Below are 144179 nucleotides of genomic sequence, written 5' to 3' on the forward strand. Positions count from 1 at the left end.
CGAAATCTTGATCTTTTCTGTGATTCTAAGAGCTCAAAAGTGTTGTAAAGCCTTTAAGTCTCCTCCTTCTGTTCTTCAAGTTTTCAGTTGTAAAGTGAGGAGAGAAAGGTCTGTAAAGGTTGTCTCCTGAGCCTGTCAAAAGGAGAGAAACTGTAAAAGGGAAGTTTGGCCTTCGCCTATTGAAAGAAGGCCCCTAGTTGACGTCGGCAACCTCGTCGGTGGAGGAAGCCAAAAGTGGAGTAGGTCAAGGCTGACCGAACCACTCTAAATCTCTGGTTTGCGTTTATTTTTGAGCACTTTATCATTACTGCAACCACCTTCATTACTACTGCTCTCTGCGCTTTCACGAACAAGTTCTAAGTGCTGTTCTTCCGAATCTGCATTCAGACGTAAATTCGTATTTTCGTACATTACAGTTTACGTTTACGTTTGATTCTGCAGAACTGTCTTCCGTGCTTTTACGAACGAGTTTCTTTGCAGTTTACACTTACATTTTGATCCTAGTGATAACTGCAAACTGTCCTCTGTAATTTTACGAACGAGTTTCAACATTTAGACGTAAAACTGCATTTAGACGTAAATCGGCTTTCCTCGCACAATCATCAGATCTCAGTTCTCGTTTACGTCTTGATTTCAACTGCATACTGCCTTCTGCGAGTATACAAACAAGTTTCAAAGTTCAGACGCAAATCTGCGTTTAAGACGTAAATCTGCGTTTAGACGTAAATCTGCGTCTAGACGTAAATCTGCGTTTAGACGTAAATCTATTTTTTTGCAGATTACTTTTTGAGCTGTACAACAGCAGCACATTGTCTTTATACTTCTGCTTAAACTGCTCCTAGACGCAAACTGTGTTTAGACGCAATCTGCGGTTAGACGCAATTTGCGTTTAGACGCACTCTGCGCTTAGACGCAATCTGCGCTAAGACGCAAACTGCGCTAAGACGCAAACTGTGCTTAGACGCAATCTGAGTTTAGACGCAATCTGCATTTAGATGCAAACTGCGTTTAGACGCTAACTGTGTTTAAACGTAAACTGCAGTAATCTTAGAATCGGCTTTTGCATCAAAATAGTCTTTATCGAACGAACGCAGCTTTTGGTTTTAATCGCTGAAAAATATCCGCTGCACTAATTCACCCCCCCCTCTTAGTGCTCTCGATCCTAACAATTGGTATCAGAGCCCGGTTAACTCTCAAAAGGATTAAAACCCAAGAGAGATGGCTTACGCCGGAAACCAAGAGGGCCATTCCATTACACGTCCACCCATGTTTAATGGGACGGACTACACCTATTGGAAGCCCCGAATGAGAATCTTTCTTATTTCTATGGACATTGATCTTTGGAATCTTGTCGAGAATGGTTTTTCAAAGTCTTCTCTTCCAATGATCGATTGGAATGATTTGGAGAAGAAGGCTTTCGCTCTTAATGCAAAGGCTATGAATGCCTTATTTTGTGCACTTGATAAAAACGAGTTTAACCATGTTTCAACTTGTGAAACTGCGTTTGATATTTGGCACACGCTCGAAGTGACCCATGAGGGCACAAGTAGAGTAAAAGAGTCAAAAATCAATTTGCTGTTACATTCTTTCGAACTTTTTCGGATGAAACCGAGTGAAACCTTTGGCGACATGTTTACCCGTTTCACGGATGTCGTCAACGGTCTAAAAGGACTCGGAAAGAGTTTTTCGGATTTTGAGCTTGTTAATAAGATACTAAGATCCCTTCCTAAGAGTTGGGATCCTAAAGTCACCGCTATTCAAGAGGCAAAAGATCTGCGAAATTTCCCTCTTGAAGAACTAATCGGGTCATTAATGACCTACGAAATGACTTGTAAAGCTCATGAAGAGCAAGAAGACATCCTTCCAAAGAACAGGAAGGATATGGCACTCAAAACTTCAGAATGCCACTTGAGAGAAAACTCAAGTGATGAGGACTGTGATGATGACTTGGCACTTCTAACAAGAAAGTTTAAAAAGTTCTTTAAAAGAAACAAGTTTAAGAATGATGCAAAAAATAAACTTGAACCCAAAAAGGACCAAGTAATCTGCTATGAATGCAAAAAGCCGGGACACTACAAGAGTGATTGTCCCCAAGTCAAGAAAAGAACAACAAAGAAGAAGGCGCTCCAAGCAACATGGGATGATTCGAGCGCATCTGAGGAAGAGGAGTCCAACACCGAGCAAGTTGCTCATTACGCCTTAATGGCCATCGAAGATGAGGTAACAAATTCAATAGATGCTGATTTATCTTTCGATGAATTATTAAATGCTTTCAATGACTTATTTGACGAATGCAAGAGTATAAGTAGAAAATATAAATTGCTGAAAAAGATGCATGATAGTCTTACGTGTGAGTTTGATAAGTTAAAAGTCGAACATCATGATAGTTTAAATTCATGTATCAAATGTCATGATTTAGAAACTTTGCAAAAAGAAAACCTGCTACTCAAGGACACCTTGAAGAAATTCGAGGTTGGTAGCAAGTCATTAAACATGATCCTTGCAAACAAGGGTCACATTCCAAAAAGGAGCGGAATTGGATTTGTGAGAAGTCCTCACCAAAATCCAACCACCTTCATAAAAGGCTCCATCTTACATGTTCAACACCAAACCAAGTGCAACTTTTGTTGCAAATCTGGACACAAGACACATTGTTGTCCATTCAAGAAAATAAGTCCAAACAAACTAATCTGGGTTCCTAAAGGAACCATGACAAATTCTATGCAACATGATAAGAAATGTAGATCTATTTATGAGGCACCCAAAAGCAAATGGGTACCTAAACATCATCCTTTCTTGTAGAAAACTAAACCATCGCAAGCTAGGAGCAAGAGATGGTACCTTGATAGTGGATGCTCAAGGCATATGACCGGAGATCCATCTCAATTCTCTAAGCTCACTAGCATAGACGAAGGATATGTCACCTTCGGAGACAACAACAAGGGTAAAATCATTGGCAAAGGAACCATAGGTAACAAATCCAACTTCTCTATTGAAGATGTTTTACTAGTTGATGGTTTAAAACATAACCTCTTGAGCATTAGTCAATTATGTGATAAAGGATATATTATAAGATTTGAATCTAATGCTTGCATCATTGAAAAACCACACAAAAATATATCTATGATTGCATTAAAACAAAATAACGTATACACTATTGACATCAATGACTTATGTGATGAAATGTGTTTTGCCGTTATGAATGAGGATGCTTGGCTATGGCATAGAAGATTAGGTCATGCTAGCATGAAACTAATCACTCAAGTATCATCTAGAGAACTTGTAAGAGGAATTCCTCATATCAAGTTCATCAAAGATAATGTATGTGATGCTTGCCAATTAGGTAAGCAAATTAAGGGTAGCTTCAAAGCTAAGAATCAAATAAGCACCTCTAGGCCCTTACAATTGATCCATATGGACTTGTTCGGACCAATCTCTACATCGAGTCTAGGAGGTAGCAAATACGCCTTTGTCATTGTTGATGACTATAGCAGATATACATGGACCTACTTCTTAAAACAGAAAAATGAATGCTTTAGATATTTTACCAAGTTTTGTAAACTTGTTCAAAATGAGAAGGGATCTATGATTTCGTCAATTAGAAGTGATCATGGTGGAGAATTTCAAAACAATGATTTCCAAGAATTCTGTGAACTCAACGGATACAACCATAATTTCTCTACTCCAAGAAATCCTCAACAAAATGGGGTAGTAGAAAGGAAAAATCAAAATTTACAAGAAATGGCAAGAACCATGTTGAATGAACATAGCCTACCCAAATATTTTTGGGCCGAAGCTGTAAACACTGCATGCTATATTTTAAATAGAGTCCTAGTAAGACCCTTACTCACCAAAACTCCTTATGAGTTATGGAATAACAAAAAACCCAATGTCTCATATTTTAAAGTCTTTGGGTGTAAGTGTTTTATCTTGAATGAAAAAGATAACTTAGGAAAATTCGATGCTAAATCTGATGAAGGAATCTTTCTTGGTTATTCTTCGGTTTCTAAAGTTTTTCGCATTTTCAATAAAAGAACCTTAATTATTGAAGAATCCATCCATGTTGTTTTCAATGAGATTTCAGAAATTAAGAAAAATGATCTTGATGATGATATTAATTTTGATTCCTTGAATTTAAACGAAACCCCGTCTCCAACTAGCAACTTGGATGCATCCACTTCCGAAACATCCTTACCCAAGGATTGGAAGTATGTAGATGCTCATCCTAAGGAGCTAATCCTAGGAGACACATCAAAGGGGGTTCAAACACGATCTTCTTTTAAAAACTTTTGTGCCAACGCCGCCTTTCTCTCCCAAATTGAACCCAAATGTGTCGATGAGGCCATGAATGATGATTCATGGATTATCGCAATGCAAGATGAATTAAATCAATTTGAGAGAAATGAGGTGTGGACGCTTGTTCCTAGGCCAAATGACCATTTAGTTATTGGTACTAAATGGGTCTTTAGAAACAAGCAAGATGAAAATGGTATCGTGGTTAGAAACAAGGCTAGATTAGTGGCCAAAGGTTTCAACCAAGAAGAAGGTATCGATTACGAAGAAACCTTCGCACCTGTGGCTCGATTGGAAGCCATAAGGATGCTCCTTGCCTATACTAGTTGTAATAATTTTAAGTTATTTCAAATGGATGTTAAAAGCACTTTTCTAAATGGTTTTATTTCCGAAGAAGTTTATGTTGAACAACCTCCTGGATTTGAAAATAATAGCCTCCCTAATCATGTGTTTAGATTAACTAAAGCTCTCTATGGTTTAAAACAAGCCCCAAGGGCTTGGTATGAGAGACTTAGTTCTTTTCTCATTGAAAATAATTTCATAAAAGGCAAGGTTGATACTACATTGTTTATCAAGAATTTTGAAAATAATTTTCTCATTGTTCAGATTTATGTTGATGATATCATCTTTGGCTCTACAAATGAATCTCTTTGTGAATCTTTTGCTAAAACTATGAGTCTTGAATTCAAAATGAGCTTAATAGGAGAATTAACATTCTTCTTAGGTTTACAAATCAAACAACTAAGCAATGGCATCTTTATTAGTCAAACTAAATATGCCATGAATTTATTAAAAAGGTTTAACATGAACAACTCAAAGGCTAGTAACACTCCTATGAGCACCTCCACTAAGTTAGAAATTGATGACAGTGGAGAAAGCTTTGATCAAAAAACTTATAGGGGTATGATAGGAAGTTTACTTTACCTCACTGCAACAAGACCAGACATCATGTTCAGTGTAGGACTTTGTGCTAGATTTCAATCAAACCCTAAGATATCTCATCTCAAAGCAGTTAAAAGAATATTTAGATATCTTAATGGTACCACAAATCTAGGATTATGGTACCCAAAATCAGAGAATTTTGAGTTAATTGCTTATGCTGATGCTGACTTTGCTGGCTGTAGATTAGATAGAAAAAGCACATCAGGATCATGTCAATTTTTAGGACATGCCCTTGTTTCCTGGTCATCAAAGAAACAAAACTCGGTTGCACTATCAACAACCGAAGCTGAATATATTGCAGCAAGTGCATGCTATGCACAAGTTGTATGGATGAAAAATACCTTAGAAGATTATAAAGTTCATCTCAAAAATATTCCAATTAAATGTGATAACACAAGTGCAATATGCTTAACCAAGAATCCTATACAACACTCAAGAACGAAACATATTGATATTAGACATCACTTTATACGAGATCATGTCACCAATCATGACGTAACCATAGAGTTCATTGATACTAAACATCAACTAGCTGACATTTTTACAAAACCTCTAAGTGAAGAACAATTTGATTTCATTAGAAGAGAATTAGGAATGTTGATATGTCCGAACAGATAAATTTGTTAAAATCATTTTTTTTTTTTCTCGGACTATATTATCACTTGATTATATGTGAAAATCTGCAACAAAATCTTGTCCGAATGCATCTTATTTATGGAACAGATTTTCTCGTACACCTTCATGAAAATTGAGTTTCTGAAATAGATTTGATGAAGTGATTCATGTGTATGTATTCCATCCTGCAAAATCTTTACAATGGATTATAACACAAAGGGGAAGAAGTATTTTAAGCAATCTATGTAAAATTCCTCTATAAGCTTGCTATTATTATTTTCTGGTATCATAGTTACTATGCTTTTTGTTGATGACAAAGGGGGAGATATATATGAATTGATAAACACTGCCATGATTAGAAATACTATGAATGATGCTATAAACACTGCTATGATTATGTCATCCTTGCATCACCAAGAGAAATATGAACATGTGCTAAAGTTTGCATTATGCCCTGAGTTGATATCTTATCATGTGAAGCAAATGCAAAACTTGCTAGAATATTTCAAATGTGTGCATCATGTAATAAGTTTCACAGCTTTATCTGATAATGTTCAAACTACATGATGAATAGTTACAAACACAATCATACAAACTTGATGATGTATGTCAAGCTCTGACATCATCTTTGAAGAGATACATCATGATGAGTATCATGATGGGAGTATTGATAAGTTTAACTGATCTAACTTATCAATATGTCACTTGAATTCTTAGGTCTTGAATTCAAGGTTGACTTATCTCAACTATGGCATATAGACAGGGGGAGTTAAGGATAACTCCATTATCAATTGATTGTCATCATCAAAAAGGGGGAGATTGTTGAATCTCGGATTTTGATGATGAAGTCAATTGTCATTTGTTGTCTAATCTATGTGTTGAGATAAGTGTGCAGGATTAACTACGATGAAAGATAGACAAGCAGCAGGAGTTGCGCCGGAGTCAAGTTCATGATCACGTTGGGAGTTCGAGAGTTCGACGGAAGTTCGGACGGTCGTCGGAGGTTCTGCGAGAACAGATCCGAGAAGTCCAGAAGCTTGCCAAGCGAAGCTCGTCGGAACTTGCCAAATGGATCGTCGCAAAGTCCAGGAGTTTGCCGGAAGTCCGCAGGAGCATCACCGAGGGTTCATCGGATGATCGACGGAAGTTCACCGGAAACTCGCCGGAAGGAGCGATTGACGCACCGAAGCAAAGCTGCAGAAGTTGTCTTAGATTTAATCGTAGTTAGCACATTGATTAAGTTGGAAAATGGGAGGTGATCCCATTGGCTTAATCTTGGGGCAATTGGGCCCCTGAAAGATTGAAATTGGGCCGAATGGAATGAACCATTCGGACCCTGATTGCACCAGGAGGTGCAACCGCCCAGGCCAGGAGGTGGCACCGCCTGGGCTAGGCTTCCCAGCGAGACTGGGCGGTGCAACCTCTCCAGCCGGGAGGTGGTACCGCCTGAGCTCAGTCTTCGAGCAAGACTGGGCGGTGCAACCTCCCTGGCAGAGAGGTGGCACCGCCTGAGCTCAGTCTTCGAGCAAGACTGGGCGGTGCAACCTCCCTGGCAGAGAGGTGGCACCGCCTGAGCTCAGTCTTCGAGCAAGACTGGGCGGTGCAACCTCCCTGGCAGAGAGGTGGCACCGCCTGAGCTCGGTCTTCGAGCTCTGCCAGGCGGTGCAACCTCTCCAGTCAAGAGGTGCAACCGCCTGATCCCTGAATTCCGGGATTTGATTGTTTTGAGCTCCAAATTTGAATTGGGTTGGGGCCTATAAATTCCCCACCCATTCAGCACTGAAAAGATACAGACCTACACCGAAATCTTGATCTTTTCTGTGATTCTAAGAGCTCAAAAGTGTTGTAAAGCCTTTAAGTCTCCTCCTTCTGTTCTTCAAGTTTTCAGTTGTAAAGTGAGGAGAGAAAGGTCCGTAAAGGTTGTCTCCTGAGCCTGTCAAAAGGAGAGAAACTGTAAAAGGGAAGTTTGGCCTTCGCCTATTGAAGGAAGGCCCCTAGTTGACGTCGGCAACCTCGTCGATGGAGGAAGCCAAAAGTGGAGTAGGTCAAGGCTGACCGAACCACTCTAAATCTCTGGTTTGCGTTTATTTTTGAGCACTTTATCATTACTACAAACCACCTTCATTACTACTGCTCTCTGCGCTTTCACGAACAAGTTCTAAGTGCTGTTCTTCCGAATCTGCATTCAGACGTAAATTCATATTTTCGTACATTACAGTTTACGTTTACGTTTGATTCTGCAGAACTGTCTTCCGTGCTTTTACGAACGAGTTTCTTTGCAGTTTACACTTACATTTTGATCCTAGTGATAACTGCAAACTGTCCTCTGTAATTTTACGAACGAGTTTCAACATTTAGACGTAAAACTGCATTTAGACGTAAATCGGCTTTCCTCGCACAATCATCAGATCTCAGTTCTCGTTTACGTCTTGATTTCAACTGCATACTGCCTTCTGCGAGTATACAAACAAGTTTCAAAGTTCAGACGCAAATCTGCATTTAAGACGTAAATCTGCGTTTAGACGTAAATCTGCGTCTAGACGTAAATCTGCGTTTAGACGTAAATCTGTTTTTTTGCAGATTACTTTTTGAGCTGTACAACAGCAGCACATTGTCTTTATACTTCTGCTTAAACTGCTCCTAGACGCAAACTATGTTTAGACGCAATCTGCGGTTAGACGCAATCTGCGTTTAGACGCAATCTGCGCTTAGACGCAATCTGCGCTAAGACGCAAACTGCGCTAAGACGCAAACTGTGCTTAGACGCAATCTGAGTTTAGACGCAATCTGCATTTAGACGCAAACTACGTTTAGACGCTAACTGTGTTTAAACGTAAACTGCAGTAATCTTAGAATCGGCTTTTGCATCAAAATAGTCTTTATCGAACGAACGCAGCTTTTGGTTTTAATCGCTGAAAAATATCCGTTGCACTAATTCACCCCCCCCCCCTCTTAGTGCTCTCGATCCTAACAAATGACAATAATAAAATGCAAACCAGAGATTACGCCGATTTTAGAGTGGTTCGGTCAAATGACCTACATCCACTTGCGAGGCCCCTCTTCGATGAGGCTCCCACCTTCCACTAGCAAGTCTCTTGAAATGGAAGGGTAAACACCCATCTTACAACCTTTTACAAGCAGCTTAACCTCTTACAAATTTTCAATAAGAAAGAAGGAGGAGAACTCTCTAGCAAATTGAAAACAAGACTTGCTAAGACTTTGTAAGACTTTTCTCTCAATCAAAATGCTTCTCAAAAGTTGTAACCTCAGCTGAGATTTGAGGGGTATTTATAGGCCTCAAGAGGATTCAAATTTTGGGCTCCAAAATTTGAATTCTCTTTGGGTTCCCGATACTGGCGGTGCCACCGCCCAGCCAAGCGGTGCCACCGCCCAGCGTTCGGGTGTTGGGAGGTGCAACCGCCCAGCCCAGGAGGTGTCACCGCCCAGCTCTCGGGTGCTGGGCAGTGCTACCGCCTGGCTCTCCGATTTCACTGGTTTGGCTTAATTTTAGCCCAAACCATATCTGACTTTGGGCCCAGTTGGCCCCTAACCAGGATATAGGATTATCTCTTAATCCTAATCCTAATTACAAGTGAACTACATAACAAAAACACATCCTAAGCAAGTTTTCAACCGCGAACGTCGAGTCTTGTTTCGGCGAGTTTTCCGACTAGCTTCTTCCGACGGACTCCCATCAAGCTCCCGATCTTGTGATGACTTTAACGAGTAGCCGAGCCTTCTCGGTGATCTCCGTGAACCTCCGACGATCTCTTCGGCGAACTTTCGAAAATTCCGATAGGTTCCCGATTTCTTCTCGGTTGGTTCCGGCAGCATCTCCGACGATTCTTCGGACTCTTAAACGTCCATCGATCTTGTCTCCGGTATTCTTGCTTTGTGTTTTCTGGTTATCGTAGTTAATCCTGCACACTTAACTCAATAATATGGATTAGATCAATTAACCCATCAATTGATTTCATCATCAAAATCCGAGATTCAACAATCTCCCCCTTTTTGATGATGACAATCAATTGATGACGGAGTTAAACATAACTCCCCCTATCTATATGCCATATTATGAGAAGATGAAAACACTTGAATTTCATCCATTGAATTCAAGCATAAACCGATAAGTTCTAACCGTAGAACTTATCGTTATTCTCATTAAGCAATAGTAAATGCGAAACTTCGATGAAAATCATAAGTCAAATGATATGGGACAATTTTTACTACGATAGGAGATAAAGATTTTCAACATGAATTTCATGATATCGATGTAAGGCATGCTTTCAATATGATCAATCAATCTTGTGATATTCTCAAGGATTTTGCAAGGCATATAAGACATTCATATCACACAAGCTTTTGCAATTCATATAAGTCATGCTATTAAAATGATACAAGTCATCACTTTTCTCCCCCTTTGTCATCAACAAAAAGGGAATGAGACTTGTAGCACATAATTTATCATACAAAGATTTTATCATTGATCATACATCACTCATCTATATTATCATTGATCATACAAAGATTTTATCATTCAAAATTAAGTATGCTAAAATATTTACGCAGAGTTCATCTTAAAGGAAAATTCAGCATTCATCCATATTATCAAATCTCTTCTTTTTATAAATAACAAAAATTGTAGATGTACAAAGAAGAGATTGGGATAAGAAAAAAAATTTTAAGTAGTAACTCCAATAAGTCAAGATCATAATTGGAATACAAATCCATTCAAATTCAATTCGTCAACTTGAAACTCATAATCAAGCCATCAAAATCAATTTCGAGATTCAAAATATCATAAAATTATTAATCTTAATCAGATGGAAGTGGTGTTTGACTCAAGATAGGATAAGATAATTTAACAAGTCACCAAGGAACGGAGAGAGAATGAAAAACTTTATGGAAAATCCATTCAAACAAGTTTATTCTTAGGGACAATTTAACATACCTAATTCCCTTCTAATGAATTCAAATTGGTCTTCATTCAAAGCTTTTATAAATATATCTGCTAATTGATGCTTTGTGTCAATGAATTCTAGAATAACATCATTGTTAAGGACATGATCGCGTATGAAATGAAGCCTAACGTCGATGTGCTTAGTTCTAGAGTGCTGAATTGGATTTTTAGTAAGACATATGGCACTAGTATTATCACATTTTATGGGAATGTTTTTAAAGTGAATTCCATAGTCTTCTAATGTATTTTTCATCTAAATGACTTGTGCACAACATGCACTTGTAGCAATGTATTCGGCTTCCGCCGTAGATAGTGCAACTGAATTTTGTTTCTTGGAAGTCCAAGAAACAAGTGCATGTCCTAAAAATTGGCATGTTCCGGATGTACTTTTTCTATCTATCCTGCATCCGCCAAAATCGGCATCTACATAAGCTATTAGATCGAATTTTTCAGATTTTGGATACCACAATCCTAAATTTGGAGTTCCTTTAAGATACCTAAATATTCTTTTAACACTCTTTAGATGAGATAATTTAGGATTAGATTGAAACATAGCGCAAAGTCCTACACTAAACATAATATCTGGTCTAGTCGCGGTGAGGTAGAGTAGACTACCTATCATTCCCCTATATGTTTTTTGATCGAAATTTTCACTATTTTCATCCATATCTAACTTAGTCGCAGTACTCATAGGGGTGTTTATTGCTTTTAAATTATCCATGTTAAATCGTTTTAACAATTCTAATGTATATTTAGATTGGTTAAGAAATATACCATCACTAAGTTGTTTGATTTGTAATCCCAAAAAGAAAGTTAATTCACCCATTAAACTCATTTCAAATTCATGACTCATACATTTGGCAAATGATTCACATAGTGATTCATCCGAAGAGCCAAAAATAATATCGTCAACATAAATTTGCACAATAAGAAAATTATTTTCAAAATGTTTAATAAACAATGTAGTATCAACCTTGCCTTTGGTAAAATTATTTAAAATAAGAAAGGAACTAAGTCTTTCATACCAAGCTCTAGGAGCTTGTTTCAAGCCATAGAGAGCTTTAGTCAATTTGAATACATGATTAGGAAGAAGAGAATTTTCAAATCCGGGAGGTTGTTCGACATATACTTCTTCGGAAATAAAACCATTCAAGAAAGCACTTTTGACATCCATTTGAAATAGTTTAAAATTATTACTACTAGCATAGGCAAGGAGCATCCTTATGGCTTCTAATCGAGCCACGGGAGCGAAGGTTTCTTCGTAATCGATACCTTCTTCTTGGTTGAAACCTTTGGCCACTAATCTAGCCTTGTTTCTAACCACGATACCATTTTCGTCTTGCTTGTTTCTAAAAGACCCACTTAGTACCTATGACTAAGTGGTCACTTGGTCTAGGAACAAGCTTCCATACCTCATTCCTCTCAAATTGGTTCAATTCTTCTTGCATTGCAATGACCCAAAAATCATCTTTTAAGGCTTCGTCAATGCATTTAGGTTCAATTTGAGAAAGGAAAACGGCGTTAGCACAGAAATTTTTGAAAGAAGAATGAGTTTGAACCCCTTTTGATGTATCTCCTATAATTTGCTCTTTTGGATGAGCATCTACATACTTCCATTCTTTTGGTAAAGAAATTTCGGAAGAAGATGCATTCAAATGGCTATTTTGAGGAGGGGGTTCATTTAAATTCAAATTATCAAAATCAAGATCATCATCAAAATCATTTTTCTTTAAATCAGAAATTTCATTAAAAACTACATGAATAGACTCTTCTATTACTAAGGTCCTTTTGTTAAAGACACGAAAGGCCTTAGAAACGGAGGAGTAACCAAGAAAAATGCCTTCATCGGATTTAGCATCAAATTTACCTAGGGCATCCTTTTCATTTAAAATGAAGCATTTACAACCAAAAACTTTAAAATAAGAAATATTTGGTTTTTTGTTATTCCATAATTCATAGGGAGTTTTTGATAGAGATGGTCTTATTAGGACCCTATTCATGATGTAACAAGTCGTATTTACGGCTTCGGCCCAAAAATATTTGGGTAAACTATGTTCATTTAACATAGTTCTTGCCATTTCTTGTAGGTTTCTATTTTTCCTTTCAACTACTCCATTTTGTTGAGGATTTCTTGGAGTTGAGAAGTTATGATTGTACCCATTAACTTCGCAAAAATTTTGAAAGTCACGGTTTTGGAATTCACCACCGTGATCACTCCGAATTGATGAAATCATGAAGCCTTTTTCGTTTTGAGTGAGTTTACAAAACTTAGAGAAACACTTGAAGCAATCACTTTTGTGAGCTAAGAAATAGGTCCAAGTGTATCTAGAGTAGTCATCCACAATCACAAAAGCATATTTGCTTCCACCTAGACTTGTTGTATCAATTGGTCCAAATAAGTCCAAATGGATCAATTGTAATGGTCTAGTGGTGCTAATTTGATTTTTTGGTTTGAAGCTTGTTTTTATTTGTTTGCCTAGTTGACATGCATCGCATACCTTATCCTTAATAAACTTCATATTCGGAATCCCTCGTACTAATTCTTGAGATGAGATTTTAGATATTGTTTTCATGCTTGCATGACCTAATCTCCTATGCCAAAGCCAAGCATCATCATTTACGGTGGAGAAACACATTTCATTACCTAGTTCATCAAGATTGATGGTATAGACATTATTTTGTTTTAAAACAATCATAGTCATGTTATGATTTGGTTTTTCAATAATGCACATATTTGATTCAAATCTAACGATATAACCTTTATCGCATAGTTGACTAATACTTAAGAGATTGTGTTTCAATCCATCAACTAGTAAAACATCATCAATGGAAAAACTAAATTTGTTACCAATAGTTCCCTTGCCAATGATTTTGCCTTTGTTGTTGTCTCCGAAGGTGACGTACCTTTCTTCTTTGCTAGTGAGCATAGAGAAATGAGATGGATCTCCAGTCATATGTCTTGAGCATCCACTATCGAGATACCATCTCTTGCTCCTAGCTTGTGGGTTTGTCTACAAAAGAGGATGATTTTTAGGTACCCATTTGATTTTGGGTGCCTCAAAAATTGACCCACTAATTTTGTTATTTATTATTGAATCCTTTATAGTTCCTTTAGGAACCCATATTAATTTTCGTGAACTAATTTTCCTAAATGGACATTTGTAGACAATATGTCCGGATTTACAACAGAAGTTGCATTTCATATAAGAGGAAACATGTAATTGTTGAATCTCGGATTTTGATGATATAATCAATTGGTGGGTTAATTGATCTAATCCATATTATTGAGTTAAGTGTGCAGGATTAACTACGATAACTAGAAAACATAAAGCAAGGATACCGGAGTCGAGCTCGATGGACGTTTAAGAGACCGAAGAATCACCGGAGATGCTGCCGGAACCAACCGAGAAGAAATCGGGAACGTGTCGAAAGTTCGCCGAAAAAATCGTCGGAGGCTCGCGGAGATCACCGAGAAGGCTCGACTACTCGTTAAAGTCATCACAAAGATTGGGAGCTTGCAGGGAGTCCGTCGGAAGAAGTTCATCGGAAAGCTCGCCGGAACAAGACTCGACGTTCGCGGTTAAAAAACTTGCTTAGGATGTTTTTTTTGTGTTATGTAGTTCACCTGTAATTAGGATTAGGATTAAGAGATAATCCTATATCCTGGTTAGGGGCCAACTGGGCCCAAAGTCAAATTTGGTTTGGGCTAAAATTAAGCCAAACCAATGAATCGGAAAGCCAGGCGGTGGCACCGCCTGGCTGGGCGGTGAAACCGCCCAGCACCCGAGTGCTGGGCGTTGACACCTCCTTGGCTAGCGGTTGCACCGTCCAGCACCCGAGCGCTGGGCAGTGGCACCTCCAGCACCGGGAACCCTAAGAGAATTCAAATTTTGAAGCCCAAAATTTGAATCCTCTTGAGGCCTATAAATACCCCTCAAATCTCAGCTGAGGTTACAACTTTTGAGAAGCATTTTGATTGAGAGAAAAGTCTTAGAAAGTCTTAGCAAGTCTTGTTTTCAATTTGCTAGAGAGTTCTCCTCCTTCTTTCTTATTGAAAATTTGTAAGAGGTTGAGCTGCTTGTAAAAGGTTGTAAGAGGGGTGTTTACCCTTCCATTTCAAGAGACTTGCTAGTGGAAGGTGGGAGCCTCATCGAAGAGGGGCCTCGCAAGTGGAGTAGGTCATTTGACCGAACCACTCTAAAAATCGGCGTAATCTCTGGTTTGCATTTTATTATTGTCATTTACATTACTGCAAATCTTCTTACTGCTTTAGTTCCTTATTACCCTTGCTGCGCAACTTTAAGAATACGCTTTCAAGTTAAACTTTTCAAGTTCCGTTCTTATCGTACGAAAGATCCGCTGCACTAATTCACCCCCCCCTCTTAGTGCCGCTCCGATCCTAACAAGTGGTATCAGAGCAAGGTTATCTCTCATATTTGGTTTAATACCCAAGAGAGATGGCTTACTCCGGCATGCAAGAGGGCCATTCTATTGCACGACCGCCATTGTTTAATGGGTCGGATTACACATATTGGAAGACTCGCATGAGAATCTTCCTCATTTCTATGGACTTTGAGCTTTGGTCTATTGTCGAGAATGGATTTCAAAAATCTTCTCTTCCGATGAGCGAATGGGATGAATCGGAGAAGAAGGTTTTTGCTTTAAATGCAAAGGCTATGAATGCCTTGTTTTGTGCACTAGACAAAAACGAATTTAATCGTGTTTCAATGTGTGATTCGGCTTTTGATATTTGGAGAACTCTTGAGGTCACTCATGAAGGCACTAGCCGAGTGAAAGAGTCCAAAATCAACATCCTTGTGCACTCTTACGAACTTTTCCGAATGAAACCAAGTGAGTCCATCGGAGACATGTACACCCGGTTTACGGATGTCATCAATGGACTCAAAGCTCTTGGTAAAGATTTTACTAACTTTGAACTAGTAACTAAAATCTTAAGATCCCTCCTTAAAAGTTGGGATCCAAAAGTTACGGCCATTCAAGAGGCCAAAGACCTTAAAGCATTCCCTCTTGAAGAACTCATTGGGTCTCTAATGACCTACGAAATGACATGTCAAGCTCATGACGAGCTCGAGAACCCCCTTCCAAAGAACAGGAAGGATATGGCACTCAAATCACAAGAAGACCACTTGAAAGGAACATCAAGTGATGAGGACAGTGATAATGACATTGCACTTTTGACTCAAAAATTTAAAAAATATTTAAGAAAGAACATATTTAAAAATAATACAAAAAATAAATTTGAACAAAAGAAGGACCAAGTGATTTGCTATGAATGCAAAAAACCGGGACACTATAAGAACGATTGTCCTCAAGCCAAAAAGAGAACATCAAAGAAGAAGGCGTTCAAGGCAACGTGGGATGATTCAAGCGCATCCGAAGAAGAGGAGTCCAACACCGAGCAAGTTGCTCATTACGCGCTAATGGCGTTAGGAGAAGAGGTATGTGATTTATTTAATGAAGATTTATCTTTTGAAGAACTATCTATCGCTTTTCATGAATTATTTGATGAATGTAGAACTGTTAGCAAGAAGTTAAGTATCTTAAAGAAAGAGCATGCTTTGCTACAAGATAAGTTTGATAGTCTTCAAACTCCTCCATGCTCTAAGTGTGAGCACTTAGAAGCAATAAAAAATGAAAATTTACTTCTTAAGGAAACCTTAAACAAGTTTAAGGTTGGTAGCAAAGGATTAGATATGATCCTTGCACACAAGGGTCACATCGCAAATAGAAATGGAATTGGATTTGTAAAAGGATTACATCAAAATCCTACCACTTTCATAAAAGGACCTACATTACATGTTTCCTCTTATATGAAATGCAACTTTTGTTGCAAATCCGGACATATTGCCTACAAATGCCCATTTAGGAAAATTAGTTCACAAAAATTAATATGGGTTCCTAAAGGAACTATAAAGAATTCAATAATAAATAACAAAGTTAGTGGGTCAATTTTTGAGGCACACAAAATCAAATGTGTACCTAAAAATCATCCTCTTTTGTAGACAAACCCACAAGCTAGGAGCAAGAGATGGTATCTCGATAGTGGATGCTCAAGACATATGACTGGAGATCCATCTCATTTCTCTATGCTCACTAGCAAAGAAGAAGGGTACGTTACCTTCGGAGACAACAACAAGGGCAAAATCATTGGCAAGGGAACTATTGGTAACAAATTTAATTTTTCCATTGATGATGTCTTACTAGTTGATGGATTGAAACATAATCTCTTGAGTATTAGTCAACTATGCGATAAAGGTTATATCGTTAGATTTGAATCAAATATGTGCATTATTGAAAAACCAAATCATAACATGACTATGATTGCTTTAAAACAAAATAATGTCTATACCATCAATCTTGATGAACTAAGTAATGAAATGTGCTTCTCCGCCGTAAATGATGATGCTTGGCTTTGGCATAGGAGATTAGGCCATGCAAGCATGAAAACAATATCTAAGATCTCATCTCAAGAATTAGTACGAGGAATTCCAAATATAAAGTTTATTAAGGACAAAGTATGCGATGCATGTCAACTAGGCAAACAAATAAAAACAAGCTTCAAACCAAAAAATCAAATTAGCACTACTAGACCATTACAATTGATCCATTTGGACTTATTTGGACCAATTTATACAACAAGTCTAGGTGGAAGCAAATATGCTTTTGTGATTGTGGATGACTACTCTAGATACACTTGGACCTATTTCTTAGCTCACAAAAGTGATTGCTTCAAGTGTTTCTCTAAATTTTGTAAACTCACTCAAAACGAAAAAGGCTTCATGATTTCATCAATTCGGAGTGATCACGGTGGTGAATTCCAAAACCGTGACTTTCAAAATTTTTGCGAAAGTAATGGGTACAATCACAACTTCTCAACTCCAAGAAATCCTCAACAAAATGGAGTAGTTGAAAGGAAAATTAGAAACCTACAAGAAATGGCAAGAACTATGTTGAATGAACATAGTTTACCTAAGTACTTTTGGGCCGAAGCCGTAAATACGGCTTGCTACATCATGAATAGAGTCCTAATAAGACCATCTTTATCCAAAACTCCCTATGAATTATGGAATAACAAAAAATCAAACATCTCCTATTTTAAAGTTTTTGGTTGTAAATGCTTTATTTTAAATGAAAGGGATACTTTAGGAAAATTTGATGCTAAATCCGATGAAGGCATCTTTCTTGGTTACTCTTCCATTTCAAAAGCTTTTCGAGTTTTTAATAAAAGAACTTTAGTAATTGAAGAGTCTATTCATGTAGTTTTTAATGAAATTTCCGATTTAAAGAAAAATGATTTTGATGATGATCTTGGTTTTGATAATTTGAATTTAAATGAACCCTCTCCTCAAAATAGCCATTTGAATGCATCTTCTTCCGAAATTTCTTTACCAAAAGAATGGAAGTATGTAGATGCTTATCCGAAAGAGCAAATTATAGGAGATACATCAAAAGGGGTTCAAACTCGTTCTTCTTTCAAAAATTTCTGTGCTAACGCCGCTTTCCTTTCTCAAATTGAACCTAAATGCATTGACGAAGCCTTAAAAGATGATTTTTGGGTCATTGCAATGCAAGAAGAATTGAACCAATTTGAGAGGAATGAGGTATGGAAGCTTGTTCCTAGACCAAGTGACCACTTAGTCATAGGTACTAAGTGGGTCTTTAGAAACAAGCAAGACGAAAATGGTATCGTGGTTAGAAACAAGGCTAGATTAGTGGCCAAAGGTTTCAACCAAGAAGAAGGTATCGATTACGAAGAAACCTTCGCTCCCGTGGCTCGATTAGAAGCCATAAGGATGCTCCTTGCCTATGCTAGTAGTAATAATTTTAAACTATTTCAAATGGATGTTAAAAGTGCTTTCTTGAATGGTTTTATTTCCGAAGAAGTATTTGTCGAACAACCTCCCGGATTTAAAAATTCTCTTCTTCCTAATCATGTATTCAAATTGACTAAAGCTCTCTATGGCTTAAAACAAGCTCCTAGAGCTTGGTATGAAAGGCTTAGTTCCTTTCTTATTTTAAATAATTTTACCAAAGGCAAGGTTGATACTACATTGTTTTTTAAACATTTTAAAAATAATTTTCTTATTGTGCAAATTTATGTTGACGATATTGTGTTTGGCTCTTCGGATGAATCACTATATGAATCATTTGCCAAATGTATGAGTCTTGAATTTGAAATGAGTTTAATGGGTGAATTAACTTTCTTTTTGGGATTACAAATCAAACAACTTAGTGATGGTATATTTCTTAACCAATCTAAATATAGATTAGAATTGTTAAAACGATTTAACATGGATAATTCAAAAGCAATAAACACCCCTATGAGTACTGCGACTAAGTTAGATATGGATGAAAATGGTGAAAGTTTCGATCAAAAAACATATAGGGGAATGATAGGTAGTCTACTCTACCTCACTGCGACTAGACCGGATATTATGTTTAGTGTAGGACTTTGCACTAGGTTTCAATCTAATCCTAAATTATCTCATCTTAAGAGTGTTAAAAGAATATTTAGGTATCTTAAAGGAACTCCAAATTTAGGATTGTGGTATCCAAAATCTGAAAAATTCGATCTAATAGCTTATGCAGATGCCGATTTTGGCGGATGCAGGATAGATAGAAAAAGTACATCCGGAACATGCCAATTTTTAGGACATGCACTTGTTTCTTGGACTTCCAAGAAACAAAATTCAGTTGCACTATCTACGGCGGAAGCCAAATACATTGCTGCAAGTGCATGTTGTGCACAAGTAATTTGGATGAAAAATACATTAGAAGACTATGGAATTCACCTTGAAAATATTCCCATAAAATGCGATAATACTAGTGCCATATGCCTTACTAAAAATCCAATTCAGCACTCTAGAACTAAGCACATCGACGTTAGGCATCATTTCATACGCAATCATGTTCTTAACAATGATGTTGTTCTAGAATTCATTGACACAAAGCATCAATTAGCAGATATATTTACAAAAGCTTTGAATGAAGACCAATTTGAATTCATCCGAAGGGAATTAGGCATGCTAAATTGTCCCTAAAATGAACTTCACAAAAAGGACTCGTTCTTTTCCCTTCGTTTATGAATTTGAATTCTTCCTTCTTCTTCAAATTCAAAATGATCTATTAAAGTATAAATTATGATCTTGAGGGAAGAAGCTAAACAAAAGGAAGGAAGAAATTTTTTTTCTTTCCTCCGCGTGATGCCAGCGGTGGCACCGCCAGATCTGGCGGTTGCACCGACTGGCGCTCGGGCGCTAGGCGGTGACACCGACTAGTTTGGCGGTGACACCGACCGAGTCACCCTTTTAACCCGAGGGGTTAGGGCCGGCGGTGACACCGCCCCCCACCCGAAGAAAGACCTCTCAAAAACCCTCTCCCATTCCCTCTAACCCTCATTCTAACTCTTAGAAACATTGGAGAAGGATTCTTTGTGGTCCAAGCTTTCCATCTCTCAACATAATCTCCACAAGGTAACACTTGAAATCCCTCTTTTCTTTTCTCTTTCTCTTGCTTATTTTTCACAATTTCATCATCATCTTGTCTAGAAAATGGCTCCAAAGAGATCAAAAGGAATAAGGATTGAAGGAGATTCATATAACCATGACCTTTTTAGATCAAAAGAGGTAGCCCTTAGCTTTCCAAAATTTGAAACACGATGTGTCCATAAGGGAAAATACGTTGATTTGGATGAACTAGAGGACTTAGATCCCATTAGGTGGTTTGCTCAACTAGAAGCTCTACCTCTACTACAAATAGAGGAACCAATCTATCCACGGTTAGTGAGATTGTTCTATGCCAACCTATATGAAGACAATGATAGCCTAAGCACTTACATTCTAGGAACACCCATTAGAATATTTGACAGCACCATTTGTGAGCTAATTGGCATAACTGAAAAAGATAGGGGATGCTATTTTAAAGGTAAATGGGACGTCAAGAAAATAGGAGCAACCTATGCCGAAGCCATAAAAACAATTTTTGTAAATCCAAACCTTGACTTCTTACCCAAGAGCTGTGAACACTTAATGCCTTTCAACTCTAAAATTCTTCATCACATTATCACAAGCATCATATTCCCCAAACAATTTCATCTTGACGAAGTAAGTCAATTAGAGATAGGAACCATGTATTGGATTATGACCGGTCAGCATAATTGTTTTGGGTACTTAATTCGCCAACACATGCAGGAAATTATGACTAAAGATACTATATTGCCATATGGGAGGTTAATCACTAGAATTCTTCATGCCTATGACATTTGCATTCCACCCGATGAAGAATCTATTCAAAATGATCGATATAACATAATAAATAAAAACCTGCTAAAAAAACTTAGGTGCACTTTTAGCAATGGCATATGGATTAGGCAGCCTAGAAGGACGGATCCAATTCCTACACCAATAGAACAACCCGAAACACCAATTCTTATGGGAAATGAATCTCCTCCTCCTAGTCCCTTTGGCGCAGCACCTTCAGCTCATGTTTCCTCCTCTGAAGATATCATTATGGCGGAGCTATCTCAGATCAAATCACAGCAAGAACAAATTCAGAATCAACAAGTTGAAATTTTGAAGACACTACGACAGATGAATGAAAAAATAGATATCATGTATTAGCACTGTGGATTACCTCCTAAGGATTAAACTGATGTATCTTTTTATTCTGTTCTGTTTGCTTTTAAAAACAAGTTCAAGTTTGTCATCGATTAAACGATAACTGGTCTTTCCTTTTAGATAACTACTGTCTTAATCTGCATAGATGATGATGTCTTTTGGATAAACTATTTCTGGCAAATTTGAATGATGAACTTTGATATATGCTAAACCTTTTTCTATGTTCATCAATTAGCTGGCTTGTCTCTTTTTGTTGATGACAAAGGGGGAGAAGTGATGACTTATACCAGAACGATAGCATGACTAATTTGAATTATAAAAACTTGTGTGATATGAATGTCTCATATGACTTGCAAATCCTTGAAAATATCACAAGATTGATATCATGAAATTTATATTGAAAATCTTTATCTTCTGTCGTAGCAAAATTCGTCCCTTATCATTTAACTTATGATTTTCATCGAAGTTTCGTACTTACTATTGTTTAATGAGGATAACGATAAGTTCTACGATTAGAACTTATCGGGTTATGCTTGAATCTAATGGGATGGAATTCAAGTGTTTTTTATCTTCTCATAATATGGCATATAGATAGGGGGAGTAATGTTTAACTCCGTCATCAATTGATTGTCATCATCAAAAAGGGGGAGATTGTTGAATCTCGGATTTTGATGATATAATCAATTGGTGGGTTAATTGATCTAATCCATATTATTGAGTTAAGTGTGCAGGAATAACTACGATAACCAGAAAACATAAAGCAAGGATACCGGAGTCGAGCTCGATGGATGTTTAAGAGACCGAAGAATCACCGGAGATGCTGTCGGAACCAACCGAGAAGAAATCGGGAACGCGTCGGAAGTTCGCCGAAAAAATCGTCGGAGGCTCACGGAGATCACCGAGAAGGCTCGGCTACTCGTTAAAGTCATCACAAAGATTGGGAGCTTGTAGGGAGTCCGTCGGAAGAAGTTCGTCGGAAAGCTCGCCGGAACAAGACTCGACGTTCGCGGTTAAAAAACTTGCTTAGGATGTTTTTTTTGTGTTATGTAGTTCACCTGTAATTAGGATTAGGATTAAGAGATAATCCTATATCCTGGTTAGGGGCCAACTGGGCCCAAAGTCAAATTTGGTTTGGGCTAAAATTAAGCCAAACCAATGAATCGGAAAGCCAGGCGGTGGCACCGCCTGGCTGGGCGGTGACACCTCCTTGGCTGGCGGTTGCACCGTCCAGCACCCGAGCGCTGGGCGGTGGCACCGCCTGGCTGGGCGGTGGCACCTCCAGCACCGGGAACCCTAAGAGAATTCAAATTTTGAAGCCCAAAATTTGAATCCTCTTGAGGCCTATAAATACCCCTCAAATCTCAGCTGAGGTTACAACTTTTGAGAAGCATTTTGATTGAGAGAAAAGTCTTAGAAAGTCTTAGCAAGTCTTGTTTTCAATTTGCTAGAGAGTTCTCCTCCTTCTTTCTTATTGAAAATTTGTAAGAGGTTGAGCTGCTTGTAAAAGGTTGTAAGAGGGGTGTTTACCCTTCCATTTCAAGAGACTTGCTAGTGGAAGGTGGGAGCCTCATCGAAGAGGGGCCTCGCAAGTGGAGTAGGTCATTTGACCGAACCACTCTAAAAATCGGCGTAATCTCAGGTTTGCATTTTATTATTGTCATTTACATTACTGCAAATCTTCTTACTGCTTTAGTTCCTTATTACCCTTGCTGCGCAACTTTAAGAATACGCTTTCAAGTTAAACTTTTCAAGTTCCGTTCTTATCGTACGAAAGATCCGCTGCACTAATTCACCCCCCCCTCTTAGTGCCACTCCGATCCTAACAGTAATGTAGGCCCTTTTATGAAAGTGGTAGGATTTTGATGTAATCCTTTTACAAATCCAATTCCATTTCTATTTGCGATGTGACCCTTGTGTGCAAGGATCATATCTAATCCTTTGCTACCAACCTTAAATTTGTTTAAGGTTTCTTTAAGAAGCAAATTTTCATTTTTTATTGCTTATAAATGCTCACACTTAGAGCATGGAGGAATTTGAAGATTCTCAAACTTATCTTGTAGCAAAGCATGCTCTTTCTTTAAGATACTTAACTTCTTTCTAACAATTCTACATTCATCAAATAATTCATGAAAAGCGATAGAGAGTTCTTCAAAAGATAAATCTTCATTAAATAAATCACATACCTCTTCTCCTAAAGCCATTAGCGCGTAATGAGCAACTTGCTCGGTGTTGGACTCCTCTTCTTCGGACGCGCTTGAATAATCCCACGTTGCCTTGAGCGCCTTCTTCTTTGATGTTCTCTTTTTGGCTTGAGGACAATCGTTCTTGTAGTGTCCCGGTTTTTTGCATTCATAGCAAATCACTTGGTCCTTTTTTTGTTCAAATTTGTTTTTAAATTTGTTCTTTCTTAAGTATTTCTTAAATTTTTGAGTCAAAAGTGCAATGTCATTGTCACTGTCCTCATCACTTGATGTTCCTTTCAAGTGGTCTTCTTGTGATTTGAGTGCCATATCCTTCCTGTTCTTTGGAAGGGGGTTCTCGAGCTCGTCATGAGCTTGACATGTCATTTCGTAGGTCATTAGAGACCCAATGAGTTCTTCAAGAGGGAATGCTTTAAGGTCTTTGGCCTCTTGAATGGCCGTAACTTTTGGATCCCAACTTTTAGCGAGAGATCTTAAGATTTTAGTTACTAGTTCAAAGTTAGTAAAATCTTTACCAAGAGCTTTGAGTCCATTGATGACATCCGTAAACCGGGTGTACATGTCTCCGATAGACTCACTTGGTTTCATTCGGAAAAGTTCGTAAGAGTGCACAAGGATGTTGATTTTGGACTCTTTCACTCGGCTAGTGCCTTCATGAGTGACCTCAAGAGTTCTCCAAATATCAAAGGCCGAATCACAAATTGAAACACGATTAAATTCATTTTTGTCTAGTGCACAAAACAAGGCATTCATAGCCTTTGCATTTAAAGCAAAAACCTTCTTCTCCGATTCACTCCATTCGCTCATCGGAAGAGAAGATTTTTGAAATCCGTTTTCAACAATAGACCAAAGCTCAAAGTCCATAGAAATGAGGAAGATCCTCATGCGAGTCTTATGTGTAATCTGACCCATTAAACAAAGGTGGTCGTGCAATAGAGTGGCCCTCTTGCATGCCGGAGTAAGCCATCTCTCTTGGGTATTAAACCAAATATGAGAGATAACCTTGCTCTGATACCACTTGTTAGGATCGGAGCGGCACTAAGAGGGGGGGGGGGTGAATTAGTGCAGCGGATTAAAACTTTGATTTTAATAAAATCTTTCGTACGATAAGAACGGAACTTGAAAAGTTTAACTTGAAAGCGTATTCTTAAAGTTGCGCAGTAAGGGTAATAAGGAACTAAAGCAGTAAGAAGATTTGCAGTAATGTAAATGACAATAATAAAATGCAAACCAGAGATTACGCCGATTTTTAGAGTGGTTCGGTCAAATGACCTACTCCACTTGCGAGGCCCCTCTTCGATGAGGCTCCCACCTTCCACTAGCAAGTCTCTTGAAATGGAAGGGTAAACACCCCTCTTACAACCTTTTACAAGCAGCTCAACCTCTTACAAATTTTCAATAAGAAAGAAGGAGGAGAACTCTCTAGCAAATTGAAAACAAGACTTGCTAAGACTTTCTAAGACTTTTCTCTCAATCAAAATGCTTCTCAAAAGTTGTAACCTCAGCTGAGATTTGAGGGGTATTTATAGGCCTCAAGAGGATTCAAATTTTGGGCTCCAAAATTTGAATTCTCTTTGGGTTCCCGATACTAGCGGTGCCACCGCCCAGCCAAGCGGTGCCACCGCCCAGCGTTCGGGTGCTGGGAGGTGCAACCGCCCAGCCCAGGAGGTGTCACCGCCCAGCTCTCGGGTGCTGGGCGGTGCTACCGCCCAGCCAGGCGGTGCCACCGCCTGGCTCTCCGATTTCACTGGTTTGGCTTAATTTTAGCCCAAACCATATCTGACTTTGGGCCTAGTTGGCCCCTAACCAGGATATAGGATTATCTCTTAATCCTAATCCTAATTACAAGTGAACTACATAACAAAAACACATCCTAAGCAAGCTTTCAACCGCGAACGTCGAGTCTTGTTTCGGCGAGCTTTCCGACGAGCTTCTTCCGACGGACTCCCATCAAGCTCCCAATCTTGTGATGACTTTAATGAGTAGCCGAGCCTTCTCGGTGATCTCCGTGAACCTCCGACGATCTCTTCGGCGAACTTCCGAAAATTCCGATAGGTTCCCGATTTCTTCTCGGTTGGTTCCGGCAGCATCTCTGACGATTCTTCGGACTCTTAAATGTCCATCGATCTTGACTCTGGTATTCTTGCTTTGTGTTTTCTGGTTATCGTAGTTAATCCTGCACACTTAACTCAATAATATGGATTAGATCAATTAACCCATCAATTGATTTCATCATCAAAATCTGAGATTCAACACCTTCCACTTAGCCCAACATAGCCCAAACTTGGGACCAATTAGCCCTTAATTGAGTTAGCCCAATTCCAACCTGATTATGTGCTAACTATGAATTTTAAGGTATACACTAAGTAAATCAAGTCCGATTAGTCTAGGTTTCTTCCTATGATCTTCCAACGAACTTCAGACGATCTCTCGGTAATGTTCCAGTGGACTCCCGGTAAGCTCCTAAACTTCACGATGATCTTCTTACTAAGTTCTGATGAGCTTTTTTGGCAAGCTCTTGGACTTCCGACGAACTCTCGAACTCCCAACGAAATCTCGTTCTTGACTTCGGGACTTCATTTTGCTTTATGCCTTGATCGCTATCGTAGTTAATCCTGCACACTTAAAACCTACTTTGACCTAGACAATTATTACAAGGCTTGAATCAAATGTTGTCCGACACGTCATTGGTTCATCGACGCTTCGTCCGATTCTTCGACGCATCGTCCTCTCTTATGGCCTATTGCTCAATTGTCCAATTGACCTCTGCAACTCCGATTTTCTTAGCACAATTTTCACTCTTCTTGGCCCGATGCCTGAACTTATGGCCTGAAACCTTCTGCTGATACGTCGACCGGTCCTCCGGCTCGATGTCCAATCTTTTGACATGTTCTACTCCATCTCAATATGATTCTTCCTATTTTCAATTATCTCTCCCTGATCGAAGCTTCCTACGTCACTCAAATCACAGATCAGATAAACACTATCAATTGGTTTCATCATCAAAATATGAGATTCAACACTTTGGTGGGTCTTTCTTACCAACCTTTGCTTTACTCGGTTTACCCATGCCCTTGCCCTTCTTAAGGGACTTTTTTATATTCCTTTTCTTTCTAGTCTCATCAGCATAGAAAACAGGCTTCTCATTCTTAAAAATGCTCTATACCTCCCTCAACATATTGAGGAGCTCAGGAAGAGTCACCTCAAGCTTATTAATATTAAAATTCAATATGAACTGAGAAAAGGAATCTGGTAAGGACTGAAGCATAAGGTCCACATACAGGTCATCCTCTAGGGCCATCCTGTTAGAACCCTTGTAGATTCTAAACTTGGGGTTGATCTCTTTAGGGGATCGGCCTCCTTGGAACTTTATAGGGGTTCCACCCTCCAAGTTGCTGCTCAAAGGCTGCAGAAAATATTTATCTATTGCTTATCAAAAGAGGAGGAATACATGGCTATTTATAGGGTTTCTAAACCCTAACTCCTAATAGGACTCCTACTCAAGATTCCTACTTCTAACCAACTCCTAATAGGACTTCTACTCAAGACTCCTATTCCTTTACAGCTCCTAATTAATCTCTAAGAAACAACCTCCTAACCCTAGTCGGCCTCTTCACCTCTTTAATAGGGGTCGGCTTAGGTAGGTTTTACATGAATGTCCCTCTCAATTAGGACTCTTCTAGCTAGAGTCCTAATAGACCCGCCCTCTCCAACTCAGCCTTGTCCTCGAGGCTGACAATTCATGAATTTTGGGAATTTGATCTTCAAGTCGTCATAGTTCTCCCAAGTGGCATCTTCTGTTGGTAGGTTCGCCCACTGTATTAGCACTTTAGTAGTGGGTCGTCGTCGTTGAGTCACGATCCGTCGATCAATAATGGTACTTGGCTGGGTCTGGAGTTCTCCTTGGATAGTCATATTTGGTGGGTGGCTTTGGGCTGTCTCCAAGCACCTATTTACAACTTTTGTTTGTCCGTTGATTTGTGGGTGATATGCCGTACTCCTTTTTAATTTAGTACCCTGCATATGTAATAACTTTGTCCAAAATCTGCTCGTGAAGATGCAAGTAGAATTTATCATAAGCACAATGCGTCCCTTTTAATGTAATTCTTTTGAGTCCCAATTGTAATGAGCCACGGAGCTTGGTGCTTCCTCTAATTTTTTTATAATCTTACTAGTCTCTGAATCTTCCTGCCATTCTATCTTAATATCCTCAAGGAAGTCGCTGATCGGAAGTGAAATGGCCGAAACTTCAGCTTGCTCGGGTAGCTACGAAAGCGCATCTGCAAGAACATTCTCTTTCCCCTTTTTGTAAGTTATTTCATAATCAAATCCAAGAAGTTTTGTTACCCATTTTTGCTGCTCAAGGGATGATATCTTTCACTCCAAAAAGTACTTAAGGCTTTTATGGTGGGTTTTAATTTGAAGTCGTCGACCAATCAAGTAGGGTCTCCACCTCGTTGTTGCGTGCATAATGGCGAGCATCTCCTTATCATATGTTGACTTATTTTGATGGGAGGGAGATAATGTCTTGCTAGTGTATGCGAGTGGTCGACCATCTTGCATGAGAATGGCTCCAATTCCGACTCCAGATGCGTCGGCCTCAATAATGAAGGGTCGGTTGAAATTTGGTAGTGTTAGCACCGGCGTCGTCGTCATGGCTGCCTTAAGTTTGTCGAAGGCAGCGGAGGCTCTGTCTAACCATTGGAAGACATCTTTTTCCAGTAAGAAAGTAAGTAGTGCATTGATCTTTCCATAGTTTTTCACGAACTTACGATGGTAGCCTATTAAACCCAGAAAGCCATGTAGCAATTTTATGTTCCTCGGGGTAGGCTAGTTTTGCATTACTTCAATTTTGAAGGGGTCCACTGTCAAACCTTCCTCTGATATGATATGCCCAAGATATTCCACCTTCTGTTGAAGAAAGCAAAAATTTGTAGTGGTTGTTGTGTGTTCAAAAGGTGGTTTTCGGTATGTCTTCTTCGCACACTCATATTTGATGATACCCGGATCAAATGTCCAGCTTTATGAAGATTTGTGCTCCCTTTCATCTAGCAATTCATCTGCTATTGGAATAAGGTATTTGTCCTTGATGGTTATTCTATTGAGAGCTCGGTAATCAACTCATATTCGCCATGTTCCGTCCTTCTTGCGGCTAAGTAGCACCATTGAAGAGTAGAGGTTGCAACTTGGCCGAATAACTCCTGTTTCGAGCATCTCTTTTACAATCCTTTCTATTTCATCCTTCTGGAGATGTAGATATTGATATGGTCGAGTATTTGCTGGAGATTTTCTTGAAAGAATTGTTATATAATGATCATGCCAACGGGTAAGAGGTAGGTTGTACGGTTCGTCAAATATATCTGAAAATTCAGTAAGCAAAGGAAGTAGGTTTGGATCTTCAAATTCTATTAGCTCTCCCTTAGTTTGCTGCTCAAGTTGTATCAAAAATCTGCTGCATACTTTATGCAAAACCTTCTCCATTTGTTGTGTACAAATCGTCGTTACATCGCCCCCACGTTTCCCGTTCAGTATCACCTATTTCTCTTTACTGTAAAATTTCATAATTAGTTACATAAAATTTCAAGAAATATCACCTAATGTCGTCAACCATTTAATTATGAGCATGGCCTCATGATCATCAAGAGGGAGAAGGAAGAAATATGTAATTATCTCTTGGTAAGGCCACATGATCAGCAACAGTTTCACTTGCGGGCGCCTACGATCATACTTCAAAATCCATCCATTGGCGACCTTAATGTCAAACCTATTGTAATTCTCAATAGGTAAGGCCATCTGGATAGTAACCTTACTGTTTAGAAAGTTATTAGTACTGCCCGTGTCGATGAGAACAGTGATCGGTTATTGTTTGAGAAGACCTCCAACTTTAATCGTTTGCGGGTTTGAGTAGCCGGCTAGTGTATGTACCGTAACTTCGGTTGGTTGTGGCTCTTCTTCTACATCTTCTTCTTCATGTTCAAGGCTCTCTTCTAGATGTTCAATGACCTCTTCTTCTATTGGTTCAATCATAAGAAGTCTTCCTTTACTACAGCGATGCTCACGGCTCCACGGCTCGTCACAATGCTAACATAACCCCTTCGCATATCGCTCCCGAAGCTCTTCTCTTGTTAATCTCTTTGGTGTAGGGACTTGATCGATAGTAGGGGGGGCTGAGGGCTTGAATATTACTAGTTGAGGAGTGACCCTAGTCCTCTGAGCTTCATGATTCAATTGCTCCTCTTGATGTCATGTGAAAGAGATGGCTGCCATAAGCGTATATGGTTGTCGCGCTTTAACTTCTCCTCGGATCTCCGACTTCAAGCCCTCAATGAAGGTCTTCAATAGCTGTTTTTGAGACTAATCACGAATTTGATTAGATAACCTTTCAAACCTGGTTTGGTACTCCTGAATGGTAGTGGTTTGTCGGATCTTTGCTAGTTGTCCGTCAATATTCTCGTAATTGGTTGGTTTGAAGCGGATCAGCAGTCCTTCTTTGAATTGTCACCATGAAAGGACTCCATAAGTATGTTCAAACCAGTCAAACCACTATATAGCATCCCCTTCAAGATGTATAGCTGTAATTTTCATCATAGATGCATCCACGGTTTTATGGTATCGAAAATATCGCTCCGCGCGCGAGATCCAACCAATCGGGTCTCCTTCATCCCATCTAGGGAAGTCCACTCTCATGCATGGATAGTTGGGGTTGGTCATAGAGCTTCCCCTCTCTTAGAAGTCATATCTTTGGGCTTGGTACGATTGGGCAAAGCTCTCTCCTTGATGTGATTTCTTCGGGCTTAGTGGTCGGCCCAATCTGAGTTCGGTAAAGAGCGTCCGAATCTTATCCTCCATTCGCGCCTTGAAGGCTTCGAATTTAGCATTGATTACCTCCTCAAATGCCATAGTATATGCCACCAAATCTATGATGTTAAGATCTCTCTTTTGTTGTCAGGTTAAAGGCATGTATTGGTTGAGAGAAGTGATGGTCAAAAGGGTTGGTAGATTGGTGGATGTAGGCTACAGTTTAGGCTTGTTTTGTGGCTATTTTGGATGCAGTTTGAGGGTGTGGTTTGGTCGTGTTTTAGGGTTGTAGATGAAAGTTTTGGATCTGTGGTAGATGGTAGCAAAGGTTTGATAGAAATAAGTGGAAGTTGCAGCAAGTATGTGCTGTCTTGTAAGAGTAGAATTGTCGTCGAAGAAACAACGGTTTCTCGATGTAATTTCTACCAAAAACTAGAGAGACTTGAGGAGGGAATTGATAGCAAAATCACAGTTTATATGACAGCAAGGATATCTAATTTAATCAAGAAAATTTTGGCAGTATAACAGCAAGGAAATTGGTGCAAGTTACGATTGCAGAATTCTCGTCGAGAAATTTCAATGGGTTATGACGAAAATTTGCAGCAACACAAAATCATTTTTAGAGATGAATTTCTTAATAGATCAATCTTAGATGGAAGCCAAGATCATCTATGAAGTGTATAAGAAATTTTCATTCAAAAAAGATTACAAATAGATGGGTTAAGGCAACAATATGCGACTGAAATTTTCTGCAGCACAGATTTTTAAGTATAGCAGATTGGACGTAAAAGATCAATAGTTTATATTGAGAATTTTTTGATGAAACTAAAGGGAATTCCACTGTTAGGAAGTGTCAAAGCTATCATAAAAATTTCGTAGAGATTTGGATAGAAACAATATAGTATCAAGATCAAACAAACAATGCTATGCTGCTGAAATTTTACAGTGCAGATTTTCAAGTATAGCATATTAGACGTAAAATATCAATGGTTTATATTGAGAATTTTTTGACAAAACTAAAGGAAATCTGCTGTTAGAAAATGTCAAAGATGTCATAAAAATTTCATAGAGATTTGAATAAAAAAAATATAGTAGCAAGATCAAACAGACGGTGCTAGACGGTTGAAATTCTGCAATGTATCTTTCGTCGTAGAGATGAAAACTTTATGACGAAAAGTTTATGCAGCAATATAGGAATAATTTTTTTGAGATTTTCAAATAAGGATAACTAAATTGCAGCAGCAGTAAGGTAGAAAACCAGAACCTATTGTAATTCACGAGGAGATCAAATGATGATCCATGGTGGTGGAGATGATGGCGGAATTTGGCAATGATCTCTTAAGCAATTGTGGGAATTGCTTTGGGCGGTTGTGGAGGGTTGATGGATGGCTGTGGAAGGGCAGCGAGACACCAAGAATGCTGCTCTGATACCAGGTGTTAGAACCCTTGCAGATTCTAAACTTGGGGTTGATCTCTTTAGGGGATCGGCCTCCTTGGAACTCTATAGGGGTTCCACCCTCCAAGTTCCTGCTCAAAGGCTGCAGAAAAGATTCATCTATTGCTTATCAAACGAGGAGGAATACATGGCTATTTATAGGATTTCTAAATCCTAACTCCTAATAGGACACCTACTCAAGACTCCTACTTCTAACCAACTCCTAATAGGACTTATACTCAAGACTCATATTCCTTTACAACTCCTAATTAATCTCTAAGAAACAACCTCGTAACCCTAGCCGGCCTCTTCACCTCTTTAATAGGGGTCGGCTTAGGTAGATTTTACATGAATGTCCCTCTCAATTATTACTCTCCTAGCTAGAGTCCTAACACATCCCTATACTTGTGAGTTTCTCTATCCACTCAATCATCTTTAGGATATAGTTTTGAACTAGTATCCCCTTAATCATTCTAGCTCGAAAGAGATTCTTAGATATCTTATATCGCTAAGTCATTCCCTGTTCCTCAAACAATTTGCGAAGATGCAAGAGAATGGACCTGACATCTATCTTTTAATGTTGTCTCTATAACTCAGGAGCCATAGAGCCCAACATGTAACACTGAGCAAGAGTGGAATCATCTAGGTACTTCACATAGCGAGTAATCTCATCCTCGTTTGCCCCCTTCCTCGAGCATAGGCATCACTTATCAAGAACATATATGATTTTCTCTACCATGAGAATGATTCTCATATTATAGATCCAATCAATGTAATTTGGACAAATGAGGCGGTTGACATCAAGTATGCCACGTAAGGGATTTGAAAGCAATATTTTTTAAAATTAAAGATGCAGTAAAACTAAATAAAATAACATGCAGACTTTGTAAAAATTAAACAATTAAGATATGACATTCTATCTTAATCTACTCCCATTATTTTCTCGCAAAACACATAACTCCCTCTAGTATGTGAATCGAAGACCCCCGGTGGATCTCTAGCGGGGATCGAGATCTAATCAAATTCTTAATGAAACCTCAAGGGACTCAACCGATCATGCTAAGCATGTAAAGGTAGGCAAACTCTTGCCATTCACAACTCTTTGTGATTCTCATCCTGTTCGGCCTCTAAACTACCATGGCCTCGAGAGACTCGACCAATCACGATGTTAAGTTAAGTCATCACTATCGTTATAAAATAAGTCTGATCCGATGATATGCCCTTAAAGGACTCGACCAAGCATATCATGTCCTCATGTCACCAGTGACATCTCTATGCCATAAGCAAGATAGCGAATCATGATATAGGTAAGCCTCAAGGGACTCGACCAACTCAACTTACGTCGAGAATCGATTCCTACTTATAACGATGGAAGGCCACGTGGGTCATTCTAATTGTTGCAAGTTTACCGACTTAATATTAGGGGATTTTGATTTGATCTCCTATGATGTGCCACACACATATATATTAAATATATATCTATATCGCATATATATATATATATATATATATATATATATATATATATATATATATATATATATATATATATATATATATATATATATATAGCTGGTGTATGAGAAATCGTACATCACATGAGCAATAACACTAGATGATCATGGACCCCAACCTAATATGATCAGGCCCGAGCCAATGGGCTTAATCACTCACATCAAGATCTATATGTGTAGCAACACATCTCCATGCCCTGTGATCGTCCATCTCATTCTTCGTCGACTCCGTCGGCATCTCGACGCATCTCCATGCGTTGTGATCGTCCGTCTCAACCTTGTGGGTCCCGCTATCGCTTCCACACTCCCACTGCACCTCCTCGTGTAATTATAACTTAATCATAGGCACACAAGCTCGACAATAAATGAGAAATAAATTAGAGGCTCATAGGCCCCAATAATAATAATAATCACATCACAAGTACACACACATCACACGGTCCATGATCATCCGTCCACATCAAACATCACATATATATTATTATATTAAACTATTAGATAAATAATAATAGTTAATTAAACTTTTTAATTAACTAATATTTTTTAAAATTCAGGATATACAAGAAATTTTCTAAATTATGAGGGGTATTTTAGTAATTTAGATTGAAAGGATAGAACTCAGCGTTTCTAAAATTATTAGGGGGAAAAACTATAATTTTTCAAAAAACCTAAACCCCTATTGTCTGCATCGTTACGGCCACCGCCACCTCGTTGGCGATAGCCATTGCACCCGGGGGGGTTGCCGCCCTTGCTCGCAAGCAATATGCCTCATTGTCAGATAGCGATTCTATCATCCTAGTAGTGTATCTGATCCTTAGACTTGAGACACTAAGGATGTCCTGTATGAGTACTCTTTGATACCGGACTTATAGGTTTAGAAGTTCTAGAGCTAGTACAATCGATCATCGGAAGTGGCAGCCAACCCTGTGAGGCCTATTGAGTGTCGATATCATGAGAGGAATATCTCATGTGTTCTTACTCAAATAAATCCTTGGCTAAGGTTATTTGGATTGAGAGAGAGAGTTCTCCAAGAGAATCCGATTAGAGCGAGATTCGAGGAGAAACTGTATGGGCCTAACAACACCATACCCGGTGTACGGTCTCTGAGATATTAGATAGATGAGAGGCAATAGGTACATGGTAACTGAAAACATATAAGTCTAAAGGATTGGATTCCCCTGTATCATCCAGGGACTATGGCGTAGTGGCCTAGTACATCTGTAGTCTACGTCACAATCGATGAGTCGAGTGAATTATTATGGAGATAATAATTCACTAAGCCAGAAGGAGTTCTGACATATATAACTCACGACTAGCTTGATATTGGGCCTAGAGGGCCACATACATATGGTAGATGTTGCGATAAATAGAGATTCGAATATGAGATATCTACCGGAGCTCCTATCTTAATGGATATCCACTAAGCCCCTAAATTATTGGATCCTATAGATGAGATTCAATAAGAGCTAATATGAGATTATTGGGTAGAGACCCGCTAATTTAAGAGGCTTGGGTAATTGGATAGAGATCTAATACCTAATAGGGTAGGATCCACTAAGGTTAAATTGACAAGGGGTCTTTATAAATAGGAGAGAACTAAAGGGTCATAGGCTAGGCCTTCTTGGTTGTCACCTCCTATTCTTCTCAACCCATCTCCTCCTTAGATAATAGGTATAGAGATTTGGGTAGCAATTCAAGAAGCGTCTTTATAGCTCCTGCCATATGGATCATCACTAGAGAGGAGGACAATTGACCTCATTCATCATCTCCCACAGATCTACAAAAATTCAGAGATATACTATCTCTCTATGTAACACAACTATCTTATACATAGTTTTTAGTTTCGTGAGTTTTTGCGCACCAATTTTCACATGACAATAAACACCTTTTGGAAAATTTAGGATTTTTGTTTGATGTTCTTCCGCTGCGCATGTAATGTCGCCCCTATATTTCCTAGCATCAAGTTTAAGGACCATGTACACCATTGGGATTACAAAATCAATGTTTGATAATGAAGTATTATCAACCATCCAGCATTCCGTGAGCGGATTAATTAGTGAACCCATTCTTCAATGAGCACTTGCACTATAGCCCTAGTATCCCTACACAAGCAGCTATGAGACCAACTACCTCTATCATATAGACAAGTGTACACACACCAATTTATCCGGTTATCTCAATGTCCCTCTTGAGTAACCTATGTTGGGAAATCATTGGGGGGCGACATCATATGCGCAGCGAAAGAACAAGAAAACAAAATCCCCGATTCCCAAAAAGATGTTCGTCGTCGTGCGAAGATTGGTGCGCAAAAATCCGCAAAACACAAAACTGCGTATAGAGATTGTGTTACCTAGGGAGATCGTATATCCCTGTTTCCTTGTAGATCCTTAGGAGAGGGTGAAGGAGGTCAAGCGTCCTCCTCTCTAGCGGTGATCCACACAGCAAGGTTGCGACGACGCTCCTCAAGACTCCAGGCCTGCTCTGAGGTGGAGAGGGAGAGGAGAATAGGAAAGGCAAGCAAAGACTCTAGCCTATGAGGCTATGAATCCCTCCTATTTATAAAGATCCCGTGTCAAACCCTAATGGGTCCTTCCCTAGTGGGTATTGGATCTGCATCCAATAAGACAAGGGCTCCGTCGGATATCTCATATCCGAACCTCTACTCATCGCAATGCCTACCATATGTGTGTGACCCTCTAGGCCCAATATCGAGCTGGCTGTGAGTCATACCTATCAGAACTCCTTCTAACTGAGTGAATTATTATCTCTGTAATAATTCACTTGACTCATCGACTACGGACGTACTAGGCCACTACGCCGTAGTCCCCAGACGATACAGGGGAATCCAATCCATTGGACCTGTCTGTCCTCAGTTACCATGTACCTATAGTCCCTCATCCATCTAATATCTCAGAGACCGTATATCGAGCATGGTGCTATCAGACCCATACGGTTTCTACTCGAGTCTCGCTCTAATCGGATTCTCCCGGAGAACTCTTTCTCTCTCAACCCGAATGACCCTGACCAGGGATTTGTCTGAGCAAGAACACATAGGATAGTCCTCTCATGACGCCGAGAGTGGATGATCCTCTATTGACACTCAATAGCCCTCGTAAGGTCGACTACCACTCCCAATGACCAGCTGTACTAGATCTGGGGACAGCCAAACCTATAAGTCTGGTATCAAAGAGTGGAGCACTCATACAGGACATCCTTGGTGTCTCTAGTCTAAGGACCAGATACACCACTAGGACTACGGAATCGCTGTCTGATAATAAGGCATCATCAACCATCCAGCATTCCGTAAGCGGATCAATCAGTGAACTCATTCACCAATGAGCACCTGTACTGTATCCCTAGTGTCCCTACACGAGCAGCTATGAGACCAGCTGCATCCATCATATGGACGGGTATACAGCACACCAGTCTATCCGGTTATCACGATGTCCCTCTCGAGTAACCTATGACCAGGATTATTTAGGATGTGTGTTTAAAGGTGAATCGATCTCATTATCGTGATCTCATCACGATCTGATTCCCATTGCACAAATCCAAGGACATCACAATATATATATGCACATATGCAATTGTTATAAAGTGATATACGCCAAAATATAATAAGCAAAAAGATTATGTATCAAGTCACACGTGTCCTCACTCACGTGATTGGCTTGCTGGGCACATATGACTAGCTGTTAGGATCAAGAGCACTAAGAGGGGGGGGTGAATTAGTGCAGCGGAAATCTTTCAGCGATTAAAAACGAAAGCTGCGTTCGTTCGATAAAAACTATTTTGATGCAAAAGCCGATTCTAAGATTACTTATGATTAAGTGCAGTTTACGTTTAAACACAGTTAGCGTCTAAACGCAGTTTGCGTCTAAATGCAGATTGTGTCTAAACTCATATTGCGTCTAAGCGCAGTTTGCGTCTAAGCGCAGATTGCGTCTAAGCGCAGTTTGCGTCTAAACACAGTTTGCGTCTAAGCGCAGTTTAAGCAGAAGTATAATGTGCTGCTATTGTACAGCTCAAAAAGCAATCTGCAAAAAGCAGATTTACGTCTAAATGCAGATTTACGTCTAAACGCAGATTTACGTCTAAACGTAGATTTACGTCTTAAACGCAGATTTACGTCTGAACTTTGAAACTCGTTTGTCTACTTGCAGAAGGCAGTATGCAGTTGAAATCAAGACGTAAACGTAAACTGAAATCTGATGATTGTGCGATGAAAGCCGATTTACGTCTAAATGCAGTTTTACGTCTAAATGTTGAAACCCGTTCGTAAAATTGCAGAAGACAGTTTGCAGTTATAAATAGAATCAAAATGTAAACGTAAACTGCAAAGAAACTCGTTCGTAAAAGCGCAGAAGGCAGTAGCTATGTAGGAGGTTTGCAGTAATGATAAAGTGCTCAAAATAAACGCAAACCAGAGATTTAGAGTGGTTCGGTCAGTCTTGACCTACTCCACTTTTGGCTTCCTCCACCGGCGAGGTCACCGACGTCAACTAGGGACCTTCCTTCAATGGGCGAAGGCCAACTGCCCTTTTACAGTTTCTCTCCTTTTGACGGGCTCAGGAGACAACCCTTACAGATCCTTTCTCTCCTCTCTTTACAACTCAAGACTTGAAGAACAGAAAATAGGAGAACTTTTGGACTTTACACAAATTTGAGCTCTTAGAATCACTGAAAAGATCAAGAATTCGGTGTGGATCTGTATCTTTTCAGTGCTGAATGGGTGGGGTATTTATAGGCCCCAACCCAATTCAAATTTGGAGCTCAAAACGATCAAATCCCAGAATTCCGGGATCAGGCGGTTGCACCTCTTGACTGGAGAGGTTGCACCGCCTGGCAGAGCTCGAAGACTGAGCCCAGGCGGTGCCACCTCTTGACTGAGGCGGTTGCACCTCTCTGCCAGAGCTCGAAGACCGAGCTCAGGCGGTGCCACCTCTCTGTCAGGGAGGTTGCACCGCCCAGTCTTGCTCGAAGACTGAGCTCAGGCGATGCCACCTCCTGGCTGGGGAGGTTGCATCGCCCAGTCTCGCTGGGAGGCTTAGCCTAGGCGGTGCCACCTCCTGGCTGGGGCAGTGCCACCTCTTTTCACTATTTCAGCTCACTTGGTTTGGCTCCAAACTTGGCCCAAACGAGTCCGAACTTGGGTCTAATTGGCCCCTACTTGGGTTATAGGATTAACACCTAATCCTAACCCTAATTAATGTGCTAACTATGATTTTAAAGACATTTTCTAAGCTATTACGAAGTCTGCAAGTCAAGACTTCTTCTGGCGAGCTTCCGGCAAACTTCCGGCGGTCTTCCGATGAACTCTCGGAAACCATTCTGCGGACTCCCGGCAAGCTCCTAGACTTCACGATTTGTTCTTAGCAAGTTCCAACGAGCTTCTTCGGCAAGCTCCGATCTTTCTCGGCGAGCTCCGCGAACTCCCAACGAACCTTCCGGCGAGCTTCCGAAAAACCCTTCGACAAGCTCCCAACTCATTCTCGGCTAGTTCCGGTAGCATTCCCGACGAACCTTCGGACTTCCGTCGAACTCTCGAACTCGCAACAAATCCTTCGCGCTTGACTCCGACACTTTGTTTCACTTTATGTCTTCATCGTTATCATAGTTAATCCTGCACAATTAAAACAAAAACTTCGATCGAGACAATTAATCCTAAGCAATTAACCAAGTTGTCCGGCATGTCATTGGTCCCTCGATGCTTCGTCTGATTCTTCGGCGCATCGTCCTCTCCTGCGGCCTATTGCCCAATCGGCCAGTTGACTCCGTAACTCCGATATCCTTGGCACAATAACTGCTCTTCTTGGCCCGATGCCCGAGTCCACTGCCCGAAGCCTTCTGTCGATACGTCAACCGATCTACCGGCCCGACGTCCAATCTTCTGACATATTCCTCCGGCACAACATGATTTTCCTGCTTTAATTGTCTCATCCTGATCAAAGCATCCTGCGTCACTCAAAACGCAGATTAAATCATAAACATATATCAAGGAGTTTCATCATCAAAATACGAGATTCAACAATCTCCCCCTTTTTGATGATGACAACTACTTGATGACGGAGTTAAACTTAACTCCCGGAGTTTAAACAAACTCCCCCTATCAATATGCCTTATTGATAGAAACTCTTAGATTCAAAAATCTAAGCAACATGTCATCATAATCGGAGTTAACCTTAACTCCCAGAGTTTAAACAAACTCCCCCTATCAATATGCCATATTGATAGAACCTTGAATTCAAACTGAATTCAAGTCATTGCAATATTCATCATGAATACTTGCAACACGTCAACATGAACATATGCATAAACTTATGCATAACATGTCATGTCATCAACATACTTCTCCCCCTTTGTCATCAACAAAAAGGAGAAGTACCACAATAAGTGTTTATGATATTGGTTCAACTCATTGCATGGAAAACATAATATCAAGTTTTATCATCATGCAGTTTTGAAGCCGGAAAATTTGGCAAATGTTACATCATGCTTAGAACATTCAAGCTATCAAGTTTTAGATATGCAAGTTTTACAGCATACAAGATAGCACTTTTATAACATGCAAGCTAGCAATGTTGCAACATTTTAGAACTTGCAAGCTAGCAATTTAGAGATGTTCAAGAAGGCAACTCTTGCTTCTTGAAATATGCAAGTTGTAAGATAGCAAATTTTTACGATATGCGAGTTTTGCTTCTTGAGATAGGCAAGATAGCACTTTTGCAAATTTTTGTTTGGCAAGCTTGTGATGTTCAAGATAACAAGCTCTTTCTTCTCTTTTGAGAAGTGTCATTTTTGCTTTCTTTGCAAAGTGCAAGCTAGCAAAATGCCAAACTAGCAAGAGATAATGTTTTACATGAGGCAAGCAAACAATTTGGCAAGTGTTACATTTGCATCTTCTCTTTTGTAATTTTTGCCTTTTTTTTTTTTTTTTGAATTGTGCTAGCAAGTTATCTCCTTCTTAGTCATTGTCAAAAAGAAGGGAAAACCCTTTCTGTCAATTTCTAAATCATGACAAAGGTGAGTAATCATTCTTATTTCAAAATTCCATAATTGAGATAAACCTTGAATTCAAATCAAGGCAATTTTAATCAAGGTTCATATCATATGCAATACATTACGTAGAAAGCATAAGTATTGCATGCATCATTTTAGCAACAAATCGTAGCATTTCATCACATGGCAAGATATCATCAAGTAGAATTACGATGCAAGTTCTTGATATCTTAACATGATGAAAATTCAAATATGGTACTTATAGTATCAATTCATATATTTCTCCCCCTTTATCATTAACAAAAGGAGAAGTAGCTCTAGCTATTTTAAAATATATGCAAGTTTTTATAACATGAAGCTATATTTTCATCACAACATATAAGCACAAAAGCATAGCAAGATTCTTAGGTTCAATCATGGCAATTCAACACTTGCTTCATGTGCAAGATTGCACTTGCTTTTCTTTGCATGTTCTAACTAGCAAAAGCTTTCTCCCCTTTGTTTTTATCGAAAACAAGGGAGTAATCAATGGCCAAAAATTTTAATTATTATACAGGCCATATTACAAAATCTTGTCATGATATCAAGAAAGTTCAAAAAAGACATGATCCATTCAACAAATCCTTTTAATAGGGCAAAGGAATTATATAACCAAGAATCATGATTAAAATATTTCAATATCATAGATCAAGTCATGATTCGTGATTCATCAGAAAGCAAATTAATTTTCAGTCATCACATAAGGCATTTAAAGAATTTTTGAAACATAGAAGAATGATTAATTTAAGCATGTAATGTTTCAATCAAAATCAAGTCATGAATACCAATACTTTCATATTGTGAGTATCAATTCATGAATACCAAAAGATATTATTTGTGATTTCAATTTTGCAAGATCATGATTATGATTTAGACATAACTTATTCAAATCAAATCGTCAACTTGAAACTCATAATTAAGTCATTAAAATTAATTTCGAAATTCACAAAATATCATGAAATCAAAAGACAAGTTGCATTTCATTTGAAGAACTCCTTTTTGATAAATGTAGGGAGCATAATGAACGATCTTGATTTATAAAGAGCTTCATGTTATAATTATCAAGATCATGATTTTAATAATTATTCTCTTTAGCAAAAAAAAAATCACAAAAGCACTTTATTTTTGCATAAGAAATCTCATTGTATTATGATTTATAAATTCTTTTTCTGCACATGAATCATAGGAGATATGTATGTGAAACAAATCTTTGTAAGCAAAGACACTATCATTCATATTTCAAGATGGAATTTATAAGCAGGAATCATTTCATCAAATCCATTTTAGAAAAATATTTTTCAAAAGTATATGAGAAAATCCGATTGTTAGGATACCAATTGTTAAGTGAATCCGAAAATGAAATTAGTACTTTCATGCATTCGGATAAGATTTTGCTATAGATTTTCAAGTTCAATTATGAAGATAAAACATGCTCATGATCATAAAAATTTATGTATCCAAAACATATAATTTCCAACATGTTATAGTGTAAAATCATCATGGCAATTAAGTGTTTTGAACATTGAATCAAGAATGTTCGAAAAATAATCTTAACACGTTCATGCATTCGAGCACATTTTTGCCATAGTTTTTCAAATATACTCATGAGAATAACACATGCTTATCATCGGCTTAAAATCTCATGCATAAAATTGTTAATCGAAATATTTAATTTCATCATTATGCATTTCTTCAAATCAAACATGATCTTTAATCAAAATCGAGAAATAACAATGGAAATCAACGTAATGCACATTATTACTTCTTACCCATGATTTCATATTTTCAATCAAGATCATTTTATTTGTTTATCATAAAATATGCAATATTATCATTTTCGAAATTACTTAGTATGATCATAATAATTTTTAACATGTAATTTTTAAGAAAATTAATTCTAAACTAAAAGAGAAAAATACATCATGAAAGCATCAAGTAATTTTAAAATAAATTAGGGGGATTTCGATTACCTCATCATTGTGGGCTGTTAAGGCGTAGTTTGCCGCATTGCTTTTGTTGACTTTCTCTTCTTCGGAGGAGCTCGATTCATCCCAATTTTTGTTCTTCTTCTTACGTTTAAAGCAAGTAGTTCGATTCTTTTTACTTTTTAATTTTCGTTTCATTTGTAGTTTAAGTTCACCATCACTTGAGCTTATGCTCGAGTGGTCTTCAAATGTTCTATGTCCCAAATCCTTCTTGTTCTTTGGAAGGTTGTTTTGTTCATCATTGTCCTCATCACTTGAGTCATCGCTCAAGTAGCATTCATTTGTCCAGAGTTCCAAATCCTTCCTGTTCTTTGGAAGGTAATTGTGTTCAACATGTTCATCATGTGCATTGTGCACCATTTCATATGTCATCAATGAACCAATTAGTTCTTCAAGTGGTAAGTTGTTTAGGTTTTTAGCTTCTTGTATTGCAGTTACTTTTGAATCCCACTTCTTAGAAAGAGAACACAAAATCTTGTTTACGAGTTCAAAGTCCGAAAAACATTTTCCAAGAGCTCTTAAACTATTGACGACATCCGTGAAACGGGTGTACATGTCGCCTATAGTCTCGCTTGGTTGCATTCGAAAAAGCTCGAAATCATGCAATAAAAAGTTAACTTTCGAGTCTTTGACACTACTAGTTCCCTCGTGCGTGATTTCAAGTGTTCGCCAAATGTCAAAAGCTGTTTCGCACGTAGAAATCCGATTGAACTCATTTTTGTCCAAAGCGCAAAATAAGGCATTCATAGCCTTTGCGTTTAAAGAGAAATACTTCTTCTCCAAATCCGACCATTCGTTCGTCGGTTTAGAGGGAAGTTGAAAACTGTTTTCAACGATATTCCATAAATCCAGATTTAGAGAAATCAAGAAAACTCTCAATCGAGTTTTCCAATAAGTATAGTCCAAACCGTTAAAGAACGGTGGACGAAGGACCGAAAAGCCCTCTTGAAGAGCCATTTCTCTCGGGTGTAAATCCGAAATGAGAAATACCCCGCTCTGATACCAATTGTTAGGATCGAGAGCACTAAGAGGGGGGGTGAATTAGTGCAGCAGAAATCTTTCAGCGATTAAAAACGAAAGCTGCGTTCGTTCGATAAAAACTATTTTGATGCAAAAGCTGATTCTAAGATTACTTATGATTAAGTGCAGTTTACGTTTAAACACAGTTAGCATCTAAACGCAGTTTGCGTCTAAATGCAGATTGCGTCTAAACTAAGATTGCGTCTAAGCGCAGTTTGCGTCTAAGCGCAGATTGCGTCTAAGCACAGTTTGTATCTAAACACAGTTTGCGTCTAAGCGCAATTTAAGCAGAAGTATAATGTGCTGCTATTGTACAGCTCAAAAAGCAATCTGCAAAAAGCAGATTTACGTCTAAATGCAGATTTACGTCTAAACGCAGATTTACGTCTAAACGTAGATTTACGTCTTAAACGCAGATTTACGTCTGAACTTTGAAACTCGTTTGTCTACTCGCAGAAGGCAGTATGCAGTTGAAATCAAGACGTAAACGTAAACTGAAATCTGATGATTGTGCGATGAAAGCCGATTTACGTCTAAATGCAGTTTTACGTCTAAATGTTGAAACCCGTTCGTAAAATTGCAGAAGACAGTTTGCAGTTATAAATAGAATCAAAATGTAAATGTAAACTGCAAAGAAACTCATTCGTAAAAGCGCAGAAGGCAGTAGCTATGTAGGAGGTTTGCAGTAATGATAAAGTGCTCAAAATAAACGCAAACCAGAGATTTAGAGTGGTTCGGTCAGTCTTGACATACTCCACTTTTGGCTTCCTCCACCGGCGAGGTCACCAACGTCAACTAGGGACCTTCCTTCAATGGGCGAAGGCCAACTGCCCTTTTACAGTTTCTCTCCTTTTTGACGGGCTCAGGAGACAACCCTTACAGATCCTTTCTCTCCTCTCTTTACAACTCAAGACTTGAAGAACAGAAAAGAGGAGAACTTTTGGACTTTACACAAATTTGAGCTCTTAGAATCACTGAAAAGATCAAGAATTCGGTGTGGATCTGTATCTTTTCAGTGCTGAATGGGTGGGGTATTTATAGGCCCCAACCCAATTCAAATTTGGAGCTCAAAACGATCAAATCCCAGAATTCCGGGATCAGGCGGTTGCACCTCTTGACTGGAGAGGTTGCACCGCCTAGCAGAGCTCGAAGACTGAGCCCAGGCGGTGCCACCTCTTGACTGAGGCGGTTGCACCTCTCTGCCAGAGCTCGAAGACCGAGTTCAGGCGGTGCCACCTCTCTGTCAGGGAGGTTGCACCGCCCAGTCTTGCTCGAAGACTGAGCTCAGGCGGTGCCACCACCTGGCTGGGGCGGTGCCACCTCTTTCACTATTTCAGCTCACTTGGTTTGGCTCCAAACTTGGCCCAAACCAGTCCAAACTTGGGCCTAATTGGCCCCTACTTGGGTTATAGGATTAACACCTAATCCTAACCCTAATTAATGTGCTAACTATGATTTTAAAGACATTTTCTAAGCTATTACAAAGTCCGCAAGTCAAGACTTCTTCTAGCGAGCTTCCGGCAAACTTCCGGCGGTCTTCCGATGAACTCTCGGAAACCATTCTGGGGACTCCCGGCAAGCTCCTAGACTTCACGATTTGTTCTTAGCAAGTTCCAACGAGCTTCTTCGGCAAGCTCCGATCTTTCTCGGCGAGCTCCGCGAACTCCCAACGAACCTTCCGGCGAGCTTCCGAAAAACCCTTCGACAAGCTCCCAACTCATTCTCGGCTAGTTCCGGTAGCATTCCCGACGAACCTTCGGACTTCCGTCGAACTCTCAAACTCGCAACAAATCCTTCACGCTTGACTCCGACACTTTGTTTCGCTTTATGTCTTCATCGTTATCATAGTTAATCCTGCACAATTAAAACAAAAACTTCGATCGAGACAATTAATCCTAAGCAATTAACCAAGTTGTCCGGCATGTCATTGGTCCCTCGATGCTTCGTCTGATTCTTCGGCGCATCATCCTCTCTTGCGGCCTATTGCCCAATCGGCCAGTTGACTCCGCAACTCCGATATCCTTGGCACAATAACCGCTCTTCTTGGCCCGATGCCCGAGTCCACTGCCCGAAGCCTTCTATCGATACGTCAACCGATCTACCGGCCCGACGTCCAATCTTCTGACATGTTTCTCCGGCACAACATGATTTTCCTGCTTTAATTGTCTCATCCTGATCAAAGCATCCTACGTCACTCAAAACACATATTAAATCATAAACATATATCAAGGAGTTTCATCATCAAAATACGAGATTCAACACTAGCAACCTATGACCAGGATTATTTAGGGTCTGTGTTTAAAGGTGAATCACTCTCATTATCATGATTTCATCACGATCTGATTCTCATTGCACAGATCCATGGACATCACAATATATATATATATATATATATATATATATATATATATATATATATATATATATATATATATATATATATATATATATATATATATATATATATATATATATATATATATATATATATGCATCAAGCAATATAAAATAAGAAAATACCATAATAATAATAAACAAAAAGATTACGTGTTATGTCACACATGCCATCACTCACGTGATTGGCTTGTAGGACACCTATGACTAGCACATATCCAGTAGGTGCATAGGCAATCACACATTACATGAGCAATCACACCAAATGATTATAGACCACAGCCTAATATGATCAGGCCCAAGCCAGTAGGCCCAATCACTCACATCACGATCTATGTGTGCATCGGTGCATCTTCATGCCTTATGATTATCCATCTTGTCCTCATCAATTCTGTTGGCATGTCGACACATCTCCATACGTCGCGATCATTCGTCTCTACCTCGTGGGTCCCGCTATTATCTTCATGCTCCTATTGCACCTCTTCATGTGATTATAACTTAATCACAGGCATGTAAGCCCGACAATAAACAAGAAAAAATTGAAGGCTCATAGACCCCAATAATAATAAAAATCACATCACATGTACACATATCACACGGTTCATGATCATTCATTCATATCACACATCGCATATACACATAACTATATAAGACTACTAGATAATAATAATTAATTAATTAATTAAATTATTTAATTAAATTATTTAATTAATTATTTTGTAGCCCTTTGGAGTACCCTACCCTAGGGTACCCCATGTGGCTCGGAAACCTTGGCCGCTAGGGTTACCCCTATAGCTAAGAAACCCTGGTCGTAGGACTACCTTGAGCGGCCAGATTTCTTGATCCCCAAGGTTACTTCTATAGCCAAGAAACCCTAGCTATGGGGTGAGCATGAGCGGTTAGGAAACCCTAGTCGCCACCTTGCCCCATGCGGCCAGGAGTCCTAGCTGCTAAGGGCTCTTGGGCGGCTAGGAAAACCTAGCTGCTTTAGGTGCCTCTTGCAACCAAAAAACCTGGCTATAGGGGCTGCCAACCCCTAGGCTGAGTGTTGAATCTCAAATTTTGATGATGAAACCAATTGATAAGTGTTTATCAATTGATCTGCTTTTTGAGTGACGTAGGATGCTTCGATCAGGATGAGATAATTAAAGCAGGAAGAATCATGTTGGGTCGGTGGAACATGTCAGAAGATTGAACGTCTAGCTAGAGGATCAGATGACGTATCGATAGAATGCTTCGGGCCATGGATTCGGGCATCAGGCTAAGAAGAACGAAAATTGTGCCAAGGATATTAGAGTTACGGAGGTCAACTAGCCGATTGGGGAATAGGCCACAAGAGAGGATGATGCGTCGAAAATCGGACGAAGCGTCAATGGACCAATGACATGCCAGACAACATGATTCATGCTTAGTAATAATTCTCTAAATCGAAGTGTGTTTTTAAATATGTAGGATTAACTACGATAGAAAAGCATAAAGCAAAATGAAGTCCCGGAGTCAAGAACATGATTTCATTAGGTGTTCGAGAGTTTGTCGGAAGTCCAGACGTTCATCAGAAGTTCTATCGGAATTGACCGAGAAGTCCTAGAGCATGCCAAAGAAGCTCATCGAAACTCGCCAAGAAGATCATTATGAAGTCCAGGAGCTTGCCGAGAGTCCGCTGGAACATTGCCAAGAGATAATCGGAAGTTCGCCGGAAGCTCACCGGAAGAAACCTAGACTTACAGATTTTTTTTAGCTTAGTAAATATCTTAAAATTCATATTTAGCACATAATAGGGATTAGAATTGGGCCAACCCAATTAGGGGATAATTGGGCCAAGTTTGGGCTATGTTGGGCTAAGAGAAAGGCCTAAACAGTGACCAAACAAGTGAAACCATCGTGGCACAGCCTCCGAGACTATGTCAAACGATGGTACTACTAGTCTAGGCAGTGGTACCACCCATACTCAGTCTCCGAGACTGTCTAGGCGGTGGTACCGCCCAGTGCAGGTGGTGGTACCGCCCGTACCCTGAAATTTCAGGGGTTTAAAATTTGGGCTCCAAATTTGAATCTATTTGGGCCTATAAATACCTCAGCTATTTCTGCATGGATAAGTAAGAAATATTGAGCAAAACCCTATGATTCTAAAGTTGTAAACCTTAGAACATTGAGTTCCCTCCTCCCAAAGCTTAGAGAGAGTTTTAAGGGAGGTGTGAGAGGGATACCTTATAAAAGAGGGTTGTAAAAGGTTATCTCCTAAACCTGTGAAAAGGAGAAGAGGGGTGTAAAAGGGTAGTTAGTCTTTGCCCATTGAAAGAATACCGATAGTGGATGCCGGTAACCTCGACGGAAGAGAAATCGACGAAGTGAATGTAGGTCATGACGATCGAACCACTACAAAAATCTGGTTTGCATTTCTCTTGTACAATTTATGTTACTGCAAACCACTTTACTTGCTTTACATCCACTATGCTCTTCCATATGCTTTCAAAGTTAATACCTTTACGAAACAATTTTTCGTCGGAAATAGATTTAATCGCAACGAAGTTTTGAACCGATGTAATTTTTACAACTAGACTAATTTAGCCCCCCTCTTAGTGCTGACTCATTTCCTAACAATTGGTATCAAAGTCTCGTATTTCTCATTTGGTTTAACACCCAAAAGAAATAACTCTTTTTGGCTTTCAAGAGGGTCACTCTCTCATTCATCCTCACTTGTTCAATGGGACGGACTACACATATTAGAAAACTCAAACGAGAGTTTTCTTGCTTTCATTGGATTTGAATTTATGGAATATTATCGAAAGCAGTTTTCGAAGGTCTTCTCTTCCAATGAACTATTGGAATGGTTTAGAGAAAAATAACTTTTCCTTAAATGCTAGAGCTATGAATGCTCTATTTTGTGCCTTCAATAAAAATGAGTTTAATCAGGTTTCTACTTGCGAAACGGCTTTCGATATATGGCACACTCTTGAAATCACACATGAAGGCACTAATAGAGTAAAAGATTCTAAAATAAATCTTTTAATGCATGATTTTAAACTTTTTCGAATGAAACCGAGCGAAACCGTTGTTGACGTGTACACCTGTTTTACGGATGTCGTCAATGGTTTAAAATCTCTTGGCAAATGCTTTTCTAATTTTGAGCTCATTAATAATATTTGATGATTACTTTCTAAGAATTGGGATTCGAAAATAACGGCTATACAAGAATAAAAAATTTTGAATATTTTTTTAATTGAAGAACTTATTGGGTCTCTAATGACATGAAATGACGTGCAATGTACGTAAAGAACTTGAGAACTACCTTCCAAAGAACAAGAAGGATTTCGGACTAAGAATAATTGAAGACCACTCGAGTATAAGCTCAAGTGATGGTGAACTTGAACTCATCACTATGAAATTTAAAAAGTTCATGAAACAAAAATTAAAGAACAAAAAGAATGCAACTACTTGCTATGAATGCAAGAAGAGGGAAGAACTTTGGGATGAATCAAGTTCCTCCGAAGACAAGGAGAAAATCAACAAAGGCGAAGTGGCAAACTATACCTTAACGGCTTTCTACAACAAGGTAAATAACTCAAACAAAACTCCCTTAGTTTACTTTGAAATTACTTGATGCTCTTCATGAGTTATTTTTAATTTAGTTTTTAAAAAAATATCTAAATTTCTTTTTGAAAATTGCATGTTTAATAATGTAATAAAAATACAAAAATTGGGATCATGCTAATAATTTTGAAAATGATAATAAAAATTATATATTTTATGTTAAAGGAATAAAATGTTAGATTTAAATCTAATGATAATCCTATGTATGTTTTTCAAGAAGAAATAATGTGTATTTCTAATGTTGATTGAAATCTTGATGTTTTAATGATGCAATAATATAATAAAATGTTAAATATAAATCTAATGCTTGTACACTTAACAAGATTAATCATATTGTTTCTCAATTTTAATTAAAGATGCTCTATGATTAATGAAATTAAGTTTCATTTGAAGTAATGATTTGATATCATGCTCAATGAGTTTATGTTTTGAATTTATGCATGATGATTCTTGAGATATGGATTATCAATTTTTACGTTAATGAACGTGGCCTTTTCAGTTTTAAACTATGATGCATGTTTTCATATGAAAAACTTGATCATGCTTATATGAAATCAATCACTTAAAATGAAACACATAAAAAGAAAAATATATTATCATTGGAATTAAAATGATGAATCAAATCTCTTGTTTAAAGAAGCCTTATGTTTAATGTGTTATACTTTTTTTTTTGGTCTTGATAGTTTTTATGACAAAATCTACTTTTCAATCTTAAACGATGATGCATGCTTTAACTTGGAATAAAAACTTGGGCATGCTTGTGTGAAATAAATCAAATTAAAAAGGGGGAAGGAAAACATTTTTCTTAAAGAATTTCTCAATCTCTACTTTATCGATCTTTAAAACAAAAGGGGGATATCAATGAATGTTTGTTTGTTATTTTTGAATCTCTTGAAAATGATTTTGAGTTAACGATTTGAATTTGAATGTGCTTTATCTTGATTTTTTAAGATTTATAACTTGAGATTTCTTATGCATGAATCAAGATACTATATCATTTGATCTCTTATGTTTCTTTTTGCTATTTATAAAAAAAAAGAGATTTAATAAAATAAATCATGTCTTGTGACATTCATGATTTGATATTATTATCTTTTATGACATGATGTGTAAATTCTTTTGTATTTGTGATTGTAAACCTCATGTTATAAGTAGAGTATTGATGTAAAAATTATATTCTTCCACTCTACTTCTTCCTTGTTTACAATAACAAAGGCAAGAAAGAAAATTGCTAGCTTAAATGAGAAACTTAGACATGTTAGATCTTCCAAATGCATAAATTCTTCTTATAAATTTTTCGGATTATGATCTTGATCTCTTGAATTTTAGACTTAATCTTTCATTTTTTATGATTGAAATAATGATTGAAACATTGATGATATAAATGCATAAAATACTCATGATATTATTTTGATGCTTTAAAATGATATAAATTTGCTAGCTTATGAGTATCATGTATGATATGATGATTGATTTATTTTTAGTATCATGCATAGAGTAAGGATGATATGTAAAGTTTTAAAATTATGCATGTTGTAAATTGAAACTATAATGATGCACAAACATATTGAAATAATGATTGAAACATTAATGTAATTATGAATGATGATTTGATATTATGCATGCAATACTTCAACTTATGATAATGATGCATGCAATGATAGAATATTCATGATGAAAAATTGTTTTGACATTCATAACTTGACTTTTCATCTTTGATTATTCATCCTTTGTCATGATTTAAAAATTATTGTAAAGGAAAAAAGAGATACAAAATTGTATTCTTCCTTTCTTTTTGACAATGACAAAGGGGGAGATAGTTAACTTGCTAACTAGTTTGCACAAGTCAAGAAGATGTAAAAACTTGCTTGCTTGCTTACACATCTAAAGAGAAGATGCAAACGTACTTCATGTAGCTTGCTTCATGTAAAACATTGTATCTTGCTAGCTTGTTATCTTGCATTATTTTTCAAAAACTTGCTAGCCTTCATACTTCAAAGAGAAGTAACACTTGCCAAATTGCTAGCTTGATTGTTGTAAAATAATATAAAATTTTCCTAGCTCACACTTTGCAAAGGAAGCAAAAATGGCACTTCTCAAAAGAGAAGAAAGAGCTTGCTATCTTGAACATCACCAAAAAATTGATAGATTGCCTATCTTAAGAAACAAAAATGCAGACTTGCATAATTTGCAATCTTGCACATCTTTAAAATTAATGATGATTTGGTGATTATGCATGTTGTAAAGTGATGCTAAATTTGCTAGCTTGCATTATGATAAAACTAAAGATTATGATTATATTGCAATGATTTGAACTTCTATGTCCAAATACTTGATAGTTGTAACTTCTCCTTTCTGTTGATGACAAAGAGGGAGAAGTATGATCATGTTATGCATGATGACGTGTTGCAAATATTCATAATGAATATTGTAATGACTTGAATTCAGCTTGAATTCAAGGTTCTATTAATATGGCATATTGATAGAGGGAGTTAAAGTTAACTTCGTCATCAATTGATTGTCATCATCAAAAAGGGAGAGATTGTTGAATCTTGGATTTTGATGATGAAACAAATTGATAAGTGTTTATGAATTAATCTACGTTTTGAGTGATGCAGGATGCTTCGATCAAGATGAGACAATTAAAGTAGGAAGAATCATGTTGGACTAGTGGAACATGTCAGAAGATTGGACGTCTAGCAAGAGGATCGGATGACGTATCGATAAAATGCTTTAGGCCATGGATTCGGGCATCGGGCTAAGAAGAGCATAAATTGCGCGAAGGATATCGGAGTTGCGGAGGTCAACTAGCCGATTGGGTAATAGGCCGCAAGAGAGGATGATGTGTCAAAGAATCGGATGAAGCGTCGATGGACCAATGACATGCCGGACAACATGATTCATACTTAGTAATAATTGTTTAGATTGAAGTGTATTTTTACATGTGCGAGATTAACTACGATAGCAAGGCATAAAGCAAAATGAAGTCTCGGAGTCAAGAATGTGATTTCGTTGGGAGTTCGAGAGTTCATCGGAAGTTCGGACGTTCATCGAAAGTTCTATCAGAATTGATCAAGAAGTCCTAGAGCTTGCCAAAAAAGCTCATCTGAACTCATTAAGAAAATCATCATGAAGTTTAGGAGCTTGTTGGGAGTCCGTTGGAACATTGTCAAGAGATCGTTGGAAGTTTGCTGGAAGATCGCCAGAAGAAACCTAGACTTAAAATGTCTTAAAATTCATAGTTAACACATAATAGGGATTAGAATTGGGCCAACCCAATTAGGGGACAGTTGGGCCAAGTTTGGGCCAAGAGAAAGGTCCAAAAAATGATCAAATAGGTGAAACCATCATGGCACAATCTCTGAGACTATGTCAGGTGGTGGTACTGCCAATCTGGGTGGTGGTACCACCCAGACTCAATCTCTGAGACTATCTGGGTAGTGGTACCGCCAGTCTGGGCAGTGGTACCGCCCGTACCCTGAAATTTTGGGGGTTTGAATTTTAGGCTTCAAATTTGAATCCATTTGGGGCCTATAAATACCCCAGCTATTCCTGCATAGATAAGTAAGAAATATTAAGCAAAGCCCTATGATTCTAAAGTTGTAAACCTTAGAAAGTTGAGTTCCCTCCTAAAGCTTAGAGAGAGTTCTAAGGGAGGTGTGAGAGGAATACCTTGTAAAAGAGGGTTGTAAAAGGTTGTCTCCTAAACCTGTGAAAAGGAGAAGAGGGGTGTAAAATGGTAGTTGATCTTTTCCCATTGAAAGAAGACCGATAGTGGATGCCGATGGCCTCTTGCGAAGTGGATGTAGGTCACGACGACCAAACCACTATAAAAATCTGGTTTGTGTTTCTCTTGTATAATTTACTTTACTGCAAATCACTTTACTTGCTTTAACATCCACTATGCTCTTCCATACGCTTTCAAAGTTAATACCTTTATGAAATGGTTTTTCGTCGAAAACAAATTTAATCGCAACGAAGTTTTGAACCGACGTAATTTTTACAACTGCACTAATTTATCCCCCCTCTTAGTGCCGACTCTTTTCCTAACACTTCGAGCCCCCTTGTTGCTCTCAACCTTGCTAACTTTGGCCAGGCCAAGAGCAGCAAGGTGTGCTCTCGGCTAAGGTTGTAAGCAACCTTCAGCCAAATTGTAGGTAGCAACAGTTGCTGCCCTTTTCCCTCTATTCTGTGATAATAAATTTAGTACCAAAATTTTGATTTAAAATACCTTTTAATAGGGAGAAGACATGCAGTCCAAATCTCAAGAACTACGACAAAAATAACAGCAATTGTGTAAAACAATTCTTTGCGATTGAACATAACACACATAATTTAAAAACTAATCTTTTGCACGAGCAAACTGGCTTTGATACCACTATAGGGAAACCTGGGATGACATCTTATATGTAGTGGAAGAATAAAAAATAAAAATCCTAGAATTTTCCATAGAAAATAAGGTTTCATTATCGTGTAAAAATTGGTCCTCAAAAACCCGCAAAATCGAAAAACAACATGTACAAAGGAGATTATATTATTTGAGATTGTATATCTTTGAATTCCTATAGATCTATGAGAGAGAATGAAGAAGGTCAACTGTCCTCCTCTCTAGCGGTGATCCACACAATAAGGGTTGCGAAGATGCTCCTCAAATCGCTGCACAATCCTCCTCGTAGTGTGCACCACACAATCAAGATGGGGCTACCCCTTCTTGTTGTCCATATGACCCAAATAGGGGCTTTATGTTGAGGAGGAGAGGGAGAGAGGAGAATAGGAGATGGCAGCAAAAAGAACCAAGCATATGACCCTTTGGTTCCCTCCTATATATAGAGGCCTCCTGTCAACATAACCCTAATGAATATTATCATATTAGGTATTGGATCTCCATCCAACTATTCATGCCTCTTAGATTAGTGGGTATCTACCCAATAACCTCTCATTGGCTCTTATTGGATCACATTCATATGATCCAATAATTCAGGGGCTTATTAGATATCCAATAAAATGGGAGCTCCAACAAATATCTCATATTTGAACTTCTACTCGTCGCAACACCTACCATATGTGTGTGACCTCTAGGCCTTGTATTGAGCTTGTTGTGAGTCATACCTATCAGAACTCCTTCTAGCTCAAAAAATTATTATCTTCATAATAATTCACTTGACTCATCGAATACGGGCGTACTATGCTACTACGCTACAGTCCTTAGATGATATAGGGGAATCTAATCCATTGGATCTGTCTGTCCTCAATTACCATGTATTTATAGTCCCTTATCTATCTAGTATCCCAAAGATCGTATACTAGGCATGGTGATGTCAGGCCTATACAGTTTTTACTCGAGTCTCACTTTAATCTGATTCTTTCATTGTATTGTATCATTTTTCAAAATTACTACTTTCCATGATATATGAAATTAATAAATGGTCTTTTTATTCCGATACTATAATCTGATTCTTATATATGTATTAAATAACCATAAAAATTATAAGTATCTTTTCTTTTTATAATTTTTAAAATTATCAATTATAGTTGTTTAACAAGTTCAATAGTAGTGAGATCAATATTATATAAGAGTTTATTGATATTATTTTATTATTAACCTAGATCAAATCAAGAAATAACTTTTCAAATAAGAATTGATAAAGGAACATCAACCTATATATCCTCAATATCAAGATCAAATCTTCGAGATTTTATGTTTAAATTGATTTTATTATTTTTTAAGAATCTTATATTATAATATTTAACTATCTTTGTACTATAATTAAGGTAATAAAATATATACTTCTTAGGTTTTTTTTAGTAACCAATAAAATCCTTGATATAGTTTTTGACCTAATTTTTTTTCATATAGATTAAAAACTCTTATCTCTATAGAGAAATCTCAAATATGTATATATTTTAAACTGAATTTTCTACTAGTCCATGACCCAAATGGAGTTGATATAACTAATTTACTTTGAACCATATTTAAGATATATATATATATATATATCCTTAGAGCTTCACTCTATATTGATTTAGGTACAAAATAATAAGTCATCATACCTCTTATATAAGTATTTCGCCTTTCAACAACCTTTATTATATTATGACATACCTCTTAAGACATATTGAGTACATATAACTCTCGATTCTAAAAGTTTAGCAAAGAGGAATAAGATTTTGACTTGATTCATCAAATTTATCATAAAATTCATCACACTTATTGGATACGATAATTTTAAGCTTTCCATCTAATTATCTTTGTATTACATTTACGTATACCTGAAAGATGTCAACAATCTTAAGCCTTTCATTTATTAAATATAATATTTATATCTCGAATATCATATATGAAGTGATCCTTAGATAAAGTACATATAATATATTTTATTATATATAAAATATCATATAATATCATATAATATTATATTATATAATAACATATAATATTATATTATATAATAACATATAATATTATATTATTTAAAATATAATATTATTTTATTATATTATATAATAACATATAATATCATATATGTAATATCTTTCTTCACATATGAAGTGATCCTTAGATAAAGTACATATAATCTCAAAAAGTTCATTAACAAATCTATATTTTATTTTAAATTTGATTATAGGGTCGTTAATATTTTTATAGACTCAATATTTAAATTAATTCTATACAAATTATCATATAAAATTTTAGAATAAACTTTTATTGAATCATAAATATACCGAGTTTACCAACAAAAGAAAGATAATATTCTAATTATTCTAGATAAATAAATTATATTTCTAGAATTATAAGAATATAATATGTATCATCAAGATCCATTAAATGAATCGTTCTTAAGTTAGGTGATAAGTGTCTACCACTATTGTTAGGATCTTAATGATACTAAGAGGGAGGTGGATTAGTGTCACAATAAATTTTAGTCAACTTTAAAATTTGATCGAGAAAAACATGTATCAAAAACACGAAAAAGTAAATATGAAGTGTGAAGAAGAGTTGTAGGTGAAGTGAATGATCATGAGCAAAAGTCATAAGTAAGAGAAAGGATGCAAACTAATTTATAGTTGTTATGTTTTCTTGACCTATGTCCACCTTTGATTCCTCTTCCCTCGAGGTTATCAATTTTCACTATCAATCTTCTTTCCAATGAGCGAATATCAATTAACATTATCATAACTTTCTCTTTTACTAACTTTAAGCCTAATGGCTTTTAGGATAAATGGACTTTGTTTCAGCCAAATAATAACTCAAATTAGCCCAAAATTTTATCGACCAAGACCTTGACTCATCAACTATTTATCTGAAACATCTTTGAAGCTTTTGACATGTTGTCTACTCTTTTAACATTTCATTTGATCTTTCAAACCTTTGTTACATTGTCTTATCCTCTAGTATGTCACTCAATCTTTTAGCATGTCGACTTTCTTATGATATTCGATCTTCGCGCATAATATTTGATCCTTCTAGCATGATGTTTAAACTTCTAGCATAAAGCATGTTCTTTGGTATGTCGACCAATCCTCCCACTTAACGTCTAATTTCTAGTACGATAATCTTCTAATATAATATCCAACTCTCTTGCTTGATATTTAACCCTTCAGTGGTTCGAGTATATGATCGAAGTATTTTTTATGTCACTTATCTAAGAAGCAAATTAGTTCATTAAATTCATCAATTGATTTCATCATCAAAATTTAGTATTCAATTTTTTTTTTTTATAATAATAAGTAATTGATGAAGGGATCTTAACAAGACTCACTTGTGTATATGCTACCTAAAAAAAATTATGATCAACTTGAATTCAAAATAAAAAGAGCATATATTATTTAAATGATAATCTTGAATTTAAGTTGTTCTTATATATTTAATCATTTCAACCTAAAATATCAAGGTATAATCAAGTTTCAAATTTCATGATACAATTATAAATAATATTTAATCATTATCAATGTATAATATCAATCAAAGGATAAATAAAAGTTAACCATTTGCATAAAATAAGTCAAACGTGAGTTATATAACTATCAAAAATATCATAAGTTAAAACATGAGTTAATTCTCCTTGTAAGTACATAATCAGATAAAAGTAAAAGTCAAGTAAAAGCTTCAGTTACTATTTATCCTCTTTTGTCATAAAAATAAAAAAAAGAGAAATATGCACATAAGAATAACTTAAGTTGCTCGGGTGGAAGTATTCCAAAATATGACTATGTTGTTATCCCTTTTTTTATTTTTTAACCAAGCATCTTAATTAAGGTCATGTGCTATTATTCAACAAAAATTAATAGGCTTATTTTCCTTTTAATAAAATCCTCACTCTGGGTTTAGTAAAGATATTTATCAATTGATATTTTGTATTAATGAAATCCAATAATATGGCATGATTATTAATATAATCTTTAATAAAATAATATCTCATGTTAATATACTTAATTCGAGAATATTGAATAAGATTTTTTCTTAAATAAATTGTACTAGTATTATCACACTTTATCGGGATGATTTTTAAAGAAAATCCGTAATCTTTTAAACTATATTTTATCAAAATTACTTGTGTGTAACATACATCTACTATAACATATTTAGCTTCAAATAGAATTTTACTTTTTAGATGACCAAAAGACAAGTGTTTGACCAAGAACTTGATAAATTCCAAATATAGTTTTTCAAACAATCCTACATCGTAAAAACATAATAGTATTAATATAAGCAACCAAATCCAAATTATTATCATAGTTGGTATTCCTTTTTGCATATCTAAAAAAAATTTTATAGCTTTAAAATGAGACTACTTGGAATTTTATTGGAAGCTAACACAAAAGCCTACATTAAACATAATATTATGTTTGATAGCAGTAAGATTCCTATCATATCTCTATAAATCTTTTGATCCAAAGCTTCATCAACATTATGATTGTTCGATTTTGTGAATATACTAATTAGTATATTGACAGGTTTAGAATTTTGTTTTACGTTAAATCTTTGAAGTAAGACGTGGGTGTACTTAGTTTGATAGGATTATGCTACTGTCAATCGCTGATACTTATTATTGTGAATGATTTATATATGTAACTGTAACTAAAAGAATACATGATTCATTTTAGGAGAGGAGATAATAATTCTATCTCCCATGCTGGCATTCTCCCGCTTCACATAACATAATTGTCTTAGACCATTTGATATATGATTCTCTTCCACAAGCACACTCTTTTTCCTATCAACAATTATATATATATATATATATATATATATATATATATATATATATATATATATATATATATATATATATTTGTGTGTGTGTTTAGAAGAAGATTAGCTAGCTAGCTCACCATGAAGTCTCCAATAAAGTGCAACTATGTCACCATGGGCTCAAATCCAGAAGGTTCGGTTTTTCATCTCGTTACATAAGATATAATATGTCTGTTTTGTTTTGTAAACTTGTGAGGGATCGCAATGATTTAATTAAGTTCCCAGAATTTAAGAAATAATTGCAAAACAAAGAAAGTTCGGAACAATTGAAAACCCACCCTCTGTTGTTTGTTGTTTTCGGGAGTTTCATTTGATATATTTGGGCAGTTATTAGTGGCAAAAGAATCACAGGATATTGTAAACTTTTACAAGCCGTAATTGTAATAAGTAAATACAAATATCATCATCATCATCATCATCAATATAATGTTTAATATTATCATCGTCATCGTCGTCGTCATCATCATCATCAATACAATGTTTAATATCATCATCATCACCATCATCATCATCATCAGCCTCATTGTTTGTGCCAATTTATTTCTGCCTGCCAATTATAATCCATCACAATTCTTCCATGGAAGATTCTGAAATTTCAATCCGATCATGCTCAATACATTCCAGCTGCTTAGATCATCTCAAGATTCCCTGTCCAGATCATGTCCTGTCACATTGTGTTTGGAACAAGCAAAGCAAACCCCACCCCACCCTTTTGTTGAATGGATAGAGAGCCTGTGTTACTTCCACACCTCTGAGACAAAGCACTTGAGTGTGTGTGTCAGCTTGGGCAGCTGCTCCACAAAAATAAACACATCTCTTTTTTCTTCTTTTTTTAATGTTCATACCAAATTGTCTTGCATATTGTTCGTTACCAAGCCTCTTTCCTTAGCTCAACTTAGTTGATTCACATTGTGTTGCAGCCAAGATTTGTCCTTGGTATATATCAAGCTACCTTTTTGACTGTGGCTTCTGCTGTCATCGTTCCACTCTTTGCTGCATCTCCATGGAGCTATCTGCGGAGCCACCGAGAGCAAGCAGCAGCTGCACCTCCTCGCCCGAGTTCGAGTTTTGGATGGTCGGCAAGAATCCCTCCACCTGCCAAACAGACTTCCTCACGGCCGACGAGCTCTTCGTCGACGGGGTCGTCCTCCCCCTCGACCTTCTCTCGCTCTCTATTCCCAGCCAAGGCTGCGTTTCCCATTGCCTTTCTGAGCCTGGAACCAACGTGCAGCCGCCATCTGCTCCAAGCTCCTCTTTGGGGAGTGCTCCGCCAGCCTCCCACTCGAACAAGTGGAAAGATCTCATCAAGGCGGGCGAGAAGGCGTTGGAAGAGATCAGGAAGAGGAGGAACCGGATAAGGGGCGGCACGGGTGGCTCCGCTAAGTCCAGGAACGGTATCTGGCCCTTCAACAGCAGCCACTCCTCCGCAAGTACCGGCACTGGCTCATGGGGCAGGGCCAAAGCGGCGGTGACCCGACGCAGGGCCAGTGGGGAACCTTGTTCCCGGAGCAACTCCCGTGGGTTGTCCTCCGAGCCGCTGCCGGCCACCACCTCATCTTCCTCGAGGTGGCCACTGAGCTCGGGCAGGATGAGGTCTGCCGGAGGCTTCCATCTCAGCAGGACCAATCCAGTGTGGAAGCTTCGAGGGAAGACTGCTAAAACTCTTCATGAGAAGGAGGCGAATGTGAGCAGTGGCATCAAAGACAGAACAGGAGATGGAGATGCTGGTTTTGGGACACGGAACTCCAGTGTGGATATGGGTTGTGAGGTTGATCATCCAAATACGAGGCCCAGCGGCGGCGACGGCGGCAGCAGCGGTGGTGGAAGCAGTAGCGTTATCTTAATACTTAGAACTATGTTCTCTAAGAAGGTTCAGTAATGTACAATATATATATATATGCTTTGTGTTATTTGTTGAACCTTGTTGACTTGTATATAGTATATAGTATATATATATATATATATATATATATATATATATATATATATATGCTTTGTGTTATTGTTGAACCTTGTTGACTTGTATATAGTATTCTTGAGGCGTAGAACCAAGTGTTTTCTGCAGATATTCCACCCAAAAGTCGCATGTATCGTATCATCTGCAGTATTAGTTAGTCGGTTGTTGTTCAATCTCTTTGATCTGCAAATACTAGTCCTGCTGAAGCTTAATCCTTTCTTGCTCCATGGTTTGCTCATCCTCAGTCTTCTTCTGAAACTTGTCGCCTTCTTTCTCCTTATTTGCAAGCAAGTCTTTTACCCTTTCTTTTCTTCTTCTTCTTCTTCCTTCTTCTTTTACGTGTGGTCAATCATTGCAACAGAAGGTCATGTTGTTGTCCTCTATGTTCCAAGGTTTTCTATGGCATACTTACGACGAATACGATCCACAACTACTCCAATTCAGTCACCATGTCCCAATTCCACATCATCGTAATTGATTGATGACCAGTTAGTTAATCAGTAGCTGCTGATATATGGAGTTAAAAAGTTGAACGAAGAAGAAAACTATCGACATTTTCTTCACCAATCATCCATTCAGAGACGAGATGAGAAATTTAGATGGACGTCATTGTCGGATTGGAGATTGGTCATCCTGGTATATTCAATCATATGAACATCGAGGACCAACCATCGCTCTTACTGGATCTATACATATATATATATATAAGAATTATAGCTGATTACTAAGCCAATAAGGCAACTCAAATTCCCACACGGAATGTAATTAAATGAGGAAGAATGATTTAAGAGAAGATGGAAATTGATATTTTTTATAATGTGATATTCTTCTATTCGACTTATTGCCTTAACCGACCGCTATCACTTAATCTCTTACCGTCGTTTTCTCATTCGTAAATATCATTGATCATATCTTTCTTAATCTTCCTCTCTACATGAACATTAGTGTCGGTGCTATCATTCGATCCGTAAAAAAAAAAAAAAATACAATACAAACTATTTATTATAGTACACACTCACACTACACAGTCTGAAAAATATAAGAATCAGCATAATATACACTTAAGTTTAATACTAGTATTTAACTATGATGGAGCTTGGGATCATGACTCTAATACTGGTCTTGACTCTGTTCTGAGAAATATTGATGATGATGTAATTATTTTGGCTGCAAATGTCTACCTTCTCGGAATAGCCTCAATTCATTGTAAGGTGGCTGCTATGGTTGGGGCTTCGTGTTCCGGAAGACATATCGGTTGATATTTTTCTTCGACACATCCCTCCTTCACCTTCAACTACACTCACATTGGTTAGGAAAATTAAAGATTTATTAGTATGAATGAAAATTCTCTCATATGTTTAACAAGGAAAATGGAGTTGGAAATTCGATTGGCTTCCTTTGCTCCAACACATGTTATTTTTGGACTGGAGATATTTTTTTTTTATTTTTTGGTTCACTGTGATACAAACCACAATGAACGTTTCTATTCTATATTTTTGGAACATTACATATTCTGAGTACATAAAACCAAAATATATAAATGTTACTTACTATCTCGATGCACACACATATAACTAACTTAATATAAAAGTGTCTATACTCCCCCAGTTTTATACCATATTATAAGTTAAAATTACAACCGAAGAATGTTGTTATGTTTATTAGAATATGGCATATAATGGAATAAAAAAAAGGTATAAACATTAGTTTGTAGAAGTTGGAGTCGAATTAGAGAAGCATAGTATTCGTCCGCCTTTTCGTTTCCAAAAATTAAAAAAAAAAAAACCAACCAACTATTTGCGAAAAGATACAAAATTGTTCATATCTCATAGTGAACCATTAAATTATTATGAATTCTACCTTATAGTTTCTTAGTATATATATTGTTCAAAAAGAAAAACAAATAAGGTTATACTTTGGTATGAAATAATTTAAACCCTTGCAACGTTAGAGAATATATAAATATATATAGAATTAGGATGAAATCACTTGCATCCGCCAAAAACAATTAGATATTATGAATCAATTACAACATTATGCGATGATCTTTTAAACAATATGACCGTAAAACTCTACGAGGACCCTATAGCTAATTATTCGCTAGGTAGTTATTATTACATACAAACCCTAAAATCACGATCCTTTATCCCAAGCCTTAAATCCAAATTCTATATCTTGAACTACAAGTCTTGGATATTAAAATATATTATTATCAATGATGTACATATTATAGTTCACGGTCTATGATTTAGTATTTAATATTCATATATATGATTGTGATTTAAGATCTTGATTATACAGTGTAACTGAAAAGAAAAATGGATGGGCACTTCAAAATTAAAAACGAGCGATGGTACTCTAGTCTTAAATATGATTAAGGACAATGTGTTTTTGATAGTATTTATCGGTCCGGGATCAATTTTCTAATGGATTTTATATATATATATATAGTATGGATTAAACCTCTCTTGATCTCTCCAATGTCCGTCACCATCGGCTGAAGAGAATGGTTGTATGGTACGATGAAGAGAATAGTGGTATGGAGAACATGAAAAAGATGCGCGGTTACGAGGGTAGAAAGACGGAGAGAGCCAATGATTCCATATAATAAAATAAAATTCAAGGACAAAACGAAAGCCAATGATTTCATAAAGCTAATATAAAATCTGAGGACGAAACCAGTCTCTCTATTTAAGATAGAGAGAGAGAGAGAGAGAGAGAGAGAGAGAGGAACAGAATGAAATTGACATAAGCAACCTAAATACAATGTATCTTGTCAATAGTCCTTGAGCATGGAATCAAATCTTTCAACTTGTGGGTGGGGGAGCAGCAGAGACTGAGCACATGGGGTGTGTGGCAGTGGTGGTGTGTGCGTGAGGTAAAAGAGGAAGATGCCCTGCACGGCCTCCGCTCACCAGTACTAAGGTCTTGCAGCCTTTCTCGTGTGCTCACGGACCCAATCAACAACAATTCCACATCGGAGAGCGTAGGACGTCCTTGGAACTTGTGAGGAAACGCATGTCGTCGGTCACCACTCGGCTCCCCCATGTTTGCGGGTGGTCATATAATATAATATAATATAATAGGGTAATCCTTTTTTTATTTTATCAAAATTATCTTTTATTTTATATATATATATATAATAAAACATGTAATTTATATAATTTATTTCTTTAGAATCATTTTTTTACCGGATAACATATCATTTTTATCTTAGCCATTTTTTTTATAAATAAATATGTACATAATCTTAATTATTCTAGTTAATGATATTATCTTCTATCATTTTTTTTCTTGCTGTCTTTTTATTTATTTTATTATCCTTAGAGCAAGACGAGGAGAAGACAAAGGAAAGATGAGAGAATTACCAATGTGCAATTTTATTATATAAAATCTACCACATGCTACCAGTACACATCTACGAAATATCAAAATATTAAACACGTTTTCAGATCTAATTTGGTCAACAAATCTGAATTACCAATGTGCAAAGAAATGGAAATCTTGGGAGTAATAAGCCCAAAAGTTAATCTGTAATCTTAACAAAGAAACCTCCTCACGACTCGATTGATTAAGCTTATTATCATTAATCGTTGCTATGCTTCAAGAAGCATCATCCTACTCTAACTCGGGTAGGTCTCTCATTGTCACAATAAGAGTACTACTCATGCCAGTTGATTATACCGAATTGCATTCAGAAAAAAAAAAAAACAAAAAAGGCCATTGCATTACATGTAAGCACGCATCCTAGGCCTGACAATGGATTGAGCTCCATCAACGAAAATGGTAGTGCCAGTCATGTAACGGCAATCATCTCCCACCATGTACGTTACGGTAGAAGCAACATCATTCTTCGGATCGAGCCATCGCAACAACGGCATGATATCCGCTATGGACTTCTCCGCCTTCTCCTTCCCCATTGCACGAGGATACTCGTCATCCAATTGAAGACCACGGGCAACTGCATTGACTCTTATTTTGTGCTTACCAATCTCCGTTGCTGATAGCTGCAATGGTAAACTAGATTCAGAAAAATTGAAAAGGAGAACAAATTGCATAGGCAAACAATCGCACATAGCTGCAATGGTAATACTTGACATATATAATGTTGTAAAAACTCTAGAATGAACATGCAAATTTAGAAAATATGAGAAAATGAAAGAGGAAATTGAACCAGCAATAAAACAGATCCTTCACAATCCATCTCCAATAAAAGAAGCACTCAAAACTACAGTGCTGGGTCCCTCCACTAGGGCCTGGCCTTGAAAATAATGGATCAACTAAAGTGACTCAAGATCAAAGAAACTCCATTATGCACAGCTAATGCTTGAGGAAGATATAATAGTAAGCGACCAAGACAAAATAAATGAAGGTGACAACCTCCTGTGCTAGCACAAGAATGGCAACAGTTTCGAAATAGTGGCTATGTATTTCATATTCCCTCACTCCAGTATGCTGAAAATGGGGCCTCCCCACCAGACTCAATGTAGGAAGCCAATGAGCTGAGGCCGACTGAGAGGCATGTCTTATGTTTTCCAAACGCTTTCCAATCCCATGTGGGAGTTCAAAGATAAGAGCCCCCAACCTGAATCTTTTGGCCAATGTTCATACATATATTTCACTTAGGGGCTAATTCATTGATTAGCCATCTTTAAATCTTGCAGGATTCAAGAAAGGCAATTGTTATCTGAGAAAATTGTGTCAAAGGGTCCTTTCAACCAGGGTCTGCCGTACCGAGCCATACCGCCCAGTACGGACGGTACGTACCGGTCCGACAGGTTGTCGGTACGCAGACCGACTGTTACCGGTTTGAGTGCACTGTAGCACTGTAGCAGTGCTACAGTACTCGGTACACCTGGGTGTACCGCTCGGTATACCGTACCGTACCGGTACCGAGCCCAGGTCGAAATACCGGTACGGTACGGTATTGCGAACCTTGCTTTCAACATTGCTATGCCTATTCCAACTTTGTGTTTTTCCCTAATATCTTCACACGTGGACATGGGCATGTTGTCTGAACATTTAAATCATGAGTTTTTTGCTGTGTGATTGTTCTCTTCTGTCTATTTCACTAGTTTCTGTGTAGTGTATCCTACTTAGAAACATTTTTTGAATAAAAGTTAGTCATCTTTCCATTTTCCAGTCTCCAACACCAACAATAGTTCAATAACTATCAAGATCAAGAAGCATTTTACTGGCTGCCTAAGGAACATTGTAAACATCACCCATCCTAGTACTACTCTCGACCAAGCATTCAATTTGATCTTCTCCAACCTTGACAAAGAAGAACTCTTTAAATAATCAACCAGCATCCTCATATTATAATGTCTGTTTATATCAAGTAGTTAAGTTAAAACAACGATGGCATAGTTGCTGCTATATAATATGTGACCATGGTTTGATATTAGAGGTAAGGTTGCGATACCAACTCTCCGTCAATCCCGCTTCAATCTTCTTTAGCTAAGCTGATTGAAAAGATATGAATATGGTAGAGAAAAAAATAACTGAGTTAAGCAAATAAGTATAAACTCTGGGCAGCATTTACATTGTAAAATTCTAAAATCTTTCCATTAAACACGGCTATCACAAATAATTAGGTCAGGTACTTACCAAAAAAAAATAATAAGGTCAGGTATTTGTCAAAGGTCTCCGAAGATAAGACCATGATGCTTTCATATCTCCAATCCGAGTATCAGAAAATACTTTTGCTCATACCTAGAATATTTGTGGCTGTGAAATCAAGAGTTCAATGTACTAAATTTAACACTGGCAAATGGTGACACTTTAACCGTTCATCCAAGGAGTAATGTCAAAGCTTCAAACTCCACAAATTAAATGTATGAACAACGCTAAAACTACCATACAGATTTCAGATAAATATGCTTAACATGCACACCTGAAAAAGAAATCAATTCTATCACCAAAAAATTTAAATGATAGAACATTTTGATTATCAAACAATTGAAGATTTCATACATACATTCCTTTAAACTTTCAACCACCAAAAACACACATTGATGCCATCAGTAGTACATGCCAAATTTTAAAACTTAACTGATCAGCAAGGATAATGTAATATTAGTTTATACATATCTATCATTGCATGTATCCACATGACAAAAAGGAACCACTTTGTCAGTTTCCTCAAAGGTGCTCTCATTATTCTTCTTAGCACTGGAACACTTGACATTATGATTGTCAAGTGTATTGCATGTCAAATGCCAAGAAGTTGGCTGTCTTCCTAAAAGTTCCAATGGAACACTCAGGCTTCGGCAGCACATCACCAAAGAGGAAAGATACCAAGAACTTAATTCTCCTAGGTCGTTTTGAAGTTATACTCTCTAGTCCAAAATTATGAGATAAAATTCATTTATGCAAAGGCCTACCAGCTGCCAATCATGAAACACCAACAAAATTCCAGATACTTAAGACAGGATAGCTAATTTGCAAATAGTAATTAGTAGGATTTGGTAATGCGAGGATAGGATATGCCAAAACAACCAAAATTTATTGTGAATGTATTCATCAAATCTTTTGGTTATAGAATCAATTTGCAACAAAATGTTCGAGCACAAATTAGAGAGAGAGAGCGAGAGGTAGGGAGGAAGGAAGGGAAGGAGAGGAATTTATATAAGCTAAAGGCCAGAATTTGACATCATGTGATCTGACCTAAGGAGCCTAAAACCGGTATGAATATGGATCAGGGTGTAGTTTTGATTTGAAGCAGGCAAGGTTTAAAAATATAACGATCAAAGTGCCTAGAAAGCATGTGTATCTGTGGTTCTGCTTTATATTTATTTGTATACAAACAATATTTATATATCTTTAATCAGACACAAAATAATACAAATAATCTTCTTTTTTATCTAACACTTCTTTATTTTATTTGCGTTCAACAATCTATTACAAAGAATTTGAACTCTAATTGTGTAAAGGATGTCATATTTATAAACATACATAATACATCTCATGATATATAGAATTGTGATTCCAAGCTTTAGAAGATGATGAATTTTACAAATTATGATTTATATGAACATGAGCCTCCATGTCACAATAGGGCTTTTCATTTATGACCTAGGTGACTAGTGTTCAAGTTTTAAAAATAAATTTCATACTTGTAGGTTAGGCAACACTGATCCTCCCCAAATCAACATTGATGGGAGCCTCATGCTTCAGGGTGACCTTTTTATGAATCATGATTCTTGTAGAACTTCTAAATTGTGAAGCATCTAAAAAGGATGCATCAGAACTTGTAAAATTAGTGCTACCAAGGGTCTAACTTCAATAATTTAAACAAAAAAAGTAAAACCTACATCACAAGTATTTTGACAAGCAAGGATTGTCCTTTAATGTCACCATGACATGTACAAACATGCAAGGTTTTTAATTTCGGGTGGAGGATCCATACCTGTCCTAGCCTGAACAGTTGTACCAGCATACCATGTGTCAGTATGTACTGAGCTTTGAAAAAATGAAAAAAGATTGAAAATTTTATAAAATATATATTACTGCCTGATACAAGCCCTGAGTGGCACGTGCCTAGCTAAGCAAGGCTCATATCAAGTGACAAGTGGTACACAAGCCTTGTAAGCATATTGCTCAGTTTACCCTGGTCCATGTGTCAATACTGACACGGGAGTGTCTAATTTGATACAATCTGCTCATATGGACCTTACTGATGCTATGGTATTTTTTTCAGCCAATATTGTTACCTCTTAGTCTTGAACTCAGCCTACTCAAATATGACAGCTCAACAACATATTCCCTACACAAAATTAAAGCTATTTCAAGATGCTTTTCTTCATGACCAAGGAATACATTAAAGGAGTTGGTTAGCAGCTGTAAAACACTTAATTTCGAAATTCCCTATGCATAAAAGGTTGTTTCATGCACTAGTATTTATTTTGGTGTTTAGGGCTTAAAAAGAACTTTAGAAACTGATGATATTTTAGCAGAAGATTTCTTGGAGTACTCCCATAAACTCTGTATCTCTTGGATGCGTTCTTGAGTGGTGAGTCTTTTATTTTCTAGTTCTGTATCCTTGTTTAATTTTCGTTGGGTAGTGAACTTTCTGTATCCCATTGTGATTTTAAACTTGGTGGTGAGCTATTTTTTCGTTTTTATCAAAGTTGTTTCGTTAGTTCGCTCCTTTTCTATTCGACAAACTGTATTATCGGTTTTCTCTCGAATTCTATTATACTACACTCTCTCCCATACTGCATCACCCCGGTATCAGTTTGGTATCAAAGCTAAAAGCTATAGATTATGACAAGGCGGAATGGAAAAGATATAGTTGGTGAAGGTAGTTGCCATGAAGATAATGCTGAGTCGTTGAGGCTACAGCTACGAAGATTGTTGTGTAGTCTATAAGAAAAAAAATGAAATAATTGAAGAACTTCGAAGTAGAAACAATCTGCATGAAAATGATATCCGTGAGTTTACTTCTGATGATGATACACCTCCTCTTCCAAGAGAGTCGAGAAGATGTCGGACAAGAAATGGAATCCAAGACGAGTGGCAGAATAAATATAACCCAAGATTGGAGATTCCAGAGTTTGAAGGCAAAATAAATGTTGATGACTTTATTGATTGGTTTAATACAGTAGAAAATTTTTTTTATTTTCATGAACCACCAGAACAAAAGAAGGTCAAACTTGTGGCACTCAAACTCAGACGGAATGCATCTTTTTGGTGGAAAAATCTGAAAAAACAAAGAGAACGTGAGGGGAAGAGTAAGATCGTGACATGGGAAAAAATGAAAAAGGAGCTGAAAAAAAAATATTTACCTGACAATTATGGGCAAGAGATCTTTCTCAAAATCTATGATTTTAAACAAAAAGATCTTAGTGTGGAAGAGTACATTGCAGAATTCGATAACCTAATGTTAAAAGGAGAGTTTATGGAACCAAAAGAGTAAACCATTGTAAGATTCTTAGGAGGTCTGAAGTATGAGATTGCTAAAGTTGTTCAACTGTAGCCATATTGGTCTTTAAATGATGCGAGTAAGCTAGCATTAAAAGTTGAAAAGCAATAGAAGTTTGAAAAGAGTTCTCGGTACGGCCAAAAAGAAGGCTATACAAAAGGAGGAAGTTCCAAGCCTACTATCCAAAGCAAGGTGATATCGAAGGTGCAAGAAAAGGGTGAAGAATCTGCTAGCAGCAAAAAAACACCTAATTCTTCTACCCTAAGTGGCCGAAAATGCTTCAAATGTTATGGTTTTGGGCATATTGCTTCAGATTGTCCAAATAGGAGGATTGTAACTTTAGTTGAAGATTATAGTGATGGAGGAGAAGATGAAGCTGACGACGAACCAAAATACGATGATGATGAGGAAGAGATTACTTATGCTGATCATGGTTTGTCTATTGTATTACAACGTAGCTTACAAGTGTCCTATGTGGCCGAGGATGAAAGTTGGGTGAGAAAAAATGTGTTTCACACTAAATGTACTTCTCTTGGCAAGGTGTTCTTAATAATCATCGACAACGGTGGCATTGAGAATGTGGTATCTTTGGAGATAGTGCAGAAGCTAAAGTTGGACACAATCCCTCATCCGCATCCATACCAATTATGTTGGCTGCAAAAAGGAAATGATATCAAGGTAACCAAAAGATGTTTAGTTTCATTTTCTATTGGCAAGTATTATAAAGACGAAGTATGGTGTGATGTTGCTCCTATGGACGCGTGTCATTTGCTGTTAGGAAGACCTTGCCATTATGATAGGAGGGTGTTGTATGACGGCTACAAACATACTTATTCTTTTAAGGTGAATGAAAAAAAAAAATTATCTTAGCTCCATTACAACCTTTCGAAATCAGCGCACCAGAAAGGGAAGTTAGCGCTTTTATGTCCTATGATGAGTGCAAAGGAGAATTGGAAAAGGGTGGTCATGTTATGGCTCTAGTGGTAGTAGAAGAGAATGAACAACATAAAGAGACACCGGCAATCATGAAATCAATCCTAGAGGAATTTCAAGATGTTATACCGGAAGAGATTCCACATGGCCTTCCACCTTTGAGAGACATCCAGCATCATATTGATCTTATTCCGAGGGCTATTCTACCTAATAAAGCAACATAAAGAATGAGTCTCAAGGAGCACGAAGAACTTCAAAGGCAAGTTAATGAATTGGTGAAAAAGGGGTTAATTTGAGAAAGCATGAGTCCTTGTGCGGTTCCAGCCTTGTTAGTGCCTGAGAAGGATGGTTCTTGGAGAATGTACGTGGACAGCTGCACCATCAACAAAATCACAGTGGACTATCGTTTTCCTATTCCAAGGTTAGATGATTTACTTGATCAATTGTGTGGTGCTTATATTTTCTCTAAAATTGATTTAAGGAGTAACTATCACCAAATAAAAATGAGACCCGGAGATGAGTGAAAAATAACATTTAAAACTAGAGAAGGCTTATATGAATGGTTGGTTATGCCATTTGGGCTATCTAATGCTCTTAGCACTTTTATGAGATTTATTAATCACATACTTAAGCCATGCATTGGAATATTTGTTGTAGTTTACTTTGATGATATATTGGTGTACAATAAGAGCGAAGAAGAGCATATGATTCATCTGAAAGAGATATTTCTTATTTTGCGACAGCAAAAGCTTTAAGCTAATATAAAGAAGTGTGATTTCTTTACTTCTAGTGCTGTGTTTTTAGGATATGTTATTTCAAAAGATGGAATCATGATGGATCAAAGGTAGAAGCTATTCTCAATTGGCCAACACCTGCTTCATTGCATGATGTGAGGAGTTTCCATGGCTTAACTTCTTTTTACAGAAGATTCATTAAGAGTTTCAGCTCTATTGTCGCTCCAATCACCGAATGTCTGAAATATGATAAATTCAAATGGACTAGTGAGGCTAATGATGCTTTTGATGTGAGGAGTTTCTATGGATTAACTTCTTTTTACAGAACATTCATCAAGGATTTCAGCTCTATTGTTGCTCCAATCACCAAATGTCTGAAATGTGATAAATTCAAATGGACTAGTGAGGCTAATGATGCTTTTGAGCTTTTAAAAAAAAAGGTGACCGAAGCTCCTATCTTAGTTCTACCAAATTTTGACAATGTGTTTAAGGTTGAATGTGATGCATCTAATGTGGGAATTGGTACTGTTTTGAGTCAAGACGGAAAGCCCATTGCATTTTTTAGTGAAAAGCTGAATGATACGAGGAAGAAATATTCTACTTATAACAAGGAGTTTTATGCGATTTATCGAGCTTTATCTCATTGGATTCAATATCTTCTTGTCAAGCTATTTGTCTTATATTCTGATCATGAGGCATTAAAATTCATTAATCATCAGCACAAGCTAAACAAGAGTCATGTAGCTTGGGTGGAGTTTTTACAATCTTATAACTTTACAATCAAGCACAAATCTGGTATTTAAAATGTGCTGATGCATTGAGTAGAAAATGTTCTTTATTATCAACAATGGAAGTCAAAGTAGTTGGATTTGAAACATTCAAAGATCTCTATGAGAATGATGTAGATTTCGGCTCAATATGGTAGATTTGCAAATCAGGTTCCTTTCAACAATTTTCTATCTTTGATGGTTTTCTTTTTCGAGCTAATGCTTTATGTGTTCCCTCTTGTTCTTTGAGGCAAGTAATTCTAGCTGAAGCTCATGGTGGTATTTTTGGTGGACATTTTGGTAGAGACAAGACTCTAGCTCTTATTCAATCAAACTCCTATTGGCTTAAGATATTTAGAGATGTGGAGAGACATGTAAAGCAAAGTCGAGTGTGTCATTTGGTAAAAACAAGAAGTCAAAATTTTGGATTGTACACTCCATTGCTTGTGCCAGTTGCTCCATGGGAGGAAGTGAGTCTTGATTTTGTTTTGGGACTGGCAAGAACTCAAAGGAATAAGGATTCTATCATGGTTGTTTAATACCGAGGAGGGTAAAATGCAGAATGGATTTCGAAAGAAAACCGATGGAACAGTTTTTCAAATAGAAAATATCACAGTAGATAAGGAACGAACTCTTGAAGAAAAGTCGTAGTATAGTTGTATTTGCTAGAATGAGTGTTTTGAATAGAAAAGACACGAACTCATAATAAAACTTAAATAAGATCGAAAAATAGTTCACCACCAAGTTAAAATCACAAAGAGATACAGAAATTCACCACCCCAAGGATTATAAACGAGGTTACAAAACAGAAACCAAAAGACTCACCACTCAAGGATGCATCCAAGAGATACAGAGTTTAAGGGAGTCCTCCAAGAGAGCTTCTGCCAAGATATCATCAGTTTCTAAAGTTCTTTGTAAGCCCTAAACACCAAAATAAGTACTAGTGCATGAAACAACCCTTCATGCATAAGAAATTTCGAAATTAAGTGTTCGCAGCTGCTAACCAACTCATTTAATACATTCCTTGGTCATAAAAAAAAACACCTTAAAAACAGCTTTAACTTTGTGCAGGGAATATGCTGATGAGCTATCATATTTGAGTGGGCTGAGTTGAAGATTATGAGACATCATTGTTGGCTGAAAAAAATATCATATCATAATTAAAGTTCATATGATCAGATTGTAGTAAATTAGACACTCCTGTGTCAATCTCCCCCGGTTGAAAAAGACTTGTCCTCAAGTCCTTGTTTGATTCATCAACATGATTATAAAAAGGACTTAAATCAGTCACATTAAATGTTGGGGATACTCCGTAATTTTCATGTAGCTCAATCTTATAAGCATTTTTGCCAATTCTCTTAAGCACCTTGAATGGACCATCAGCCTTTGGTTTCAGTTTTCCAAATTTGCCCGATGGAAATCTCTCCTTCCTTAGATGAATCCAGACCAAATCACATGCATTAAACTCCACATGTTTTCTATGTTTGTTGGCAGCTTGCATGTACCTCTCATTTTGCTTCTCAATAGTTGCTTTCACACCCTCATGCAGCTTCGTTATCTGCTTAGATCTTTCATCAGCATCTCCACTAAATTGCTTAGTTGTCGAATGAGGGACACAGTCCAAAGGACTAGTAGGATTAGCACTATAAACTACCTCAAAAGGACTCTTACCAATATTATGATGCATAGAACGATTGTAGGCAAACTCAATTTGTGTAAGAATGACATCTCACTGCTTAATATTCTTACCAACATAGCTTCTAAGCAAATTTCCCAAGCTTCTGTTCGTTACCTCAGTTTGCCCATCGGTTTGTGGATGATGCGAGCTGCTGAAATTCAAAGAAGTACCCAGCTTCCTCCAAAGAGTTCTCCAAAAATGACTAACAAATTTTGAATCTCGATCAAACGCCATAGTTCTTGGAATACCATGCAATTTAACAATCTCCTTAAAATATAAATCAGCAATATGAGATGCATCATTCGATTTATTGTATGGAACAAAGTGAGACATTTTTAAAAATCTGTCAACAACAACCATGACAGAATCCTTGTTCCTTTGAGTTCTTGGCAGTCGCAAAATGAAATCAAGACTCACATCCTCCCATGGAGCATTTAGTACTAGCAATGGAGTGTATAAACCAGAATTTTAACTACTTGTTTTGCCAAATGACACACTCGGCATTGCTTCACATGTCTCTCCACATCTCTGAATATCTTAGGCCAATAGAAATTTGATTGGACAAGAGCTAGAGTCCTGTTCCTACCGAAACATCCTCCCAAAACACCACTATGAGCTTCAGCTAGAATTACTTGTCTCAAAGAACAAGATGGAACACATAAGGCATTAGCTCGAAAAAGAAAACCATCAAAGATAGAAAATTGTTGAAAGGAACCTGATTTACAATTCTGCTATATTGAGCCGAAATCTACATCATTCTCATATAGATTTTTGAACGTCTCAAATCCAACCACTTTAACTTCCATTGTCGATAATAAAGAATGCTTTCTGCTTAATGCGTCAGCAACTACATTTTGAACACTAGATTTGTGTTTAATTGTAAAGTTATAAGATTACAAAAACTCCACCCAAGCTGCATGCCTCTTGTTTAGCTTGTGCTGGTGATTAATGAACTTTAATGCTTCATGATCTGAATATAGCACAAATGCCTTAGCAAGAATGTACTGACTCCAATGAGATAAAGCTCGATATATGGTATAGAACTCCTTATCATAGGTAGAATATTTCTTTCTTGTATCATTCAACTTCTCACTAAAAAAAGCAATGGGCTTTCCGTCTTGACTCAAAACAGCACCAATTCTCACATTAGATGCATCATATTCAACCTCAAACACATTGTCAAAATTTGGTAGAACTAAGATAGGAGCTTCGGTCACCTTTTCTTTTTAAAAGCTTAAAAGCATCATCAGCCTCACTAGTCCATTTGAATTTATCTCATTTCAGACATTCGATGATTGGAGCGACAATAAAGCTGAAACCCTTGATGAATCTTCTGTAAATAGAAGTTAAGCCATGGAAACTCTTCACATCATTCAATGAAGCAGGTGTTGGCCAATTGATAATAGCTTCTACCTTACTTTGATCCATCATGATTCCATCTTTTAAAACAATATACCCCAAAAACACAACTCTAGAAGTAAAGAAATCACACTTCTTTAGATTAGCATAAAGCTTTTGCTGTCCCAAAATAAAAAAAAATCTCTTTCAGATGATTTATATGCTCCTCTTCGCTCTTGCTATATACCAATATATCGTCAAAATAAACTACAACAAATATTCCAATGCATGACTTAAGTATGTGATTCATAAATCTCATGAAAGTGCTAAGAGCATTAGATAGCCCAAATGGCATAACCAACCATTCATATAAGCCGTCTCTAGTTTTAAATATTGTTTTTCACTTATTTCCAGGCCTCATTCTTATTTGATGATAGTCACTCCTCAAATCAATTTTAAAGAAAATAGAAGCACTAGATAATTGATCAAGTAAATCATCTAACCTTGAAATGGAAAAACGATAATCCACTGTGATTTTGTTAATAGTGCGACTGTCCACACATATTCTCCAAGAACCATCCTTCTTAGGCACCAACAAGGCTGGAACCGCACAAGGACTCATGCCCTCCCGAATTAATCCATTTTTCACCAATTCATTAACTTGCCTTTGAAGTTCTTCATGCTCCTTGGGACTCATTCTGTATGCTGCCTTATTAGGTAGAATAACTCTTGGAATAAGATCAATATGATGTTGGATGTCTCTCAAAGGTAGAAGGCCATGTGGAATCTCTTCCGGTATAACATTTTGAAATTCCTCTAGGATTGGTTTCATGATTGTCGATGTCTCCTTATGTTATTCATTCTCCTCTACTTCCATTAGGGTCAAAACATGACCACCCCTGTCTAATTCACATTTGCATTCATAATACGACATAAAAGCACTGACTTCCTTCTTTGGTGCACTGATTTCGAAAGGTTGTAATGGAGCTAAGATAATCTTCTTTTCATTCACATTAAAAGAATAAGTATGTTTGTAGTCGTCATACAACACCCTTCTATCATAATGCCAAGGTCTTCCCAACAACAAATGACAAGTATCCATAGGAGCAACATCACACCATACTTCGTCTTTATAATATTTGTCAATGGAAAACGAAACTAAACATCTTTTAGTTACCTTGATGTCATTTCCTTTTTGCAATCAACATAATTGGTACGGATGTGGATGAGGGATTGTATCCAACTTTAGCTTCTGCACCATCTCCAAAGATACCACATTCTCAAAGCTGCCGCTGTCGATGATCACCAAGCACACCTTGCCAAGAGAAGTGCATTTAGTGTGAAACACGTTTTTTCTCACCCAACTTTCATCCTCGGCCACATAAGACACTTGTAAGCTACGTTGCAACACAATAAACAAACCATGATCTGCATAAGTAACCTCTTCCTCATCATCATCATATTTTGGTTCGTCATTGGCTTCATCTTCTCCTCCATCACTAAGATCTTCAACCAAAGTTACAATCCACCTGTTTGGATAATCTGAAGCAATATGCCCAAAACCATGACATTTGAAACATTTTCGACCACTTGGGGGTAAAAGAGTTAGGTGTTTTTTTACTGCCAGCAGATTCTTCACCCTTTTCTTGCACCTTCGAAGTCACCTTACTTTGGCCAGTAGGCTTTGAACTTTCTCCTTTTGTATATCCTTCTTTTGAACCAGATCAATAACTCTTTTCAAACTTCTGTTGTTTTTCAACTTTGAATGACAGCTTGCTCACATCATTTAAAGACCAATATGGCTGCAGTTGAACAACTTTAGCAATCTCATATTTCAGACCTCCTAAGTATCTTGCAATTATTTGCTCTTCCGGTTCCACAAGCTCTCCTTTTAACATTAGATTATCGAATTCTGCAGTGTACTCCTCCACACTAAGATCTCTTTGCTTGAAATCATGGATTTTAAGAAAGATCTCTTGCCTATAATTGTGAGGTAAATATTTCCTTTTTAGCTCCCTTTTCATTTTTTCCCATGTCATAATTTTACTCTTCCCCTTACGTTCTCTATGGTTTTTCAGATTTTCCCACCAAAAAGATGCATTCCGTTTAAGTTTGAGTGTCACAAGTTTGACCTTCTTTTGTTCTGGTGGTTCATAAAAATCAAAAATTCTTTCTACTGTATTAAGTCAATCAATAAAGTCATCAACATTTATTTTACCTTCAAATTCTGGAATCTCTAATCTTATGTTATATTTATTCTGTCACTCGTCTTGGACTCCATGTCTTGTATGAAATCTTCTCGACTCCCTTGGATGAGAAGGTGTATCATCATAAGAAGTAAATTCATGAACATCATTTTCATGCTGGTTGTGTCTACTTCGAAGTTCTTTAATTATTTCATTTTTTTCTTACAGACTACGTAGCAATCTTCGTAGCTGCAGCCTCAACGATTTAACATCATCTTCATGGTCACTACTTTCACTAACAATATCTTTTCCATTCCGCCTTTCCATGATCTATAGCCTTTAGCTCTGATACCAAACTGATACCGGGGAGGGTAAAATGCAGAATGGATTTCGAAAGAAAACCGATAGAACAGTTTTTCAGATAGAAAATGTCACAGTAGACAAGGAACGAACTCTTGAAGAAAAGTCGCAGTACAATTGTATTTGCTGGAATGAGTGTTTTGAATAGAAAAGACACGGACTCACGATAAAACTTAAATAAGATAGAAAAATAGTTCACCACCAAGTTAAAATCACAAAGGGATACAGAAATTCACCACCTCAAGGATTATAAACGAGGATACAAAACAGAAATCAAAAGACTCACCACTCAAGGACGCATCCAAGAGATACAGAGTTTAAGGGAGTTCTCCAAGAGAGCTTCTGCCAAGATATCATTAGTTTATAAAGTTCTTTCTAAGTCCTAAACACCAAAATAAGTACTATTGCATGAAACAACCCTTCATGCATAGGGAATTTCGAAATTAAGTGTTCACTTGGTCATGAAGAAAAGCACCTTAAAAACAACTTTAACTTTGTGCAGGGAATATGCTGATGAGCTATCATATTTGAGTGGGCTGAGTTAAAGATTATGAGGCATCATTGTTTGGTGAAAAAAATATCAAATCATAATTAAGGTTCATATGATCAGATTGTAGTAAATTAGACACTCCTGTGTTATTGTTATTGATAGATTTTCAAAAATATATCACTTTGTTCCCTGCAATAAATCGAATGATGCATCTCATATTGCTAATATGTATTTTAAGGAGATTGTTAAATTGCATGGTATTCCAAGAACTATAGTGTCTGATCGAGATTCAAAATTTCTTAGTCATTTTTGGAGGACTCTTTGGAGGAAGCTGGGTACTTTTTTGAATTTCAGCAACTCGCATCATCCACAAACCGATGGGCAAACGGAGGTAATGAACAAAAGCTTGGGAAATTTGCTTAGAAGCTATGTTGGCAAGAATATTAAACAGTGGGATCTCATTTTTCCACAAATTGAGTTTGTCTATAATCGTTCTATCCATCATAGTATCGGTAAGAATCCTTTTGAGGTTGTTTATGGTGCTAATCCTACTAGTCCTTTGGACTGCGTCCCTCATTCGACAACTAAGCAATTTAGTGGAGATGCTGATGAGAGAGCAAAGCAGATAAAGAAGCTACATAAGGGTGTTAAAGCAAACATAGAAAAGCAAAATGAGAGGTACATAGAAGCTGCCAACAAACACAAAAAACATATGGAGTTTAATGATGGTGATTTGGTCTGGATTCATCTAAGAAATGAGAGGTTTCCACCGGGCAAATTTGAAAAATTAAAACCAAAAGCTGATGGTCCATTCAAGGTGCTTAAGAAAATTGACAAAAACGCATATAAGATCGAGCTACCTGAAGATTACGGAGTGTCCCCAACATTTAATATTACTGATTTAAGTCCTTTTCACAATCAAGTTGACGAAACAAACAAGGGCTTGAGGACAAGTCTTTTTCAACCATGGGACATTGACACGGGAGTGTCTAATTTGATACAATCTGCTCATATGGACCTTGCTAATGCTATGGTATTTTTTTCAGCCAATATTGTTGCCTCTTAGTCTTGAACTCAACTCACTCAAATATGACAGCTCAACAGCATATTCCCTGCATAAAGTTAAAACTATTTCAAGATGCTTTTCTTCATGACCAAGGAATGTATTAAAGGAGTTGATTAGCAGCTGTAAAACACTTAATTTCGAAATTCCCTATGCATGAAGGGTTGTTTCATGCACTAGTATTTATTTTGATGTTTAGGGCTTAGAAAGAACTTTAGAAATTAATGATATTTTGGCAGAAGCTCCCTTGGAGTACTCCCATAAACTCTGTATCTCTTGGATGCGTCCTTGAGTGGTGAGTCTTTTATTTTCTAGTTTTGTATCCTTGTTTAATTTTCGTTGGGTAGTGAACTTTCTGTATCCTATTGTGATTTTAAACTTGGTGGTGAGCTATTTTTTTCGTTTTTATCAAAGTTGCTTCGTTAGTTCGCTACTTTTCTATTCGACAAACTGTACTATCGGTTTTCTCTCGAATTCTATTCTACTACACCCTCCCCCATTCTGCATCACCCCGGTATCAAATACACTGTCAGACAGGTAAAAGGTAATTAATTGGAACTATTGCAAGCCTTGCTTATATGTTTCCATCACATTGTAGTAAAGTTTCAAACCCATGTTTGAACCACTGACAAGTACCCATATTTGATACATAATAGAGCCAGACATACTTTAAAATGTTTACATTCCCTATCTTTGCATAAGATAGAGGTTCCATTTCTAAAACTTGGGTGAGGTGCCCCTCATTTGTTTGGTATAATCAACATTTATCAAGGCTTAGAATGCCCCAGCACTTGTGTTACTAGCCAATGCCAAGTCTGCAACACTTTGTCTACCTTACCATCACAAGAAATAGAGACACAAAGGCACAATTTTATGAATGAGCAAGTTACACTTACAAGACTTCATGTAGTATAAGCATGACAAATGGAAAGCATTAAATTTTATTAACAAGCAAGTTAGAGTAGAATAACTTCTTTTCCTTGTATAATTAAATAAATTCTACTTAATTACATGTTTTCTTATAAATTTTGGACTATCTAATAGTTGTCTAAGGATGAAGAACATCAGAGTTGCAATTTTATGTATCTTAGGCGCACTAATAAAATACATAATTTCAAAATTTCATGCCAAAATTAACACTAAAAGCTCAAATATTTTCAAACCAAAAAATTGTTGAGGTATAAGATTTTTAAAGATTGTTTGTTTGGGAACTTTAAATTTGAGCCTTGATCAACATGATTTGACTGTACAATTCGAAAGTGTACAAACTTTATACAAACCAAGGTTCCTTATACCAAGGTTCGTCATACCGTACGGTCGTACCGTATCGGCGTTTCGACTCGGGCTCGGTACGGTACGGTACCGGTGTACCAAATAATTTTATACTTTCATACTGTAGCAATGCGACAGTACAGTACTGTAGCACTGTAGCAGTGCTGCAGTATAATACTGTAGCACTGTAGCGATACCGATCGGTCCGCGTACCGGTAACCTATCGGACCGGTGCGTACCGCCCGGTACGGGCGGTACGCTTCGGTATGACAGACCTTGCATTATACCGCAATGTACCGCTTGATATGCTAGTACATACCAGTCCAACAGGGGACCGGTACGAGTGGTACATCACTACGCTCCCATGTACTGTGTGTCGATATACTCAGTACAACATGACACAACTTGATACATACCGTACCAACAGCTAGTCGGGTACAAACCGATAATACAAACCATGATACAAACTTTATATAAACTATAATGATACTTATACATATATAAACCATGATAAACAGAAATTTCAAAATTGAATATTTGAAGAATTTAACCAAATATCATAATCACATCTTCCTAATCTTCAGCCAAAATAAAAGAGTGATAAATACAAGATAAAAGTGAATATAGACACCTAGATTACAAGATATAATATATGCTCCCTACCGAATGTCCCCATGTCATGAGATTCATGATAGACATATAATATAGGATACAGGTCCTATGGAACTAACAAACTTACGATCACAATTAGCAGAGAAATTTTCTACAGAAACAGAGGTAGAGAAGATGTTCAATTCTAAGAAAGATTGGAAGTATCCTCTGGCTTCTAGTTTCTTTTGGATATATATATATATATATATATATAGCAGGATAAAAATATACTCACAGAAGTGGATGGATAATATCCAATAATGTTTGATATTCCAATTTTAATCATCTATATTCTATATGCATTTTTGAAAAGAAGACATCATGGAGGAAAAAGCAATTACCTGAAGTGGAAGCATAGAACTAAAATATACGTACTCGAACCAATTGTTGCACACCAGCCAAACTTGAACCATAAGCAGCAGCACCTGGATACAAGCCTCTTTCAGCGCCTAATATCTGGGATATGAATACTTTGGATCCTCCTGTTTTATTATCCCGCATTCGTTTTGCAACTGCTTTTAGCAGAAACCATGGAGCCATGAAATTAATTTTTATTGTCTTTTTATACTCATGTTCAGTCACGTCTAGACATCCTTGCATTTTCCCTGTCCGAAAGGTTCAATAAATAAACATTTGACAAAATATAAACCCTAACCTTCGAAACATGCTACATTGATTATCTTGAGAACTACAAAATTATCACTTCGGCCCTGATAAGAAAAACGTATAATGCAAACAAACATATCTATTACAGGATTAGAAACAAAAAATACAAATGAAAATGTCAGTCCCTAAGAAGTAAATTTGTAAGGGCAGTTGTTATAGTATTTCACAGAAAACATTTTATAAAGTATTAAATACTTTTTTTCATTTGCTTTAATATTAATATCTCAATAATGTTAGATTTCACCCAATAATGTGTCACCGTGATGAAAAATAAGTTGCAAAAAAAGAGTACAGTTTGAAAAATGACCAGGATCGCAAGTTTGATGTATAGATCCTGCATCGTAGATATCTTAAAGCTAAAGTATGATGCTGAGGCAAGTGTGACTTCACAAGATAAAGATTAGGCCTTACATGAGTTTATATTGAGCCCAGTTTGGGTGAAAGGTATCATTCTGTTTTCTTTTATTTTTACCTATTTTTTTGATATCTTTATATGTATTTTCATCCTTATTTTAGTTTCTACTATACAGAATCTTTAGAGTTTTATTTCAGTTGTATTGTTGCCCTTTGAGCCCCAATGCAGGTATGTGTTGGATTAAGAATCAAGTTTCATAAAGATCTAGGTGTCTCCTTACGAAAGGTCTTAAGCGATTTATGAGATCTATCACTCTCTTAAATAAATCTTCATAGTATAAAAGTTCTAATATATCATATAAAGACTATTATCTCTTAAGGTAATGAGTAATGATATTAAAATTAACATTAATAACTGGAGGTTTTCTCTTCTTGGCCTGTAATGTGAGGCCATTTATTTTGCGTCTGTTTGATCACACTGACATCGATTTGAGTCCATAACTGAAGCGAATCTGGATTAGTTCAAACTTATTTCAATTGTCAAGAACAAGGAAGGAAGGGTTAAACAAGATCATGGAGGATGAGATTCATCTACCTTGTTCAAAAGGATGTTTAAAATGTCAGATAAAAGAGGATCTGAATACTCCACATTCAATGAATTCAGTCAGAATCCAGATTTCCCCTAACAATAACAAATTTCAGATAAAATCAAACGTCAACAAGGAGTGCAAGGCCAAAGTTTATGGAAGTGGAACAACAAAGGTGCCCATGCCACAAGTCAAGTAAAGAATGGTGAAGTACAGGATGATTCTCTGAAATTTACAAGAAAAGCCTTCTATATATCTTAAAAAATGAACTTCTGAATGTTAAAGAATTTCTTAGGTATGCTGCTGAAGTTATTTTAGGTCTATCTCAAGATGCACGGTAACACTCCAACAAAGAATAAGGAGTTAAAGACAAAATTGGAGTAACCAACCATTGAGGAGATGGTAGCAGAAGCAAAATGCCAAAGATGTTCATGCTTTAGCCAGTTATCCATATTATAGTCAGTTCAACCTCAGATGTAGATGACAATGATCATGCTTTTAGAACTTATTGGTTTGTTCAAAGAAAAGAATCAATTATGATTTTCAAAATAAAATGAAAAAGGAACAAAGGAACGAAGTTAAACATTGACAAGTTCAACATTAGGAGGGTGGAAAGTTTTACGTCCCACATAATGCTCAATGCAGAAAAGTTCTTCAAGTGAAAAAAAATAAATTTCCAATAGAAATGACCACTTTATCCGGTATACACATTTAATGTGAACAGCCTTATCAAAATATCCACTATTTACCTTGGAGTTAGTTTTCAGTCTCACAAGTTGTCCTAGCTGCTTTAACAATTATCAGACACTATGCCAAGAGAACCAGGTTTGCAAATCTATTCACACAATATAACTAGGTTGCCGTCTGCATCAGATTTATTGGGTTATTGGACCTTTTTTTTCATATCAATGGATTCAAGTTTAAGGGGGGGAAAAAGTAAGGACTTCTATGTACTTGTTAGAATTTACATAAGTGGTTTTACTATACATTCTCCCTACATAAACCAAATATTAGCATGAGTAACTACATGTATGACTAACTATATTCCTGGATTAACCCTTTAAAACTTGAAAAACGAAGAATACAGAAAAACCGTGTTTTGCTTTTTGTATAAATTGTATAACCAGCATTGCAATTCTAGCTTCAGATGTACCCTTGTCAAGTCCTTTATCTGTCAATGAAAATTGTCCCCTAGCCAGTGCTATTCTAGTCATTTATCGTGTTCAATGTGAGGCTATATATGCTAATATAATCTTATAGCCGTCAAATGAAATTTGTAACACATTAATAGTTTGAAGCTTACTAGGATGCAATCAATAGCTTTTACAATAGAAAAACTATACAAATTCATAGCATTGTAATCATAAAAACATTATTTTTACCAATGCAAATAGCAATCTTCCTGATTTACCTTCATAAGCACAACAATTAACGAAAGCATCAAGTGTCCCTAATAGCTTCCATGCCAAATCCACTGCCTCATCAAAGACAGCCTCAAGATCTTCTTCCATATTCAAACCAACAATTTTGAATGCATTGACCTCCTTGAAAGAGCTCGCCATATCCCCCACCATTTTCTGAAGTTGGTTTTTATCGCCCATCAAAACTAACCTAATTGTTATATTACAACCAGCAGCATAAGCAAACATTAAGAAAAATTACAAAGAAATAATAAATGGAACTTAGAGAAATAACATTTAGATCAAATTAATTCATGAAAGAAAAAGAATCATTAAACACATTTTCTGTACATAAATAATTAGAGGTCTTATAAATTGTAATTTGACCACACAGTAATACATCTGTACCAATAGACAGTGACAACGTCTGATAAATAGATCAAATCGATTAACCATTCAAATGATAATAAAGTTGTTGGAGACGAGCAAACTAACTAACTTTCAAATGTAGAAATCAGTAGTAATTTTATATTTATTGAAAAAGTCAAATCCTGTAAGTGAAAATCTACCAAACACTGATTTTTCAAGCATGCAAAAAAATGGTCCTCCACTGTAATCGTCAGTTAATGACTGGTTTGATCCAATTTGTGCCTTCACGAAAAGCAAGTAATTTTCGTCATGTGAACCTCATTGGGACGGTTTGATCTAACCGTTACAATCAAAAGTTGTCGGGTTCCAATTATTGGAATCTTTCGGAAATCCCAGAATTAAAAGATTATTCGCCATCAAAAATGCAATTAATGGTGCAACTTATGGGAAATTGTATTAGTCCTCTTGATGGATCCCGATATGTCTCCTACTCACCTCTAAATCTCTATCTCATATTTATTTCAAACATCTTGGTTCTTTAGTCCGACACAACCTTTCCTATCCAAGGCATTCTACTTGCATCGAAGAACACGAAAGAACAAGGACCAGCACATAGGAGCCGAAGATTCTTAAAAGTAAAAGAAAAAAAAGTGTAAAATCAGGAACGATCGAAAGAAGGAAAAAATTAGAAGAAGAAGAAGATACCTGCAACCGGCTTTGGCCAAGTGGTAAGCGATGCCCTTAGAGATCTCATCGCCGGCGGAGGTCAACAGAACCCTGTTCACGGAATCCCCCATCCCTGCCCAGTAATCCCGAGTCACCAAAACAAGCCCCAGAGAATCACCCAAGGAATCGAAGATGATTGGGAAGAGGGAGGGAGACTTGAAAAAAGAGGAGGAGGAACGAGACGACACCAAAGAGGCGACCGTAAGAAGTTAGGAATACGCATCCAAGTGTGGTTTGGTGGGCTGTTATTACAAATTTTGGCATTCTTTCATGTTTTTACATAAATAATCCTTTAAAGAAAAAAAAGAGTCTTAAAATCGATGCCTTGTATTCTCGAATCAAATATTATGCAAATTTCAAGTGCAACTCCCAATATTGTTATTATTTAAGAAGTTTCTAAACAATTAGTTATCGATTAAAGTTTGGTGTAAAAGGGGGAACTCAAAATCACCAACAGCCCGTGCAAGTGAGGGAACACGAGAAGATGAGGTCAGCAAGCTTGGTTAAAATATCGTCGTCGCTCCCGTAGTCTTTCTTCATCCTTTTGAGTCGAAACCAACTCATCGCATCCATCCGCCTTTGGGTCAAAAACAATAATACCAAGTGAGATTTGCGATATTATTGTACTCGTGTTATTGACTCTTAAAGTTCTTTCAAATATTATTTGAAGTATATATATAAGTAATGAAAACATGCATTCTTCCAATAAGTATAAGTGTGCTAGTCGATTATATTAAGTTATAATAATAGGTTTTAATTGATTCTAAATGCTTAGTTTGATCATATTTAAAATAAGTGAGTTTAATGTTTAAACATAATATGTGTGGAGGATAGCAAATTGATTTACTTATGCATGACTGAAGCAGTGGATCATTAAGTGGAGATAAAAATTTTGGTCTTATCTTCCCCACCAACCTAACAAGTCATGAAACTCTTTCTCTCCTTCAGCAACCCTCTCAGTTCTGCATTTTATCTTCGTTAAGGCCAAAGACCCTGGTTCTACATAAGAACAGGGTAAGAATATCTAATTCTTCCCCTAGCTATACTTAAGTTTCGGTTTAGTAGTTTATAGGCTAATAAGTTCATATATTTTTTGAGAAACCTAAGCTTTAATTTAATCTCTGAATTTTAGGCATATTGTGTATAAATTTGTTATGATTCTAAGCTTGTAGTGTATTGCTTTAATCCAATACTTGTGTATAAAGTTATGATTGTTTTAATTTGAGATTCTTATAATATTCTATTTTTAGTGAAGAGGTCTTGTTTAAGTTGAATTGATACTCTTAAGGATATAATTAGCTCTTTAGATATATCTTAAAAAGATTCTTAGGGTTTTATAGGCTTTAGAATTGAGCGAATGTCATTTCTGTATATCTAGTCTCAACCTAGTTTTAATAGCATAGAATAGGTGATGGCAGTTGAATTATGATAATACTTTAGCATCCTAATAATTTTATTTTAAGCTAAAATTATTGTATGTCCCCTAAGTTCTTGAAAAATTTTATGATAATATAAGATGGTTTGATCAACAACAATAGTGAAACAAAATTATTTCACAAAATCATATAATTATTTGATCGGTAAGCAACAATGTCATTTAATTATAGGTGGAATTGTTGGCAAATTAGTGGTGAAATTTAAGTGAATTTTCAGATTGGATATAATCTAATTCAAAGAGATTTACCAAAATTTTGCTACAAATCATTAGTTATAGTGGGAGTTATTAGTGATTCAAAATGAAAGGTTTTTACTTTGAGCGTATCATGATCTTGTGCTCTAATTTTATATATTTTTAATTCCCTAGCATGCTTAATCATTGAGATAGTGGTACTTCGATGAAAACATCATCTTAAGTTGAATCAAGTAAGTATAAGCTTAACTAACTATAAAATAGTAGTCATATAAATTATGGGTATTCAAGATATAAAATGATATGATTGTCATGAGATAGCTATAAATATAATGTTAATATATGCATTACATAAGAATAAAGAGCATATGAATTACAATGAAAATAACTAACATGCATAAACATTATGGTGTAGAAGTATACTAATATATTATGATATGTAATTCACGTATATATTATGATATGTGATATGGAAGTGTATATATATGTTGTATGTTATGACACGCGATGAGAGACTGTGTATATATGTTATGATATGCGATATAGGAATACACAAATATGTTATGACATATAGTGTAGAAGTATACATATATATTATAAAATATGATGTGAATATGATATGAAATATATTATAAGTACTATAAATTATCCTTACATATGTGTATTCTAATTTACTTTAAATCATAAGTTTATCTCCTTATTAGGCATCTGCCATACAAAAATGCTTTCATTGTGAAATATTTTATGTATTTTTTTATATGATATGCGGTATGAGAATACATATATATATATATTATGATATATGATATGAAGTTCATAAATATCCTATGATTTCCTATTACATATATTATGAATTTTTCAAACTAATTATGGGGTCGTACATTATCAAAGAGATCATAGGAAGATGAGTTTATCATGAAAAGTATTTATTTATATATACATGCAATATAGGAGTTTATGCAGATGTTATAACGGTAAAAGCATATCATTTTATTTGTCATTTATAGATCCTGCAACGGGGAAAGCATGTCACTTTGTTTACCAATTAAAATATTTTAAATTGATCCACTTTTCCATTATGTTATTTTTGATAGTATAAGTAAATTTCATGATAACATCTTCTTCTAGATATGTATATATAATATGAATGAAATTATGAGTAGGGTATTCTAGGGTAACCTTATATATTAATCTGGCATTGTTGTTGGATTCCTTAATTGAATCAAATTAGTTGGATAAAAAATTTTAAATATATAAAAATTCTGCATTAAGAAAAAAATCTATAAAAAGTATATATATATATATATATATATATATATATATATATATATATATATATATATATTCTCCCCCGCAACCCCTGCTTCTCCCACTTTCTCCCTTACCCCTCCACCTGCCCCCTACTCCTCACCCACGCCTTCCCCTATCTCCATATCCTCTCCCGCTCTCTTCCCCCTCCCCTCTCCCACCTCTCACTCTCGTACTTCCATCTCCTCCCCCACTCTCCTCCTTTTTCTCTCCCTCGCCTCCTCCACTTCCCCCTTGCCCTTGGTCTCCACCAACTCCATTCCTCCTCCCGCACCTGTTATTTGACGGATGTCACTCGACAATCCAACATATGTAGATTAGGGCATCACTCTTCAATGCTACTCGTCGCTCGAAGAGAATGAAAAAGGAAAAAATATATATATATATATTTACAGAGAATCTTTAGAATATTAAAAATTTTAAAAATGAGATTGTAAATAACAAAGAGGGGGTTACAAATAAAAATCTCTAATAAAAAATATGTAATTTATCGAAAAAATTTCTCATAATCACTTTTTATTAGAAAGCACCCCTCTATTGAAAATTTATCATATATCTATTTTTTTTCTAAATTTTAATTTATCCCTAATCTTTGTAATTTTTCTATAACTATTTAAACTGATTTACATCAATGTATCTTTATAATATTTTCCTCATCCTAAGCCTTGTTTCTCTTCTCCGCCTCCTCTCACTTCTCTTCGGTTGTCTTCTTCTTCTTCTTCTTCTCTGCCACCTCCCCTTCTTCTACCACTTCTTCCTCCTCCCCTTTTGCTACCCCTATCATTGCATAACTTTTCATAGCTATGAATATGATTAATTGGTCCCATGTTCCTAAATTAATAAATGGGGATACTTACCTTTTAGTTAATTTTGCTCGCTAGGACTCTTTCCCAAACTTGGGGAAGTATCTTTTTCTTTTTTAAAAAAATAGATCAATTATTTCTTTATCCCTAATTTTAATAATATTTTCTTAAAATTTTGAATTAGCTTGATTAATGAATCCATTCAAAATTTTCTAAATGGTCGTCCCTCCTCCTCCTCCTCCTCCTCCTCTATCACCTCCTCCCTTCACGCCTTCTCCTCCACTACCCTCTCTATCTACTCACTCCCCCTTCCCTGCACTCCTCTATCTCCTTCTCCTCCTTCCCTCTACCTTCTCGCTCTTCTACTCCTCCTTCCCTTTGCCTCCACCTTCTCACTCTCCTCTTTCTCCTCACCTTCTTCTCTTCCTTCTCCTTCTCTCCTTTTCCTCTTCTATTGCTAAAGTTTTCATAATTATAAATGTGGATAACTAGTCCCACAGTCCTAAACCAACAAATTAAATAATTTTGTTCATTGGATGCCCTCTTCCTCCTCTGCCTTCTTGTTCTCCCCCTTCTCCTACTTCGCCTCCTCGGACTCTTACTCATCATTCCACTCCTCTTTCTGCTTGTCCTCATCCTCTTTCGCCTCCCTCTCCTCTTCGCCCTTCACCTCCACCACCTCATCCTCCTCATTCTCATAATTTATACATAAGTCATTATTACACTTCAAAATGAATTAAAATTCATTCATTCATCCAACTTATAAAATGTGTCAATTTCAATAAAAAAAATATTAAATTCATCATGAAATGAGAAAAAAAATAGTACAACCATTGTTAGAATTATGTTTAAGTGGAATTATCAAAATTTAAGATAGTTTCATAAAACTTGATTTCATTACACAAAGAAACAAATTGAAATAATTTTATGCATTGAACATATTAAAAAAATGCCAATTTTGATAATAATTCATCATAAAATGAACAAACCAATACAACCATTGTTTGAATTATGTTCAAGTAGAATGATGAAAATTTGAGAAAGTTTGATCCAAGTTGATTTTGTTACACTAAAAAGGAAATTGAAATAATTTTGTGCACAACATATAAGAAACATGCCAATTTTGATTAAAAAAATCCTAAAGTTATCATAAAATGAAAAAAAAATCATTACGATCCGCGTTAGAATCATGTTCAACTAGAATTATAAAAGCTTGAGATGATTTGGTCAAAGTTAATCTGTTAGACTAAAAAATAAACTCAAAATGTTTTTGTTGAAAGAACTTGCCTAAAAACATATCAAATTGGATAATCAATTATTTCAAATTCAGCATAAAATAGACATAGTAATAATGGTTTTCCACCGATGTACCAGTTATCTTGTCATTGAGCTTGGTGTTTATTGCTCTCTTATCCTTACTGGTTTTCCTTCAACATCACCCCATATCTTCCGTTGCCTCATGCACAGACTATCTCCTGGCAAAGCATTTTTTGTTTCATAGAGTTCCACCAAGCTTGTATGGTGAGCATCTCGGTCTTCATAGAAAAATTCGTTAGCGGTTTCAGATGAGCAATCGTTGCGCCATGCTCTCATTGGACAAATACCACAACATCTCAATCTTAATAGAAAAACTCTCTAGCGCTTCTGGATGAGCAATCGTTATGCCATGCCCTCACAGGACAAATACCACAACATCTGAGTCTTAATAGAAAACCTTGCTAGTGCTTTCGGATGAGCAATCATTGCATACCTCGGTCTTATGCAGCAGATAATAAAAAGAAACCCAAATTTGATCTTCCATGCGAAATAATTCTTCACGTGTATGGCCACAATTGAAATCTCTTGCTGTTATATGATTGCAACTCTCACCGGTGCACTACTTGTCTCACACGAGGAAGCTGATGTGGAATCTGTTAAGGCAATAATGACAAATTTATCCTTTGCTCATGATAAAATTATGAAGTGGCAATATCTATCACTGGTGACTGCCAAGAAGAGTAAGAGAAGCTCCGCAATATAGTTGCTCCCATCTCAAAAATACTTTTACAGAATTTCATAGGAAAATTGGAGCCTACAACTCTGTTGTATGTTTTTGTTATGAGTATCTTTCTTACCTGATGTGAATTCGCAAATCATCTTCGGAAGTTAAAAATAAACATGATTGAGCTATAAAGCACTTGTGCCAACTACTTGCCATCTCCTTCAGAAAGGTGCTAATAACATCTTCAGACAAGTTTAAAAAAAAATAAAGCAGGCTGCTGACTGTGGGAAAACTATGACAGCGGCAACGTTAAGGATTGATTGGAATGTGGTCTCCCAGTCACATATGAGCACTCTTATGATACTGCTTGCATTTCCCTAAAAGGTAATGCTCCTTTAGTAGAAGTTTTAAAAGAAATTTAATGGTGGCCAACTATATAGAAATAAGTTGCTAACTCTGTTTCTAATCCTTTAATCCATGGGTTAGAGAAACTAGAGCAACGACATCAAGTCAGACGACCAAGACTTTCTACTCCCAAATAGATTTGGGAGCAAATAGCCATTGTTACTGGTTTCATTTAATCTCAAAAAGATTAAGATGTGATTTGCGTAACCAAAGAACTGGCTATCAACATCTGCACATGTCAATTTAAGGTCCAAAACGCTTGATGTCATTGCATATTCCAGCAACAGTGGTCAGTTTACTTGTGGCTAGAAGAAAAAAAAAAAAGTTCACTGATGACAGTCTTCTTCTAGCTATGGTAAACAAGGATGATAAAAATTACAAAAGCCTGTTTTGGATACTGTACAAAAAAGAAATCTTATATTACACAATTGTAATTTAAAATAATTTTGTGCTTACTCTTAAACAACTTACAACAGATTACCAGATATATTATTAAAAATCACAAGAAAAGCCACTACATACCAGAAGCTGGTGAGATTTTGTTTCCTAAGCTATAATGTGTTCCTGTTTTCTTTGACATGGCCATTAGGTACACAATCTTCATCAGAGCGTACACACTGCAAGGGAAAGAATGACAATAAAAATATGACGGTACAAGAAGCCCATGGCTACAAATGATATAAGAGGAATTACAAGCAGTGTATAGAAAGATATAAGCAACATACCCTGACAACAAGCTAAAGTTATAGAATCTATGGTTGCAATACTTGTCCAAGAAATTGCATTACATAAAATAATCAGCTGAAACAGAACCCCCAAAATTCTATTAACAAAAACGCACAAGAAATTTGATTTATTTTCTCAACAATCAGGAGTTCAGTCAGAACCAATAACCAAATAGTAATCATTATGTTCGCATCAAATGTTATGGTAATTTTTAAAAGTTCAAACTTGTGAAACTTCTCATTGAGCTAGCCTATTCCAAACAGATGGGACGTCACAGCTTGTTATTGTTGTATACTTCTCGTTCAAGAAAAATAATTATACTTAATACTGGAAAAGATTTACCCATCTTGAAATACATGTAACAAGCCACTTCAACAATTAAAATTAGTGCTCAAACAAAAGATCTCATATATGCCTTGAAGAAAATGGTGATGGTTATCAACTCTTAAAAATATTAGATACAGGGGAGGAATACCATTCTCTTAAAGAACAATAAAGGGAAAAGGTCGATTACATGCCACCAAGAATAGATCCAAGGAAAACAATTCAGAAAGGAAAAAATGGCATCATATTCCTTACGGAAATATTTCGATAACTTGATCGGATAACTGCATCATGTGAGACAGCAATGCAGATAAACATATTTTTTTTTTTTCCACTGTTGAAGACAAGCTTAATATGTACTGCGGCCAGCCCTATTACCCATCATAAATGAAAGATGCCCAAAGGTGGAGCACTCAAATATGCAAGAGACGAGTAAAGGCAAGCTACACTTGGTTGATCCACATTAAATAATTCCAGCACTGTTTCCTTGATCTTCAAAGATTTAAATATGCTCCTCACTGAAAATGTATATATGTGTACAAGATTTGGAAGTCTCAAAAGGTATATATATGTACATTAGATTTGCCTGAGTAAATTTCCATTGTAATTGCGACTTTAAAGTTCTAAAACACTATCCATATATGGATACAATCCCCTTTAAAGTGTCTGGCTTTTATTCATCATCTATCATAATATATGAACAAAATTGGGATAATTAAGTGAAATAATAAATACTAAAAAACTCTTTTTTATGGTGAATCGCGGTAGGAAAGTATTGTCCTAAAAGGCTTATTGAACTGCTCCCAGGTAACAAAATTCTATTGTTCTTTGTGGCTTCTATTTTTTTATTTTAGTAGTCAACCAAGCATATGTTTTACCTTCTAAAATAAAGATGTGGTCACTATCTGTTCCTTAGTGCGTCCAATGGCCTCACAGGTCTTCTACCTGACAAAACCATCATCCCATAAGGGATCAGATCCACCATCAAAAGCAGAGAGGCCAAGTTGCTTGAATCACTAGTCTGGAGTTAACACCATGATTAGCTCAGTATGGCATACTCCACGATGTTGTCATTCCTGTAGCTGAAAGTATTACCTCATGCCATCTAGAACTTCATGAATATTTTGATGTGCATGCACAGCTTCAGGGCTGCCTGCAAGGTCGCTTGCTAGATTCAATGAAGTCTATGGAGGTTGAGAATTTTTTTTAAGACTAAGATTGCTCATGCAGAACTTAGAGAATCAGAGGAAGCTCATCATTCAGGTTCAATGGAGGAACTATAAGTAAGGCTGCATGAAGCAGTGGGATTATGTCCACTAACTCTACCACCTTAAGCAGTAATCTTCCCTACAATATTACAACCAGATAATCACATACAAGGTTCTAAACTTATGATAACAAATCATACAACCTAATACACACAAGCTCATATCCATGGTCTGATAGCATAAAAGATTGTCGTTCCCCGAATTCAAAATCCACATAACAACAATATAAAAAAACATTACAATCTTCACAAGAATATCAAGAGTAAACAAAACTAATCCAGCTTATTAATAAAATAATATTCATGTCTTCTTTGTCACAATTCAAATATTCAATGACTAATTGTCTCTAACCGAAACACAAATATTAAACATCTTAGATGCTGCTACTAGCGGTAAACGATGATCTTTTCTCCTTTGAGTCTCGTATATTTTGCTGTCAAAAGACTACCCTGAAAATATAATACATAGATATAGTTCACCAATAGTAGGGATCTTTGAAAATTTTTAAAATCCAGAATACAAATCTTTTTTAATCAAATGCATCAATTAATAAATTAAAATATCATATATATAATCATATTGTTTATCTAATATATACATAAATCTCATGCAATATAACATCATCTCACATGCATAATCGTCAAACATCTAGCATCATCAGTCAACAAAGACTGTCAGATGCTCTCCCGACAGTTGATGGAACGGTTTACCTCCTCAAAATGATTTTTATTCTCCACAAAATGATAGTTGATGAACCACACTCTCAACAACTTATGGAGTGGTATCTCTCATCCGTCAAGATCAAGACATGTTCCTTCCAAAGGCTCATGGACAGCTCGATAATAATTAAACTGAATCATACCACTAGTACTAGCCACTATGAAACAAATGTGAAAAACTATCATCATCACATATCATATTTGTTATTTTTCATTTACATGGTCAAACTACCAGTAATGTCAAAGGCGTTAGGTGCTCATCTCAACGAATCAAGGCACTCGCCAATATAAAGATTAGGGGCTGTCAGGGAGAGAAAGATGCAGAGAAGGGGGTTTGTCAAGGGGAGGGGGGGGTTTTCAATGATGAGGTTGGTATACGGGGAAGGGTGGGATAGGGACAAGATGTGTGCTAGGGAGAGAGAGAAGCACGAGGGAGAAGCGACGACCAAAACTAGCAAAGTGATGGGGGAGGAGGCAGGGCCGCAACGGCTCTACTAGAAAGAGCGAGAGAAGAGGGACTATCAGGGGAAGAACATAGGGGACGAGTAATGACTGATACCAATAGAGGGTCGGAGGAGAAATGGCGATTGATTACCAAGGGAACGAGGGGGGCGGTGGTTGGGGGTAGACGATGGAGATGGATGCCCAAAGCCAATTGAGAAAAGCGGAGGGGAGAGGCGCACCACCAAGAGGGGGGGGGGGGGGGGGGAGAGAGAGAGAGAGAGGTATCGTCACTCATGAGATGGGAGGCACCACCTATGGTTTGCCTACCGACCATCGACTACCTTGCACATAAACCTAGCCATGGTTCAATAACTGAGAATCGAACTGATCAAAACTAGAACCAGAATCGATCAATAATTCCATGATTCTGAACCAAACCGATCAATTTCAGTTCCACCCTATAACTAGAACTAGGCCGAAAAGAAGAAAAAAAATTAAGACAAACAGGTTCTATAGTTTAGCGGTTAGCACTTTAGAATTTGAATCTAGTGACTTTGGTTTAAAATAAATTCGGGTGGCACCATTTTATTTTTTTTCGTTGTTTTCCTCATCTTTCTCATCCTCCCCTCGTCTGCCCCCCTCTCCCCCTCCTTCGCTCATGCTAGAGATTGCATAGGCTTCTGACGCCATCCGATTCCCCTCCTCCTGCCACTATACTTTCTCCCAGTTCCCTAACCTCCTCTTCGTTGTCGTCACGGCCCCTACTGATGCCCTCCCCTCCTCCCGCTCCCATGTTGAGTCTACCCTCGCCTCTATCGCAGTAAACCCTACTTGTGTCATCGTTGCCCACGACCACCTCAAGCACCTCTCCCTCTTTATGTGTTGCGTGTTCACCGCCTCCACCCTCCCTGTTAGCTACCTCATTGATGCTCGCAATTAAGCAGGGAGGATCATTGTTGGTTGCCTTACACACACGAAGAGGAGGATCACCAATGGGGTCACTCGTAGGGATCAGGTTTCCAAGGGTATCACGGGTTTTGTTTTAGATCAGGCTTGGTTTGGTTAGACTACTGTTGATCTAACCAGGATTGGGTCTAATCAGGTTTGAACCTGCTTGATCTGGTTCAGGTGCTCACTTGAGCCACCCAATACCTGGACCATGCCCGATTAGAACCTAAATCGAGAAAAATGATTCTCGCCTCGCCTCACCCAGGCACCTAGGTGAGCAGCCGAGCACCATTAACGACCATGTTTATTATAGGAATCCATGATATGTTTTTAAATGCATGACTTCTATACCGGCAAGGAAGTGCCAAATGAAAAATATTAACAAATTGAAATCATTAATAATCATAAATATGTTTTTAAATGCATCACTTTTCAATCATTAATAAGTGCCCTCAAGACATAACAACAAAACAAACGGTGCAAGGCCTCCATGACCATGTGAAAATCAATAATCAAGTCAGATCTATAAAAGTTGAACAAAAATTTGAGCCAACATAAATTAATTTCGACCACCGCACAAGGATGCGCACTCTAGGTCGTGTTTGCTAAATTGCCCATTGGATCATGCCTGCACAAAAAGTCAGGCACATGATAACCCATTTGCACCTTGTCATGGTTGGATCAACCTAGTACAAGCCAGACAAGTTCATGTGCTTGAGCCGCCTAGCCCAGATTAATGTGGTCAATGTGGCAACACCTAGTTATAATGGACTGCTCAACATCGAGAACCAGATCCCCGCTCCAACTGTTTCGTGGCCTGGGCTGGCCTAGCCAGCACCCCACTTAGATCGGATCTAGGTCCGCCTGCATAGGCTGGAGTAGAAGTCACAGTCTCTTTGGAATCAGTCAGCACCCAAACTGGGTCTAACCCATTCTGGACCTATGCTTGTGTCAAGTATGACCCGCACTCACGCTAGGTCTAACGTGCATCAAACCTATGTCGGCATCATGTTTGGCTCACACAAGAGCTGGGTCTAGCCAATAACCTAGGCCTGACTAGACTGGGGTTTGGACAAAGCACTCTTTTCTTATACAGATTATTCCAAAATTCAAAAATTAATAGTCAAAGATAGTTTCTTGCCAAATAATCTACAAATCATGTAACAAATGAATAACATTAGTCTAGTTTATTAATCATCAATCCATAATGCAAAACTTGATAACAATTGAATTTAAAAATTAAATCAATAAAAAATTAGAATATGGAAATAATTCTCGAAATTAAAAAAAATCATGAATAGTCACATAATTAAAAGCATATAGAACAGAAATTAGTGACATACTATCAACATCAATTTAAATTCAACATCATGTCCAAAATCTAAAGCATAACATCATTGCCATAATTTTGTTTTTTATTTAAACTAAATTCATGTTTATAAGATACAATTTCCAATCTTAGATGCACTTTCATAGGTATTGTATTTACTTAGAAGTTGGATAAAGTTAGATAAAGCTGAAAAGGTTCCTATATGCACTTTAGAAGTTAGATCAATAAATAAAGCTAAACATCTCTTTGCTTGGTCAAGTAAACAAGTAAAGCCAGCCAACCAACCAGAGTTTCTTGGTAAGTGTGCATCAGCAGCAATCACAAGCAAAAAGGTGGAACCACACTTATTTAGAGCATAGGCATGCTGCATCAATGACAGAAATATATTGAAGATGCATGACATTCACATGATCCAGTTTTCATCTTATATATCTATTCATGTAACAAAACAAAATCTTGTGCAGCACCTACTGAACTTATTCATCTATTCATATATCAAATTGCATTATAAAAAGGTAAAAGGCATATTTTAAATTATAACAAATATTTTATCTGCCTATGAGCACATAGTGAACTTTTGAAAATAGAAAAACTGACAAGAAAGCAAAGCATAGTCGAAAGCATGGGAGGCAGTGATCCTACCATTCGTTTGCTTATGTAGGGATGTATCTTAGATGAAAACCCTGATGGACTCTCATTCTCATGAAGTTTCCTCTTCTCCAGTTCAAATTCTTTTCGAGATTCCTTCCTGGTACCTGCTTGCCAAACTCTACCAAAATTAGGAAGCCAGTTAGCATCACAACTTTTTGGAAGAGTCTCTCCCCTCTTCTCCATCTCAAGCTCAGCTCTTCTTTTATCTGCCCATGCTGCTCCCACACGTTTTGGATTCAGCTTTCTTGACTTCCCAGTGCTAGATGATGGAAGCGCAAGTCTATAAACATTTGGATCGTTATTTGCCATATTTTCTTCACTTATTTCTAACCAAGGAGGTGGAGCACCAGTATGCATATTTGCTTGACAGGCTTCAGCAGGCAATGATATTGGCGTGAAATTCTGCAATACTATACACCAGAAGAAAATGATAGTTTTCAGCAACTACAACAGGTATATTCCTGATAACCAAGACAATTTTTAAGAAAAAATATTCTGGAACAATAAATACCCTCGTTGGAGCCCCCATTAGAATCAGTCCTTTGATCCTGATGCACAAAAGATAACATCAATATTTTTCTACATACAGATTAAGTTTACAGAGGCAATATAATATGAGGCATTAAGTAAGCAATTATGATCTTAGATCTATAGCAAGTGCACATTAGAGTGTCTCCTACAGCTTTTTAACCAATTCTCCCAAAAGTTCAAATAATTTGCAAAAAAAAATTCAAAAACTTGATCTACAAACAAAGGTATTAGACGGATGAAAGTTCTTGAAAAAAGGACATGAAAGGACACATGAAAGTTCTCAAAATGAAAAATAGAATAGGTGAAATGGTTCCAAAATTTATCACTAATATTGTAATACTTTAAACGCCAACACATGTATTAAAAAGAGAAATGAACATTTGATTGCATATATCAGCCGACTATATCAGCGTTTTTTTCTGCATATAAGAAAAGGCCAAAAAAGCATCAAAATGTCAAATTACAGGGAGAAAATTTGACCGCACACTAGAGAACTAATGTTACTAGATGTGGATAGAAAATAACAGGTTAACAAAGAAGAACAGAAAAATCAAAGATAACTGTTGGTGGAGTAGTGAGATACAAAAAGCTATCAGCCAAATAATATGTTAGTTCAGGAAACTTCAGAATACCAACAACCTTATAGATAAAAATTACCAGACAAGAAACAAAAAAAGAATCAGCAAAACAACATTTAAGGCCTGTAATACTACTCTTTACTCAATTTTAGCACTAGAGATGAACAGTATGACATATGGAGTTGATAATTGAGGGTAAGGGAGACTAGCCATTTAGGTTGAGTACAATGCATAACCATGAAGCCTGAAGGATTCTGATGAAACTTGAAAGCAAATTAGACCGAGAACAATTATGAAGGAGATCTAGACTAGGCGGTGCTTTCTTTTGCTAGAGAATATTTTGCTGTCTGCATAACCGATGCATTTATCTCAAAGGGGAGTTCAGACACTTCTGGATTTGGATTCAATCATTGTTGAGTGAACAAAGCCAAGTCAGTAGCCCACTTGAGAGATGTGTGAAACCTTAAGCGGCCAAGAAATGGATGTGTGCCAAACTGATTTAGGACTAAAAAAAGGCAGAACATGGATCCATACAGGAAGAAGATATTTTTCATGATTCAGTAACAAAAGTCATGATGATAGTAAGAGCTAGATGATAATAAATAAATAGATTGTAGGTTTGTTAAAAGCAAAGTTTATAAAACGGAGATATGGGTTGGTACAAGCTGGTTTATTCTGGAACACACCCCAATATAAAATGAATAATTTTGAAAATCATCTTAGTTCTATGCCAAGAATATAGATTACAGAAATCTTTGCTTAGCAAGATTTACAGATGGAAAAGATTACTGACAAGAGTGAATAGAGTGGGTTTTGCTGGCTAAGAAAAATATGTAATAGAGTTCAAGCAATCATTAGCAGTGTCAAAGGAAGAATTGTAAACTTTGGAAAAGAAGAGTCAATTAATTACTAGTGTCCAAACAATGATTAAACCAAATGACTCTCTGACAAAAAAAAGTTTATTCCGGCATCAACCTGAAACTAAATGTTAATTTGCACTGTAACCAAATAGCAGACTCTATTTACTGATAATTATTTTAATTTTGGAACAATGGTTCTGACTTAAACAGAGAAAAAACTGTAGAAGAAAAGGGTTCCCAAATAAGTAGAACAGTCAGTGAACCTTTGATTTCAACAAGGCCCAAAAACTTTAGTTTTGAAATTTTCACTATTTTATGATCAGTTCCCTAAAGAAGATTTGAAAATTGGCAGCCAGTATTCAGCAATTTATGCTAACAAACATGGAAATAAGAGAAGTTAAAAGCATAAAACAAGAGAAAAACAGAGTATATTCAAGAAAAAAATGAAATGAGTGCAAAAAAAACATTTACATGCTTAATCAGAAATTAAATGTATTTTGTTGATCGTCTCTTTGCCAGAGCTTCTTTCAGATGTCCACCCTTATCAATTTAGAAAGCATGAAATTTTATGCCTTTGATTTGATTACGCAACAATCATTATGATAAAATGAACTGAAATGAAGAGTCAACAGTGAAAGGATGGTATCTATTAGGTATAGTTTGCCATACTTGGACACAAATTGATAATAAGTTGATAATACTGATTGGAGTCGACACAAAAAGGCTTGAAGGATTCACTTTTGGCTACCATTTAGTGATCAATATCAGGCTCGTGATCAGATTGGATGATATAATCAGGCATGCGTCACATACCCTTGACTGCAAATAGGATCATCATATAGAATTTTCTAGGATTGACTAAGTATTCGATATAGGTTGACGGTATTAGATATTTACTATAGAAATAAAATAAGAAAAAGATAGTAGAAAAAATTACTAGGACTAGATGGTGGAATTTTAAAGATGATAATGTAAATACTTTCAAGAATAAGATGAAAAGAAAGATGACTTCAAACTTAACTAAAGATAATATTAATATTATTTGGACTACGATGAATAATAAGATTATGGGTTTAACAAAGAGATTCTTGATGAAACTAAAGGTAGATATGTAACCTTAAAAGAGAGTTGGAGGTAGTGTAAAGAAATTCAAAAAACTAATTTTTATCAAAAGATCATGATTTAAAGATTGATAAAATAATAATAATGAGAAAAAAATTTAAAAGATATAAAGAATCTAAAAAAGAGGCAAAAAAGCAATTAGTATGGTAAGATACAAAGTTTATGATAATTTTTATAATAAATTAAGCACTAAAGATGGTAAAAAAACATATATCAAATTGCAAAAGCCAGGAAAAGAAAGTGTAAGAATTCAAATAACATTATATGCATTAACGACGAAGAACAAATAATACTTGTTAAAGATAACGAGATTAAAGAAACATGAAAATTTTATTTTTATAAATTATTTAATGAATATTCCAAACAAGACTTAGATTTAACGATAAATAATAGAGGTAAATTTAATAATCATAGATTTATTCATAAAATTAGAGCTAATGAAGTAAAAGACGCAATAAAGAAGATGAAAATAACTAAAAGTGTGGGGCCTAATGGTATCCTTATTGAGGTTTGGAAAATTTTAGGAGACAAGAGAGTAACTTAGTTAACTAGCTTATTTAACAAAATCATAAGATTCAGAAGGATACCTAATGAATGAAGAAAAAGTTTTTTAGTGTCAATTTTCAAAAATAAGGGTGACATACAAAATTGTTCAAATTATAGAGGAATTTAAATCATGAGTCATACTATGAAACTCTTGAAAAGAGTTATCGAAAGTAAGATAAGGCTTGAAACAAATATCTCTAAAAATCAATTTGGTTTTATGCCTCGAAGATCAACTATAAAAGATATTTATTTATTAAGATAATTAATGAAAAAGTATAAGGAGAAAAAGAAAGATTTGCATATGGTTTTTATTGACTTAGAGAAACATCTCTTCGGAGACATCCGATAAAATTGGAACGATACAGAGAAGACTTAGAGAAAGCCTATGATAAGATTCCTAGAGATTTATTATGATGGGTTTTAGAAAAAAAAAAAAGACGTGTTCACTAATTATATTTATGTTATTAAGAATATTTATGATAATGTAGCTACTAGTGTTAAAACTATAGGGAGTATGTCCAGTGAGTTTCCTATTAACATATGATTAACACCAAGGATCCACATTAAGTCCCTACTTTTCATATTAATAATGGATAAACTTATTAGTCACTTACATGATAGAACTCCCTAGTGTATGTTATTTACTAATGATATCGTCTTAGTTAATAAGAGCCTAAGTGGAATTAATAATAAACTTGAGCTTGGAGGCAAGCCTTAAAAACTAAGGTTTTAGATTAAATAGGACAAAAACTAAATATATAAAATATAATTTTAGTGATTCTAGAAAAATACAAGAGAATATAGTTAAATTGGATGGACAAAAAATCTCTTTAAGTAAAAGTTTTAGGTACCTTGAATCAATTATTCAATAAGTTAAAAAGATCAATGAAGATATTATTCATAAAGTCAAAACAGGATGGTTAAAATGATGAGGGGAGTCAAGAGCCTTGAGTGATCATCTAATACCTTTAAGATTAAAAGAAATATTTTATAAGACAGTTATAAAACCAACAATACTCTATGGATTTGAGTGTTGAGAAATTATAAAAAAAACATATACAAAATGTTTATTTTGTCGGGATGAGAATGTTAAGATGGATGTGTAGAGCTACTAAAAAAGATAGGAAAAGAAATACTTTTATTCATGAACAATTAGTTATCACTTCGATATATGATAAGATAAGAGAAAATCGTTTAAGATAGTATGAGAATATGCTGAGGAGACCTCCAGATGCGATAGTCAGAAGAGGTGAAATAATTAATGTTAATGTTATGAAGAAATAAAATAAAACCTTAAAAACTTTAATAAAAACTATAAATAAAGATTAAATACTTTGAACTTAAATAACATATGGCTTTTTATATATTTCAATGACAGCAAAAGATCCATGTAGCCAACCACAAGTAGTTGAGACTTACGGTTTTATTGTTGTTGTACTAAGTATTCAAGATTAGGTAGAATAGGCACAACAGTTGATATCATACGGAATATGCCAATATCCACCAGGACTTATTCGAATAGCTAGAAATTTTGTTGCATTAATCATGGATTAATTAGAAACAACTCAATTCTAACCGGATCAACCAAGTATCAACTAGAATCAATAACAATTGATCATAATCCACAAGGATCATTCAGGATGGATGGCATCAACTATAATTGACCAAGATCAATCAACATTGGTTAAGATTGATTAATCCTTACCAACTATAGTTGATCAAGACCAAACCAAGAGATTCTTAAGTGGACAACTTAAATTAATCCCGACCAATTAACATCAATCACCTTGATTTTGGTATGAAAAATAAAATTCAGTATAGTGAAGCATCTCTAGCCCAAATAGTCAAATTTTGAAACTTTGATTTGTGCTAATAAAATGATGAACCAAAGTTGCCAAGCCCCTACTGGTTTATGGAAAGGAGAAACCTACAGCAGAGACAATGTAGTTATCTAATGCAAGACAATATAGAAAACTGTCCCTTGACATAGGACAATTTGGAGCTCTGGACCAAATCAAATTGTGCAACAAAAACAAAATCAAATTTAAAGGACTAAGAGATATCTTGAGACCAATAAATATAGACACTTGAAAGGAATTAATTTCCTGGAAAAAGCACATCCAAACCTATAATAGGTAATTGTTAATGCACCCCTTAATTAATGAGCACAGATTTGTGAAGATTTGAGATTTCAAAACCCACATCCCACCTTCCCTGCCACTAGGTGCAATTGGCCTTCTCAGTGATTTAAAAAGCGGTAGGCGCCAAAAGGCGCCAAGGTCCAAAAACGCCCGAGGCGCTAGGCGCTCGCCCAGGCGCTCGCCCGAGCGAAGCGAGGCGCTAAAATATAAAAATATAAAATATAATTAATAAATATAATTATTTAAAATTTTAAATAAAAATATAAAAATATATAATATAATTAATAAATATAATCACATTAACAGTATAAACCTGCTGACGGAGAAACGAGGAAGCAGCGGCGAGCGGCGGCAGCAACGACGGCGAGCGGCGGCAGCAGTGGCGGCAACAACAGCGGTGGCAGCGGCAGCAGCGGCGAGCGGCGGCAGCGGCAGCAGCAGCAGCGGCGAGCAGCGGCAGCGGCAGCCGGAAAGGGAAAGGGAGCGGAAGGCGCGAGCAGCGGGAAGGCTCGCGGGAGGGCTCGCAGGAGGCGAGAGGGCTCGCGGGAGGCGCGAGCAGCGGGAGGGCTCGCGGGAGGCGTGAGCAGCGGGAGGGCTCGAGGGAGGCACGAGCAGCGGGAAGGCTCGCGGGAGGGCTCGCAGGAGACGCGAGCAGCGAGAGGGCTCGCGGGAGGCGCTAGCAGCAGGAGGGCTCGCAGGAGGCGCGAGCAGCGAGAGGTCTCGCTGGAGGCGCGAGCAGCGGGAGGGCTCGCGGGAGGCGCGAGCAGCGGGAGGGCTCGCGGGAGGCGCGAGCAGCGACAACGGCGAGCAGCGGCAGCGAGCGACGAGATCGCGATCGGGATCGGCAGCGGCAGCAGGTTAGTGTTTGGTTAGGGTTGGGGTTATATCGGTTTAGTTGGTTCAATTGAACCAACTAACAATCGAACCAGGACCGAACCAGACCTAAAATTCTGGTTCGGTTTACCCAGGCGCTCGCCCGAAGCGCCCAGCGCCTGGGCTCGGGCGAGCGCCCAGGCGGCGCCTGATTGAAGCGCGCCGCCTGGGACATTAGCGAGGCGCTCGGGCCTCGCCTCGCCTCGCCCGAGCGCCTAGGCGAGCGCCCGAGCGCCTTTTGCAATCACTGGGCCTTCTGCACATCCTTTCTATTCTTCATTCTCCACTATATTTTTCCTATTTTCTTTCCTTTACACTGCTGCTACCACCTAACTTCAGACATCCCCAAGAGTTGATTAAAACTATCAGCGGTAGATTTACTTCAGTTGTTTTAACATGAAGAAATTACTTCTGTAGGTTCCTGTCTTCCAGTGATCAGGCAACAAATCATCCAGAATTATTGTCAATAAATGATGAGATCTACCAAATTTAGACCCACCTTCAAATCCCCACGAATGCAAATCAATCATACTTTGGTTTGGAAAAGATTGAGAAAAACTTTGGGTTGACACATTATCAGTCAAATGTCCAGTGAAAGCCTCCACATTATCACATAAGATTTCGATAAAGGTTATAAGTCTAAATTGCAGAAAGTTTATATTTTTTGTTTAAAAACATCTATCCTATGAAATATGTTCTAAAAGGTTATACTTGGTGGTGGCCTGTTGCTTTGCTTTGTTCTCATCTAAGAAGCATGAACACGACACAACGTGTACATGACGACAGTGATTTAAAAAACGGTAGGCGTCAAAAGACGTCAAGGTCCAAAAACGTCCGAGGCGCTAGGCGCTCGCCCGAGCAAAGCGAAACGCTAAAATATAAAAATATATAATATAATTAATAAATATAATTATTTAAATAAAAAATATGCTATTAAATTAATAAAATCAGGTACAAAATCACAATAAATAAATAAATCATAATAGTATTTTTTTATTTTTTAAATAAAAAAATATACTATTAAATAAATAAAAATTAATAGTATTAAAATCAAAATAATATATTATTAACCTAATAAATAAAAATACTATTATTAGTATATAGTTAGCAATATACTATTAATATATTGTTAACAGTATAGTGAGAAGACCGAGGCTACTGAGGCAACGATAGCGGTAGCACGCGACAGCCGTAGCTGGAGGGGGAGCGGCGAGCGACAACAAGAGCGGCGATAGCAACGGCGAGCAATGACAACAGTGGCGAGCAACGATTGTGGCAGCGGCGAGCAGCGATTATGGCAACGACGAGTAGCGATAGTAGCGGCAAGCAGCGCCAGTGGCAGCAGTAGTAAGAGAGCAACGACAGCGGAAAAGAAATCACGATCGCAAGTGTTAGGGTTGGGGAAGTCAAGGAAATCGCAAGAGGGAGCTTGATATCAGTGATTTAGTTGGTTCGATTAAACCAACTAAAGCACCGAAGACCAACCAGACCTAAAAATCTGGTTCGGTTGCCTGTTTTAACCCAGGCGCTTGCTCGAAGCGCCCAACGCTTGGGCTCAAGCGAGCGCCCAAGAGGCGCCTCTTTGAAGCGAGGCGCTTGGACATGAAGCGAGGCGCTCGGGCCTTGCCTCGCCTCTCCCGAGCGCCCGAGCGCCTATTGAAATCACTGCATAGCGACACATCATTTTTTAAAAAATAAAGATACGAACACAACGAGAACATGTGTATTTTTTAATATATATATACACACGATTAATATGAGTTTTAGTATTTATACTTATATTTTATAAGCTCAGCAATATGAACAAATAAATATCATCATACAAGTTGAAACAATTAAACTCATCTATATCTAATCATCCAAATTTGATTAAGTACATTAAATAATTTTTAATAATCACTAAGACTCATTCTGAACATCATTATCATCTTCATCCGATGATTCATCAACATCATCAAAAATATTTTTTTCTAGCTTTGCTTCATCAAAGGAAAAATGCACAACTTTAAGTACTCCAGCATCAAATGAATCAAATTTATCTCTAACAAAATCTCACGTCTTAATCTGTCCCCCTAAGCATGGTATGCAGTACCGAATGGTACCTCCCGATACGGGCGATACGTACCGGTCCGACGGCATACTGGTACGCGGACCGCTCGATACCGCTACATTGCTACAGTATTACACTGTAGCAGTACTACAGTGCTACATTGCTATACTGTAGTAGTGCTACAGTGCTACAGTAATGAAGAAAATATATAAAATTGTTCGATATACCAGGATGTACCGCTCGGTACGCCCTAGTGTACCGCTCGGTACGCCCTAGTGTACCGCTCGGTACACCGGTACCGTACTATACCGAGCCAACCTCGAAACACCGGTACGGTACGGTATTGCATACCTTGCCCCTAAGTATTGCGAAGTTCTCTTGGAGAGAAGACAGAAATTACTATGAATGAATACCAAATCCTCTCGTTGAAGAGTCATTTTGTTCCGTTAAGAGGATGCAGGAAAGAATAGATACTCCAATTTCTCTTGCAAAATGATGAAGAGGAAGGCTACACAAGTAATTTTAAAGCCAATTGTGCAAAGAATAATAATCAACAAAGAATCAAACTCTACCACAAAAATTAACATATTCTGCATTAACACGTGTACTCTCCTTAGACATCGTAGTCTTTCTCGAGAAACCTCTAGATCTCTACGTGGGGTACTCGATTGGGATCCTCTTGAAACTATTTATCACTATAATATCTGAAATATAAATAAATAATAATAATTTTATAAATATACTTAATTATATAGCAAATATCACCAGAAATCAAAATTAATAGATACATGAGATTTAAAGAATGAGCCAAGCAATAAAGTGTAGTATTATTCTTTGTCCAACGATCAATGAGAATTTATTTAATTACATCATAGAAAGATGAAGATTCATCTGATTTCTTTCCTTCATGTCTATTTTTTTCTTTTCTTTCACTTTCTCAATCATACTATCCCATATGTCATATATTAAATGAAGACATAGTTTATCCGTGTCACAAAATCTAAACATTTCATAAATAGGTCTAGTTAAATTAAGAGTATAATCAATACTATCACACCAAATATCATCGAGCATCTTTTCCTTCACAAATCTTACTTTATCAATATTATCATCCATATAACATGATCACTAAAAACTATAGATTGAAGCCCACCTTTGATACGTTTAAACTTTTTAAGTATAATAATTGTTAAACCCATGGTTCACCTTACCGATCTGTAGCGGTGTACCGACCAACTATCGGTACAATACATACCAAGCTGTACCAAGCAATATTGAGCGTACCGACACATGATATCTGGGGCGTACCAATGTATCGCCCGTACCGGTCACATGTCAGATCGGTACGTACCAACCATACCAAGCGGTATGTCACGGTACAACAAACCTTGGTTGAGCCAAAATGTGTATCTGCTATAAAGAGTAACTAACTTCAATAAGCACAAACTCATTAAATATAGACAATCTCATTTAATGATTCATAATGAAACTTTTTATCAAAGATTCAACTGCATGCATCATATGTTAACTGATTATTTTTAATATTCTTTGCAACATAAATACTTTTAAATGCTAAATTGAGAGTATGAACTATACAATCCTAATAATATTTATTTATTTGTTAATAAATAAAATCAATCTAGTGTTATAAAATATATTGCATGTAGATAGATCTTTGATGTGTGTTATGATAAAAAAAATATGGAGTCCAACCATATCTCAATCTAGCATTAAAAAATATTTGTACAGTAAAAGATATTGAATAAAATCTTAACATATAATGCATGCAGTTAGATCTCTGATATTGCAGGTGATGTTGCAATGATAAAAAGTTTCATTATGAATCATTTTATGACAGTGATTTGAAAAGGCGCTCGGGCGCTCACCTAGGCACTCGAGCGAGGCGAGGCCCAAGCGCCTCATTTAAGGACCAAGCGACATGCTTCAATGAGGCGTCGCATGGGTGCTCGCCCGAGCCCAGGCATCGAGTGCTTCGGGCGAGCGCCTGATTGATATAAGACGATTGAACCGCTTAAATTTACGTTAGTTGGTTCAATCGAACCGTACCGCCCGGTACGGGCGGTACGTACCGGTCTGACAGGTTGTCGGTACGCGGACCGCCTGTTACCGGTCTCTACTCTTCCCTACTACTGTTAACAGAAAATATACTATTAACAGTAGCTTATTAATTATTTCTTAAAATAATCTTTATTTATTAGATTAATAATATACTATTTAGATTTTAACACTACTAATCCTCGTTTTTAATTTAATATCATATTTTTATTTAAATAATTATATTTATTAATTATATTATATATTTTTATATTTTAATATTTTAAAACGTCACGCTTCACTCGGGCGAGTGCCTAGCGCTTTTTAAATCATTGTTTTATGATATTGGTCAAATTTAATAAGTTTGTTTTACTGAAGTTACTCTCTATAGTTAATATACATTTTAGCTCAATAATTGTTATGCTTAAAATGTTTAAATTTATTAAAGGTGGACTTCAATGTACGGTTATTAGTGATAAGTGGTCATGTTACAAGGATGATATTGGTTAAGTAAGATTTGTGAAGAAAAATGTGCACGATGATATTTGGTGAGATAATATTAATTATATTCTTAATTTCACTGGATCTATTTATGATATGCTTAGATTTTGTGGCACGAATAAGCCACGTCTTCATTTAGTATATGACATGTAGGACATCATGATTGAGAAAGTAACAATATATATATATATATATATATATATATATATATATATATATATATATATATATATATATATATATATATATAAAGGAAAAAAAATCAAACGAATCTTCATCTCCATAATTTAATTTACCAAATTCTTATTAATCATTGGACAGAAAACAATACTCCACTTCATTATTTAGCTTATTCTTTGAATGTCAGGTATCCACCAATTTTGGTTTCTAATAATATTTGCTATATTTATGAAATTAGTTATTTTTATTTTTTATTTAAGATATTATAGTAATGAATAGCTTCAAGAGGATCTCAATCGAGTACCTCACAAAGAAATCCAAAGGTCTCTCAAGAAAAGTTAAGATCTAAGAAAACTGACAAATATTTTGAATCAAGGATTATGATTTTATATCGGGATACTCTACCCGTCCATAGCTGGACTGGTATGTATGCCAGTATCAGTATACCGACACTCAGAACACCAATATATAACGAAGAAGAAGAAAAAAAAGCTATGAAATACATGGAATAAGAGAAGGCGATGGAGGAAGTGGAGAAAGGAGGCAGATGAAGGAAGAAGCGGAGGTAGTGGAGAAAGGAGCAGGCAGATGAAGGAAGAAGAGGAGGTAGTGCAAGAAGAGGAGAAAGGAGGAATACGAAGAAGAGGAAAAGAAAAAAGATGAGGCAATGGAGGAAGAGAAGGATGATATGTACATGAGGTCCACGCGCCCAATGGGCAACTAGGAGGAAGGAGGGGCAGATGGTAGCCAGCAGCTCACAATTCCGACTCCTGACATACGAAAAAGAGGGCTCACATTCGAAGCCCTAACTGAAGCACTAACCTTTTAAGTTTTTTTCTCTAATAGATCAGTCGTCTTAATTCAGGCTCGGACCTATAAATACAGGTCAGTACAAGCCAAACTGTGTGAAATTGTAGTCCTTGTTTTAAATTACATATCCAAGTTTGATCCTGCATCAAAAATCTAGAGGACTCCATGCTGCATATAATATTCTACTAAGCATATCAATAATTCTGTTGGAAATTCTTACATCAAAAAATGAACAATAGAGAGAAAAATAATGACATTGGAGTATAATAATTGCCCACTAAAGCCTCTAACATTCTTATCAAGGAACTATTATAATTGTTGGCAAACTCTTCACCATAGGATCTCGATGTAGATTCATTTTTTCATTTTTTTTAGTTTAATCGTATTGGTTTTCTTTTGCCTTTGTAGTAGTTTAATTAGTTAGACTTCATATTTAAATAAGTTGTGGCATACCAACTTTTCATGTGTTAAAAAGCTTCAGTGAGTAATGCACTTAAGTTTATTATACATTTAGTTCGTCATATACCTATCAAATGGATTAGGTTTTGTTAGCCTTTTAGCCATTCAAAATTCAGGATTATGTTACTGAATTTTCCCTGCAATAACATGATTAGTAAACTATAGTTCATAACTCTTTCTGAACAGCCCAAGCCTGAATGAGAAGCAACGTTGAGAGATACATGTCATAAAAGCTTCGATCAAATTCTTGTTTAAGTGCAACAAATATGAAATTTTCAAACATGAGATACATGATAAAAGAGGAAACTTACAATAACATTGCGTAGAGGCCAACCAATTAAGCTTTTTGCATTACTGGCAAGACATGAAGGATGTCCGTCTGAAATAATAAAGGCATCATCAAGAACTAACATCAACAAATTAACAAGAAGAATCTCAAGTGCATTCCCACGCAAAGAAGGAAAAAATTAATATCCTTCAAAAACAACAGAGGGCCGACCTGATAAATGCCTTGAAACACTACCAAAGACATAGGTGCCGGGAAGGCCAATATTCCCCTGTATATCCACGGACCAAGAAGTAGCAATATGTGGGATGAAACCTCCAATTGTGGATCCACTAACTGCCGGATCATGTTGATTATCATAATTCTCATTTGTAGGACATTGTAAAGGCATAACAGAATGAGAAGCATTTGAAACAAAAGAATTGATAGAATTTTTTTCAAAATTGTCCATATCACTAGAGGTAAGTGCATATTGGATATCTTTCGATGAACCGGTTGATGGTCCTATAGACCTCTCACAAGATGATGTTGTCGCATTGTTTAGAGTTTCACAGCCTTTCTCCCACTGCAATTGCAAAAACCAACCAAATAACTACTATTTTAGAGTTGAGGATAGACATATAAAGTAACCCAACAAAATTTGCTTTCCAATAGGTAAAATAACTCTAGGAAATTATGAAAACTTCAATATAATACAGAAACACAGATATTAGTATAATACAGCCTTATGAGAAGTGACAGCTACTTTGTCCTTCATACTCAAACAACAGTCAAACTGATTTCCATTGGAATATAGGAATATGTCACAATCTAACCTGAAACAAACCCATTAACTTAACACATAATGGGCCTAGAACCACGTGATCCAAGACGTCTAACCCCAACTGATGAGGAGTAGAACCATCCAACCCTGGATGCCATTACAACTACTAGTTTATAACAGGTGTGACAATTTGAACTCAGATTAAATGAATATTTGAATCCACTGAATTAGAAGCCCAGAAAACCATGAGAACTCTATTGATGGCTGAAGTATCAAACCATGGAATTCTCTATGAAGCAATGTCATCCCACCTTTTTTTTTAAAGGCGCTAGCTAGCTTAGCTATAAAGGCTTTGTCAAATCATTACAAGGTCTTGGGATCAAAATATGCTTTCAACATTTACCATTTATAAAATAAAAAGGTACTCAAAGTATGACTTAAGAAATAAAGAAAGTTGTATTTAGCTTAAAAATTGATGATAAAGCTTATAATAATCAAGCAGAAGCAAGCCACAAAGTAGCATCACATCATGCTCAGATATGCCACCTAGGACTCAGAACTTTTGCCCATTCATATGTTTTGCTGTTATGAAACAAAGTAATGTTTTGATATACACAACCAGAGTTTGTTTAAGGCCCAAATCACCAATTTCTTTGTAGATGTATAATCAACTTACATAAAACATACTGATAACCATACAAAGATATATGTGATTTAGATTTGTGTCAAATAAATTAAAATGTCTTTTTGTTCGAGTGTTTATATTCTGCAAACAGCTAAGAAATTATCCCCAAGTTCAAGGAGAAAAATAGGTGTTGTATCAGGATATAACATACAACAGAACCAAATTACAGTATAAATGCTTCTAATGGTCTTGTAAGAGAAATGTTGAAGAGTTAATGGCAGCATACAGAATAATTTAGAAAAATTAGCCTTCAACGCAGAAAGCTGATTTGGAAGGTTTGTCAGTGATGATATATCCTACACAATCCATACTTCCAAAAAGGTAAAATAAGAAATAAAATGATGCACATTGTGACCATGGCACTTGTCAAAGAGGGCCAATTAAAGTGTCCCAATTTTGCATGTTCATCAACCAATTATCAGCTTGGACTTTCCATGATAAGATATCACAGTTTTGTTTTCTTTGACTTCCTAAAATGCTACAAAGATGAAGCTTGCATGAACAATATAAATTTCTGAACTGCAAGTATGTGTTTACCAACTTCTAGTCAAAAGTCCATAAGGCTAGAAGAATTGCATATCATGTGACTTTGACTTGTATGACAAATGCTTTTTGCATTGCAAATCTTATTTACTAAAGATCTATAGACTATCAACAATCATGGTTTAGGTAGTAACTCCACCTCATGGTGTTTGTTCATGTCATAAGACAACCATTACATAATTCATTAGGTATTTATAGTTGATCAAAAATATTCTCAAAACCATATATTTGCACATGCTTTGTTGTGGTTCGCAGCTGCATCCATATATCATGCAGTACATGCCCTTCTCGATTGTTAGCTCAAATCAACACTAAATTCAACCGTATCCTCAAGCAAAAGAGAAGAGTTGGTCACCTTGAGGAGCTCCGCCTCAGAAACCCTGAAAGAATCTACCCGATCCATCCCTCCCCCATGTTTCCTCAAGAACTCCTTCAGGTTCCTCAAATGCTCCGAGCTCGCCAGATGTTTGATGGTGTTGCTACTGCAAAACATATACCCAATGATCTAATATATAAACCTTTGACCGATTATTGTTTGATACAAAGATACGATCCGAAAAAGAGAAACACTAATATAACAAAATGTAAAAATCTCGGACCCGCAGCCATCAAACTCTATTGGCGACAACCGATCTCAGATCAGTAACCCTAGAAATCACTCGACAGAGGAAGAAATATAGGAGAAGGAGAGAAGGGGTTACGAGTTACCAGGCGAAGGAGCTGCCGAGCTCGCGGAGGTCGCAGCGGCAAAAGAGGCACCAAAGGTGGTTGAGGACGGCGTGCTCAGGGCTGAGAGAGGAGGGATTACGAAGGAAGAAGCGGATGTCAGAGAGCTTCCCATGGAAGCGAGCAAGGACGGCGGCGAGGGCGCGGGCGTGGGAGGGGAAGTACTTGTGCCGGCGCCCTTGGTCGTGATTCAACCTGCACACCTCGCAAAACTCGAAATCCTGTCCGTTTTCTCCCGATGACTTCGACATCGCCTTCTTACTCGAGAAGGGCAACGCTGACTCAAGCACGGCCGTCTGCATGCAGCGGGGAGGGCGGCGGAGGCGGCGGACAAGCAGAGCGCGGGGAAGGAGAGGTGTTTGAGGCAGCGGATAGAGGCGGCGGCGCGAGCAGGGTTTGCGGGGGCGGAGGCGGAGGCGTGGATGGACTCTGCCTGGGAACGGGAGGAGTGGAGGGCGTCAGCGTGGGCCGCAACGGCAACAGAGAGGAGTTGGAGGGTGGAGGAGAGGTCGGGGGACTGAGAGAGAGCAAAGTGACAGGAGGAGGGAAACCGGGTGGCGTCGCAGGCCTGGGCGATCTCCGTCGGGAGCGGAGGGGGGAGAGGGGGAGGTGAGAAAAAGGGGAAGTAAAAAAGGAAAAATAAAAATAAAAAGTCCGATTCGGAAACCCACAATTTAAATTCGGGATTTCCATTAATCTGTTTTTTTTTTTTATCAATTTCAGCTTGGTTCTCTGGTTCGGGTCGGTTCTCGGTTCCGGTTTAGACCAACTCGATTTTGATTTGAATTGGATATAGTTTGATTCGAACTCTTGTGAAGTCCTCCGTAAACTTGACTATAGTTTGATTTGAATTGGAATTGATTCCCGTTTAATTTTGAACCTGCTAAAAGAAAAAGAACGGTCAACACACAAACGGGGTTCCATGGTGGTTGTTAGCACTTTAGACTTTGAATATGGTTACTTGGGTTTAAATCCAAATGCCCTTTTTTTTTCTTTTTGTTTTTTTAAATCTAAGTGGAGAGGGCCCTTCCTATTATCTGCATGATTATGGGATTGGAACGGATAATGCACTCCCCACTCGTTTCTGTCCCATCAATATATGAATTTAAGATGTTGGGCTCCCGATTGATTCAAATCACATTAGGTTAAGTTTTGGTTGAATCATTTGGTTCAATTGAACTCCTCGTAAGTTTTCTTATTTATGTAGGATTCATCTTGTATAGATAATTTAAGCATAAAAATAGAAAAATAAGATTAATTAAGAAAATAACTAATTTATAGATTTATTTGGAATTTTTTTAATAAAAAAATTAATAATATGTTTCCTTATTATATTTGGATATATTTAGTTATGTTTCTATTTGGATATATTCATATTTGAACATTGTTATGAAGTGTAAACTTCATAAATATTATTATTATTATTATTATTATTATTTATAAATTTAATATTTTTTATAAAAATTTTTATTTTTTAACTAAAAATAAATTAATTAGGAGAATATGAAAGATGTGTATGAAGGATGCACTCTACGTTCCTTCGTTCCTTCCTGTTGGTATCCCTAATTTAGATAAGGTCTTCTAGTTTCATTCATCTCGCTAAGCCCCATTACAAGTAATAGAGAGGCATCGAGGCACACAAGACTGATTTGACCCATTATACTGAAATCATTATAATTTTTCCAAATAAAGTCAAATGCCTATTGACTCATTTTGGAAAGTTTTTTTTAGCCGACCCATAGTAAAGTTGTCACCATAGATTTTGCACCAAAAATTCATTGTTTAGAAAATCTATGACCTTAATTTTCATAGATTTATCATGAAATTAGTTGATTTACCTAAATTAGCTGATTTTGCACCCATACCTAATTTTCATTGTTTGGAAGGTTGTTATTATGTTTATCAAGTTCATCATGATCTTCTATTGTTCGAAGTGTCAAATCCTTTCCATTTTTTGGAAGGTTGTTTTTATATTCATCAAGTTCATCATGTGTCTTGCACGTCATTTTATAAGTCATTAATGACCCGATAAGTTCTTCTAGTAAAAAGTTGTTTAAGTTCTTGGCTTCTTGAATTGCAATTACTTTAGGATCCAACTCTTTGGAAGGAATCTTAATATCTTGTTAACAAATTCAAAATTAGAAAAACTTTTACCAAATGCTTTTAGACCATTGAAGACATTCATAAACCGAGTGTACACGTCTCCAATGGTCTCACTTAGTTTCATATGAAACAACTCAAAATCATGTATTAAAATATTTATCTTAAAATCTTTAACTCTACTAGTGCCTTCATATATGTAGGATTCAATTGGTTCAATTGAACTCCTCGTAAGTTTTCTTATTTATGTAGGATTCATCTTGTATAGATAATTTAAACATAAAAATAATAAATAAGATTAATTAAGGAAATAACTAATTTATAGATTTATTTGGAAATTTTTATAATAAAAATTAATAATATGTTTCCTTATTATATTTGGATATATTTAGTTATGTTTCTATTTGGATATATTCATATTTGAACATTGTTATGAAGTGTAAACTTCATAAATATTATTATTATTATTATTAGTATTATTATTATTATTATTATTATTTATAAATTTAATATTTTTATAAATATTTTTATTTTTTAATTAAAAATAATTTAATTAGGAGAATACGAAGAATCCATCGATTCTTCGCCTCCGTCCCATCTAAGAATGGGTAAGGATAAGGAATGAAAGATGTGGATGAAGGATGGACTCCACGTTTCTTCTCATTGGCATCCCTAATTTAGATGAGGACTTCTAGTTTCATTCATCTCGCCAACCCCATTACAAGTAATGGAGAGGCATCGAGGCACATAAGACTGATTTGACCCATTACACTGAAATCATTATAACTTTTCCAAACAAAGTCAAATACCTATTGACTCATTATGGAAAGCTTTTTTTAGCCCTACATGACCCATAGTAAAGTTGTCACCATAGATTTTGCACCAAAAATTCATTGTTTAGAAAATCTATGGCCTCAATTTTCATATATTTATCATGAAATTAGTTGGTTTACCTAAATTATGTGGCCACTTCGTGATATCCACCTGTAAAAAGTTATCTACCTATAACCTCTTATAGTCTCTTAAGAATCTACAAGGAAAAAATAAGATAGTGGAAGAAAAGTTTAAGATCATCCAAGTAGACATTTAAGTAAAAATTTTATATATGCTATAAAATATAAAGATGGACTTTATAATATTTGAATATTTACACAATCAAAGATTCAAGATAGTATCTACATATAAAGTCATCGTACATAGCTCATGTGACATCGATAGCAAGATCAAATCGAAGTCTCGTTTAGCTTCATGCCACCCAGGGGATTCTAAGTTATCGAGACATTTGACGTTTCGTGTTATAAGGCCATCAGCCAAAAATTAACCTATGGCATGTGAAAATACGATTATTTCAACCATTTTCCCCTGCACGGTTCTACTCTAACTACAATGCTTTTGTGTTTTACATAATAGAAAAAAAATGCTACTAATGGTAAAATGGGGTTGATAGTAGTACTTTATGCTTCTTGATCAAGGACAATCAACAAAACTTAAGTTCAAATTTGATCGGCTCAAAGATTTAAGTTAGAGCTCAAATTTGGCTAAGCAACATCATATCCAATTCGATCCCTCCTAGATCACTAGGAGTTGGGCTTAAATTAAGAAGACTTGGTTGATTAAGAGTCTAAGAGTCCTCTATCTAGTAATATAAGTTAGACTCTAATTAAGAGTCATTTCTAGTTATGAGTCTTTCCCTCTATAACAATAAATAAAGGGGTTTAATAACACTAGGGAGAAGGGGAAAAGGATAGAGATGTCACCAAAGGAGAGGCCTCATGAAGTCTAAGCTTATTTCTCAAAAAAAATCTCTTTATAATTGCATGGATAGGTATTCTTTTTCAAGAAGAAATATAATCTTTTTTCTCTTTTCGTATTCTCTTCTTACAACATCTCTATCGATCATTTCATATGGTACAAATTCATTTAGAGGAAGGATCAAAATCACTAAATCCTTCACCCAAATAGATCAAGTGATATGATGATCCTCACATATGGACGGTTACAAGCTAAGCTAGCCAATTGAGCTTTGGGTTTCCAATAGAGATGGATGGTTCTTGAATGTCTTTTGGGGATTATTTAGAGTTACAATAGATGCTCGATTGAAGAAAAATATTGTGTTATCACTGTAGATGGATGGATAAATCAAAATAGTGATTCATATGATAGTTTGTCTACTATGAGGATACAACTCTTAGCATTGGAAGACATGGGATAAAATTCTATCATATTTGCAATTCACACTTAATTGCATGAGCATAACTTCATGACCAAATCAACATTCAAGGTATGCTTAGACTATTTACCCTAAAGCCTTTTGATCTATAGTTTATGTATGATCGATTCAACATCATAAAAGCAACACAATGTTACAAGCTCAGAAGTTTCTTGAACGCATCCAACGGATGCATGAGGAAGTTAAACAATAGCTTCAATTGGCTCAATAGTGACACAATCGACATCACGTGGAGGGTTGGTTCCAAGACAGTGATATTGTTTAGCTATACTTAGAGAAGGAAAAACTAAATAGAAAAGAAAAGGAAATCAAGTTCATATGATTTGAAGCATTCAAAGTGTTATAGCAAATTAGAGACAATGTTTGCTAACACAAGTTGCCTTGATATACAAAGATGTACTTAGTTGCGAATGTTGAGAACTTGAAAGCATTCGAGCTTAGTTTATAAGTTGATCGAGATGTTGTGCTTAATATATAACTTGGTGATTGACCAAGAGAAACTCTAGACAAAGATGCAATTATCGAAAAAATGTTACTATCATAAGATGAGATGTCAAAACAACTTTCCAAGTAGGACATAAATGATAAAAACTGAGTTCAACAAAGTGATTCATGAAATAAGTCATTAATGTTGAGTTTCCCCATCTTCAATTTTGAATTTAACAAGTCAAATCATCAAATTAGGGGAGCTATGATAAGAGATGATCAACCTAACAAATTTTGGCTAGCCTAAAGACTCAAACCCATGCTCAAATCAAGTTAGACTTAAAATTAAGAAGACTTTACTAATTATGAGTCTAAGAGTTGTTAGGAATGAGTCGGCACTAAGAGGGGGGTGAATTAGTGCAGCGGTAAAAATTACGTCGGTTTTAGAAAATTCTTACGTACGTTGAAAACCGATCCTGAAAATATGCTTAACTTAAAAGCGTATTTATAAACGTATTGAAAGTAGTAAGCAAGTAAGGAGGTTTGTAGTTAGGTAAATTACACAAAAGAAATACAAACCAGATTTTTATAATGGTTCGATCATCGTGACCTACATCCACTCCATTGATTCCTCTTCTGTCGAGGCCATCATCATCTACTAATGATCTTTCTTTAATAGGTGAAGATCAATCTCCTTCTTATAATTCTATTCTCTTGCAGGCTTAGGAGAGAACCTTTATACTCCCTTTTTATAAAGCTTCCCTCACACTCTCCCTTAGAATGATTTCTAAACTTTAGAAGGAGGGACTCTATACTTTACAAGAGTTTTCAACTCTAGAAACATAGAGTTTTTGTTCACTTTTCTTGCTTCTCCATATAGAAATAGTTAGTGCATTTATAGACCCCAAATGACTTAAAAAATGGAGCCAAAATTCAAATCCCCTAAAATTTCAGCATACGGGTGGTACCACCACCTGCAGCCTGATACTGGGTGGTATCACTGTCTAGTCTGGTGGTACCATTGTCTAGTTTGATGGTACCACTACCTAGAAGATTGTGTAGGTGGTTCCACCGCCTAGACTATCGGTACCACTGCCTGACATAATCTCGGAGATTGTGCCACAATGGTTTTACCTGTTTGGTCATTGTTTGGGCTTTTTTCTTAGCCCAACACAGCCCAAACTTGGGCCCAACTATCCCCTAATTGGGTTGGCCCAATTCTAATCCCAATTATATGCTAACTACAAATTTTAAAATATTTACTAAGCTAAACAAAGTCTATAAGTCTAGGTTTCTTCCGGCAAGCTTCCGGCGATCTTCCGATGAACTTTTGATGATCTCTCGACAATGTTCTAGCGGACTCCCGGCAAGCTTCTGGACTTCATGAAAATCTTTTTAGTGAGCTCTGATAAGCTTCTTTGGCAAACTCCTGGAATTCTCAATCAATTCTGATAGAACTTTCGACGAACTCTCGAACTCCCAACGAAATCGCGTTCTTGACTCTGGAACTTTATTTTTCTTTATGCTAAGCTATCGTAGTTAATCCTACACACATAAAAACCTACTTCGATCTTAGACAATTATTACAAAGCTTAAATCATATTGTCTAGTATGTCATTGGTTATCGACGCTTCGTCCAATTCTTCGACGCATCGTCCTCTTTTGTGGCCTATTGCCCAATCAACCAGTTGACCTCCACAACCCCGATTTCCTTGGCGCAATATCTGTTCTTCTTGGCCCGATGCCCGAACTCATGGCCCGAAGCCTTCTGTTAATACGTCGACCGATCCTTCGGCTCGACGTCCAATCTTCTAACATGTTTTTCTCCGGCCCAACATAATTCTTCTTGCTTTAATTGTCTCTCCCTAATCGAAGCATCCTATGTCACTCGAAATATAAATTAAATCATAAACACTATCAATTGGTTTCATCATCAAAATTTGAGATTTAACAAAAGTCCCCTATGCAAGACTAAGAGTTAGACCGAACCCTTCTTTAGTTATTAGTTATGAGTCTTTCTCCTCTGTAACTATTAAGTAAAGGGGGGGTCGGCAACTCTAGAGGAGGAAAAAAAAAGAAAAAAAAAAAGAAAAAAAAGAGAGAGAAACCTCAATAAGCTAAGCATGCAAGCTCAAGAAATTTAAGCTATTACTCAAGAAGTCAAAAGTTGTTGCTCAAGAAGTTTCTTTATGATTGTGAATCATGCATTCTTTTTCAAGAAGCAATCTAGATTATTTTCTCTTTCATTTTTTTTTCCTAGCATCTCTATCAATTCTCTTACAAAGAGTAAATCTGCTCAGATGAAGCATCAAGATCACTAAATCTTTATCCTAAACAGAACACCAAATCCTTTTTATAATTCTTTTAAAATTTAAAATGAATTTACAATCACATTGGGCCAAAAACCACTTAAATATTATCAGCGAAGATTTTTTAATATTTTAAAATAAAAATAAAATTTTGGATTATTGAGTTACACTATTTTTGAGTGAGGTTATATTTTTGGATCCTATTAAAAAACATTGTAACCTCACTTGAAAATGGTTTAATTAACTCTTACTTCCTCCAAAAATACTTAGGAAACTTAGGAAATTACTTAGAAAAGACTAAATGGCTTGTTTTTTATTTTTAAACATTTATAAAGGAATTTTTATGATTTCAGAACTTAAAAATATTAAATTTTTATCATTTTCTAATTTTACTCAATTAAAGGTGAATTTACAACCACATTGGGTCGAAAACCATTTGAATATTATAAAAAAAAAATTAAAGGACTAAGTTATATTATTTTTTAGTCCTATTCAAAAATAGTGTAACCTAACATCAATTTCTTCTAAAATTTCAGAAAGTCTTGAAAATTACTTTAAAAGTATGAAATGAGCAATTATTTATTTACAGGTATTTAAATGATTATTTTGAATAATTTCAGCACTACAAAAGTGTTGGACTTGTGCCATTTTTCATTTTTTACCTCATTTAAGGTGAATTTATAGCCACATCGGACCACGGATTTCAGATGTTTGGAAGTAAAAATTAGTTTTATGAACGACTGAATTATTTTGACTGTAGTATACTTTTTTGGATCCTATTTAAAAATATTATAACCATATTCAAAAACATGTAGCTCATTTCCACTTTGTAAAAAAAAAAATCACATTTTAAGGAAACCATGAAACTTATTTTTAAATATTATTTTTTTATTTTAAGCATATAAAATGTGTATTCTAAATAATTTTTGTTAGGACCGAATCGGCACTAAGAGGGGTTGAATTAGTGCTTACAAAAAAATTACGTTGGTTTGAAAAATTCGTACGATGAAAAATGATATTGAAAATATATTAACTTGAAAACATGTTCGTAAACATAGTGAAAGTAAAAACTCAGTTTGTAATAAAAATAAAAGCTTAAAGTAAATATAAACCAGATTTATAGTAGTTCGATCGTCATGACTTATATCCACTCCCGATTCCTCTTCACTCGAGGCCATCAACTTCCACTACCGGTCTTCCTTCAATGAATGAAGACCAACTATCCTCTTACAACACTTTCGCCTTTTCACAGGTTTAGAAGATAACATTTACATGTCACTCTTTTACAAGTCGTTCCTCACACACCTCCCATAAGACTAACTCTAAGCACTAGGAGGAGGGAACTTAAAGTTTTCGTAGAGTTTACTCATTTTTTTCTCAAATAGTTTAAAAAATGGAGCTAAAAATTTAAATTTCCAGGTCTTTTGGGTACAAGCGATACCACCACTTGTACTGGGCAGTACCATTACCTATAGCTTGACACTAGGCAATACCACTGCCTGACCCAACTTTTGGGTCATTGAATGAGCCTCCCAATTAGCCCATATTAGTCCCAATTAAGGCCCAATTGACCCATAATTGAGTTATGTTAGGACTCTAGCTAGAAGAGTGCTAATTAAGAGGGACATTCATGTAAAACCTACCTAAGCCGACCCCTATTAAAGAGATGAAGAGGTCGACTAGGGTTAGGAGGTTTTTACTTATAGAAGAATTAGGAGTTGTAAGGGAATAGGAGTCTTGAGTAGGAGTCCTATTAGGAGTTGGTTAGAAGTAAGAGTCTTAAGTAGGAGTCCTATTAGGAGTTAGGGTTTAGAAGCCCTATAAATAGTCATGTATTCCTCCTCTTTTCTTAAGCAATAGATGAATCTTTTCTACAGCCTTTGAGCAGCAACAAGGAGGCCGATCCCCTAAAGAGATCAACCCCAAGTTTAGAATATGCAATGGTTCTAACACCTGATGTCAGAGCAGGGTTCTTGGCATCTCTCTGCCCTTCCATAGCCATCCATCAGCCCTCCATAGTCGCCTAAAGCAATTCCCACAATTACTTAAAAGATCGTAGCCAAATTCTGCCATCATTTCCACCACCGCGGATCATCCCGTGAATTGCAACAGGTTCTGGTTTCCTACCTTACTGCTGCTGCAATTTAGTTATCCCTATCCGAAAAAAAAAAAAAAATTGTTCCTATATTGCTGCATAAACTTTTCGTCATAAAGTTTTATCTCTACAACGAAAGATACATTGCAGAATTTCAACCGCATAGCACTGTTTGTTTGATCTTGATACTATATTTTCTCTATCATATAAACTAAGATATTACTATCAATTCCCTCCTCAAATCTCTCAAATTTTTGGTGGAGATTTCGTCGAAAAACCACTGTTTCTTCGACGACAATTCTGCTCTTACAAGACAACACAATTCTGTAGCAAACTTTCACTGATTTCTATCAAACTTTTGCTGCCATCCACCACAGATCGAAAACTTTCATCCATAGCCCTAAAACTCCACCAAACCACACCCTCAAATTGCACCCAATTAAAGCCACAAAACAAACCTAAACCGCAGCCTACATTTACCAATCCACCAACCCTTTCAACCATCACTTCTCTCAACCTATACATGCCTTTAACCCGTCAACAAAAGAGAGATCTTAACATCATAGATTTGGAGTCATATACTATGGCATCTGAGGAGGCAATCAATGCTAAATTTGAAGCATTTGAGGCACGAATGGAGGATAAGATTTGGACTCTCCTTACCGAATTCAGTTTGGGCCGACCATCAAGCCCGAAGAAATCACATCAAGGAGAGAGCTCTAACTAATCACATCATGCCCAAAGAGATGACTTCCAAGAGAGGGGAGGCTCTATGACCGACCCTAACTATTCGCGCATGAGAGTGGACTTCCCTAGATGGAAAGAAGGAGACCCAATTGGTTGGATCTCGCGTGCGGAGCGATATTTTTGGTACCATAAAACTGCGGATGCATCCATGGTGGAAATTACAGCTATACATCTTGAAGGGGATGCCATACAATGGTTTGACTGGTTTGAACATGCTAGTCATAGGTGCCCAGCAAGCCAATCACGTGAGTGATGGCACGTGTGACTTGATACAGAATCTTTTTGCTTATTATATTTTGCGTATATCACTTTATAACTATTGCATAAATGCATATATATATTGTGATGTCCTTGGATTTGTGCAATGGGAATCGGATCGTGATGAGATCACGATAATGAGATCGATTCACCTTTAAACACATATCCTAAATAATCCCGGTCATATGTTACTCGAGAGGGACATCGTGATAACCGGATAGACTGGTGTGCTGTAAACCCGTCCATATGATGGATGCAGCTGGTCTCATAGCTTCTCGTGTAGGGACACTAGGGATACAGTACAGGTGCTCATTGGAGAATGAGTTCACTGATTGATCCGCTTACGGAATGCTGGATGGTTGATGATGACTTATTGTCAGACAGCGATTCCGTAGTCCTAGTGGTGTATCTGGTCCTTAGACTTGAGACACCAAGGATGTCCTGTATTAGTGCTCCACTCTTTGATACCAGACTTATAGGTTTGGCTGTCCCCAGATCTAGTACAGTTGGTCATTGGGAGTGGTAGTCGACCTTACGAGGGCTATTGAGTGTCAATATAGGATCATCCACTCTCGGCGTCATGAGAGGAATATCCTATGTGTCCTTGCTCAGACAAATCCCTGGCCAGGGTCATTCGGGTTGAGAGAGAAAGAGTTCTCCGGGAGAATCCGATTAGAGCGAGACTCGAGTAGAAACCGTATGGGTCTGACAGCACCATGCTCGATATATGGTCTCTGGGATATTAGATGGATGAGGGACTATAGGTACATGGTAACTGAGGACAGACAGGTCCAATGTATTGGATTCCCCTGTATCGTCTGGGGACTACGGCGTAGTGGCCTAGTACGTCCGTAGTCGATGAGTCGAGTGAATTATTACAGAGATAATAATTCACTGAGTTAGAAGGAGTTCTGACAGGTATGACTCACGGCCAGCTCGATATTGGGCCTAGAGGGTCACACACATATGGTAGGCATTGCGATGAGTAGAGGTTCGGATATGAGATATCCGACGGAGCCCTTGTCTTATTGGATGCAGATCCAATACCCACTAGGGAAAGACCCATTAGGGTTTGACACAGGATCTCTATAAATAGGAGGGATTCACAGCCTCATAGGCGAGAGTCTTTGCTTGCCTTTCCTATTCTCCTCTCCCTCTCCACCTTAGAGTAGGCCTGGAGATTTGAGGAGCGTCGTCGCAACCCTGCTGTGTGGATCACCGCTAGAGAGGAGGACGCTTGACCTCCTTCACCCTCTCCTAAGGATCTGCAAGGAAACAGGGATATACGATCTCCCTAGGTAACACAATCTCTATACGTAGTTTTGTGTTTTGCGGATTTTTGCGCACCAATCTTCGCACGACGACGAACATCTTTTTGGGAATCGGGGATTTTTGTTTTCTTGTCCTTCCGCTGCGCATATGATGTCGCCCCCCCAATGATTTCCCAACAGTGGTATCATAGCTAGGTTGTTCGTGCGAATGATTGGTTTTGAACTGCGTGTGTTGTGTTTAGGAAGAATTTTGACGTCAAAATCGTTGACGCAAAAGCGAGAAAGGGCAGCAACAGTTGCTGCCCTCGATCTGCGTGCGTGAAGCGCAGCCGAAGGTGGGCAGCATAGGGGCTGCGTCTGCAGTAGCCGGCCGGTGGCTTGCTTGCAGCAGGCTTGCTGCCGGCGGGGCTGGCAGCCCACGGGCAGAGGCGCCGCAGGGCAGCGGCGTCTGCCACCGCAGGGCAGCGGCGCCTGCCGCCGCTGCTCCCGCGGGCGAAAACCCCCCCACAGGGGCGGCCGCCCGGCGGGACAGCACCGCCTGCGGAGGCAGCGACGCCCGAAAGGGGAGCCCACCTGCAGCGGCAGCGCCGCCAGCGAGCGTGCTGCCTGCAGGCGAGGGCAGTGCCCTCGCCCCGCCGCACAGGCCGCCGCCGGCGGCAGCGGCAGCAGAAAGAGGGAATTAGGGTTTTTTTGGGAAAAAGACAGTTTTGCCCCTCGGAATTTGAGAAATTCCAGTTTCTGTCTTTTGTCCAAATTACGAAAATACCCTTAGGAATTGAGAAATTCCCTACATGTCCCTGATTTCAGAAAATATTAATTAATTAAAAGGTTTAGGTGATTATTATTTTTATTATTATCTAGTAGTCCTACATGATGATGATTATTTATACATGTGATGTATGATGTGTGTACGGATGATCATGGACCGTGTGATGTGTGTACTTGTGATTATTATTATTGAGGTCTGCGAATCTCCATTATATTTCTCGTTTATTGTCGGGCCTACGTGCCTATGATTAAGTTGTAATCATATGAGGAGGCGCAGCGGGAGCGTGGATGCGATAGCGGGACCCACGAGACGGATGATCGTGATGCATGAAGATGCATCAAGATGTCGACGGAACCGACGAGGACAAGATGGACGATCACAGGGCATGGAGATGCACCGTTGCACACATAGATCTTGATGTGAGTGATTAGGCCTACTGGCTCGGGCCTAATCACATTAGGTTGTGGTCCATGATCATCTAGTGTGATTGCTTATACACATACTAGATATGTATATATATTTGCATGCGATGTAGATATATATTAAATATGTATATATGTGACATGTCATATTAGGAGACCAAATTATAGAAACATCTCTCGATAATATTAAGTCGGTAAACGTGAGGCAATTAGATTGACCCACGTGGCCTTCCATCGTTATGAGTAGGAACCGAATCCCGGTGTAGGTTGAGTTGGTCGAGTCCCTCGAGACTCATCTATATCGCGATTCGCTATCTTGCTTACGACATAGAGATGTCACCGGTGACCTGAGGGCATGGTATGCTTGGTCGAGTCCCTCGAGGATATATCATCAAATCAGACTCATCTTGTAACGAAGGTGTTGACTTAACCGAGCATCATGGTTGGTCGAGTCCCTCGAGGCCATGATGATTCGGAGGCCGAATAGGACGGGAATCATAAGGAGTTGTGATCGGCAAGAGTTGCCTACCTTTTAGGCTTAGTGTGATTGGTCGAGTCCCTCGAGGTTACACTAAGACACTGATTGGATTCTGATCCCCACTAGAAGTCTGCCGGAGACTTCCGTTTCACGTGCTGAGGGTGTCGCGTGACTCGTTAGTAAAATAGTGGGAGCATATTAAGATAGAAGTCCATATCTTGATAGTTTATTTCTTGCAAAATCTGCATGTTATTCATTTCTGCTGCATCTTTATTTTCAGAAAATGTCGCTTTCAAATCCCTTACGTGGCATACTTGATGTCAACCGCCTCACTGGTCCAAATTATACGGATTGGCTCCGTAACTTGAGAATTGTTCTCACAGCAGAGAAAATCGTGTACGTCCTTGATACAGTGATGCCTATGCCCGAAGAAGGGGCAAGCGAGGATGAGATCGCTCGCTACGTGAAGTACATTGATGACTCCACTCTTGCTCAGTGCTATATATTGGGCTCTATGACTCCAGAGTTACAGAGACAACATGAAAAGATGGATGCCAGATCCATTCTTCTACATGTCCGCAAATTGTTTGAGGAACAGGGAAGGACTCAACGATATGAGATATCCAAGAGCCTTTTCCGCGCTAGGATGACTGAGGGGACACCGGTTCAGAACCATGTCCTAAAAATGATTGAGTGGATAGAGAAACTCACAGGTCTAGGAATGGTCCTAGAGGATAACTTGTGTGTGGACATTGTGCTTCAGTCCCTACCAGATTTCTTTTCACAGTTCATAATGAATTTTAATATGAACAAGCTTGAGGTGACTCTCCCAGAGCTCCTCAATATGTTGAGGGAGGCAGAGAGTACTATTAAGAAAGAGAAGCCAGTTCTCTACACTAGTGAGACCAGAAAGAAAAGGAAAGCAGAAAGGTCCCTTAAGAAGGGAAAGGGCAAGGGCAAACAAGGTAAAGCAAAGGTTGCTAAGAAAGACCCAGCAAAGGACAAAGGCCAGTGCTTCCACTGTGGTAAAGATGGGCATTGGAAGAGAAACTGCAAAGAGTACCTTGCAGAAAGGGCGAAACAAGAAGCTTGGTGAAGCTTCAGGTACATTCATGATCAATCTCCAATTGTTAGATTTTTATGATAGTGCATTGGTATTGGATACCAATATTGCTTATCGCATCTACAATTTATTGTAAATTCTAGCAAAGCCGAGGGGAGATTGACGAGAGGAATATTGCATAAAGGTTTGTTTATGCAAGACACTACTCCACATATCATGAATGTAAGTGTCTAAGAGAAAACGAGATGAGGTGAACAGTGCATACCTATGGCATTGTAGGCTAGGTCACATCCATGAAAGAAGGATTCAAAAGTTGCTAAATAATGGATATCTAGATCCATTCGACTATGTGTCATATGTAACTTGCGAGCCTTGCCTTCGTGAAAAACTGACCAACTCTCCATTTAATGGAACTGGAGAGAGAGCCACTGAGTTGTTGGAACTCATACATAGTGATGTATGTGGACCCATGTCAACTCATGCCATTGGAGGTTACTCCTACTTCATTACATTTACTAATGATTTCTCAAGGTATGGATATGTGTACTTAATGAAGTACAAGTCCGATGCCTTTGAGAAATTCAGAGAGTATAAGAATGAGGTGGAGAACCAGACTGGAAAGAGTATCAAAACTCTTCGATCAGATCGAGGAGGTGAATACTTAAGTATAGAGTTTACTCACTTCCTCAAGGACCATGGGATATTATCCCAATGGACACCTCCTTATACACCTCAGCTCAATGGTGTCTCTGAAAGGAGAAATCGTACGTTATTAGATATGGTACGGTCCATCATGAGTTTCGCTGACCTACCCATCTTATTCTAGGGATATGCCCTAGAGACCGCAGCTTACCTTCTGAACAGAGTTCCAACTAAGTCGGTAGTGTCTACACCATATGAGATATGGAAAGGGAAGAAGCCTAATCTTAAGGTTGTTAAGATTTGGGGCTGCCCTGCCCACATTAAAAGACACAACCTTGATAAGTTAGAATCAAGGATAGAGCGATGCATATTTGTGGGATACCCCAAGGAAACTTGTGGGTATTACTTCTATCATCCCGAGGACAAAAAGGTCTTTGTAGCTAAGAGAGCAGTGTTCCTTGAGAAGGAACACATTCTTGACGGAGACAGTGGAAGAATGATAGAATTGAGCGAGGTTGGAGAACCAAGCTCAAGCACCACTCTACAGCCCGAGTCTATTCAGGTACATAATACACAAGTATCAACTTTACGCAGGTCTGATAGAGTATCCCATCCTCCTGAGAGATATGTAGGACATATTAGAGGAGAGGATGTTGAGGATATTGATCCTCAGACCTACAAGGAGACTATTATGAGTATAGACTCCGGGAAGTGGCAAGAAGCCATGAATTCTGAGATGGATTCTATGTACTCCAATAAGGTTTGGAACCTAGTTGATGCGCCCGAAGGTATTGTACCCATTGGTTGCAAATGGATCTTTAAGAAAAAGATCGGAGTAGATGGAAAGGTAGAGACCTATAAAGCAAGGCTAGTGGCTAAGGGGTATCGTCAAAGGCAAGGTGTTGACTACGACGAAACCTTTCTCACCCGTAGCAATGCTAAAATCCATCAGAATTCTATTGGCTATTGCAGCACACTATGATTATGAGATCTGGTAGATGGATGTGAAAATCGCATTCCTCAATGGAAACCTCGAGGAGGAGGTGTATATGATGCAACCTGAGGGATTCGTGTCCAAGAACTGCCCAGATAAAGTGTGTAGGTTGCTTAGATTCATTTATGGACTAAAGCAAGCTTCCCGAAGTTGGAACATAAGATTTGATGAGGCAATCAGATCTTATGACTTCGTTAAGAACGAAGATGAGCCTTGTGTATACAGAAAGGTAACTGGGAGCGCTATCACCTTTTTGGTGTTATATGTGGATGACATCCTCATCATTGGGAATGACGTAGGAATGCTATCCACAGTAAAGACTTGGTTATCTAGACACTTCTCCATAAAGGACTTAGGGGAAGCATCCTATATCTTGGGGATTAGAATCTATAGAGATAGATCCAAGAGGATGCTTGGCTTGTCCCAGTCCAGGTACATAGAAACTATTGTCAAAAGGTTTGGCATGGAAAATTCCTAGAGAGGTCTCATACCGATGAGACATGGGATATCGCTTTCTACGAGTATGTCCCCAAAGACTCCAAAAGAAAGGGCAAACATGGATATGATACCTTATGCCTCAGCAATAGGGTCTATCATGTATGCCATGCTATGTACTAGGCCTGATATAGTGCATGCTCTGAGTGTCACGAGCAGGTATCAGGCGAATCCAGGCTTGGAGCACTGGAAAGCAGTAAAGTGTATCCTTAAGTACTTGAGAAGGACTAAGGATCTTTTACTAATATATGGAGGTAATAGCCTTAAGGTTGAAGTCTACACAGACTCAAGTTTTCAGTCTGATGTCGATGATAGCAAGTCGAATTCAGGGTATGTGTACACCTTGAATAGAGAGGAGCAGTGTGCTGGAAGAGTTCCAAGCAAGATACCACTGCTGACTCGACCATAGAGGCGGAGTACATTGCTGCATTAGATGTACCAAAGGAGGGAGTCTGGGTGAAGAAGTTCATCACATATTTGGGAGTCGTGCCGGGTAGCGAGGAGCCGATCTCCTTATATTGCGACAACGGACGATTACTCAAATAAGGGAACCCGGGTCTCATCAGAAGTGTTCTGAGGAGGTTCCAGCTTATCAGAGAGATCGTAACCCGAGGATATGTAGTAGTGGAAAGAGTTCCATCCGAAGATAACATTGCAGATCCACTGACAAAGCCATTGTCTCAGATTGTCTTTGAGCGTCACAGGAGTCTGATGGGGATCAGACACATAGGTGATTGGCTTTAGGTCAAGTGGGAGATTGCTAGTCATAGGTGCCCAGCAAGCCAATCACGTGAGTGATGGCACGTGTGACTTGATACAGAATCTTTTTGCTTATTATATTTTGGCGTATATCACTTTATAACTATTGCATAAATGCATATATATATTGTGATGTCCTTGGATTTGTGCAATGGGAATCGGATCGTGATGAGATCACGATAATGAGATCGATTCACCTTTAAACACATATCCTAAATAATCCCGGTCATAGGTTACTCGAGAGGGACATCGTGATAACCGGATAGACTGGTGTGCTGTATACCCGTCCATATGATGGATGCAGCTGGTCTCATAGCTGCTCATGTAGGGACACTAGGGATACAATACAGGTGCTCATTGGAGAATGAGTTCACTGATTGATCCGCTTACGGAATGTTGGATGGTTGATGATGCCTTATTGTCAGACAGCGATTCCGTAGTCCTAGTGATGTATCTAGTCCTTAGACTTGAGACACCAAGGATGTCCTGTATGAGTGCTCCACTCTTTGATACCAGACTTATAGGTTTGGCTGTCCCCAGATCTAGTACAGCTGGTCATTGGGAGTGGTAGTCGACCTTACGAGGGCTATTGAGTGTCAATATAGGATCATCCACTCTCGGCGTCATGAGAGGAATATCCTATGTGTTCTTGCTCAGACAAATCCCTGGCCAGGGTCATTCGGGTTGAGAGAGAAAGAGTTCTCCGGGAGAATCCGATTAGAGCGAGACTCGAGTAGAAACCGTATGGGTCTGACAGCACCATGCTCGATATACGGTCTCTGGGATATTAGATGGATGAGGGACTATAAGTACATGGTAACTGAGGACAGACAGGTCCAATGGATTGGATTCCCCTGTATCATTTGGGGACTACGGCGTAGTGGCCTAGTACGTCCGTAGTCGATGAGTCGAGTGAATTATTACAGAGATAATAATTCACTGAGTTAGAAGGAGTTCTGACAGGTATGACTCACGGCCAGCTCGATATTGGGCCTAGAGGGTCACACACATATGGTAGGCATTGCGATGAGTAGAGGTTCGGATATGAGATATCCGACGGAGCCCTTGTCTTATTGGATGCAGATCCAATACCCACTAGGGAAGGACCCATTAGGGTTTGATACGAGATCTCTATAAATAGGAGGGATTCACAGCCTCATAGGCGAGAGTCTTTGCTTGCCTTTCCTATTCTCCTCTCCCTCTCCACCTCAGAGTAGTCCTGGAGATTTGAGGAGCGTCGTCGCAACCCTGCTGTGTGGATCACCGCTAGAGAGGAGGACGCTTGACCTCCTTCACCCTCTCCTAAGGATCTGCAAGGAAACAGGGATATACGATCTCCCTAGGTAACACAATCTCTATACGCAGTTTTGTGTTTTGCGGATTTTTGCGCACCAATCTTCGCACGACGACGAACATCTTTTTGGGAATCGGGGATTTTTGTTTTCTTGTTCTTCCGCTGCGCATATGATGTCGCTCCCCCAATGATTTCCCAACAGAACACACTTATGGAGTCCTTTCATGGTGACAATTCAAAGAAGGACTACTGATCCGCTTCGGACCAACTTATTATGAGAACATTGACGGACAACTAGCAAAGATCTGACAAACCTCCACCATTCAGGAGTACCAAACCAGGTTTGAAATGTTATCTAATCAAACTCATGATTGGTCTGAAAAACAGCTATTGGGGACCTTGTTGAATCTCGGATTTTGATGATGAAGTCAATTGTCATTTGTTGTCTAATCTATGTGTTGAGATAAGTGTGCAGGATTAACTACGATGAAAGTTAGACAAGCAGTAGGAGTTGCGCCGGAGTCAAGTTCATGATCACATTGGAAGTTCGAGAGTTCGACGGAAGTTCGGACGGTCGTTGGAGGTTCTGCGAGAACAGATCCGAGAAGTCCAGAAGCTTGCCAAGCGAAGCTCGTCGGAACTTGCCAAGTGGATCGTCGCAAAGTCCAGGAGTTTGCCGGAAGTCCACAGGAGCATCACCGAGGGTTCATCGGATGATCGACGGAAGTTCGTCGGAAACTCGCCGGATGAAGCGATTGACGCACCGAAGCAAAGCTGCAGAAATTGTCTTAGATTTAATCGTAGTTAGCACGTTGATTAAGTTGGAAAATGGGAGGTGATCCCATTGGCTTAATCTTGGGGCAATTGGGCCCCTGAAAGACTGAAGTTGGGCCGAATGGAACTAACCATTCGGACCCTGATTGCACCAGGAGGTGCAACCGCCTAGGCCAGGAGGTGGCACCGCCTGGGCTAAGCCTCCCATCGAGACTGGGCGGTGCAACCTCCCCAGCCAGGAGGTGGCACCGCCTGAGTTCAGTCTTCGAGCAAGACTGGGCGGTGCAACCTCCCTGACAGAGAGGTGGCACCGCCTGAGCTCGGTCTTCGAGCTCTGGCAGAGAGGTGCAACCGCCTCAGTCAAGAGGTGGCACCGCCTGGGCTCAGTCTTCGAGCTCTGCCAGGCGGTGCAACCTCTCCAGTCAAGAGGTGCAACCGCCTGATCCCGGAATTCCGGGATTTGATCGTTTTGAGCTCCAAATTTGAATTGGGTTGGGGCCTATAAATACCCCACCCATTCAGCACTGAAAAGATACAGACCTACACCGAAATCTTGATCTTTTCTGTGATTCTAAGAGCTCAAAAGTGTTGTTAAGCCTTTAAGTCTCCTCCTTCTGTTCTTCAAGTTTTTGAGTTGTAAAGTGAGGAGAGAAAGGTCTGTAAAGGTTGTCTCCTGAGCCTGTCAAAAGGAGAGAAACTGTCAAAGGGCAGTTGGCCTTCGCCTATTGAAGGAAGGCCTCTAGTTGACGTCGGTGACCTCGTCGGTGGAGGAAGCCAAAAGTGGAGTAGGTCAAGACTGACCGAACCACTCTAAATCTCTGGTTTGCGTTTATTTTGAGCACTTTATCATTACTGCAAACCTCCTTCATAACTACTGCTTTCTGCGCTTTTACGAACAAGTTCTAAGTGCTGTTCCTTCAGAATCTGCATTCAGACGTAAATCGGTGTTTTCGTACATTACAGTTTACGTTTACGTTTTGATTCTGCAAAACTGTCTTCTACGCCTTCACGAACAAGTTTCTAAGTGCTGATCTGTCCGAATCTGCTTTCAGACGTAAACTAGTGTTTTCGTACGATATTTACATTGCAGTTTACGTTTACGCCTTGATTCTGCAAAACTGTCTTCTGCGCTTTTACGAACGAGTTTCTAAAGTTCAGATCCTTTTGAAACTGCGTCTAGACGTAAAATTGCGTTTAGACGTAAAACTGCTCAAACTGTATTTAGACGTTTTAAACGTAAACTGAGTTTAGACGTAAATCTGCGTTTAGACGTAAATCTGCGTTTATACGTAAATCTGCGTTTAGACGTAAATCTGCCTTTAGACGTAAAACTGTGTTTAGACGTAAACTACGTTTAAACGTAAAACTGCGTTTTAGACGTAAACTGAGTTTGAACGTAAATCTACGTTTAGACGTAAATCTGCGTTTAGACGTAAATCTGCGTTTAGATGTAAAACTGCGTTTAGACGCAAATTGTGTTTAGACGTAAACTACGTTTAGACGTAAACTGCACTTAGTCATAAGTTATCTTTGAGTCGGCTTTTGCTTCAAAACTGATTTTTATCGAACGAACGCAGCTTTTGTTTTTAATCGCTAAAAGATATCCGCTGCACTAATTCACCCCCCCCCCCCCCCCCCCCTCTTAGTGCTCTCGATCCTAACAATTGGTATCAGAGCAAGGTTAACCCTCTAACGGATTAAAACCCAAAGAGAAATGGCATACGCCGGAAACCAAGATGGGCATTCTATTACGCGTCCACCCATGTTCAGTGGGACGGACTACACCTACTGGAAGACCCGAATGAGGATCTTTCTTATTTCTATGGATTTTGAACTGTGGAATCTTGTCGAAAACGGATTTTTGAAGTCTTCTCTTCCAATGATCGATTGGAATGATTTGGAGAAGAAGGCTTTCGCTCTTAATGCAAAGGCTATGAATGCCTTATTTTGTGCACTTGATAAAAACGAGTTTAACCGTGTTTCAACTTGTGAAACTGCATTTGATATTTGGCACACACTCGAAGTGACCCATGAGGGCACAAGTAGAGTAAAAGAGTCAAAAATCAATTTGCTGTTACATTCTTTTGAACTTTTTCGGATGAAACCGAGTGAAACCATTGGCGACATGTTTACCCGTTTCACGGATGTCGTCAACGGTCTAAAAGGACTCGGAAAGAGCTTTTCGGATTTTGAGCTTGTTAATAAGATACTAAGATCCCTTCCTAAGAGTTGGGATCCTAAAGTCACTGCTATTCAAGAGGCAAAAGATCTGCGAAATTTCCCTCTTGAAGAACTAATCGGGTCATTAATGACCTACGAAATGACTTGTAAAGCTCATGAAGAGCAAGAAGACATCCTTCCAAAGAACAGGAAGGATATGACACTCAAAACTTCTGAATGCCACTTGAGAGAAAACTCAAGTGATGAGGACTGTGATGATGACTTGGCACTTCTAACAAGAAAGTTTAAAAAGTTCTTTAAAAGAAATAAGTTTAAGAATGATGCAAAAAATAAACTTGAACCCAAGAAGGACCAAGTAATCTGCTATGAATGCAAAAAGCCGGGACACTACAAGAGTGATTGTCCCCAAGTCAAAAGGAGAACATCAAAGAAGAAGGCGCTTCAAGCAACATGGGATGACTCAAGCGCATCCGAAGAAGAGGAGTCCAACACCGAGCAAGTTGCTCATTACGCCTTAATGGCCATCGAAGATGAGGTAACAAATTCAATAGATGCAGATTTATCATTCGATGAATTATTAAATGCTTTCCATGAATTGTTTGATAAATGCAAAAATATCAGTAGAAAATACAAATTGCTGAAAAAGGTGCATGATAGTCTTACTTGTGAGTTTGACAAGTTAAAAGTTGAACATCATGATAGTTTACATTCATGTATCAAATGTCATGATTTAGAAACTTTCCAAAAAGAAAACCTGCTACTCAAGGACACCTTGAAGAAATTCGAGGTTGGTAGCAAGTCATTGAACATGATCCTTGCAAACAAGGGTCACGTTCCAAAAAGAAGTGGAATTGGATTTGTGAGAAGTCATCACCTAAATCCAACCACTTTTATAAAAGGCTCCATCTTACATGTTCAACACCAAGCAAAATGCAACTTTTGTTGCAAAATTGGACACAAGACACATTGTTGTCCATTCAAGAAAATAAGTCCAAACAAATTGATTTGGGTTCCTAAAGGAACCATGAAAAATTCTATGCAACATGATAAGAAATGTAGATCTATTTGTGAGACACCCAAAAGCAAATGGGTTCCTAAAAATCATCCCTTCCTATAAAAACATTAAAATTTTAGGCCGGAGCAAGAAATAATATTCTGCTCCTTGACTCTCGATAGGCATAAACCAAGAGTCAAAAAGGAACTCACAACGCTTAAGTAACAAGTGGAAGTTGTGAAATCACAAATACGATTTGGATACAACCTTATTAGAAACATATGATATCCAAATTCACATATCCCCTTGATCTTCGAACCCGTCAACACTATCATCTACGAATTAATTCTTGTATCATGAAGAAACTAAATATGTCATGATCTTAAAAGGGATACCAAACAAACTATCAACATACGTATGACATATGCACGTTAAAAGACCAATCTTAATTGCTCTGAAATGAAAAACTCTCCTCAAGGCAAAGACTCCCTGATCAAATCACATTAGGTGCTCACTGGCTGCAGGCGGTGGCACCTCTCCAGCTGGCGGTGGCACCTCCAGCTACCACGGGTTGCCAGAGGTGCAACCGCCCGCAACTCTGCTTTTTTAAACCCACGCTAGGGCCGGCAGTGGAACCGACCCCAACTCACTCCCATTTCCTCCTCTACTCTTCCAAGTCTCCTCCATTCTCATTTCACTCCTCTAAGCCTTCCAAATACCTCCCATTTCGGAGCAAAACATCAAGAATCCTTCCTTCTCTTGAAGATTTCACAAAGGTACTCTCTAAGAAGCCCTTAAATTCTGTTTTGTTCTTCATTTACCCTTGCTCATCATCATCCCTCTAAACAGCAGTAGTTATGGGATCTAGAAGATCCTCAAGGGACAAGGGAAAGAGGAGTTTAGTAGAAGAGTTTGATTTCACTCTTTTCGATTCAAAAAACCATGCTGAAAAATTTCCCTCTTTCGAACTTAGATGTATCAATAAGGGAAAATACGTAGATCCAAATGAACTAAGAGACTTAGAGACTATCCAATGGTTTGCAAACCTAGATCTACTTCCAATCTTGCAGATTAACGAACCCATCTATCCTAGGCTAGTTAGATTATTTTACAATAACATACAAATAGATGATGAAGAAAGGATGTCCACCTATCTTTTAGGACAACACATCTCAATCACTGATAGGTTCATTTGTGATATGATAGGCATTCCCATAAAAAGCATAGGACTTTACTTTAGAGGATCATGGGATGATGAAAGTATTGGAACATCCTATGTTGAAGCCTTAGGAACAATCTTTGCCAATCCTAACATAGCATTGGTTCCTAAAAGTTGTGAACATCTATTGCCTTTGAACACTAAGATACTTCATCATATCATGACTAGTATAATTCTTCCTAAACAATACCATCATGATGAAATAAGTCAATTAGAATTAGGAACTATGTACTTAATCATGAAGGGACATGACATCTATCTTGGTTATCTTATCCAACAAAACATGTTAGAATTATCTAAGAAAGATATGATGCTCCCATATGGTGGTATAATCACAAGAATAATGAAAGCTTACGACATTCTAATACCACCAGAAGAAGAAGTAATGAAAGTAGATCGATTCAGCATAATAAACAAAAATCTACTTCACCGACTAAGATGTTACTATAGAAACGGTAACTGGGTTAGAATCCCTAGAAGGACTGATCACCCTCAACCTGAACTAGAACCGGAAACACCAGTATTTAGGGGTACCCAATCTCCTCCGACCCTTCCCTTTGAGGAAATACATCTAATTGAGCAAACTCATACATCCATCGAAGAAATTGGGATTCGAATGGATCGATTCGAACAGAGACAAGAACGGATTGAACAACGACAAGATCAAATCCTATCTGAGCTGCAGCAAATTCATAGTCAATTTGACTCCTTGTTTAGGCACTTTAATTTTCCACCTCATCAATGAACTTGTTGAACACCTGTTGTTGTTGTAAACTTCTTATGTTACTTCTGATGTGCTGGCTGTAAACATCTATCGTGGGAAACATATATCTTGCGCCTTGTGGTAAAAGTTATCTCAGATTTTTATGGTAACATTATTGCTTGGTATGTGATGTGTCCAAATTAAGAATGTTGTGCTTTGAAACTAAAAGTTTTGAAAACCTTGTGCTTTGATTTCATTCAGAATTAGGAATGTTGATGTGTCCGAATAGATAAATTTGTTAAAATTATTTTTCGGACTATGTTGAATGATCAAATCACTTGATTGCCATGTTTATATGATTATATGTGAAAATCTGTAACAAAATCTTGTCCGAATGCATCTTATTCAACAGATTTTCTCGTACACCTTCATGAAAAATAAGTTTCTGAAATAAATTTGATGAAGTGATTCATGTGTATGTATTCCATCCTGCAAAATCTTTATAAAAGGGGAAGAAGTATTTAAAGCAATCAATGTAAAATTCCTCTATAAGCTTGCTATTGTTATTTTCCTGGTATCATAATGTTTTTTGTTGATGACAAAGGGGGAGATATATGAATTGATAAACACTGCTATGATTATGCCATCCTTGCATCACCAAGAGATATATGAACATGTGCTAAAGTTTGCATTATGCCCTGAGTTGATATCTTATCATGTGAAGAAAATGCAAAACTTGCTAGAATATTTCAAATGTGTGCATCATGTAATAGTGCTTCACAGCTTTATATGATAATGTTCAAACTATATGATGAATAGTTACAAACACAATCATACAAACTTGATGATGTATGTCAAGCCTTGACATCATCCTTGAAGAGATACATCATGATGAGTATCATGATGGGAGTATTGATAAGTTTAACTGATCTAACTTATCAATATGTCACTTGAATTCTTAAGTATTGAATTCAAGGTTGACTTATCTCAACTATGGCATATAGACAAGGGGAGTTAAGGATAACTCCATTATCAAAAGGGGGAGATTGTTAAATCTCGGATTTTGATGATGAAGTCAATTGTCATTTGTTGTCTAATCTATGTGTTGAGATAAGTGTGCAGGATTAACTACGATAAAAGTTAGACAAGCAGCAGGAGTTGCGCCGGAGTCAAGTTCATGATCACATTGGAAGTTCGAGAGTTCGACGGAAGTTCGGACGGTCGTCGGAGGTTCTGCGAGAACAGATCCGAGAAGTCCAGAAGCTTGCCAAGCGAAGCTCGTCGGAACTTGCCAAGTGGATCGTCGCAAAGTCCAGGAGTTTGCCGGAAGTCCACAGGAGCATCACCGAGGGTTCATCGGATGATCGACGGAAGTTCGCTAGAAACTCGCCGGAAGAAGCGATTAACGCACCGAAGCAAAGCTGCAGAAATTGTCTTAGATTTAATCGTAGTTAGCACGTTGATTAAGTTGGAAAATGGGAGGTGATCCCATTGGCTTAATCTTGGGGCAATTGGGCCCCTGAAAGACTGAAGTTGGGCCGAATGGAACTAACCATTCGGACCCTGATTGCACCAGGAGGTGCAACCGCCTAGGCCAGGAGGTGGCACCGCCTGGGCTAAGCCTCCCAGCGAGACTGGGCGGTGCAACCTCCCCAGCCAGGAGGTGGCACCGCCTGAGCTCAGTCTTCGAGCAAGACTGGGCGGTGCAACCTCCCTGACAGAGAGGTGGCACCGCCTGAGCTCGGTCTTCGAGCTCTGGCAGAGAGGTGCAACCGCCTCAGTCAAGAGGTGGCACCGCCTGGGCTCAGTCTTCGAGCTCTGCCAGGCGGTGCAACCTCTCCAGTCAAGAGGTGCAACCGCCTGATCCCGGAATTCCGGGATTTGATCGTTTTGAGCTCCAAATTTGAATTGGGTTGGGGCCTATAAATACCCCACCCATTCAGCACTGAAAAGATACAGACCTACACCGAAATCTTGATCTTTTCTGTGATTCTAAGAGCTCAAAAGTGTTGTTAAGCCTTTAAGTCTCCTCCTTCTGTTCTTCAAGTTTTTGAGTTGTAAAGTGAGGAGAGAAAGGTCTGTAAAGGTTGTCTCCTGAGCCTGTCAAAAGGAGAGAAACTGTAAAAGGGCAGTTGGCCTTCGCCTATTGAAAGAAGGCCTCTAGTTGACGTTGGTGACCTCGTCGGTGGAGGAAGCCAAAAGTGGAGTAGGTTAAGACTGACCGAACCACTCTAAATCTCTGGTTTGCGTTTATTTTAGCACTTTATCATTACTGCAAACCTCCTTCATAACTACTGCTTTCTGCGCTTTTACGAACAAGTTCTAAGTGCTGTTCCTTCAGAATCTGCATTCAGACGTAAATCGGTGTTTTCGTACATTACAGTTTACGTTTACGTTTTGATTCTGCAAAACTGTCTTCTATGCCTTCACGAACAAGTTTCTAAGTGCTGATCTGTCCGAATCTGCTTTCAGACATAAACTAGTGTTTTCGTACGATATTTACATTGCAGTTTACGTTTACGCCTTGATTCTGCAAAACTGTCTTCTGCGCTTTTACGAACGAGTTTCTAAAGTTCAGATCCTTTTGAAACTGCGTCTAGACGTAAAATTGCGTTTAGACGTAAAACTGCTCAAACTATATTTAGACGTTTTAAACGTAAACTGAGTTTAGACGTAAATCTGCGTTTAGACGTAAATCTGCGTTTAGACGTAAATCTGCCTTTAGACGTAAAACTGCGTTTAGACGTAAACTACGTTTAAACGTAAAACTGCGTTTTAGACGTAAACTGAGTTTGGACGTAAATCTGCGTTTAGACGTAAATCTGCGTTTAGACGTAAAACTGCGTTTAGACGCAAACTGCATTTAAACGCAAATTGTGTTTAGACGTAAACTACGTTTAGACGTAAACTGCACTTAGTCATAAGTTATCTTTGAGTCGGCTTTTGCTTCAAAACTGATTTTTATCGAACGAACGCAGCTTTTGTTTTTAATCGCTAAAAGATATCCGCTGCACTAATTCACCCCCCTCCTCTTAGTGCTCTCGATCCTAACAGACCTTTATTGAGGGCTTAAAGCCGGAGATCCGGGGAGTAGTTAAGGCGCGACAACCATACACGCTTATGGCAGCCATCTCTTTCGCACGACTTCAAGAGGAGGGATTGAACCATGAAGCCCGGAGGACTAGGATCACTCCTCGACCTACAATACTAAAGCCCTCAGCCCTCCCTACTATCAACCGAGTCCCTGCACCAAAAAGGTTAACAAGAGAAGAACTTCGGGAGCGATCTGCGAAGGGGTTATGTTGGCATTGCGACGAGCCGTGGAGCCACGAGCATCGCTGTAGAAAAGGGAGACTTCTTATGATTGAACCAGTAGAAGAAGAAGTCATTCAACATCTAGAAGAGAGCTTTGAATATGAAATAGAAGATATGGAAGAAGAGCCACAACCGACCGACATTACGGTACACGCACTAGTCGGCTACTCAAACCCGCAAATGATGAAAGTTGAAGGCCTTCTCAAACAACAACCGATTACTGTTCTCATCGACACGGGCAGCACTAATAACTTCATGAATAGTAAGGTTGCTGCTCGGATGGCACTGCATATTGAAGGTTGCAGCAAGTTCGATGTAAAGGTGGCCGACGGCAGAATCCTAAAGTGCGACCAAAGATGCCCGCAGGTGAAACTATTACTGGAAGACCAAGAAATTATCACCAATTTCTTCCTCCTACCACTTGATGACTATGAGGCAGTGCTTGGTATAGAATGGCTGACTACACTAGGTGATGTCTCTTGGAACTTTTCTAAATTAATTATGAAATTCTACTGTAAGGGCAAACAGATCATCCTACGCGGGAAGCGCGGAAGCAACGTTACCACTGTTTCGACCCAACGAATGGAGAAAGTTTTACACAAAGTAAATGGTGGCTTTTTGATGCACCTCCAGCAGCAACCAGAGGGGAAGAAAATAGAAATTGAAGATCAAAATCTTACCCAATTGCTTATTGAATTTGCTGACATTTTTGCTGAACCATGCGGTCTTCCTCCTTCTCGACAACATGACCATCGAATTCCAATCCTTCCGGGCAAGCCACCAGCTAACACTCGACCATACCGATATCCTCACCTCCAAAAAGATGAAATTGAAAAGATCGTAAAGGAGATGCTTGAAACAGGGGTGATTCGGCTAAGTTGCAGCCCCTATTCCTCACTAGTGCTACTTGTACGCAAGAAGGACGGAACTTGGCGGATGTGCATCGACTGCCGAGCTTTAAATGGTATCACCGTCAAGGACAAGTACCCAATACCAGTGGTGGATAAACTTCTTGATGAATTAAAAGGAGCTCGAGTCTTCACGAAGTTGGACCTTCGATCCGGTTACCACCAAATTCGGGTATGTGAAGATGACATTCCAAAAACTACATTCCGCACACATGATGGTCATTATGAATTCTTGGTAATGCCTTTTGGACTCACTAATGCTCCTTCAACCTTTCAAAGTCTCATGAATGATATTTTTCGGAGCTTTCTTCGTAAATTTGTGCTAGTATTTTTCGATGATATTCTCATTTACAGCCCTTCTCTTGAGACTCACTTTTAGCATTTATGGATTGTTCTGACGATTCTTTTTGTTAAGCAACCAAAGTGTAGCTTTCTCTAGCAAAAAGTAGAGTACCTTGGGCACATAATATTAGAAGGAGTGGCGGTAGACCCAACAAAAAATTAGACAATGCAAGGCTGGCCGAAACCTACAAACGTGAAATTACTACGCGGGTTCCTTGGACTAACAGGCTACTACTGAAAATTTGTTAAGGACTTTGGGAAGATCAGTGCACAACTCACTTCTCTACTAAAAAAAGATGCTTTCCAATGGTCAAACAAAGCTTCTGCTGCCTTCGACAAACTTAAGGTAGCCATGACAACGACGCCGGTGCTAGCGCTACCAGATTTCAACCGACCCTTCATCATTGAGACCGACGCATCTGGAGTCGGAATTGGAGCCGTTCTCATGCAAGATGGTCGACCACTCGCATACACTAGCAAGGTTTTATCTCCCTCCCATCAAAACATGTCAGTATATGATAAGGAGATGCTCGCCATTGTACACGCAGTAATGAGGTGGAGACCCTATCTGATCGGCCGGCGATTTCAAATTAAAACCGATCATAAAAGCCTCAAGTATTTTTTGGAGCAAAAGATATCATCCCCTAAGCAACAAAAATGGGTAACCAAACTTCTTGGATTTTATTATGAAATTATTTACAAAAAGGGGAAAGAAAACGTTGTTGCAGATGCACTCTCACGGCTACCTGAGCAAGCTAAGGTTTCAGCCATCTCCCTTCCTACCACTAGTCTCCTCGTGGACATTAGGAAAGAATGGAAGAAGGATCCAGAGATCAGCAACATATAAAAAAATTGGAGGAGTATCCAAGTGCAATAGCCCACTACACTTGGGATTCGAGGGATCTATGCTACAAAGGTCGTATTATGCTTATACCTGACTCCCTTTGTATCACAATCATCCTGCATGAAATGCACTCCATACCTTCAGCAGGGTACTCTGGATTCCTAAGAACCTACAAAAGAGTGAAGAAAAATTTTTATTGGAGAGGGATGAAAAAAATTATTGCTAAATATGTGGCACAATGTGATGTATGTCAACAGCACAAGGGTGAAACTGTGGCAAATCCAGGGAAACTACAACTACTACCTATACTGGACTCGGTGTGGACTCACATCTCCATGGACTTCATTGAAGGGCTGCCACCTGCCAAAGGTAAAAGCACAATTCTCGTGGTGGTTGATCGACTTACGAAATATGCTCATTTTTGTGCTGTGAGAAGTCCCTACACTACTGCTAGTATTGCCCAAGTTTTCAAAGAAAATATTGTTAAACTGCACGGGATGCCAAGGTCCATTGTAAGTGATCGTGATAGGATCTTCACTAGTAAATTTTGGACCGAGTTATTCTAGTTACAAGGCACCAAACTCAAGATGAGCACAGCGTATCATCCACAAACTTACGGCCAAACAGAGGTGGTAAACAAGTGTTTAGAGACGTACCTTCGGTGCTTCGCTAGCGACCGACCAAAAGAGTGGGCAAAATGGCTTCCCTGGGCCGAATGGAGGTATAATACTACATATCATTCATCTACAAAATGTGCCCCTTATGAAGTATTGTATGGTCGATCGGCCCTTGTGATTCCAAAGTATGTAATTGGCTCAGCCAAGGTAGATAAGGTTGAACAAGAATTGATTGACAGGGACAAACTCCTACAACTGTTAAAAGATAATCTCTCTACAGCTTAAGCCAGAATGAAGCAGCAAGCCGACACACGACGAAGCGAAAGATAATTTTTAGTAGGAGATTAGGTTTATCTTCGCCTACAACCATACAAGCAACTCTCCATCAACACTCGAGCCTCCATGAAGCTATCTCCATGATTTTTTGGGCCCTATCAGATCATATAGTGTATTGGAGCAGTGGCGTATAGACTTAAATTACCTGAGGATGCCAAAATTCATCCTGTCTTCCACGTGTTATGCCTGAAGCCCAAATTGGGAGAACACGAGTC

The 144179-nt window shown here is 37.6% G+C and overlaps 3 protein-coding genes across 3 annotated transcripts; 1 reads left to right on the top strand and 2 right to left on the bottom strand.

Moving 5' to 3' along the window:
* The first annotated feature begins 59442 nt into the window (after nucleotides 1-59442).
* Nucleotides 59443-60555, top strand: LOC103994876 (uncharacterized). Its single transcript, XM_009415328.3, has one exon. The coding sequence runs from the start codon at nucleotides 59680-59682 to the stop codon at nucleotides 60553-60555; it is 876 nt and encodes a 291-aa protein (XP_009413603.1). The 5' UTR covers nucleotides 59443-59679.
* Nucleotides 60556-64078: 3523 nt separating this feature from the next.
* LOC103994874 (uncharacterized) lies at nucleotides 64079-85368 on the bottom strand. Its single transcript, XM_009415327.3, has 4 exons — nucleotides 85113-85368; nucleotides 84050-84249; nucleotides 81407-81636; nucleotides 64079-64640 (listed from the first exon to the last, which is right to left on the bottom strand). Exons 1-4 carry the CDS (start codon nucleotides 85202-85204, stop codon nucleotides 64362-64364), a joined length of 801 nt encoding a protein of 266 aa, XP_009413602.1. The 5' UTR covers nucleotides 85205-85368; the 3' UTR covers nucleotides 64079-64361.
* Nucleotides 85369-90218: 4850 nt separating this feature from the next.
* On the bottom strand, nucleotides 90219-113967 carry LOC135644633 (TITAN-like protein). Its single transcript, XM_065162375.1, has 8 exons — nucleotides 113362-113967; nucleotides 113009-113135; nucleotides 110876-111227; nucleotides 110688-110755; nucleotides 98182-98218; nucleotides 97662-98080; nucleotides 91783-91877; nucleotides 90219-90784 (listed from the first exon to the last, which is right to left on the bottom strand). The coding sequence occupies exons 1-7, from the start codon at nucleotides 113679-113681 to the stop codon at nucleotides 91812-91814; spliced, it is 1389 nt and encodes a 462-aa protein (XP_065018447.1). The 5' UTR covers nucleotides 113682-113967; the 3' UTR covers nucleotides 90219-90784; nucleotides 91783-91811.
* Between the last annotated feature and the right edge of the window lie 30212 nt (nucleotides 113968-144179).

This window comes from Musa acuminata, chromosome BXJ3-8 (genome assembly GCF_036884655.1).
Source record: "Musa acuminata AAA Group cultivar baxijiao chromosome BXJ3-8, Cavendish_Baxijiao_AAA, whole genome shotgun sequence".
Taxonomy (NCBI): domain Eukaryota; kingdom Viridiplantae; phylum Streptophyta; class Magnoliopsida; order Zingiberales; family Musaceae; genus Musa; species Musa acuminata.

Bases quoted from the DNA above. Each gene is read 5' to 3' on its own strand.
- LOC103994874 (XM_009415327.3), bottom strand. From the start codon at position 85,204: ATGGGGGATTCCGTGAACAGGGTTCTGTTGACCTCCGCCGGCGATGAG. The intron at 81,637-84,049 runs GTAAATCAGGAA...CCTTTCGGACAG, and splicing joins TAATTGTTGTGCTTATGAAG to GGAAAATGCAAGGATGTCTA. The intron at 64,641-81,406 runs GTACGTATATTT...TTACCATTGCAG, and splicing joins GTGTGCAACAATTGGTTCGA to CTATCAGCAACGGAGATTGG.
- LOC103994876 (XM_009415328.3), top strand. From the start codon at position 59,680: ATGGAGCTATCTGCGGAGCCACCGAGAGCAAGCAGCAGCTGCACCTCC.
- LOC135644633 (XM_065162375.1), bottom strand. From the start codon at position 113,681: ATGCAGACGGCCGTGCTTGAGTCAGCGTTGCCCTTCTCGAGTAAGAAG. The intron at 113,136-113,361 runs GTAACTCGTAAC...TATGTTTTGCAG, and splicing joins CTCGGCAGCTCCTTCGCCTG to TAGCAACACCATCAAACATC. The intron at 91,878-97,661 runs GTAGGATCACTG...TTTCCCTTGCAG, and splicing joins CCTACATAAGCAAACGAATG to TGTGTACGCTCTGATGAAGA.